Source organism: Condylostylus longicornis, unplaced genomic scaffold (genome assembly GCF_029603195.1).
Source record: "Condylostylus longicornis isolate FDR11 unplaced genomic scaffold, ASM2960319v2 ptg000039l, whole genome shotgun sequence".
Taxonomy (NCBI): Eukaryota; Metazoa; Arthropoda; class Insecta; order Diptera; family Dolichopodidae; genus Condylostylus; species Condylostylus longicornis.
The window spans coordinates 143,762-260,359 of NW_026578008.1; the positions used below are offsets into that span (position 1 = coordinate 143,762).

The 116,598-nt window shown below is 22.9% G+C and overlaps 1 protein-coding gene across 1 annotated transcript; it reads left to right on the forward strand.

Moving 5' to 3' along the window:
* The first annotated feature begins 26,357 nt into the window (after positions 1–26,357).
* On the forward strand, positions 26,358–107,525 carry LOC129609415 (chaoptin). Its single transcript, XM_055521317.1, has 7 exons — positions 26,358–27,256; positions 101,508–101,971; positions 102,669–102,813; positions 102,881–102,991; positions 103,144–103,235; positions 103,353–106,570; positions 107,279–107,525. Exons 1-7 carry the CDS (start codon positions 27,222–27,224, stop codon positions 107,495–107,497), a joined length of 4,284 nt encoding a protein of 1,427 aa, XP_055377292.1. The 5' UTR covers positions 26,358–27,221; the 3' UTR covers positions 107,498–107,525.
* Positions 107,526–116,598: the final 9,073 nt, after the last annotated feature.

The following is a 116,598-nucleotide window of genomic DNA, read 5'->3' on the forward strand; positions in this document are numbered from 1 at the left end:
ATAACAAAAATGCTGAAAAGTCATAAAATAAGAGGAGCCCTTCATATATTCTAACAAGATCTTTGATATGAATTATAAAGACAATTTTATTAATTATGCAAAATTTTAAAAAGTCTGATCTGATCAATGGAATTGTAAAATTTTTAACAATCAATTGGGAATTTATTAAATAGCAGAAAATATGAAAGATATTAAACAAAAATGCTGCCAAACTAATAAAACTAAAACATACTAATATATAGAACAATCGGAACAACTCTAAATAATTAATAAAATCAAACAATATACATATTATATGATAATATTCAGATATTAAATGGGTTAACGATCTTTTTGAATACTATTAAATCAACACATGCCTTTTTCATAAATTAAGTAGCCTTATGTGATAATCATCTTTGAGAGCTTAGAACTTCCGCAATTTTTGTGCTTTGGGTAAATCCTTTATTTGTTATCCATCAAATCATTTTTGATCGCTTCACTTTGTAATTTTCTTGTGAATTCCATTATAATGCTTAAAATATAATGTCAATTTTCGCTATTTTTAATGTATAAGGCCAATAAGCCTGTGTTAGAAAAATTACAGTCTTTTTAATGTATAAGTCTATGTTGGGAAATTCTTCTAAGTCATAAGATCCTGCATATGCTTCTGAGATATTCATAATTTTTCACAATAACACCCACCATTTGTAATATTAATTTACAACCACTTGTAACAGCAGCATAAAATCACCATATTTTTTGTACGTGGTTCTATCATTTTTTTCTTGTTATTAGTTCGTTTTCCGATTATCAAATCACAGGTATAATAAGTTTCCGTTGTATTTATTCGGACTTTAGTTTTTTTTTTTATCACATAAAAAAATCGAGTTTCACATATATCAAATAGCAAACAACGAACTGTTATCGGCGTAATTCAGATTTTAAAAAATTTTTTTGTTAGAGACAATATTAATTCCGTGAGCGATCTAATAATTTTTATTCAGTATTTCGTTAGCAATCATTTGGTAAAGTGGACAACCTTGTTTAGCTCCTCGTGCTTCTTCAAAACTTTTTTTCTTTATTAATACTTCCTATATGATTCATTTTGTATTGAATCAAACACTGTCTTGGAATATGCAAATGTAATATATGTATAAAAATAAAAATTCACCTAATTAACTGCTCTACAGCCGGATATCTTTAATACAGTTGAATATCTTTTATACAGTTGTATATTCTCCTGAAAATATGAGAATAATCCCGTATTTTTTTTACAATTCTTGTACTTTATGTGACTACAAATTAAAATTTTCGATTTATTTTAGCTTTATTGAAATTAAAATTTTAAAATTGTTCAATGATTTGAATATGATAATCATTTCCACTAAAAATTTCAAAAATTTCGCACAATAATACCAAAAAAAAAAAAACATCTGTACTTTAAACAGTCTTATATGCAAAGTAAACAACTTCCAATAATGTCAAATTCGCATAAAATGATTACTTATTGTATGCACACGCTTGGATACCGATAAAAATAAGTGACTACTGCATTTCAATTTTAAAATAACCAAAAATTTATTTAAAAATTTCGAAAGGAAAAAAAATTTCTTCATTTTTTTTATCAAAAAAAAAAAAAAAAGAAGAATAAAAAATTAAATTCAAAATTTTAATCAACTTGCATGCATCAAGACTATTTTGATGATCACGTACTGCAAACTTTACATTTGAAATGCAAAATAAGAAGGAAAAGAAATGTGTTTCTTTTTTTTTTTTTATATACCTCTTCTTCAAAGTTCTTTAGATATCTGAAAAATATACACAAGGCACTAGAATAAAAAATATTTCTTTTTTTTACACATACCTACTTTCAAAGAGTTGGAAAGCACTTTTAAAACTTTAAACAGCCTTAAATGTCACAAATAAAAATTTTTATACACACACTGAGAATAAAAAAGAAAACTATAAAAAGAAAGTTTTTTGTCTATCTCCAAATTAAATAAAAAAAAAATTATATCAGCCTAGCATACTGATTATGGGGAAAATAATAAAATAATCGTTTCAAATATTGAACTGAACATCAAAAACTAAAAAAAAAATAAAAAATATTATTGAAAAGTTTTTGCAAAATTCAATAAAATGGAAGAATAAATGAAAAAAATTTTCATCATTATTTTAAAATTTATTCTAATCACAAAATTCGTAAAAAAAATTTTTTTAAATAAATTCAATAAAAAAAATTTTTTTTTTTTAAATAATAAATAAAATTTTCGACACAAACATCGATTAAATGTTTTTTATAATTGCATTCTCTAGTATAAGCAACTTTTTCCAACGTAAACTTACGTAACTGCACTTTGTGCAATTTAATTAAAAATTAATGGAATAATAAATGTAGTTATAAAAATCAAAACAAAAAATATTTTTTTAGCACATTTAAATTTGGAGAATGTGTCTTCGGAACTTCGGTACTATAATTGAACAGGTAATAAGCTTAAATTATTTGGGAGTTGAAATGACCAGTGGTCGGGATTGAAATTAAAAATTCAAGAGAAGTGAGGGCACAAGCCAGTAAAGGCGCCGCAATATCGGGATACTTAAATTATGTAATATGGAGTAATACATACATGTTACTGAAAAATTAAATTCGTATCTACAAAACTAGCCTACATAGTATATTAACATATGCCGTCGAATCAAGATCTGACACGATCAAAAACCAAACAATTATTGTGAACAACCGGAGTGAAAAGATTAAGGTAGATATGTGAGTATAACACTAAGAGATGAAGAACGCACAACCGATACAATAGAGAAATGTAACATTCAAGACATGATTCGCTGGACTCGTAACAGACGGCGCAGAGATCATATCAATAGAATGGACGACAACCGACTTGCAAAAATTGTCATGATCAGTAAACCGAATTGAAAGAAACCAGTAGGAAAATCATCTGAAAGGTGGCACGAATGTTGGACTTCAACCTCACAAGACCAATAAAAGACAAAATTGTAAATAATGTTTAAAAAGGGCACTCCCCCTAATACAAGGGGAAGAAGAAGAAGCAGTTCTAAACTTCTTATATTATATAAAAGACCGATTTGCGCTCACAAAATTGAAAGTAAAAATTTAATTCTATTTATTGTGGATACAATAATAAAATTGAAATGGGCAGGGGTTTGTTTTTTTTTTTTTGTTTTTTTTTGCTTGTTCGGGGCAGGGGAAATGATACTGATAATACAATGCTGCAAAAACTTTCATCACAAACAACTTCTGAGATCGTTTTCTTCTCTTAGACAAAATATCAACAAATCATATTTCTGAAAATACCCAGCTTTACCATTTACTACAGAAATACACCAAGGCATCTTGGTTGAAAGTAATAGTTGAGGTGTTTAAGGTAACATAAAGGAAAATTTTTCCACTCTCTGGTTACAAAACTTTCCTTTTTCATAAAGCTTTAAAATTAATGAAATATTTAATAATTCTTTTTCTCATTTTAGTCCTGTCAAATAATTTTGTAAAAGAAAATTTAATTTTGTTCACAATCATTACAAACAAAATTCAATTCTATAAATTTTATTTCCTTTTTAGAATTTTCTGTATCCGAGCCACTTACTTTTTTTTTTTTAATATTTTCATTCATAATTTCATAAAAAATAATAATTTTAACCAATTACATTTTGTCATTTTTTTGTGTTATTTACCATAAATAGAATTTTCCAAATTGTTTGTATTTCCTAGTTTTCAGCACAATTCTAGCAAAATTGAAAAAAAAATTTTGTTTATTAATTTTGCTCTGTCCAACTTTATGTGTTTTTGTTAAAACTTGTATATTCTTTATGGCAGAAAGCTACATTCTTACATATAAGTCGTGTTTTTATCTACCAAAGAGGAATTACCACGATTTCTTAAATTAAGATGATATCTCGACGTCATAGTATGTATGTGCCTTAATGCTATTAAATAAATTGAAAAAAAAAATGGGAGAATTTTTTTACTCAAGTTTTTAAAATGTATTTTTCTCGAAAATGATATTTCGCAGTTACTCCCTTTTATCGGGTAAGGTACGAAATGTATTATTGTGACACACGGATTGCTATAGAAGACCAATTTTTCATAGCCGTCCTTTAAAGTCCAATTAATGCAATTTCTTGGTAACCTTAAAAAAAATCTTGTGTTAAGATCAAAATAATTTTTTTAATTCTGAGACCTACATACTTCCGCCTTCGTAAACTAGCTTAGGTAAAGCTTAATTAGACAAAATGGTTTTTGAAATTGGCTCAATTTTTTCAACCAAACTTTCGAATCAGACTAATATTATATTAATGCTTCTGTCAGCTTTTTTTTTTTGTTTCATCCCAAAAGTATGCAAATTTTTTCGATACAAAAAGTGTTCTCATTTCTTCAAGGAAAATGTGCTATTTTGTAAACCATTTTGGCTTGTTCCGAATTTTTTTTTTATTGCTTTTTTTTTTTGTTGTTGTGTGTCTCTTTTTAACAAATTTTCCATTGTATTTACTTTTGATTTGATTTTTATGTCCTTTAATTTTTTTTCGCTATACAGGCTTTTGTTCAAATCTTGTAACTTATACATTTATTTTGTTCTATTTCGTTGTTTATTTTAGAACGACATTTACACCAAAAAAACGCTTGTACTTTTGTTATATTAAAAAAAAAAAAAAATATTCGCGCCACAGGAGTAATTGTCTTCCGGTTACAAAATGTCATTGAAAAACCTATAAACAGAAAAAAAGAGAAGAGAAAGTAAATTTCCTTTCTCTGTTACACTGATAACATGCCTACCACAAAAAAAAATATGCTTAAATAACCTTGAAAATGTAATAATACACAGAAAATAAAAAATACAATATGAAAATTTATAGAAAAAAATATTTTTAGATAAAAATATTTATTACAAAACAAAAAATTGAGTTAAACAACCATAATTGTTTATAGGGGAGCAAAAAATATCGCAGCTATGCGTGAATAAAACGTTTAAAAATAAAAATAAACTTTTACTTTTCTTTTACAAAACAACAAACAAATAAAAAATTTTTTAGTTCGCTTATTATTGTTACACAAAATACAAATATAATTCCGGATAAAAAAAAACTATTTATAAAAAATAAGAATATAAAGTTGGATTTGCTCATAACAAAAAATTTTGTTAAAGAAATGAAATTTATTAAAAAAAAAGTTGTGCTTTTATAGTTTCTTTTTTCATAAATTGAATAGAATTGAAGCTGGGATAAGAGCAAAATTCGCCATTAATGAAATTGCTTCTAAAGTCTCATCAAATTTTTAACAGTATTATCATTTATATCCAACTACAGAGATTTCTGATTTCCATTCCCAATAACTTTGGAGCATTCACATTGACATTAACAGGAATATTTTTGTTGAGAGGCAACGAAAATATTGGTAACGGAAATACGATGAAGATTTAAAAGTATGCTCGAAAGCATTGACAAGTGTTTTATTCTGTGGCAGTTTTCTTTTGACAGAACAAAAAAATATGAACAACATTCAGTTTATAAACATTTTTTTTTTTTTGGCAAAATTACAATAATGACAAAAGGTACTTAACCAAGAATTATTTACACATATGCGACACGACACCTAACTCATTTATAGTTCGAAAGTAGCTTATATAATGATTGGCTTCTGAAATTTTCTTAATATAAACGGAAGATTTCTAAAATTAGCTCTTTATTTGAATCGATTTCCTGTGGTCTATTAGATATTAAACTATTTTCTTGATCTTCTATTTGTACTATAGCATTTTTTTGGTATAAAACAGCTTATTTTTGTTTGAAAAGAAAAAAACTGTATGAAAAATAGGAACTAAAATTAAAATTCAAGTTATCGACGAAACTTGATGTAAATGAGAAATTTTTATTAGTCGAATAAAGAAAATCTTTGTCTCTTGTAATTTTTCTAATCGGAATTCAACTGTATTAAATTGAAATTTTTAAGTGTTTTAGTTTCGATATTAAACTCAATGTGCGGTTTTATGATTGTAACATTTTAGAGAGCAATAGCCTTTATAAAAATAATTTATGTTTAATATTAAAATTTAATTAAAATACAAAAGTTTTAAGGCAGCATAAGGCCAACTATAAAAACATGCCGCATACATAAAATATTCTTTTGAGAAAACAAGACTATGTCGAACAAGAAATTTTGTTTTTTTTTTTTATATTTTACTAAAATGCGTTCCATACTTCCGATTGAATCAAAAAACTAAATTAAAATATAATTTTATCGATTCAATAAGAATAACCGCAATTAAGTATCTTAATTCAGTCATGTTAAGCTTTGTTTCTTCATTTTTAAAATAGTCGAAACACGAAACTTTTTCTATAAAAGGCAAAAATATAACTTGAGTTAGCAAAACTACAAAAAAAATTGGCACCATGTTAGAAAAATACATCACCAAACTTCACGATTTTTATTTTGAAAGTTAATTTAAAATAGCAGTCTCCTGTTCAACTTTTTAATACTATCAACACTATCGTTTTATTTAAAAATTGTGTTACAAATTAAAAATTGTGATAAGTTAATATAAAAATTGTGTATAAACTCTTAATTTAGATTTTTTCAATGTGCAGAATCATTGAAGATCCCAAAATCTTCTTGATTATATTGCTATACTCACTAATTTTACAATAATTTTTTGGGAATTAAAGTGCTTATTTTGAACTCAGTTTAGTTTCTGTTCATTTTTAATATTCTAATATTTTAAAATAAAGAGAAAAGAGCTATTTTGTTTTCTTTTAAATTTGATCATTTTTCATCCGGTAAAATTTCATTAATACTAAAAATTTTTATATACTATTTAATAAAATAAAGGTATGATTTAAATTTAGTATGTATGCGAACATTGTGCTCACATACAAACATACATACATTCACAAGATATACACAATTTTAATATTTAAAATTAATTTTATTATTTTGAAACTTTCAACAAAAAAAAAAAACAAAAAAAGTTCTAAACCAATCATCCTTGTTTTCAATTCATTTCACAATAGAAAAACAAAAAAATTTGAAGAAATAAAAAAATGGTATAAAATTAAATAATAAAAAAAAAAAAAAATTTAATTATAAAAAACTTGTAAAGGGAGTCAGGCAATTTTCCTTCAAAACTTTTTCTTATAGTTTTTTTTTTTTCCTATGTTAAAACTTAAAAATATGGAAAGATAAACTTTTGAACCTAACATGAACCTATTGTGACCTAAACATAAAGAGAAACCAAATTTTATGACACATTTTAATTATTTGAATTTCTATTTTCTTCTTTTTTTATTTTTTATATTTTTCTTCCTTCATTTTATTTTTTATCATGAATTTTAACTTTCAAAAATTAACAAGAAAGAAAAATGAACGCCTTAAAAAAAAAACTTAAAAAAATTCTTCGAATCTAAATAAGTTTTATTCTTTTTTTTTAATATAGTAAGAACGATAAGCTTTATGCTAATATGTATATATATGTTTGTGTATATAACAATATGAATATGGTGTTTTGTATATATGTGCGTATAGAATTAATATGATATTGTATCGAAGAGACATGACCAGAATGCGGGCATTTTATACAATTTTATTTTGCTTTATTTTAAAAAAATGAACTTGGCTTTATAAAAAATATCATACCAATTTGTATATTAATTATACAATATAAGTTTACAAGAATGTATACATAATAGTAATAAGTACATATAGAACATGTAAAGAATGCCAAGGTTCTTCATTAATTAGATTTTTCATTTGATATGTCTGTGCTAGCTACAAAGCAAATTATTTTAAATTAAGTATTTATTGAAACACAATTATTAATTAAAACTCGCTATATAAGTGAAATGGAGAAGGCATTTTGTTGATAATTTTTGAACATTTGAATGTATAGAATCCAAATTACTTAAATTTTGTGTAGTATCAATTTTATTAAGCTGTGCTTTCAATATAAGTAAAATTGTTCTTTTAGAATTATATGTTTTTATAACAATGTGAAAATTGGCTAACAAAGTGTCAATATTTTAATCATTTAATGGATTACTCGTAAATACTTTAATCGTATGACAGACATTTGAAACTCTTAATTACACTTAGCTCAAGCATAAGAGTAAATACAGACCCATCTTCTCATAAATGTTTTACGAACTAATAAATTGGATCGAGAGGAGTAAATACACACCCATCTTCTCACAAATTTTTTTACGAACTTAATAAATTAGATTAAATATTGCTGTATAACAATTGAATGTTTCATCCAAAGTTTTATTACTTTAATTTTAAATATGATATGATAAAATTTTTATAAGCCAGAAGTTGTATTAGGTACAAAGAATAAATCAGCCAATGTAATAATAAAATTTGATTTACAAAATTTTGTAGTTTTTCAGCGAATTTTAAATAGAAATTGAGGAGTTTTATTAAGTGAAATTTGAAAAATTTTTACATTTTTGACAATATTTTAGTCAAATGGACAAACATCATCATTACATATATTATATTTGTGACTTAATTCAATTTAAAATAAATGCTGTGTTCAACATTATTTTAATGACGTCTAAAGTATTTTACTAAATGCAAAATAAGGAAGCTATTGTATCAACTCTATACGACTCTTAGTTATATTGTCAGAATAACCAAATCGTCACTATTATAAGATTTTAATTTACGATATTATTTTGCTTTAATCATTTTTTCCTTAAAACTCAAATACAGCTCATTTAAATTAGAATAGGTTTAACAAATTTGTATAACAATTTTCATATATTTTGTCACAAATACTTATTATAAAGATTTTCTTATAAAACCTCATCCGATTATTTTAGAAAATCATTGGTTTTTTTTTTAAATTAACAAAACCAAATTAAAAAAGTTGTTATATACCTGAAAACTTTAATATTAATAAAGTTAATGTACTATAAAGAATAAGATTTGATACTAAATTTTTAAAAATTTTCTTGTTAAAACAACAATAAAAAACAAATAAGAAAAAATCGAAATCAATATTTTTTTAAAATTCTGGGGTAAAAATTATAAAAAAGTTTTAATATACTTTTGTATTTTACAGACAATTTTTTTAAGCAGGTAGAGGTAGGTAGGTTTTCCTACCAACATATTTTTTTGTAATACAAAATTATTACACAAGGATTTTTTTTCTTGTTTATTTGTTTTTTTTTTTTTTGAAATCATAATATCGATTAAAACTTTAATGTTAAGTTTTTACCGACCTAAAAATATACAGAAGAAAAATAATATTCATTGATCTTGATTCTTTCCGATTTACAAAATTAGAATGTTAGGGAAGTTTTAATATTTTAAGTTTAGGAAATATAATTGAAACTGGAGAATTTTTCTCAAGGTTAGTTAGTTTGCGGAGCTAGCCAACTGTGGATTTTTCAAGAAAATCTTCTTTATATTCTAGCGGTTAAATATAAGCTCAAACACAGAGCCATATAAGTGTACTGTACACTCATATGGATCTCATTGCCACTATTGTAAATAATAATATATGCATGCTCATATATAGATGAACAATATTTATCACTATAGTTAAAAACTCAATTTTAAACCTGGAACAGGTTCCTTTTTGGTATAGGTACTATTAAAACGATTTACTTATAGCAATCTTCAAAAATTTAAACAAAAAACCTGAAAATACTATTAGAATATTGCCATTTTTAAATGTTATATTATTCAGAGGCAACCTCCGTTATCATATCAAGTTCACTCGTATTTTCACAAATATTCTCAATGATAATAATTACTGTTATACATTTTTATAAAAAAGGAAAATGAATAAATGTGTATATATAAATGATTAACCATAATATTCTTTTTGCATATTTTAAAACCTAACCTACCTTTATTATTATACAAATATACAAATTATTGAATTATATAATTTTTTTACTTATATACATGTAATATTTGACTAATATCGAAATATACATATTATGCATGTATCTACAATGTAGATATATTTAATTTCGAAAATTAATTTTGAATTAACATTTTTTACTATTCATAATTTATTTACAGTATAAAAGTTTTAAAATTTATTACGAATATGCGCTTTCATTTTTTACTTAACCGAAATTTTCTCTTTATTTACAAACGTCTCATATACATTGTGTAAAAACTTTAATAAAAATTTTTCACTCAAAATAAAATTCACTCAAGAGAATTTTTTTAAGTTGAATACTTTTGCTCGTACAATATAACGGTATAAAACTAAATGATAAGAAATAAGAATATTTTTCAATTGAAAATTTCGGGAGAATTCAAAATATAAATACGAACAAAATTTTCTATACTCTATTTTGCTATTCGAATATTGTGTATAACAAAATAATAACAGTGCTATACAATGTTATCAAAACTCTAAGTGTATTGAACTCAATTTTAAAAGTTCATATAATAATTTTTGTTGCTGTTTTTTTTTTTGTCATATTTTCGAACTTTTATACTATATAACACTTATTATATAAAATCTCTAAAAATTCTAAAAGAATATACGTAATTTTTCTTACTATACCAAAATATAAATATCATTGATTCTCTTGAATTTATTTTAGTTTGAAAACGGATACCGGACGGTAAATGTTACATTTTATATTTTGAATTCTTTGGAAAAATTTTCCTATATACTATTATACACGGGTGAAAAATTAAAAAATATATATATGTATATGTATATATATATTTGGAAAAATTATTACTATTTCTTGTGTTTTCTATGTTAACTTGAATGAAGAAAAAAATATATGTATAAAAAAGAAAATATTATTAAAAAAGAGAAAGAATAAAAAGTGAAAAAAAATAAACCGGAGGATATTCTCATATATATGTGTAATATGTATAATATCTATACATATATATTTACATACTTATAATATAATTTATACCATATATGTATATGAGTGTGCGAATGTGTATAAATAAGAATATCGTATTTTTTTTTTTATGGTTCAAATAATAAAAGGAAGAGAAACACTGTATTAAAGTACAAAAGAATATAAAAAAAGAAAGCAAGAAAAAAAAAGAAAATTAAAAATTGGAATTTCTTTCTTATTATATATAGTAAAAGAATTTTTAGTGAAAAGGAAAATAAAATCAAAGAAAAACAAAAAAAAAAAGGATACAAAAAAAAAAAAGTTGTAAGAAGAAAAGAAAAAAACGCGCGCGTATAACAATTTTTGTTTCTTATTATTTTTGGGTAATATATAAGTAAAAAAAACATAATATTTGTATATGTATGTATGTATGTGGGTATATGAGTCTAATAAATTAATAAATATACCTATTTGCAAGTAAATATACTTACCTACCTTATATTTAGAAATTTTATAAAAAATATTGTGTTAATCTAAAAAAAAATTCCGCATATACAGTATATGTAGAAATTAAACTGACATAATAAGTAGATATGTATGTACTTACATATATGTAAACGTTCTGCTCATTTCAAGAATTGATTGAATTTTGAAATGGAATTTGAACACATGTAGAAATTAATGTGATTTTCACAACTTTTTTCTCACTTTGTAAGAAAACATTTCTAATTCTAACACTTTTTTATTAATTTTTCTGTTTTTATATTTCCACTTAATTTTACCATTATTTTTTATTTCTTCTTATTCCTTTATGGTAATACTATTTAAATCTAGACATTTAGGTATTAAATATTAGATATGTATAGATGGTATACCCATGTTTACATTAAACACAACTAAAAAGTATAAATCGTGTTTATGAGCTTGAAAATTCAATTTTAATGACCATTAAAAATTAACCATATACATACTTGTTATATGTATGTATAATATACCAATGTAAGAATTATATTACATTTCATATTTTATGCTATTCATTATATAAATTATATATATATAATTTATATAATAAATATTAATAAAAATTACATTAAATATAATAATATATGATTTTGATTAAGAAAAACAAAAAAATTAAAAGAAACTCGTGCAAATAAAACATTAAAAAAATATTAATAAAAATTATAATAGAAAATTCAAGGTTTTTCAAAAAAAAAAATAAACTAAAAAGGAAAAAGGACATTTGGAATTTATTATGAATATATGATTGTAAGAAATAATAACAAAAATAAATAAAAAAAAATATTCAAAACATTAAAATATACACTTATACATACATAAAAAAAATATGTTATACATTAAATCTATTTTTAACTTATTTTAATCATTTAATTTTAATTTTATTTATTCATTATTCATTTCTTAATTTGTACTATAAAATTTGCATATTTACTACATTGAAAATTGTTCCAATTTTTAGTTCCAATTTATTTAAATATTAATCTTTAATAAATTTTTTTTTTAGTAATTTTTGATTTTTTCATAATAGTCGAGCAGTTAAAAAAACAAAATCAAACTCTTTATATCTTAATATGTAAAATATTCCAATAAAATGTCTACGTAAATTATATTTCATTTCTAATTAAATAAAAATGAGATATTTTTGAATTTAGAATAACAAGTTATATTTTATTTATGAATATAATTTTAACACATTTACAATGCATATTATTTAAACATTAATGAATATTACTTTTGATCTCTTACTAATAGTAAAGAAATTTAAATTATATCGAATCCATGTTATAAACATAATAATATTTTGATTAAATATAGCAAAATTATTGATAATAATATAATACACAAAAATTATTATAGATACATGTAAATGTAAGTAAGTATAGCAAACTTTCTGTAATTGTAGCCGACTATATTCAGTAAAGGTTAATAAAATAAATTTCTTTAATATTTCTTAACAAAAATACTTTGACTTTTAAGAGGCTTTATATCGAAAACTGTGGCTCAAAAAAAATTGATTATAAAACCGAAAATAAAGAGCAATCAATCACCTGTGAAACCAGCCCCCGATGATTACTCTATGTTGTATGGTTCCGAAATTATAAGCATTTATCTATGTAAAGGAAAAATCTGGCAAAATTTTTTTTTCAACAGGCCCGCTTTTCCGTCCCCACCCCCCCAAAATTTTTTTTGCTAGAAATTGATCAAAAAATCATCCCTGAAAATATTTGCCATCTTATGCGAAACACCCTGTATATGTAGGTAATTGAGCAATATAATATTGTTATAGAGTTCTTATACATTAATTCTAAAATAAATAATTCTAAAATTCTTATAAATGCAATTTCTTATTGCTTTCATTATTTTCACAACACTCAACTGAACCGGATATAAGAATATTTAGTAAAAAAAATTTCTCTCGTTTTCTATTGCCAATATGATTTTAACACATACTACAAACGTATACACAAATATTGAGATTTTAATTATTTATACTAACCGTAGAATTAATTGGCTTATCTAAATATAAACAAAATAAATTTATGAATTTTAAGAATTTCAAAGAAATTTATTTATGACTTAATTGTTATTCACTTAGATTTATTTATGACTTATTATGATTTAACTGTTAAGAAAGCTTTTATAACTGTAGGACTTTTAATTCCTAATTCATTTTATATAATCATTTTTACCAATTTTAGAAATATTTAATTCAGTTTTGGTGTAGATTTAATTAATTATAATCTTGTAAACTCTCAATAGTTGAGAAGATTTCAAAATTCTTCGAAAAGCATTTTTGAATCTCATAATTCCCTTAACTCGAATTATATACCAGTTTTATGTTAAAATTAAATCGCTAATTGAGAAACGTGTACACATCCCAATATCACAATAATTTTATTAACTATATAACTTTTTATACTATAAGAATTAAAAATTATTTAAACATAAATTCCAAAATCTCTAAATCAATAACAAAAAAGCAAATATACATATTTAATTTTAAAATATAAAAGTAGATCAAGTTCATTAAATAATACTAATAAAAATAAAGAAAAATATTTACTTATACTATATAGAATTTATGTGAGAATAAAATAAACTTCACACATACATATATATATACATATATATACGAATAAGAACAATAAATAAGAACCACTGTTAAAAATCAGTTAAAAATAACATTCAAGTTTTTTTTTTTTTTTTTCTCTTTTCTTCTTTTTTTTTGTATTCTTTCTTTTATATTACCATCATTCAAATGAATGATGGCGCGTCATTTTATCTTTTTTTACAGTTATTTAATTTATATTATACTGTTATTTACAGTTATTTACCAATTTTTATTACAATTTCTACTTTTTGCTACATTTTGTTTTGATTTTTTATTCTCCTATTTTATTTTTATGATTATTATTATTTATTCTTTTTATATTTTTCTCTTCATTTTTATATTATTATCGTACACATTTAAGTATTACTGTACGTATGTATGTATAGGTATACAAACGTTACAATTTTTGCTTTTTTTTTTTACTTGGCTCCCTATTTACTATGCCACCCACCCCATTTCCTTAATACACGTTACAGTAACAAGAATATTCTTTCAAACATTATCGGTTTTAGAAAGAAAAAATTCTAAAATACTAGGAGTAGCTATAAAAAAAGTTACATATACTCGTAGAAAAATTGAAAACAAAGTAGATTTGTTTTGTAAATATAGAATAATAAGAGTTGGTTTTGTAAACTTAAGGATATCCGGTAGAAGAATGAAAAAAAAAAAAAATATTTTTCTATATTAATTGTATTATAAAATATTATTTGTATTCAAAATAATTTTTCTGAATTTTGTTAATTTTAAATTTTCTCTTGTTTTTTATTATTTTTGAAAGTTTTTGAAAAATTGCTTTGGAAGCTAAATCACTTCCTTCAAACTCACCTTCTTCAAAATCTTCATTCAAGTAATTACATAGTTTCTCATTATTCCCTTGAGTTTTCTATTACTTATTTTCTAAAATACTTAAAACTAATATAACCTTGTGTTTAATTATGATTATAATTTCAAATCCTTAACATTTTAGGCCTAGTCAACTCTATATGATCAATGAAAATTATAAATTTACTTTTTGAAAAAAATTTTATGAATATTGCTTATAATATTTTTTAATTATTGGAATATTTGTGACTTTACTAACTTGCATTATTTGCAACAAATTGTCACTATCCATTATGAAATTCATGTTAACTGTGAACTTAAATAATAAATTCTACCATATTTAATTCAGAAAAGATTTCTTATATGTTTAGAAACCATATATAATACAACATTTTAATTGAAAGCAAAAGTTATTAGAAAAGCATGAAACGACGGGTTAAAATTAGTAAATTTTACTTGAATAAGCCATTCAATCTAAGACAGAATCTTGTCACTTTTATAAACCATTAATTCTATGAAATACAATCAAGATACTACCATTCAAATGGAACGGCAAATGTATTCCACCGTTCGCTACTTATTTTCGTATAGGTGTAAAAAGTATATACAAAATACCAAAAACAAATCATTTATTTGTATACGAAATTTAATGGTTATATCGATTTACTAGACATAGATTATCGTTATAATCATGATAGAAATAGGATATAAATTTATTAAAAATACTAAAAGCAAATAATAAAGTAAAAAACAATAATATAAAATTACATACAAATAAAAAGACTAATTATATTTATACAAGAAACAACAGCAACAAAAACAAGGAAATTTTCGAAAAAAATGCAAAAAAGAAAACTAAAATTAAGTGAAAAATAACTGAGATTAACAAAATATGAAAACATGAAAATTGCAAAACAAAAATAGCATTAAAAAGAGAAAAGAAAATGCGGAAAATGTTAACGCCATACCAAAAAAAAAGAAAAAAATTGGCTTTCCAAAAATTACCATTCACTCGAACTTGAACAAAATTTGCTTTTTCTCACTATTTTTATGCTTCTTTTCCTCTTTTTGCACACTTTTAATGCTGTCATATTTTCTTTTTTTGTTATACTTTTACCATGTTGCCATTATTACAGTTTTCTTGCTTATTTTATTTTTTTTTTCATTAAAATATTTTTTTTTATTTTCTCTTTTTTTTTTACTTTATTTGGTTTTTCTTGATTTTTTTTTTTTTTGACATTGGCATACTTATAAATGTTTTAATATAAAAATATTTTATAAAAATATAAAAAATATATAAAAAAAAACTGTACTTTTATAACAGATATAAAAATATTGATTATAAAATAAAGCAAAGCATTAATTATATAACAGTAAAGCTCACTTTAAAGAAAGATTAGAGCAGAGAATTAATCGAAACAATCAGGATTATTTTGGTATACTTGGGACCTAATAGTAATGAAAACAATATTAAATTCATTATAAGTGAACTCATACTTAGTATCAATTAGTCTAAAGATAATTCGGTATTTATATATTTAGTCAGTCGATATTTTTTTATAGCCCCACAAGCTTAGAATGTTGGTTTGGATTTGCAACGTAATAATATCCCTTTGCAACGATTGTTAGTGTACTTAGTACGATAACGAATTAAATAATTTTGAAAAGAACTAATCATTACACTTAAATGCTGTTACTAGCATAAAATTTAAATTAAGAGCCTGAGCAAGTGTGATGAAAGTGAGTAACTATTATATATTTGTGTAATGTAATTTTCGAAATAGAAGAATTATTCGATTTTTTATAAAATGTATACAAAATTTATTCACTTTATTTTTGAAAGTGAAACGTTCAGTAGATTATTTGAGAAAAAATGCAAAAATCCAATTGAAAAAAGAGGTAATCTTATTGGAAAAATCAAATATCTATTAGAAAAACGAGGAAAAGCGAGATACACGCTTTTAAGAATTGATTAAGAAATGTAATCTTTAATTGGACAAACTGTAATTTTCCAAGCAAAATCAACCTATTATATTTTTTTAAATTATCAAACTAACATCAATTTCCAGATAGTAGATAGGTGCTGCCATATATTTTCTCCGTTGTATAGTTCCAGGAAGTATGAACTTTACCAACAATTAAACTCAAAATAGGTTTTCTAGAATTTGACTAAGTGGTCTCAAAATTTTACGAAAATTATTCACACATAGATAATACAAAACAAGGAAGCCTCACTGTGTTTGCTCATCTTTGCTATATTAAAAATACTATATATATTATAATCAAAATATTTATAAAATGTTATACAATATACATATACATACTATAATAGATTATTATACTGTTATTTTATTATTAATAATAAAATAAAAATATAATATTAATACATAATGTATATAATATTATATTTTATGTACACACACGTTTTATACTTATTCAAGTATCTTTTGAATGTCCGCATTAAATAATATATATATATATATATATTTTTTTTTTAAATTAAAATATTCCATATTCTATACAGAAATTATAGTAAATTCTTAATTTATGTATAAGAGTTCTTTTTACTTAATATAATGTTAAGCTACAAAATATACATATGAATTTTGAATAAATGCAACGCTGGACGTTATACTGCATATAATATACATATTATTTGTGTATTACATATATGTATGTACTTGCTGTTTATGTACATGCATAAATTTATAACCACATTTATTAATTTTATAAACTATATTAAAATTTGTAAATTCAGCAAAATTTATCTTTAAAAATATTTTAATTGAATAAAAATTCTAAAATTTCATATAAACTGTATAGAATATAGAAATTATTTTAATGAGTGTGTGTATATGAATAAGAGGAGTGAAATTATTAAATTTTTATAATAGAACATAATTTTTTTAAGTAAGAAATGGAATATTATAATTAAATAATCTTGAATTTGAAGTTTAAATTCTTGAATTGTAGGCCTTTAATATGACTTATAAGCTAGTCGTTATCCATTAAAAATAATTTTATTAAGAGGAAAAGAAATTTGATAAATTTCAATAAGATTTTATAGTTTCATACAAATTTGCTGGAATATTTTAACCCAATTTTTAGTAAAATTTAGTCAATAATAGAAATTTAGTGTAAATTATTAAATAAGTATTTATTTTGTTAAAATTGGCTGACCATAAGTTTATTAATACAATAAATTTGAAAAAGTAGTATTATAAGTATATTCAAGATGGTATTTCCAAAATTTTTAAATGGTCATACTTACCGAATAATTGCGATTTCGAAAAATCGTCTTTCTGCATGCAAATTTCCACATTATATTATACATATTTTCAATGCTTTTAACATACATACTTCATTTTGTTTATAAAAGAATCTTAAAATTTTAATCATTTCAAAGTCTAATCATTATAAAGTCTATTTTAAATTAAAAAATTTTTCGCAATCAATTTATTTCAATATAATTTAGGCCTTTTGTACAGCATGTACTGTTATGTATATACATTATTTTGCAAAAATTCTCTTCATTCTTAAAACTTGTTAACAATATTAATAATATGATCGAATTCTAATCAGATTTTGAAGGTCATCTTGTCATTAAATTTTCATTTAATAAAGCAAATCATCTAAAATCTTAAAACAAATCCGTTATACAAGTTTATTATTATTAAATTAAATCCAATTTTTATAACCCTGGCTAAAATTTCAAAAAGCAATTAACTCACAATATTTTATAGGACCCCCACTTCGAAATTGAAAATTCCCTTTAAATAATTTTGTAATTTCCGAATTTCTGTTTTTATTTACATACAAAAATATTTTTTATTTTAATTCACTTAATATAATAAATTGCTCTTAAATTTCATATAAGAAAAAAAAACAATATTTTATTCACATAAATTTTTATTATATATTTAATTTTATGTTAATGTTTTTTTTTTTGGAGTGTGTTAAATTTTGATTTCTTAATTCTCATTGAAAAAATTAAGGAAAAACAAAAACTTGCAATAAGAGTAATTTTATAACACAAATTTCAAAATCAAGATAAAATGCCTATACAAACAAATAAACAAACATAACCAAAATTTACAAAAAAAAAAAACAAATATAGGAAAATTTTATATTACAAGGATTTATTGTAGAAAATATCCCTATAAATATCCTTCAGAAGAATAAAAAACAAATTAAAACAGTGAAATTTTATTATACAAGAGAAAAAACAAAATAAATTAATAAAATTTAAGAACAATTTTCAATAAAAATTTCATTTTGTAAAAAAAAAACCAGTATGTGAGGGAAAATATACCCTGTAAGGACGAAATTGATTTATTAAAATTCCAAAACAAAAAATTAATGTTAATTGAATTAAGTACACGTTTATTTAAGTATTATAGGTAGTATTGTACAGATTTCTGAAACTCGATTAAAATTTGTGTAATATTAATAACATTACGGTATTTGATAGTTAGTATACAATATTAGTAGTTATTGCTAGAGACTAAGTCAATATTTTTGTTATTGCCCGACTAGACTTAAAGGACTTTTCTTATTTCTTTTAAATACTACAATTAAGGGCCAATTTTTCTATTAAATACCATCAAATTGTATAACATATATAGCAACATATACACAAGAGTTTTATTTTAATCAACCATAAATACCTTTATAATATAATGTCATTAATTAAACTCAAAATTGGTTATAACAATATAAGGCGGGCCCAATTAATATTCTACTTATTTTAAAAAATTCACATACCTTTTTTCCAAAAATGATTAACAGCTTTTGTTTGAAATTTAATATATCTAGGAAATTGAAATAAAAATTCTATAATATAGTCCGATATCTTTTCTTTTATAGAATGTCAATAAATGTATAATCAGATATTGAAAATTTCCCACGGAATAAATTAAGAAATTCTATCGATTAGAAGTCTCTTGGAAATATTGAAATACTTTCTTTTTATTCTATGCGGGAATGCCATAAATAAGATGACCTTTAAAAATCTCGATTAAAATATTGATATTTTAAATATTTTTATTAGTCTTGATTAATGTTAATATTTTCATAGTATAAAGAATCGGTGGTTGGCACATGAAATAATCTACTGACCATTGTATAAACCCTACACAAAATGTAAATTTAATTTTATGTAATTTATATCGAATAATAAATTTCAATTTTGTTCAAAATATTAAATTCTTAAAATATACAAGAAAAATAAATATTTTGATAATTATATATTTTATTAATGCAATAATAAAATGCTATATTAAATATCTTCTATTAAGAGAATTATTTTAATGAATTCAAATTTTCCCATATAATAAATAATAAATTACATATACAAATTACACATGTAGTTGTATATACACAAACACCTAATATAATTATATATATTCAGAAAAATTTCTATTTTATATTTTACCACAAAATAATTAAAATATAATATACTTGAAATTTATTATCAAAATAATTAGAGAAAAATATTTCATTACTATTATAACAGTATTATAATAGCCATATTGAAAATTTATTGAAAACCTTTGAATATAATTTCTGAATAATATTATAATGTTAAAGTGAACCAAAAATATTTTTCTAATATATATACAAAAATAAAAAATTTTTATTTAATAATAATTATTATTTAAAATTAATTACTATTTTTAGTTATGTGAGATAATAATTATTTTGAATTCATAATTATTGTTATTGAATAAAATTTATTTATTAGAAATTTTATTCCCGTATTTTAGAAAAATTGTTTGTAAAATTAATTTTTCTTTAATACTTATTTCTCATACTCGTATAGAGATACGAGTACCATTCGAACGCACTATACATGTTTGTATAAGTGCATATGTAATAAGTGTGCACTAGTAAATGTGTCAGCATTGTAAGTCTCGTGTATGTCGTAAATGTATATGTAGACATAATATATAATTATATTTATGCACCAATAATATTTTCCTCTTCAAAGTAAATAAAAATTTCTTATGCATTACTAATTTCAAATTAATTTACAAAAATCATGGGAAAAATTGAGAGAACTATATGTTTAGATGTTTTATTGAAGTTAATATTTGATCTAGTTCAATAATAATTATATAATATCCTGTAAAATCTTATACCTTTAGTTATTAATATTTACAAATAAATATAATAAGGTATACAATATTAAAAAAAATTAAAAGTTTCATAATTGATTATTATAAGAAATTTATAATAAAATTAGATTATACTAGCAAATTAGAATTTTCAAGGTTTTGGAAATCGTATTCATTTAAAATCTGTAATAAAATTAATCTGAAATTTTGGTATAGAGTATTTATTGAGAGAAGAAGTTCTTATATTAGAAAATGCGGTACTTAACAAATCGTAAATGAGACCAATAATTTGTAAAGCATCAAATTTGCTGTCAGTAACAAGAAAAACTCTTCTTTAAAAAAAAATTAAGATATTTTATTCTTGTAATTTCATAGACAAAATTTTTTGCTATTGCATACTTTTAGGAGGTCAGCAAATATTAAACAAAATTTTAATATACAATAAAAAATTAAACAATTTTTTAATCTGATTAATTATATTTTGAAATAAGAAGACATTTATCTTTCCAATTATCAGACCTTTTTGCCTTTCCAATTTGACGAGTAATTAATTGGAAGGGAAGGCGTATTTCTTAATATCAACACGCCGATAAGATATTAAATTTTAAATTCCGATATCTTTCTACATTTTCAGAGTTTTAAATCGTGATATATGAACAAGTGAACATATAGTAATAAGACTTACAAAAAAAAAAACTTTGAAAAAAAGCTCTAATCACACTTTGCTGCAATATTTTATTACCACACAAATTAATTCATTTACTATTCAGTATATACTATTTAACTCCTGCGTTATTTAGTAATATTCAATATCACTTTACAATTCTTTAAGATTCTACAATGCTACAAGATCGTTTTTAAATTAAATTCAACAAATGTATAAGCTAAGCAATACAAATTACTGAAATACGATACAATCTACATTCTTAAAGAAAAAATTATTCATGTTAAATTAAAAAAAAAAATTAACTAATTTGAAAATTATTTATTTTCCTGTCAAACCTTACTCAAACCCACGAAATTAAGGTATTACACTAATATCGTACACAAGTTAAATTCGATATTATACAATATCTTTCGATATTTTATAATTAATTATTTTTATAAATAATTATAAAAAATCATGTTTTATTTCCTGGAATTTCCTATATAAAATTTTGTGTATTTAATAAATAATGGTTCTTGTAGTGAAATTTTCAATTTTTTTATCAGTATTCAATACTAATCTTCGTCAATTTTAAAAAAATTATTTCAATTTTTATAAAATAACAAAAAAATAAATTTAACATACTCTGTTAAATCTGTGATTATTCATGATATATGTATGTGCCTACTTAATAAAACCTACATATTATACAGCAATTATATTTTATTAGTAAATGGAAAATTTTTCGATTAAAGAATATTATAATAAACTTTTTACTTAATTTAATTCTGTTTTTAACAAACCAAGAAACCATTTTATACTTTTTTATAAATAAAAATTTTAACCATATAATTTTAAAGAACCAAAACAATTTATACACATATAAGATTATAAAAAATGAATAAATGATATTTTTTCAAAAGAAAAAAGTCAAAATGTGAAACACGCGAACAAATAATCTGAATTGATTGAACAAGGTATGAAATTTTCATTTAACCATAAGTCTGATTAAGTCTGATTTGCACTTAACCCTTCCTTTTCATATAATATTTAATCTTTTTTTATTGCCACATTTATTCAATCTACCATTACATTTTTTTTTTTAATAAATTTTAAATCTTTATCTTTTTGCCTGTCAATTTTTAACATTAATATTTTATTATTTCAAAAAAAAAAAAAAATGTATGTATATATACATAGCTAGTCGTAATATGCTTTTTAACGTGAAAATTTTATGTAAATTATATTCAATTTTTCTTCAATATCTTAATATTTTCTTTAAGCACATTTTTTTTAGCACATTTTGGCTTATTAGATTCATTCTGCCTGTGCATTCTATTTTCTCAATTAGATCTTTGTGAGAAACTTGTCCCCCCAGGAAAAATTTTTTATCTCTATCCCCTTTCAATTTGGGATAGGGATCGACTCTGGGAAAGTAGCAAAATTTTAATTTGCGGCCACCTATATGCGAAATTGAAAATTTTTGCCAAAATTTTCTATAAAAAGAAAAAAAAATTAACAATAATGGTCTGGTTATCAAAAAATATAACAGTTATTTACTCTAACTGTTCTATTCGACTATCCCGCTCTATTAGATTTTTTTTTTCATCCTGAAAGTATGCAATAATTATAATAATATTTTATATAATTGTTTATGAGAACAATTTAAATATAAGTAATATAATTAAAATTATATCGTTATAGTTAAATATAATTAAAATTATGACTGATAATAATTTAAAGAAAAGTAAAGAATTTTTATAAAAGCTTTCGTTTATTCATGGGAAATGTGCTTTTTTAAATATCATTGGTTTGTTCAAAACTTATTAAAAAATAAGATAAAGTTGTGTAAAATTATTTAAAGTACCTTCAGTTTTCAGCAATTTAAGATGGTTTTCAAGTTATATACATTAAATTTATATAATATTATAGCTTCTATATATATATATAGAGGCTATAATATAGAAGATAGAGAAAAATAATATTTTATAAAGTTGAATAAAACATGAAAGCATTTATCATGCTAATTCATGCTAATCCTTTACATTTTTTCTTCATCATTTTTTATTATATAAGAAAATTTTCGAAAAAAAAAAAAATATAAAAGAACATGTTGAATTTTATATACTTATACAAAATACATATATTTGTATGTATGTATTTTTGTTTATAAAAAATTATAACAAATCATCTTTATAATATTTTAAAGATTTTTTATATTTTAACATCAAATTCCAAGAATTATGTAATAATTTTCCTTTTTTTTTCGTGCACTATAAGTAGAACGAAATAAAATATAAAAATGTTGACTTTAAGAAAAGTTAAAAGTGTTTTCAGAAGAAATAAAACAAGAAAACAAAAATAAATAAACTTTAATAATGGTTTTTTTCTTAAAGAATTTTCACATTACTGATATTTTAACTTATGTACGTGTTTAAGGATTACACGTGGGTTAAGTTTATGTATTTAGCATTAATAATTTTATAAAATAAATATTTTAGTAAATATTATTATATAAAAGTAAATTAGAAAAATTACCTTTCTCTAGATTATTTATACATTTTTGATTTTACATTATAAATCATTTGTCATTTCAATTTCATATTCTAAATGCTAACTCATACTATAAATGGTTTTTCATAGTAATATTATAAATGTTTAGGTTTTCTTAAAATTGCCTATACGTGGGCGTATAAAGTAAATATGTATTTAGCATGAAATCAAAATTATAAATCAGATTTCTTTAATTTGGTTTTGTATTTTTATTTAAATAGAATTGAACTTCGATTAGAGAGTGGATTAGATTTTGATGGAGTACATAAAACATGGCCATTTTATTTCAAATTTGTATTAGAACAAAGTGATACAACCTTAAACTAATGAAAGAAATATTTCTGTCTTTTGGAATTTCAAAATATGTTTTTAGTCATTTTTAGCTCTCAATTTTTGTTATACATGTATGTATATTTCTATATTTCAAATATTATAGCCAGGGCTTTGAATATTTTATAAAATTTGCATTTTATCAGCCTTATTTATATGTAGTATAATTTTTGTTGTAATAATAGGGTTTTCTTAAAATTTTTGCAACAATAGTTTCTTAAAATACAATTAACTTAAAATTTTTTGAAATTTTAAACTGTTATATTAAAAATAACAGATAAAATATATTAAAAATTTATTGAAAATAAATAAATAATTAATAAAATAATTAATTAAATTCAATATAAATATTTTGACAAATTTGTAAACGAGAAAAACAAATGTTAAAATAATTTTTATATTATTTAATAATTTTTGTATCAAAAATATGAGAACTACAAAGTGTTTTAATAAGAAGGAAGACGAATTTCTTTTAAGAACTTTCACTTCATTAAGAACTTTCACATCTGCCATTCTATTCTTTCTTACAAAATTTAGTTTTAGTGTCATTTATTCGAGCAAGAAACCAATTGAATTTTTATAAAACTCCGGTTGCCCTGAACAATTCAAAAAGAACTCCTATCCTATTCCAATTATATTTTTTGATTCAATATCTCAAGTCAAACTCTGCACTACTATTCTGTTATTGATTATTAATATTATCTATACACTGCATATCTTTTGTAACAGTGAATAATTACGTTTTTAAATTCAATTATAAGAGCTATACATATTATGTATGTATGTACTATTATGCTTACATTACATTACATAGTAAATTACTATTATAAAAGTTAATTTAATTTAATAATTTATTCATTACTTTCATACATACATATCATGTACATGATTAATAAAAAAAAAAATCAATTAATATTAAATAAAAAATTATTTTTTCTTTTTATTTTTAAAAAACAATATAGGCGGCAGAAACCCTACAAAATCCAAAAAAAAACATATTTATAAAACAAAAAATTGTAAATTTTTTGTAACTTAAATCAAATATTAATGTCAATTGTTTTTTATTTTTATGCTAATTTCAATAATCAAATGAAATAAAAACACAAAATCCAATATTGTTAAATTAAAAAAAAAAAAAAATTTATTCAAATTCAATTAATTGGTGTCAATTAATTACTACTAAAACAATAAAATAATTATTAATTAAAATTAAAATATAGTTTTAATCACAAAAAAAAAAAACTAAAAGTAAAATATAAAAACTATTATAAATAATAATTAAATTGAAATAAACAAAAAAAATATTGAAAAAAAAAAATTCAATTTTAATTCAAATGAAAATTTTAATAATTATTAACAAATATAAAAACTAACAAATTTAAATTAATAACAAAAATAACAATATTTGTGTAAAATTTTCAAATTATTTTCAATTTTCATTAATTTCAAAATAAATAATATTAAATTTTAAATTATAACTATTTTCGATTAAAAATAATTCCAAAATAAAGTTCAAATTAAATGCACATCGTATTTATAAACATAAGGACTACAATATTGCAGACTAAGTTGCATTTAAAAGCTATAATATAGAAATGTAAGTTACTATTTAAGTGTTATACAGTAAAAAATACATCTTAAAAGTGAATAAATTAAATGAATGAATAATAAATGAACAAATAACAAAAAAAAATACATAAAATAAATAAATAAATAAGTTCAATTTTCAATAATAATATCGAAAAAAGTAAAATAACAAAATTAAATAAAAATAAAATTTTATTTATTTTTCTCCATTTTTTTTCTCTCTCCTTATATTACTTATAATTTAAGCAAAAAATTTATGCAAAGTCACAAATTATTTTAAATAAATATTACAATATAATCCAATAATTTAATAAAAAAACGAATATTGTAATTTTAATAAAAAAATAAAAATTAAATATAAAATTTCAATAAAATAAAAGTGAAATATAAAATTTCGCATGAAAAAACGAAATATAACAAAGGATTATAAATAAAAATATATAAAATATAAGTAAGTAACAAAAACATAAATTAATAAAAAAAATTCTATATAAACTATAGATTAAAATTTATAATATTTGAATAAAGACGAAAAATAATTGTATACAAACAATAATATAATACAAATGCAAATAACAATAAAACAACAACAACAACAAAAATCGTAAGTAAATAAAATAAACATATTTCGTCGTCTGCAATATAGCTACACAGAAATACACAAATACTACCATATAATAATTTATTATTATAAATTTACATAATAATAATATTTTAACTAAATAATACAGAACATAAAAAAGAAAATTATTATTATTATTATAAATAAAAAATACTACTGCTACACTGCTGCTATACTGCTGCTATTGAACTCTACTAAAAATAGTGATGCTACTACTGTCATACCACAACTAATATTCATTATAATATAAATTCTTCTGTTAATATCTACATTAACACTGTTGTGTTGGTGTTAATATTATAACTGCATTTGCTTTTACTCTCAGTAAATACTTTGCTAAGTCAATACTAAAACGAAAAAAATAATAATAAAAAAATAACAAAAAATTAATAAGAAAAAAGGAAAGCTAAGAAAATAATATAATAATAAGAGTAACTAGCAACAGCAATAATAATAACAACAATAACAATTGAAACTGAATAATAAAGTGAATATTAAAATAACAAAAAAAAAAAAAAAAGGAAAACAAGCAAATAATAATAAAGTGAGAGAAAAAGGATAAAGAAAAAAAATATTGTGATGAAATTTGCAATGTTTTTACTTTTCAGATATTTGTAAGTACATTTTTTTGTTCTGTAATTTTATTTCTATATATACATAATATTATATAAATATTTATAAAATATTTATAAATAATTCTTTTTTTACATACAATACATTAAGGATGTTTTTGCATAATATTTAATATGAGTAAATAATAATGAAAATATCTTGTTATATAAGAGTGTATGTTGAATGCAAATGTAATATAGAAAGTTTTTAAATTTTCATTCATATAAGTAAAGAGATTTATTATTCTTAAATACTTACTATTTTTTATGGTATTTAATAAATTGTATGTAAGTATAATTAACAGGAATTTTTTGTAAAAAAAAAAAAATTGTAAAGGCATATTCTCTGTATTAGTTACAAGCTATTGTATTTTAAAAATTCTTGTAAATTATATTTTACATTTTTAGAAAACAAATATTGGAATTCGGTTTTTGTTAGAGTTTTTTCGTTTTTAGAAAATTGGTACGCTCGTCCGTCGGTTTTTTTTTTCAAGAAGTATCCTAATATTGTTAAATTAAGAATTAGAACTAAAAAGCTATAATTATAATTGTTTAGAAAAATGAGGTGCACTTTAGATGTCGCCGCAAATCGTGAATGGTAAAAAAATTTCATGTTTTCTTAAATTTTTTATATATACAAAAGTAAAAGGCATCTATTCAAAGCTCATAAATGTAGACAATTTAATAATTGTGTTGGGAAATAAATTTAATCTTAATGTATAATCTTAAAAATATTTTTTTTAAAATTTCGTAGCATGAATTGTTTATTCTTAAATTAGCTTACATATTCACATTTTTCTGTATTTCAGACTGAATTTAATTTCAGGCCCCGCGAAGTATGCAATTTTTTTTAAATAAAATAGCATACAATTTTAGTTCTGGGGCGATAAATAGCAAAATGCTGCTTAATTAAAAATTAGAAAACAATTTCTATTAATTATCAAAATATTTTATCAGTATTTGTTTCTTTTTTAGAATATTTTATCAGAATACTAACAAAATTTTGCTTAAATTCTGATTTTATATTCCATAAATCTATCAACTTAAAACTAAAAATTTCATTATTCACAAAATTCATTTCAAAACTATTAAAAACTGATAATAAATTTTCTAAGCAGCTGTTTGAATAAAAATTATGAGCCAATCTGTAATAACAAACTTGATTTTTTCGAGATTACAGTTGTGTTACATATATAGTTCTTGAATACCTTTGCTCAAACTTTTTCAATATTTCTTGTACTATCTGAAAAAGGTATACAAAATATTTATATTAAACATATACAAAAATTCATTTTACCATACTAAATCTTAATAAGAAAAAAAAATTCATACACTTGAAATTTTCGTTGAAAATGCCATGTTAAAATTCATAAATATAAACTCATGTGGCATATTTATAGGAAAATCTTAATTATTTTAATTATAATTTATTTCAAACTATACAACAAATTAAGTACATAATGGTAATAAATAAACTTATATATATATATATACAATAAGTTGAAAAATGTAAAAATTTAAAATCCGTATATATTTTGTATATAAGAATAAATATGCACAACAAATTTATACATACTCTCTATATGAACACGAACAATATAGCCTACGAACACAAGATAATATTATATCCTACAACAAATAAATTTTGCAGTAGATATTTTTTAAGGCTTAAAATAATAATTAATAATTCACAAATTTTCTTTTATTCTGCACAAAAAATTATTCAAAATAGGTAAATATCAGCTCAAACACATATTTAGGTTTACACAATATATACCCTTGCTATAATAGGAATAGTATAACATAAAAAAAATTAAGGCCAAAAATTAAATTAATTTTTTATATATAACTTGTAATGATTATAAGAATTAATTCATTTGCAGCCCATTGTCACTGTTTTCCCAAAAATTCGGCTGGAAGCTCTTTATTATCCTTTATTTAATAAGTTCTTCTTTACACTTTCCCTTCAAATTTTAGATACTAACTAATATTATCCTATATTGTCTTATTAGCAAGATTAAATAAGATAGTAGCAACTTCGACAAAGTCACTTTAATATTGCATGCATAAAATGTTAATTCTTCATAAGACTTTGCAGCCTTTCCAATATTAGAAGGAAAATCATTTCTTTTCTCACAATTTCTTCAATTCTTCCTTTTTTAAAATAAAAATCCTCATTTCTATTTAGGCATTCTAAATTGTTGGAAAAACTGTTATAATGCATTTTCATTCTATCTTTTCAAAAATATAGTTATTTAATGTGAGCATGTGAAAAATTAGGGTGAAAAACATATTATATTAATCTCTTAATATTTTATGATGTGACATGTATTTTATTATTATATTTTCTCTCTAAAAAAAAAACATGGTAAATTTTATTTATAAATATATGTAGCTACTTTCTGTTTATTTTTTACATAATGTTATACAAATAAAGAGCAAACAAAAGAGCATAATAACATTTTTATTATAATAAAATATTAAAAAAAATTAAACATACAAAATACATATATTAAGGATTTAGTTGAATTTCGATCTGAATTTATTCATTATAATGCTGTGACATTTTATTATATCATTATTATTTATAAATTAATTCATAATATGTACATACATGTTTATTCGTATGACTTGTATGACCTGAGTTCAATTGAACAACATATAAAATTAATATTCTGATGGTCACTACTTATATGATGTTAGATTTTCAATAAATTTTATTAAACTGGAATATTTATAAATAGTATTTTGCAAGTCAAAAGAATTTATGACAGCCTTGAATGTTTTAAAAATATTATTGAATTATTCGATAACTTTTAATACCATAATATTGAATCTGATAGTCAAGCACCGTCATAGCAGGAAAACTTGTTGCTAATATTTCTTTTTAAAAAAAAAATCTATTCATTGCAATAAATTTGCAATTAATTTTAAGAAATTTCTATAAGAAACTTTATGCCTGTACTAATTATTCGTTGGGATATGAAAATCAAAGGATCTGGATGATAAGATCAACGATTAACCTATTGAATAAAGATTTCCAATAAATCCCAATCATATTGAATAAGAAATGTCACATTGTAATTTTAAAAAACTTAGAAGAATATTGGTATACAATTGATTATACTTAATTTAAGGAAAAAGAAATTTTAAATGCGATTATAAATTTTCGGGTTTTCCAAACAGTTTTCTTGCAATTAGATCGAATTAGTCGTACTCCCAGTCTTATTAGTACTATTAATTCTTGGATTAAGTTTTTTTTTTTTTTTCCCCTTATTCACTTCTAGAAGGAGCATAGGGCTAGTGCATGATTTCTCATGCACTAGTTTCATAGCGTCATAGAGTTTAACTAGGTAGGTGACTAACCTGCCGTAGTTTTATTTATATTAATTATTTGAGGTTATTAATATTTACTGTTTATTTTTCTTAGTTTTTTTTTTTTTTTTTTTAATATGGAATATTACGAATATTTGAAAATTACTTGTATAATATTTATTAGTATTGTATATTAAATTATAATTATTATTGAATATGATTTTTATAGTGACCTGACCGGGGTTTGAACCCGAGACCCTTCGGTTAAAGGACCGGTGCCATAACCACTGCACCAATGGTCAGATTCTTGGATTAAGTAGTAGTATTAAATCTTGTAAGTAAGTCAAGTTTACTCGATTTAATAGATTGATAAAAAATTATTGAACACTATTTCATTAAATAATTAAATTTTGATTGAAATAATCGGAAACGTCGGCGTTATTTTAAGATCATCTCAAATTTGATCAAAAATGACAAATTTATTGTAAAATTCTCTAACAAAATAAGATCAATGTAAACTAGATTTCTCTTTACTCAAAAATACTAACAATATTTTACTAATATTATTAATATTCAAAAAATTAGATTAAATTGGAAAATATCAAAAAAAGAAAAAAATAATTCTAACATTTTAACCTACCATTTATCTTATTACACACATATGTTTTCTTTTCTATTTACTCATTTACTGAGTAAACTTTCCTCTATGAATAATCTAAAACAAATGCCTTATTACATATACATATGTACTTATACGTGCACGTACGCTCATACAATATTTATATGAAATAATAAATAGCATTTTTTTCTAGTACAAGTTTTTCTTAAGAATTATTTATATACATACGAGTATAAGAGTAAGTTAAATAATTTCTGGAACTGAAATAATTTTTCCTGTCGGATAAAATAAATACATATGACATTATTATAGAGAAATTCTTAAATATTTTATAAGAAAAAATAAAAAAAAGTATAAGTAATTTTTTTTTTGTCACTCCATCTTTAGTTTTCATGGTAAACTGTTATACAAATTAAATATATCTATTTATATTCGGATACATATAGATGGCATATAATTTTTAGACTCCATTATTTACTTTCTTAGATTTTAAAATATATATTTTTAGCACTTTTCCAAAAATTTTTTGAAAAAAAGTGCTTATTAGTTTCACTCTGTCCGTCCGTCCGTCCGTCCGACCGTCCGTCCGTCCGTCCGTCCGTCCGTCCGTCCGTCCGTCCGTCCGTCCGTCCGTGTGTCTGTTTACAAAACTTCTACATTCTTAAAGATAGAAAGCTGAAATTTAATACGTGCATAGATCTTTACTAGAAACTTATTTTCGTAGAACAAAATTTTTACCTATCTCCCCCCCCTCTAGAAGTTATACCCCCCCAAAGCCACAAAAATGGCCCATTTTAACTATTTGTTGCAATGAAACCATAAGCATTTTTGAAATTTTTCAAACGCAGAAAGGCAGCGGCTGGCTTTCCCTAGCGCGGAATACTATAGTTAAACCTTAGAAAAACAAAATGGCTGTTCAAATTTACCGTTATCTAAAGTCCTTTTTTTCCAAATTTTTGATGTCGTTTTTCTCCTATACCCTAGCATGCAGAAGCTTGAAATTTTAGGAGCTTTTAGACATTAACAAATAGTTTATTTCGTTAGAAGAAAATTTTTTTCCATCTCTACCCCCTCTCAAGTTATCGCCTCTTGAAATTCGTAAAATTTGAATTTTTGACACCTTATATTTCCGAAACCTCAAGCTTTTTCAAATTTCTATAAACGCAAAAAGCTAACGGTAAATTCCATGACATTAAAAAATATAATTACTTTTCTTAACTCACACAATTAACCCTTAAAATCGAGCATTATGTTAACCCCTCTTTATATTAATTTTTATCTATTTCAAAGACTGCATAAATCGTTCATCCTAAATATATGCAATCCTAGAAATAGTTTCGTTTATGAATGAAAATAATTTTAATAGTGTGGTGGATATACACAGATTTTTAAAAGCAGTATTTTCACTTGTTGAAGGGAAAAGTGCTACAATACAAACCATTGGTTTGACCCAACTTTATTTTAAATAAAAATATACAGAGTCTACGTTATACATAAGTAGTGTATTGGACAGGATCTTCAATGAGTAGGACATAATTGTTAGGCTATTGTAAATTATTAATGAATAATTTAGAATTTAATGTGAATTTTAATTAACTTACAATAAACACTTTGAAATAATAATATGAAAATTAATGAATTTCGAGTTGTTACATAATATTTTATCAACAATTAAGGGATGCATCTCGAAGACTATATTCCTCTTTTTTTTACAAGTACAATTAAAATTTTAAAATTCTTCACAATAATTCAACAGACCGCATTTTAACTCCTCTAAATAAATTGTAAGTGTCATGATAGTTCAATTGAGTTTGAAATTTAAAATTCAATTTTATGCTGTACTAAAGTGTTATTTAAATGATTTTTGTTTTTATATGGCTTATATAGAAATTGTAAGGAACATTCGGAACCATAAGACTTAAATACTTCTGATGCCTCTACAGTAATCAAAACTTATTGAGGAACAAAATTCAAATAAAGCTCTACATCTATCATATGAAGTACAACGTTCCATAATTCCGAAAAACTTAGAGTCCATATCCACATAAATATTTGAGTCTATACATTTCTTATACTCGTAACTGCAGATGAAAATATAACTAATATTCCCTGAAAAAATTTCATATAGCTTCGATATTCTGCCTTTATTGGCAAAATTCAAAGGATTTAAATCAAATGTCTTATCCTTAAAAATAAAAGCTAATTTTAAAATTATTTTCAATTTCCCCATTTAATAACCTTCTATATATACAATAATTTTATATACACTTGCACAACACATATATATACATAAATACATAAAATATTTTTAAAATTTGTTAAAATATTTTTTCTTCATTGCATTATTTTCAATTTATATTTAATTCTTTTGTTCTATAGCAAAAAAATTTTCAAATTGAATTCAATTTAAAATATACTTATAGGTCAAAAGTATATATACTTCTTTTCTATATTGTCCTCCTTCTCTAACTTCTTTTCCATTTCATCCTCCTCGACTATTAAAGTTTCATATATCTAGAATTCAATGATGCACTTGCAATAATTTTGTTCGCTCTCACTTGCAATAATTTTGTTCGTTAGAAGAAAATTTTTTTCCATCTCTACCCCCTCTCAAGTTATCGCCTCTTGAAATTCGTAAAATTTGAATTTTTGACACCTTATATTTCCGAAACCTCAAGCTTTTTCAAATTTCTATAAACGCAAAAAGCTAACGGTAAATTCCATGACATTAAAAAATATAATTACTTTTCTTAACTCACACAATTAACCCTTAAAATCGAGCATTATGTTAACCCCTCTTTATATTAATTTTTATCTATTTCAAAGACTGCATAAATCGTTCATCCTAAATATATGCAATCCTAGAAATAGTTTCGTTTATGAATGAAAATAATTTTAATAGTGTGGTGGATATACACAGATTTTTAAAAGCAGTATTTTCACTTGTTGAAGGGAAAAGTGCTACAATACAAACCATTGGTTTGACCCAACTTTATTTTAAATAAAAATATACAGAGTCTACGTTATACATAAGTAGTGTATTGGACAGGATCTTCATTGAGTAGGACATAATTGTTAGGCTATTGTAAATTATTAATGAATAATTTAGAATTTAATGTGAATTTTAATTAACTTACAATAAACACTTTGAAATAATAATATGAAAATTAATGAATTTCGAGTTGTTACATAATATTTTATCAACAATTAAGGGATGCATCTCGAAGACTATATTCCTCTTTTTTTTACAAATACAATTAAGATTTTAAAATTCTTCACAATAATTGAACAGACAGCATTTTAACTCCTCTAAATAAATTGTAAGTGTCATGATAGTTCAATTGAGTTTGAAATTTAAAATTCAATTTTATGCTGTACTTAAGTGTTATTTAAATGATTTTTGTTTTTATATGGCTAATATAGAAATTGTAACGAATAAGATCAACATTCGGAACCATAAGACTTAAATACTTCTGATGCCTCTACAGTAATCAAAACTTATTGAGGAACAAAATTCAAATAAAGCTCTACATCTATCATATGAAGTACAACGTTCCATAATTCCGAAAAACTTAAAGTCCATATCCACATAAATATTTGAGTCTATACATTTCTTATAACTGCAGATGAAAATTATAACTAATATTCCCTCAAAAAATTTCATATAGCTTCGATATTCTGCCTTTATTGGCAAAATTCAAAGGATTTAAATCAAATGTCTTATCCTTAAAAATAAAAGCTAATTTTAAAATTATTTTCAATTTCCCCATTTAATAACCTTCTATATATACAATAATTTTATATACACTTGTACAATACATATATATACATAAATACATAAAATATTTTTTCTTCATTGCATTATTTTCAATTTATATTTAATTCTTTTGTTCTATAGCAAAAAAATTTTCAAATTGAATTCAATTTAAAATATACTTATAGGTCAAAAGTATATATACTTCTTTTCTATATTGTCCTCCTTCTCTAGCTTCTTTTCCATTTCATCCTTCTCGACTATTAAAGTTTCATATATGTAGAATTCAATGATGCACTTGCAATAATAATTTTGTTCGCTCTCTTCTTACAGAAACAAAAAAAAATTTTAGACAAAAACAAATGTAATTTTTCTTCATCTTTTTTTTTTTGAAGAAACTAGGACGAATATAGAAAAATATAAAAATGCGTTTTACAATGATTTTTCTTCAAAATATATAAAAATAAAATCAAAATTAAAAAATATTATAGTTGCATTATTTTTAAAATGGAGTAGATAATAGATAGAGAACATTAATTCTTATTGCTGTGTATATAGCGTTTAAAATTGAAAAGCAAGGACCCGAACAAAAAAAAATATATAAAAAGACGAAAAGAAAAACTGCATTATTTGACAGCTGCTGTGAATTTTAGATAGCAAATTTTCATTTCATTTCACATTTTCGCTATTATTTTTGCATAAAGAAAAATATTTCGTGTTTTTTTTCCCCCTCCCTCTTAAAAATTTCACTTTAAGTTCTTTAAAACTTTTCTTTATAAATTCTAAACGATTTAGAATTCATACATATAAATATTTTTCTTTTTTTTTATAATAAATTGATATTAAATTTTGAGAAAAAAAAATTCCCAGAGTTGAAATCTAAATAGAAATTTTCAATTTCTCAGAATCTTTAAATAAGAAATTAAATTTTATTTTGTAATATTAAAGAGATCCAAAAGAATTTCTATGAAAAAATAAATAGAAAAATTAATTTTGTTGAAAAGATTTTAAATAATTTCTGTATTTAAGTACATTTCTCCAAATATTTAGCGTATCTTTAAATTGAAATTCATATATAAACTTGAAATTTATTGGTATAAGGATATGATGACCTATATGAGTTAATTAGAAATGTTTATTAGTTTTTGAATTTATTTTATAACGAAATAAGGCAAAGAGCTATGTTTTAGGTAATTATTATTCACAACACTCATTAGAATAATTCCGAATAATTAATTTTAATAGAAAACCAAATTTAATTTACTAATTGTACCACAATTTACAAACCATAAAAAGTGTGAGACTAAATTGGAGTGAAACAGAAAAATATGCTTTTAAATTACAAATAGTTACGAAGGCATTCATAATTCCATTGACGTCATAAATTGAATCCCACATATAATTTTCTGAAATATTTGAAATAGCAAAAAAAATTTCTGGAGTAAAGAACCAAGTAATATTTTTGAAGTTTTTTTTTTAATAATATTAGAAATTCGGTTAAAATGAATTTGATTTATTATCATAAGTCATAACATAAATCACAAGCAAATTAGAACAATTTAATTAAGTCACTAGAATAATAACAATATTGTTACTTATTTGCCCTTACAAGTATAGCAATATAGGAAGCGTAATATGAATGAATAGGAACCTCATATGAATGAATATAAGGCTCCTGTATTGCTCCTATATTTATGAAAATCATACTAAATTAGGAATAATTTTAAACTTTATCTTATTCCATTGAAATCTAATCAAACCCATAATGTAAAAATCGAAATTGTATGAAACCCATATCATCACCAATATAAAAGCTTTCAAAATTTTAATTATAAAATTTAAAATAGTGTCAGTGCTCTTTAATGAAATCATAAAATTCATCAGTTTCTCTTCTTCTCGACAATAAAATAATAAAAATTTTAAAATACAGAAAACCGATTTTTTTTAAACTACAAATTAATTAAGAAAAATAATGAAAAATATTTCATGTACTTATTAATTAAGTTATCATTCTATTGAGATTCAAAGTTTTTGTTAAAAAAATAACAAAAATTAAAAAAAAAAAAATTTTCGCAAATAAAAACAACTGATTGCAAAAGGACAAAAGTTCACACAAAAAAAAAAAATTTTTTTTTCTTAGGAAAAATAAAATAAAAATAGAAAATTTTTATGATTATTTTTATTTTCATTTTCTAAAACTTTATTGAAATAGATGAACTTTAAAAAAAAAAAAATTAAAAAGTTTCAGAAATATGAAAAAAATAATAATAATAGCAACAAATCTTGGAATGGGTAATTTTGGGGTTGAATGGGAATAAAATTAGCAAGTTGTGAATTTATGAAATTCCTTGAAATTACCTTTAATTTTTATTTTAATAAATTAGTTTAAATGACATCAGAATCTGTTATAGGACAATAAAGGTCCGTAATCAAAACGTATATATCATTTCCCTAGCCCCTTAATATAATTAACACATATCACTATATATAACATTCACTGAAGGCCAAACATTTTGATTCGAGCGGTTCAATCCATTCAAATCTCAGCTCCGTTGCCAAGAATATATTGTGCCGGAAGATTTCTTTTCACGACTTGTTCGAATGCCAAACCGAAATTCTTCTCCCCCTCACAATACATAAAATGAAATCGTTTAACTAGCCTCTTCCTCTCCATTATACAAAATCTGTAAATGCTATCATTTTCTACACTTTAATTTCTAAGGTGTTCTCAGCAATTGCAAGGTATTCTGTAATATTCTAAGGAGTTGCAATATATAAGGTGTTGTTTTATAGTCATCAAAACGAATTTATTCATGTACATAATATACAACATGTTATCCTGAACATAGTTGACCGAATATGTATATATAATTTTTCATAAAAGTTTATTCATAATCAATTCAATAAAATAGCGAAAAATGTTCATTAATTTTTCCTTTCTGTTATACAAAATGCAATTACGTTAGATTCTAAAACTTTAAAATATGCAGCAATGCCACTAGAGATATCTCTTTAAAAGTAAACCAATTTTTTTAATTTTCTTTATTATTCGAGAATTTCTGTTCTAACTATTTTACGTTTCAACTTTTTATATATAAACAAAACAGTGAAATTAATACAAAATCATAAGGGTCATAGACATTTGAGAATTTTTTTCCAAAAAAAAAAAAATATTGTAAATGAATTCCAATTTAAATTAAATTTAAAAAAAATCATAAAAAATATTTTTTAAAATATTTAATAGGAAAAAAAAATAAATATTTTTCGTTGAAAAGATTTTATTTTTAAATAGAAATTTTAAATGATTTTATTTGATTAAAATGTTATCTTAGTTCTGTTCCTTAAATTTAACAATAAAACATTAGTATGTAGAAATTAAATATGTTTTTGAATGGGAATTGAAAAAATCACGGATTTATTTTAAAAATTCTCCGGATACCACAAGAATTTTGACATCCTGCACAATTTTTTGACTATGATCAGATTGGTCTGTAATTACTTTTATTATTGTTTTTAAGTTCAGCATTTTGAGCCCTTGTTTTACTGATAAATTTTTTGATAAAACAATAAAATTGAAAATTTTTAAAATTTAACCCTCTAATGCACGACTCCTTCTTTCGATTCATTATTTTTCCAATCCACCAGAACTCATCCCGTAATCTCTTTTGAATATGTACATATTCCTATGATTTTGAACGGTAATCAAAAACATATACTTGTAATAAGACTGGAAGCCACTTATAGTTGTAACTATGCTTTATATAGGGTTACTAACAAAAATTTAATTGTCATCAAGAATACAGAAAATCGAAATTTTGGAATTCAACGTCATGGATTTTTTAATTATTATTTTTAAGAAATAAGTGTTAAAAATCATCGAAAGACAAAGATAGGCGTACCCAAACTGTCATCAGACCTATCAACAGCGAGGGATTTCATTCCAAAAACGGGTCATAAACTCCTAAAACTAATCAAACTGACTAACCATTAATTTTGCTCTATCATGTTTTTGTGTCTATATTTCGTTAGGGAAGGCAAGGAAATGTTGTCACAACACTCTAGGCTAATTCGAGAGGTCTAGTTCATTTCAGTCTTTTGGTCAAAATTTTTTCCCCAATAAGTCGAGAGGTCTCGACATATACATGCTGTTCCAAACGCGCTCTATGTTTTATGGCACAGTTCCTCATCTACTCACTTACTTGGACGGCACCCAAATCTCTATGAATATCACTATTGCGTATAACTATTAAATACTGGAAAGTTCGTATTTGTTTGATATGTGTTTACTTGACACAACTCCAGAGCTGCAAGCCATACTTCCATATTGATTCAATTCATACGATTTTTAATTCAATTCAAATATAGTCAGTATATGGTACTCTCGTATTCTTAAACTTAAAATCTAAAAAATTTTAAGAAACTATTCAAAAATTTTATTCCTTTCATAATTTTTTAAATTCAAAGATAAGATTTTTTTTTTTTTTTATTCAAATTCAAATATATTACATAGAATGTAAGTACTTATATAATATGGTAACCCACCTACATTATATTTTCAGTTTAAAGTATCCCATTTATTTACTTTAAAAGTATCTATATATGAACATTATGTTATGTATATACCTATAAATGCTTATTGAATAACTTTTCTCTATCTTTTTTTTTGTGTAAATGTACTTCTACTCGTAAAACTTTAAAAATGTTGAAAGCATAGTAGTTACTTGTGTATAAGGAAATAATGGTATTGCAAATTCAAAAGTTAATTCACTTTCTTTTCCATTTCCGTGTATATAAATGTAGTTTATATTTTGTGTAGGTAGGTCTATATAATATTTTTTTTTTTGACTTACTTTATTCTAAAACATAATTATATATAAAGTATCTTTACTTGACTAAAATTTATGAAATAAAAATTTTCATTTATTTCCTTCATCCGTTTCTGGAAAATAAAAGAAAAATCGTTATGCACATTTCTCTTTCAGATTTTCAAATAAAGAAGAATTTATTTTTTTTTTTTCAAAATTCTTGATTTTAAAAAAATATTATGAGTTTTTTTGTAAAAGATTTCTCTTATACCTTTCTCTTCTTTATCATATAGGAGTGCATAAACACACATTATTTGTATACTTAATATGAAAAATGATAAATTATATTCAATGATGAGAGAATTTTTTGTTTTTTTTTTTTTTTAATTTTTTTTTTCTCTATTTTATCATTATTTATTACTTGTACTCATATATTTTTTTATAATAAAATTTTGAATTACACAGGTAAATTATACATGTATCCTATAGAAAAATACATAAAAAACGTATAATAATGGAGGCGAGGCATACCATAATAATAATGGGAAAATTTTTTCAAGAAAATATTACAAATCCTATAAGAAAGATTAAGACTAAAAAAGTGGTTTATGAGAAATTTTAATTTTATTAAAAAAATACATTAATTTGGAATTGTTTGAAATTTGAGGGAATGGTACGATTTTGAAGATTTTTAGGCTTAAATACTTATGTTTTGAAATATGGGAAACTGCAACTGAGATATAGTTTTATTCAATTTCACTATTCGGGTTCATATTGAATAACAACAGTACAAATAAAAAATAATTTACTCGAATGTAAAATTTTTGAGAATAATTATGGTTTCAAATGCATTGAACAACTCCTAATTACGAATAATCGTAATTTCATTTATACTTTTTTTTATTAGCAAAAATTTGAATAATTTTTATTAACACTATTGGAGTTTGGTTAAAATTTTCTTAATATATAGTCTTACCCTTATTTTATTGCCATAGATATGTGAACACAATATTGAATTACCAATTAAATGTAGTTTAAAAATGTTATACATGAATGGGTCTTAAAAAAGTAAAAATTTTTCTCATACGAACACTGGGTCATCAAAATTTCTTAAAATTTAATGAAAATCATTTTTACAAACCCAGACTATTTTCAAGTTTTCTAATATCCTACTATACTAAACACATTAAAATAATAATTTTCTATTTAAAGATCGCTAGTATATTTGTTTATTGCCCACTAAAAAACTATTTCAATGTTAAATAAATAAAGAAATTTAAAATTTTTTCATAAAACCTTAAACTGCATTCATTATGAATTAAAAATATTTTTTTCTCTTAATTTTACTTATTGAAACTGCAACAAATCGAATATAGAAAATAAAATTCAATAAAATTTAATATTTGATTTTTTGTATAAATTTTCTAATACTTGTAAAATTGAATAAAAAATAAATTATTTTAAGATTCTAAATGCAACATCTTTATATCAAATCACTTAAATTAATGAAAAATTTAACATTCTTCTACAAAACTTGTATATGAAAAATTTTTTTTTTTTTTTTTTTCCTTTATTACTCCAGATTTAGGAGCATAGGGCTTCCACAAAGCCTCTCCATCTATCTCTATTTTGGGCTAGCGCTCTAATTTGGGCCCATGTTTTACCTGCTTCTCCGATTTCTTTCAACACACTTCTCTTCCAAGTATTTTTTGGTCTTCCAATACTTCTAGATCCCTGGGAGTTCCATTCTATTGCCTGTCTTGCTATAGAGTGTTCAGGTCTTCTTAGAATGTGTCCGAGCCATCTATATTTTCTTTTCTTAATTTGTTTCTCTATTGGCTCCTGTTCACATATTGACCATAAGTTGTTATTTGTTATTATATTTGGCCAGAACACTCTACATATGATCCGGAGGCACTTGTATATGAAAAATAAAATTTGACAATATATAGATATATACAGAATTTGATCTAAATCCTTAAATCAATTGGATATTTGGATTTTCTCTTTGAAAATATTTTCTTGAGCTGCTTGAATTTTTTTAAAATCCTTAAAATTTAAGTTAAAAAATTTTGATAAAACACATTTATATTAAATAATAATCATTGTCATTTAAAATAAAATAATTTTAAGTTCAAAAGAAACCGATTTTAATACTTTTACAAAACAGCTTATCAAATCCGTTAAGGCGGCATACAACTTAAGTAAAAGTCCTCCTTTAGATTTATAACAAATTTAGATTTAAGAAGAATATTTTTTAAAAAATTAATATCTCTCATCAGGAAATTTCTACTTCGACAATGAATTTACTTTAATAATCATTACACATTCTCTTTCTAAAATTGAAATTAGTTCAATTATGTAACAAGGTTAAATCAATTCTTACATAATATGCTTACGGTTTACATTAACAAATCAAAAATTGCAATTTCTTCAAAAATAATGAAAACAGTGTCGTAAAAGAACATAATTATATGTTTAATTGACTGCATAAAGTTTCCTTTGGAAATTGCTGTTCAAATTTTTAATCTAGGATTATTTACGCCGCTATTACATCAATAACATCCAATGTATTACACTCACAATAATCAATCTTAAAACCTAATCAAAACAAGGGTGAAATTGTTACTTTAAACTGTGAAAACTGTAAAAAAAAACCCTTGTTAAATTTAATTTGTCAACTTTTAAACAAAAAAAATTTTTTTTTTTTAGTGTTGAAATACAAAACTTTCCTGTATAATCTTTATACCAATCAATCAATTTCAATAATCAATCAATCACCAATTTAATCATTGTGTAAACATCGTAAAAAAAAAACGTAATTTTTTTTTTCCAAAATAACTATTAAAAATTTTTTTTAAGGATATTGAAATTTTTAATTGTAAAAAACAAATTGTTATAAAAAAAAAAACAATTTTAATACGTAGGCACTTTTGAATGTTATTGATGAGATGAAACACACATATATCCGAACAAAAGACACATGTTTGTAAACTTTAGGAACGTACATTTGTTCTGATTCTGATATTGGTACATATACAAGAGTGAGTATATCAGAACAAGTGTAAATTATGACAAAATACAAACTAATAAAATTGGTTCAAATCAAAGATTTGTAATGTAGCATTTTTTCCTTCAAAAAAAATTGCTGCTTTTAAAAACAATTTACAAACAGACGGACTGACTTTCGTGCGAACAGAGCGAAAAATTTTTTTGGAAAAGTGCTAAAACGTATTGCAACAGAAATAAATAATATCAAAATGGCTATAGTTGAGCCAAATATTTTCTTAAGCAATTTTAAAATTAATTGGAAAAATTCTAAAGAAATAGGCTAATTTGTTTTAAAAATTAGTTTAAAAAAAATGTAAAATTGTAAAATTGTCATTTTAGCAACATTGTCATTTGAACTTTTATTTAATTATCGATTTTTTTAACTGTTACACCAAAAGAATGTAAAATTTCTCAAAGTTACAATTTAAAATGTAAAATTACTATCGTAAATGTAATATTTATTGCTATCTAATTCGTTAAATTTCATTAATTATACATAACAAAGTGTAAATTTACACATTTTTATTAAAAAAGCAAAATTTTAGAATTTTTAATATTAAAAAATTATTGTACAATTTTACTCATAAAATATAGCGTAATTTAAAATTTTAATTAAATTATATTGCAATTCAAGTGTTTGACAGCGAATTTGGGCCGCAAAACCGTGAAATACAGACTTAACAGACTTAACGAGAGCCTTATTGATACGCTACACCAATCATTTTTAATATTGGGTATTTCTGATTTAAAAAATGTCTTGTTATCCACTAAATTAGTACAGATGTCCCGATTAGAAAATTAATCAATAGAAAAGTCTGTTTGAATTTTTAAAAGTTTTCACAAAATTTTAGTATTTACGTATAGGATTGTAGTGTGGCTTTATAGGAATTAGAATGCAGAAGAAAATGTTTAAAAAAATAATAAAAATTACCTCGTAATTTCAATCAAAATCCTATGTTAGGATGTTTCGCTTGTACTACTTAATACTTTAACCAATACAGATCATCGTTTACTATAGTTATTAAAGGTGTTATTCGGTAAAAGCTAATTCAAAATTTTTAAAATTAATTATTTAATATTTTTACATTAAAAAACATAATGTATTTAAAATAATAAAAGAAAACCACAAAAAATATATATTTTATATAATTCAAATTAAGTATATAAAAAAAGTGACGGCAGAACTTGGTTAATAAATGAATTTATTTATATATAAAATGTAATATTTAAAATTTTATGAAGTTTCCTTTTTATATGTTTTTGAAAAAAATTAACCAAATCACACCTTCCAATTAAAATAAATTTTAAATCAACAAAGTTTATAATTTTTATTAAATTTACCACATTATTAATTTAAAAAAAAAAAAGAAGAAAATGTAAAAATGTGATTATTTAATCCTATTTTTATATATCCTTTTTTTTCCCTTCAAATGTTGGACGAATGTTAAAATTGGTCAACTATATTGTATGTAGGTATACTATATAAATATAAATTTAATTAAAGCCAACATTGTACAATGAAAACCTTGAGTAAAATTGCGAAAAAAAAAATAATTTTTTTACAAGAACAAAAAAAATTTTATGGGTTTTTTTTTTCCCATTTAATATTAAAGATTATTTTTAATGGATATTAAAAAAAAAAAAAAAAATTATATAAAAGAATTTTAGCTTTAATACTAAAAATATATGAAGAGATTTTCAATTTATGAAAGTTTCTCCTGAAGAACTCGATTAATGTGCCATTTTTAAATAGGAAAAATAAAGCTGGAATTACTTATGAAATAGTTTTGCACACTATTTAATATGTTAATCCCGTAAAAACCAAATATCCTGTAATATCCTGTAAAATTAGAGATTTCAACACGTTGGATAATATACGACGCAGCAAATTCTTTAAAGATTGTTAATAATCGTAAAGTCGAACTCAACATAATCGGAATAAAGTGATCGCGCAGCTCAAAATGCATATTACAGAACATTTGAAAATAAAAGAGTGCAAAAGAGTGAAGTTAGAATAATGTATACAGGGTGATTCAGTAATGAGTGACATAATACACACCATCATTTATGATTTATTTTAATGAGTAAAATTTTTGTTCTGAAGTAGGTGTCTCACCGGTTTCCGAGGTACAAGGATTTTAAAGAATTTTCACGAAATTTCTACTTTCGAATAAAAAACTAAAAAATTTCGTACGAAATTTTTGGAAACCTCAAAGTTTTCTTACAGAATTTTTGTTATTTTCTCAAGCTTTAATTTATGTCATTAAGTGTTAAAAAATCTTGTATCCGACTGATTATAGTCGTAGGAAACTCACGATACCAACAAGGTATCGGCTCCCTAAACCCAAACCCAGCAACCGAATCCAAAAAAAAATTTTGTTTTTCATTTATTAAAAAAAAAAAAAAACGATTTAACACCAGATTTCATGTAGTTCTATTCTCCGGTAGCAGCAAAGGGTTAAAGACAAAAGATTTCCAGAAATTCAAATGAATTCAGAAACCTTACTTTAGGTATTCCTGCATATTTTATTCTAAATTTATTTGTAATATCCGAAATCACTTCAAAATATAACAATTCCAAAATTGAAAAATGCAATTAACAAAACTTGTAAGATATACTCCTAAATCTCGTTTATATATGTATTTAAAAAAAAATATTAAAGTTAATTGAATATTGCAACATTCCTAAATTAACATTTTTTTTTTAAATACTTCCTAACCTTAACAATTTTAATAATAACTTGCCCATTCAATCTTTTCTATAATTATTTAAAAAAAAAAATAAAAAAATTCCATAAACTTTTCTAATTATTTCCTGATCATTAAAATAAAAAAAACTTCCCACAACGATAGCATAAAAATATTTCAAGGACGGCAAAGGCTCTTCAATAATCTACAAGTACCGTTATAATAGTACTTAAAATTTCTTAAAAAAAAAAGCAAAATTTGTTCCTTAATTTAAATGCTTTTATAATTAGTAAAGTTTTTTTTTGTAAGGATAACCATAACCTTAAAAATACTTTTAAGAACCCATAAAGTAATGGTATTTTACGATTTCTCTGTAAAGCATAGAAGGAAAAAAAAAAGAAGCAAAATCTGAAGCAAATACAAGTATGTACAAAGTGTGTATGTGTTTGTGTGTTTTGGTAATTATGACGAGAAATTCAATATCTAGCTCTACATGTTTTCCAATTTAATAAAATAATTTTTTAAAAAAAAAAATTTCAACAATTTTTATTGATATCCTTTTAAAAAAGAAATTTTTTTTCGTTTACTTTTTTTTTTTTTATTATTATACTTAAAACCTATAGACATTTTATTTGATTAAAAGTCTTTTTTTCTCTCTAAAACTTTGAAAACCCTAAAGTTATACTCTGATTTTTTTTTCTCCTTTTTCCGACATAATTGGAAAAAAAAATTACGTATTTGTTTCAGTTTATCTGTCTGTCTGTCCGTCATTAAGCTGACATAGTAGTGGAAATAATTACGATAACAAAATGACGGCTGTCTCTTAACTGTTATCTTAAAAAAGTCTTTAACTTTTATCTTAAACAGGTTTTGTTTTTCTAATTTCTAACTTTGTTTTTCCCTGAAATGGTAGGAAGTAGGGAGTCTAAAATTTTAGTAACTTCTAGCTATTGATAAATAATTTATATCGTTGAAGAAAACCGGTTCCTACATTATTGTCACTCCAAATTAATAATATTTCAATTTTTGGTTCGTTTTATCAAAACAAAAACTAACCATAAATGCCATACTATCGAAAAACACAATTATTTATCATTACTCATAATATGTCGGAACAATCTCATATACTCATATATTTACCATACGCCGTAACGATCTAACATTAATATTTGAACACCAGCATTGTGCTAACGTATCTTTTATAATTTTCGTTTTTTTTTCCCTAAAAGTATGCAATAAAATTTTATTACATAAAATCATTTCGATAGCTAGCTTAATTAGTGAATTAATTTAGGTAAACGATTTTTTTTTCTGTGAAAAGTGGGTATATTAACTTGCTGAAAGGAAAAATGCTACTTAACAAAACAATTGATTTGATCTAACTTTATTTACTGCTACATCTAATAATAATAACAAGTTTACAAGTTTAAGTATAACAGAAGACTAGAATAATAATAATAAAAATAAAAAAAAAAGAGAAAAAGTTTTTTAATATTTCAAATTTTAATAAGTCTTTAAAAATAAAAAATATTAAAAAAAAAAATCAAAATATTCACCACGACGGGGAGTGTTACATAAAAAAAACGAATTTTATTTTTCATTTTTTTTTTGTTTTTCTTCTTCTATATAAAATATTTTTATGTACATTATTATATTTTAATAAATTTCTTAAGTTTAATAAATAATTTTTCTTGCTATTTGAAAGAAAAAAAGGGGGCCAATCCTGTAAACAATAACACTAAAGTTCATATTTTTTTTTTTTGAAATAAAGAGCACACAAAGACCTTAAAAACCAAAAAGAAAAACAGCAAAGAAAAATAAAAGGTTTGTTTGAAGGTCAATCTTTAATATTAATTTGATGAAAACCAACAATTTTATGATTTAAACATGTTTTTTAAGAATTAAATTAAATTTTCTTTTTTTGAAATTACCATAGCTTTTTTTTAAAGTAATTTAAGATTAAAGATTTATAGCATTATTTGGGTTATATTGTCTTTTGTATTCTGCATTTCCCAAAGCATTCATACCATTATTTTAACATGTTTTTATCAACTTTGCATACAACATTGTTGTATATTAAATTTTCAAGTAGTTTTAGCATTTGACAGGTAGTTTGGAATTTTCATTTCAAATTTGAAATTCAAGTATATCAAACAGTTTTCGATCTTCGAAAATTTTTAAAAAGCTTCTTAAATAATTCAAGAATTTTCTGTTTTCCAGGAATTCGAAGCCATTTTTGTTTGAAAAATCGGACAAATTTTGGTATATAAAAAATAATTCTGATAATCCAACATGAAAATTACGTAAGCGGGCTTGGTACGAGAAAAATTTTCCCCAAATTCGATTCGAAAACCTTCACTATTACAATAAAATATGAAATTTTCCACAATATGAATACGATTCCAAAATATGAAATTGCATACGAAACTCTAATCATAATAAATAAATGCAATGTGAACTTTTCGTCTGCACAACTTTAAATTAAAAAAAAAACCAGGTACAGTTTTGTTGACATTATGCTTAGAGAAAGCTCTTATATTTTCAGTAATATTGCTTCTTTATTAAATTTGTTGTTATAATACCAATAATATTTTGAAAAAAAAATATTGTTCAGTTTAACATACAACATAAATATTGTATAAATATAGAACAGAATTTTTGTAAATGGCATGAATAGCGCATTCCAACCAAACAAATTATCATTCAACCAAATCTAATGTGGACCATAAATTAGGGTAAAGAAATCGATATTGTAGACAATTGTATATCCTAAAATTCAACAATTTTCATTCATGTTGTAGTACAAATCTCCTAACAGACACATTCTATTACTGAATTAATTCTTTATATTTGTATCAATAAATATAAAGAAAATTTATCAAATTGTGAAACTATTATAACTATTAAAGCGGCATAAAGATTGTCCTTCGATTTAAACAACAAAGAAAAAAAAATTATTACAAAAAGTAAAAGCAAAATTATTGCAAATCCAAAGTGCTGTAAAAAAAATTTTTTTTTTCCTATTTATATTCCTTGTTATTTCAGTTATCTTAAGGATCTTAAGTATACCATTAAAAAAAAATTTTCCTTTTATTATTTTTTTTGCAACGAACCAATTAATAATTCAAGCTATAAAAAATGAAAATAAAGTATTAGTCATAAAATGGAAGACAATTTTCAACTTCCTGTAATGTATTGTGCATATTTTAAGGGGCGACTTTTTTAATAAAAAAAAAGAAACATAATAAAAATGAAAGCAAAATCTATTGTAATTACTATTCTTGTAAAATTTTCAAAAAATGAAAAAAAAAAATTGAAATCTGTTTAAAATGCAATTCTTTAAATATTTTGCGAGAATCTTAAGAAATACAAGGATAAAAATCTCAATAGATTATTAATTCTCAATTTGTAACTAGAAATTTGGATGAGCCGCCCATTCTGCGAAATTATTCTATTTAAAATATTTTCAAATTTTGTTCTGGAATATTTTGAAATACAGGCAGATTTTGACTTTTCAAAGCTTTCCATGAGATTAATTTTTAAACTCTAGGTCTTACAAACAAATTTTTCTATAAAATCATCAATTTTCATAAATTACACGGACTGTTAATAGAATAATTTCCCATATTAATTCCAAAAATTTATTAGTTCAATCATTAATGTGTTTAATAAATGTGTCGTAATTATGAATGGTTTTTCCATATAATAATTATTTTAATAAATTTGAAATAAAAAAAATTTTATGCTAATTATCAATTTTAAGGATATTCTAAAAAAAAAGAACAAAATATTTTCAGTTTGTCAGTCCGTCATCATGAATTTTGAACATTCAAATAAGAAAATTATCGTGTATTTAAATTTTTCGTATTAATTTTAAATTAATTTTTATAATTACTTACAAGTCTTACTAGAATGGATTCATTATATTTTATAGAATTATGTCGATTAATTAATTACACCTTATTTCTTTTTATATCTCCAATTCATCGGGGTGACTACTCTTTGAAAATTTTTAAAATTGTATTTAAATTGTAGTTTTTGGCTATTTCAGATCGAATCTATTCCTCAAAAAATTATTAATTTCAATATTCTCCTAAACGTATGCAAAAATATAAATTGTAAATTTTAAAGAAAATCGTTTCCTTTAGAAAACGATTATATAACTTTTAGAGCTGTTTTTAAAGCCTTTTAGAATTGTTACAAACTGGGTCCGAAAATTTACGCTAGATTTGAATTTTACGTCATTTGTGCGGTAAAGTGTTGACTACCAAAACAAAAAAAATACAATCATGGAATAAGAGTGCGTATGTGCTAGCAAAGTCATGGAGGCCTTTGACCCGATATGCTATTCCATACATAACCCTATACTGTATACTATATAAATCAATACAAAATTTAAAATTTTTAATTATAAACCTGTGTTTTCTGTCTTGTATAAATATGTTCTTGCGTGAAATTTTGGGACACCCTTTATTTTAGGTTAAAGGAAAATGTGCTGTTTCGGGTTTATCGACTGTACTATTTTTAAGAAAAATTCTTACTATTATAATTAGGTTAATTTTTTTTCAACCCCTTTTAACTCTATGATAAAATATTTTATATAATAATAAAAACTGTATAACAAATTTTTTATTATCGATAAAAGAGAAAATTTATATTTAATTCACAATCCAATTCACAATAACAAAAAATATTTCACTCTTTTTTTTGTTTTTTTTTTTTGTTTTTTTAAATTTATCATCAAACAAAACACCCTCTCAATAAAATTATTTTTCCTCTTCTATAGTAAGAATTTTCACTTATAGTTGTATAATCAAATAAGAAAGAAAAACTATTGAGTGATTGTAAAAATTCATTTGTGATTTAAAGTTCGTCTTCTTCAAAATTATAATAAAAATATTCTAATGATTACCGCACTTCATTTCTGCTTGCAAATTAAAAATAATCTAGGGAATAATACAGGGAATAATACTCCTTAATAAAAAAAAAAAAATTTGATTTCAGAATTGAAAATATTTCTCCTTGCCCGCCAATCCGCCAAACAACCAATTCTTTTTTTTTTTTGAATAAGTTTTCATGCTCATTATTATTTTTCATTTTGTTTTTGTCTGAAATATAATAAATTTTTATTATATAAAAAAAAAAAAAACAAAATGTTTTCTTTTATTTTAAAAATTAATCAAAGAGATGCGAAAAACTTATAAAAAAAAAGAAAATGGGAATAAAATGAGAAAACAAGCATTTTTATCAGAGATTAATATAAAATTGAGAAAAAAAACTCATTATGATTTATGATGAGAAAATAAGTTTTTTTTCGTTTCATTCATCATGTTCGCTCCGACCGCTCGCTCATTGGCTCCTTTTTATTATTATTTTGCTTATTCAATGGAATAAAGAAGAAGCAGATATAATTTTGTATATTTCTCATTATTGTTTTTGTTTTGGTTGTAATTTTTGAGGAAGAAGAACAAAAAAATTTATTTACGAAATATTTTTTCAAAAAAAAACGATAACTATTTTTTATAATTTATGGAAAATTAATAAACTGATAAATGTAGCCTTTATTTTAACTATTAAAGCACTATTGGTAACTCTTTATCCACTCTCTTAATATAAAGAGTAAACAAAATATCTCTTTATAGTAGAGAACAAAAGTTTGTTCGCTATACAGTAAGACAACCAATGGAGAGAAAATATGTATATTGTATGAATTATACATACATGTATGGTGGCATGTTGTATTACAACTTAATCATTGAGCAGTAATAGTAATATTGGTAAATGGCATAGAAGTTAATGTACAAATATGAAGCATAAATTAGCTGAATATTAATTATACTAATTTATGGATTTTAGTATATTAGAAATTATTAATTAAATTGAAAATTATATTTATCAATATTAAAATATGACAACTAAACATATTGGAATTATTTGGTTATACTTGGTTAAATGAGATTTAAAAACTTAAATTTAATTAAAATTTCTGCTTTCATAACATAAATATTAGGGAATAATAAAACAATATCAATTTTAAGTAAATAAGATTAACTAATATTATACGGAGTGTCCGAGACTCTATAGTATTCCCGAAGCAGGGTGATAGAATGAATTCAGACGAGCAAAAAACACTTAGTGACATTTTTTTTTGGGCCCTTATTCTCGAGTTATGGGGCCTCAAAGTTGAAATATACGAAAACCGTCTAATTTTCATATTTTTACCGACCGTATTGTGTAAACAATAGGTAGGTTATGTGATGGCAACAAATTTTGCATATCGAGTTTTCGGTGCGAACGTACTTCTCCATAGTAGGGAAGTGTAAATAAACTATTTTTAGCAACCTGTCGGTCTGTCGGTCTGTCGGTCTGTGTGTGCACGCGTGTATCTCAAATTCGGCTGAACCGATTTTGATGAAATTTTATATGTAAGTTTGTTTCCACCATGGCACGGATCGATCAACTTTCGGTATATATCAGGCCTCGGGAACTGCACTTTTTAGCGGGCCTGTTTTACATTTTTGAACATTTTGAAGAAAATATTCAACCGATTTACTTGAAATTTTATATATAAGCTCAGCTCGACCGTCCGCAAAAATTCGTATGTTTTGGAAGAAATCAGGCATCGGCAACTAGACGTTTACTACGGGCTAAATATACATTTTTGTGTATATAAAGAGAAATAATCAACCGATGTCATTGAAATATATGAACTCCTCGTATTAAAACAATGAACATATAAATTTTTTGGAAAGTTCAGGGCTCGAAAACTGATTTGCGGGCCAATTTTACATTTTTCACCATATCTACGGAACGAATTGATGGAATTTCTTGAAATTTAATATTTGAGTTGTGGTTAACTGGCGAGCATTTCTGGGAATTCGGGTAGAGCAAAACTCTACTAAGAGCCAAATTTACATATTTCTAGGTATGTTAATTATAAGCTTACTAATGTCCTAAAAATTGGAAATAAGTATTTAACAGACATTTTTATAATATTCTGTAACCCTTTCATTTAACTAGACAATATACAATGCGGTCGGTTATGTGCTGATCACATCAGATTTTTTTAATTATAACTCGGGAAATGTGACAGGTAAATCCAACTTTGTATACTTATTTTAAAGCTAATGAAATTCTTCTTCTAACGGTACATCAGTGTTTGCAAATATTTTTTTTTAGTTTCAGAGATATTCAAATAATTTTCGTTTAACCGTCGTTTTAACCCTATTGGTTCTTTTACAGAAAGAAGAGGCTTTATATTTTGGCCTTCGTTTTAATAAAACATGTTATGGAAAAAATTTTAGTCTATCTGGAGAAAAATTGAGGTCAAAAACCGTAGTAGAATATTAACTAAAACAAAGTATTTTTCAAACCAAAACAAATATTTTTAATATTTATTCGCAGTATCTATTCTAGATTATTGTTCTTATACACCTCTTTTACCCTTAAGCTATTTTAAAAGTTTTTGTCAAATGTTTGTATGTAAATTAACTCTTTAATAATAGAATGATAAATTTATGTAAAATGCCAAATGCATATAATTTTAAAAACTATTAAGCATAGTTAATCATTTATTTTATTCTCAATACACACTATTCACCTATTCTCCTCACAAATAATTTTAACCATAAATGTACCATAATAGTTTTTTAAACCATAATATTATTTAACTCTGGAAACATAATACCCATCACAATTTATCTACTCACTTAACGTATATATTCACTGGGGATGTACTTAACAGTCATATACAAAATTATTTAAATCATAATGATTATTCAGAAAAATTTTAAATTTATTTTAAATTTTTATAGTAACAATTTCATAAAATATTTATTTTTTGAGTTACTTTAAAACTTTTTTCAATGAAGAACGCGTGTATAAGTACTCTCTATAAAGCAAATAATGTTTATGAGCATATTGCCATATACAAATAAATTTATCGCTCGTATATTATTATTAAAAATTTAAAACTGAACCAACTTTTGTATAAAACTTTATACGAGATTGAAAGTAGCAAAAGACGAGATTTTCAAACGAAAACAATACCGTAGAAAAGCAATGAACTGAAAGTGAAAATTTTGCAATTGTTAGAAAGAAAGCAAATAATTTTACAATGTGAAAAGTGAAAAGAAAAAAAACAAAGAAAATTATATGAAATAGTTTTCAAAAAAAACAATTTTCTTTCAAAAAAAATATGAAAAGAAGAATGCAATTTGAAAATATCAGGGAAAATCTGTGCCATAACTACTTCGAACTTTTTTTAATGGGTATAAAACTTAACTTTGAATAAATTTACTTTTATAAATTTTTTTGTATACCAAAACAACTAAAGTAGATAAAGTCATAAAAAATTCATACAAAGTTTCTGTATACAAAATTATTAAAAATACAAAATTATAAAATTATTACAATTTAGGATCGCAAATATCCTTATTGCCATAACTAAATGATTTTCATAAATGAAAAGTTTAAAATGTGCAACAAATTTATAAAAAAATATAAAAAAAATTTTCCTTAATTTGAAATTGATTTCAAAATTTTAATAGTAGGTTTGTTTTTAGAAAATTCATTTGATAATATAACAATATAGCAATATAAAAGTAAATCTGCTGAAGTTGATTTGGGATAAGGTCTAAAAATCGCAATATTTGAAATCTCCCTGTATAATTAAACATTAATAAATCAGTAAAATTTCACTTCGACTCTGATTTTTCTAAAAATATAAAATTTTAAATTAATAATTTTGATTTTTGAAAGAATACGTATATACTAAACACTTCGAAAATCTGCTTAAGTTTCAAAAACTTAAAAACAGTAAACATGCATACACATGTACTTTGGCCTTACAAAAAATATGATAATTATTGTAAAGCTTTTTTTTTTAAAGTCTTTTAACTTTTTTAGACCAATTATTTGGAATTTTTAAATTTGATTTATCAACTACTACAAATTTTGGCAACTACAGCCGTTCTATCGGCATCTAAAATTGATTCAGCGCTAATTTACCATTAAAAGCAATAATTTCAATTTACAATTTTAAGTATTTTCATCATATTTGAAGTAGATAAGTCAATACTACCAGTCTTCTACCGCAGTTTTATACCTATACATTAAACTCTATGAAATTTAGCTAAAGTCAGCTGCACTGTTACAATAATAATGAAATTTCGTATTTTCACCCAAAAGTATGCAATTTTTAATTGAAAAAAAATTTTTACAATAAATAATGAAACTACTATCTAAATACTAAATGAGTTTGGATTGTATACTCATACTGAACGGTTGCAAAAACTATTTTCCTCTTACAAAATAAAAAATTGAATTGATAATATATTAATAACTTCAATTTTTTTTTTTTTTTTTTTTTTTTTTCTCTTGGTTTTTTGAAAGCAAAAAAATAATATTCTAAAAATTAAAAATATATTAAATTTAAATTTTCAATAAGATATTAAACTAACATTATACTATAAAGTGTGCATGTGTATGCATATACGCTCTGTGGATGAGTGTGTCTGTATAAAAGCACATGGTTAGTAGTGCACCTATTAACAATGAAAGAAAAAATAAATTATCTGGTAAAATAAAAACGCATATTATTATGGATAAAAATGTGAATTCTGCTAGAAAATTAGCAGATAAAAATAAAAAAATACGAGCACTTTCACTCGATAACGCAAATTTGAAACGTGAATTAAATAATATAAAACTGAAACTTAATAAGTTACTTAATGAAAATGCTAATAAATCGCCAAATCGTTTTGATATACTCGACGAAATGGAAACAGAAAATAATGCTAAATCACTAAATGTTGATCTATCTGAGAGCATTAATGACTGTGAATTGGTACATGACAACAACGATGAATTCATCGAGGAACATGAGAACAACAATGATTTTATAGAGGTACTAAAAAAAAAAAACACCATAAAAAAATCAAAAAATAATGTACAGCAACAATCTAAAGCACATAATAATAAAATTATCAATGAGAATATAAACACAAAAAAACCTACTATTAAAAAACTTCCACCTATAATAATCACTTCTGAAGACATAAATACAATAAAAAAATTAATTAAATTGCAACTAAAAATTGATAATTTCATAATTAAATCTAATAATAAATATAAACACGTTTTATATGCTCAAAATATTGCAGAATATAAAAGTATATTTGATGCACTAAAACAATCAAACGTAGAATGCTATTCGTACACAACTAAAACCGATAAACCGATAAACCTCGTGCTAAAAGGTTTACATGACAATTACGAACCAGAAGTAATACTAAAATTACTAAAAGAAATGAATATCGAAAATGTTAATTTCACCAAAATAGTGAGAATGACAAACAAGAAATCAACAATTGAAAATGTAAAGTTACCAATATATATAGTCCAAGCGGGACCCGAAAGTGTTGTAGAAAAAATTTTGGCAATCAAAGTTTTAGACAATCAGATAATTAAATGGGAAAAATTAAAAAAGAAATCAATTGTACAGTGCACTCGATGCCAGCGATTTAATCACTCTTCATTCAACTGTAACATGCAAGCTAGATGCGTGAAATGTGGACAAAATCACAGTGCAGATTTGTGTGAAATAAAAAAGAACAGTCCGGCTAATTTATTGTTTTGCGTTTTGTGCAATACAGCTGGTCACCCATCTTCTTATCGACAATGTCCGATATACAAAAAGAGACGGGAACAAATAGAGATAAGTAAACAAAAAAAACAAGAAAATGATATTAAGAGAATTAATGTTGTTGATAAATTTATTAACCCTCATATTTCTTTTGCAAATGTAGTATCAAATAGTAAAAATGTAATTAATAACAATTTGAATAATAATGTAGATTCTAATACTAATAAAAATTCATATCCCATTAATATTCCCAATAATAATCCGAATTTTATAGGTAATATGATGACCATATTAGATCAACTTAATAAAAACGTTACTACACTTTGCGAAAATTATAGCAAATTAGAAAACGAAATTAAAAATCAAACTTCTAGAATAGATTTTTTATTTGAAAAACTATATGAATAATCACAATTTATTAAAAAAAAACATAAAATTTGTATCTATAAATATAAATTCATGTCGTTCTTTGGGAAAGCAATTATCACTAGTCGATTTTTTAAGTAATAACGATCCAGATATAGCAACATTATGTGAAACTAAGCTAAGTCCAAATCAAAAACTAACCTTAAAGCATTATAATATTATACGAAGTGATAGAATAGGTGAAAATATAGGGGGTGGGACAGCTATCTTGATTAAAAAAAATATTAAATATGAAATTGTCTCTCTATTTGCTCTTAATAACTTTATTTGTTTGGAAAACTGTGTAATTAAAATTCAAATGCAAAATAGAAAGTTGCTATATATTGTGGCAATGTATGCTTCGTTTAGAAATGACCATTTATTTCAGACAGAATTCTTGAAACTTTTTGATATTTTGAATTTGGGAAGCACTGATGTTTACTATATTTTGGCAGGGGATTTAAACGCCAAGCACTCATTGTGGGGTAATTCAAAACATAATCCTAGGGGTATTTTTTTAAATAGATTTTTACATGAGAACGCTATTCAGTATAGAAGTACCATATATTCTTCTATCATACCATCATACACTAGGGGTAACTCATTTCTAGACATAATTGTGGCTGACTGTAGACTATCCCTTAAGGCAACAAACAACAAGTTAGAAACTTTAATATATGACAGTGATCATTTAGCTATTTGTACAGAAATACTCTCTATAGACAACGAAAACTTTATGTACGACGTACCACATAGTAAAAAAACATTCGTATATAAAAAGGCGAAATGGAACCAATTTAAAAAATACATAAGGCATGAAATCAGATTAGATGAAGGACTTCATAACCTCCCAAATAATAGAAATTTATCAATAGCTGAAATAGAAGGGTCCTTGGAAAAAATTAGCTTTATAATAAAAAGTGCAATGAATATCTCTATACCAACTTATACAAATGAAAATAACAGTGTTGACAAATATTCCAATCCAATTATAGAAAGATTAAGAAAACATAAAGGTCAACTACTTTCAACCAAATTCAGACTATTGAAATCAAATACAAATACTAATCATTCTCAAATTGTAAGAGTTAACTCACTTCTTAGAAATATTTCTTCTTTGATTAAACAAAATATTAAAAAATCTGTTAATTGTTATTGGGAAAACCGACTTAGAAACATAAAAATTTCGAATAATAAAAGTTTATTTCCTGAAATAAAAAAGATTTTTAGAAATTACAACCAAGAAAATATCTTGCGCTTGAAAATTCCCACAAATAATTGTTCCATTTTAACAGAAGCTAACATAGATACGAATTCATTGCAATTAGATGACGGAAAATTTATAATTGAAAAGGAAAATGACTTGGTAAATACCATGGCCTCGCATTTGTCACAAATACATAACCAAACAGATCGAAGACTTTCTTATATACATGATACCGTTAATAATACAATAAATAATTTTAATAACTTGTTGTCAAATTACACAAATAATAATAAATCACTCGTTACTTTTAATAATACCACACGATCAAATGAACTAAAAGAAAATCAAACGCACAATTCCTATTTTACAACATTTAATAACCTAAAAAGCATATTTTCAAACTTAAAAAACAAAACTTCATCAGGCATGGACGAAATTCCAAATATAGTACTAAAACAGTTACCGGACGAGGCTATAAACAGATACTGTATAATTTTCAATAACAGTTTAAATTTAAGTTATTTCCCGAAATCATGGAAAAAAGCGAAAGTTATTACAATAAAGAAGCCTGGAAAAAATGCAAATAACCCCAACAACTTTAGGCCTATAAGTCTACTGCCTAATATAAGCAAAATATATGAAATTATAATTAACAGATACCTAACTGAACAGACCAATGAAAGAAATATTATTCCCGAGAATCAATTTGGCTTTCGCTATAAACATAGCACAACGCATGCCATGACGAAGTTTTCCTCTGATATATGTAGACATATCAATGGTAACAAATGCATTGCAGCTTGTTTTATCGATTTGGAAAAGGCCTTTGATACTGTTTGGTTAGACGGCCTTATTTATAAATTACTAAAATATGAATTTCCACTTCATTTGGTTTTCTTACTTGCTGATTCGATACGCAAGAAATCCTTTAGTGTAATTTCTACTAGAGGGAAGCTTTCTAAAGAATTTAACTTGACCAATGGATTACAACAGGGAACTGTGAATTCCCCAATCCTCTTCAATATATATGTAAGCGCTATGCTGGATTTTCTAAACAACGGTTTAGGATTTAATTACAGCATAGCTTTTGCTGACGATTTACTCATATATTCTGCCGACGAAAACGTAGATTCTGTTCAATTTAATTTACAGAGTAACTTCAATAAGGTCATTAAGTATTGCGAAAAATGGAAATTAAAAATAAATTATAGCAAATGCGAAACAATTTTATTTAGGAATGTCATTAATAAAGTTAACAACAATATAAGAAGGAATTGGAAGGATTTCAGTTTGAAGGACAAGGATAAAAAGGATATACCCAAGTCGAAAAATATTAGATACCTGGGGGTTCATTTTAATCATCTATTTAATTTTAGAAATCATGTCGATAACCAAATTAGGAAAGCGACAAATGCCTTTTTTAAACTAAAAAAGCTATTCTACAACAAAACGCTTAATGAAAAGGTAAAACTACTGTGCTATAAAAGCTATATCAGACCAATATTGACATACGGATGCCCAATATGGTTCAACATTAGTGCTTCTACAATGGAAAAGGTAAGATTATTTGAGCGCAAATGTATACGCGCTTGTACCAATCTTAACAAAAAACCTACCTCAGACTATCTACACTTCTACTCAAACAAAACAATTTACGAAAAAGCAAATATCATTAGAATTGATAACTTTATAATACGTCTTATTCGTAATCATATTCAAAGAAGTTCAGAGACTAGTGATAACTCCTTAATCTGCCACCCCTGGTACGAAGATGAATTTTATATTTTAGAAACTCTTAGTACGGGATTTGTTCCGCCTGAAGGATTTATTTTCCTTGACCGTATCAACTGTGTAGAAAAAAACAATTTTATTCCATTAATATATCATTATAAAAGACACGCGAATGATAAAAGAATACCAATAGATTTAAATTTAATTCATGATAGGTCTACTGAATTATTCAAATATGACACATTTATTCCAAATTCAAATAAATTGAATAATAACATAAAATATTTTTGGAAATAAATGAAAAATATTAGGTTTAGGTTTTAGTTTTTAATTTAGATTAAGCTTAGTTATTAAGTTTTATTTTACCTATAAAAAAACTTATGTTTGTTGGTTTTTTTTAGGGAAATTTTTCCAACACAAATACCAAAACAATAAAATTCTATAGTAGAATAAAAAATAAAATCAATTTGCATAATATAAATTTAAAAAAAAAATGATAATTAAGGATAAGGATAAATTACTATATTGATAAATGAGAGAGCTGTAAATTTAAGCCATGTGCATTTTAAAAGAAAACAAAAAATAAATGTAAATTCTTTTAGTTTTATTTTGAATTATGTACAAATATAATTAAATCCGAAATAAAATAAAACATTGAAAAAAAAAAAAAAAAAAAAATACTAAATAAACACTAATTAACATTATCTTAATGAATTTGTTATATATATCAATTTCATGAGTAAAATTATGGTAGACCATTTTTGGATAAAATTAATTCTCTTACTTCAATCCATTCGCAATCCAATATCCCGTAATTGTTCTACTTTTTGAATTGAAACGACACTCATTGTATTCTTTCATTAACAATTCTTGTAAATAAGCTTGAGTTTTGAATTGCTATAAAATTCCTACACCATAAGCTAATTTCAATTTCCTCTTAAGTTAATAAACGTATGGATACAACACTAATCATATATCAGCACATATTCTGAAGATTAAATATTTGGAATTTTTAATCCAATTGAATTGAAGTGAAGAGAAAACTCCTCTACCTTTATCCTTTTTTTATTCTCTTTCCATTTTTACTTTAAACATTTGTTGCATTTTTCAAAGTTGTTATTGAAAAAAATAAAAATTTTTTTATTTTAATACGACGATCATTAATTTTTTTTTATAGCTTTATTTTTACAATGTTGGCAATTAAAAACCAAATCGATTTTGTTTCTCTCTTTTTTTTTTCAATTTGATCCAATTTTTTTATACAAAATTTTTTTTACTCATTTTTACTCGTTTTTTATGCGTTTTCCTTTTTGTTTTTTAATAATCTCATCATGAATATATGGGACAAATAATCAGCACCTTTTTTTTATGTATTCTCGAATATCAACTTTTTAATTACAATTTACATTATTGTTTTATTTATGGTAGTAAAAAATTTTTTACATTTTTAGAGTAATTAAATTAAAAAATTACAAAAAATATTAGAATTTATTGTGTTTTTTGTCCTATATTTAATCGTAATAAAAAATTTTGTTTTTCAGTGTAAATTAATTTAATAAAGCTTCCCATATATAGAATTAAATTATTATCTATATGTCCGTTCAATAATAAATGGTTCAGTTATTCATTTTTTAAAACTATTTCAATTGTTTTATTGAATTCGAATTGCATTGACATTATTAAACCAGTTTTAATTTACGTATATATATTAATCTAATGTAATTTAAAGTCCATTTTGTCAATATTACTCGTATCATTAAAAGGCACATAATTTATTGAATTGTATTTCAGCACTAACATAATTTCAATGCAATAAATTACAAACACCCACTATAAGCATAAATCAATGTATAAATAGATAATCGATATCCTGTCAAAATTTTTTAATTTTATTTAAACATAGAAAAGTTGAAAACACTATTTTAATGTTATGTTCACAACTCATTACTGTTATAACATTATTAAATAATGAAAATATTTTTAATTTATGTGCGTGCATTAATGTTAACACCATAATAATTTTTAGGAATAAAATTCAATATACACGTACATCCATATGCGGTGAATGATAATATACGCAAATACAAAAAATCAATAATTAATAATAATGTTCTAAAATTTTTTACAAATTCATTAAACTAAATACAGGATTATTTTATTGTCTTCTCGCAATATTATCGTTAAATTTGCAGCCATTTTAACCTAAGTTTGTAAAATACAAAAATTTCTATTTAATGCTGCTTATTCTGAGTATCGAATAATATAATAATTATATCGAACTTTTTGCGATAATTCAGGATAAACCCCAATATTTTCAAATTAGAATTTATTTTTATATATGTAGCTCTCTATATACATAGGTCTAAATAACGAAAGCTTCTATTCTAAAGAAAAGAAATCCCTTCAAACTATATAATTTTGCGTATATTTAAGAGGAATTTTTGAATAATTTTTGAATAACTAATAAACTATTAAATAAGATTTTTAATTATTGTAATTAAGGTATGATAGTATGTTTTTAGTAATAAAATAATATTATTGTTACAATCTTGCTTTCACAGATCAGTGAAAACAAGACAAAAATTGACATGCTATAGTATTAAAGTAGGTTTTGCGAAAGGGAATCAATTGCAGAAGAGAAACTGCTGGAAAGAAATATTAATAGAATTTGGTAATTCTAATAAAATTAAATATCTATGAGCTTTTACAAACGACTAGTTTCTAATTTAAAGTACATTCATCCTTATTCTACTAGACACGTCAAATTTGTGACTGTCACATATTTTTGTCATGTCACATTCGATTTCCCTCAAAAATTTCAATTGATTTTTTTGTTTTTTCTGAAATATTTTTCATATATAATATTTGTTCATATATCTGAATTTTTCGATTAAATATTGAAAACCATATCAAATGTAGGTAATATTAAAATTTTTTAATTAATTTAATTTAAAATTTAATATACTTACATAATATAATCTTATTTATAGTCATAAACATTAATATTTTTGTGTTATATTATTGATTTACCCATGTTATGCTTTATAATTTTGATTTTTTAATGATTAATTCTTAAATAACAAAATATCAGAGCACATAACAATATTATTTCATATATACAAGCAACATATACACGTTATTATAGGTATATAAGCAGCATGAATCCTGTATCAGTATCATGCTCTTACCTTTAATACACAAATTTTTACTGTATATGATATACAGGTACATTACCATAACTGATATTCAAAATATTATTATGTTATGTACTTGTACAATACTATTGTGAACAATAAAAATTTAAATCAAAAATAATTAAAGCATTTATTTTATACAAACCATATGCATATTATAACAAGAAATGAATATCATTGAATTTTCCCCAAAAAAAATTAAAATTATCAACAAAATAAGCACATACATGTATATAAGTTTAATTCAATTTTAATTTAATCATATACATATATGTATGTATATGTATATAATGTTCAAATTTACAATTATTTCAATATCCTTTCATCTAACAAAACTATAACATTTATCTCGGTATTATTTTATAATCTTTTAATCTTAAAGTAGGTTAAATGTGAACATTATTCTAAGATGTTTTGTTGATTTTCTTGAAAATATTATAGAGTGTATTTAAACAAAAGCAATATACATAATATAATAATTGTATTATATAATATTATAATGTAGACAATGTATATATAATACATACTTTGTTGTTATTTATTAAATAAATATAATAAAATGTATACATAAAGGAATAATATTAAACAAATAGTTATATGTATACATATATGTATATAAAACAATGTATAACAATAAAATATAAGTATGTACATTTGAAATGAATATCCAAGATGATAATAATATATTTTTATTGTATATTGTATGTATGTATTTAAAGAATATTGTATTAACCTTTATCCTTTAACAATCTCTTTAGTAGTACCAATTTGAATTTTGAAAGCTAATTTATGAAATCTTATTTATTTAATAATGTAATTTATGTACATTTATATTATGTGTTTTTTTTAATAAAATAAATATAAAAAATAAATTCATAATAACTGTTATATTGTTGTTTTAAGTAAAAAATTGAAAGTGATGCCTATATACTGTGATATTATGTTGTATAACACTCTGTGTACAAAAAATTAAAATTATTTTAAATGCATTTTCTAATTAAAAATTCCAAGAGATGTAGACGGTTTTTAAATTAATTTTTTGTCTTAAAAATTACTTAATAGTGATGGTAGTAATTGTTATAATAATAGTGTTAATCCGGAAAAACATAGAACAATTTTGAAAATTGTTCTATAATTTAAGAATGTAAAAATTTTTAAATGCAATTTTTATTTAAACTATGAACAGAGTCCGGTTTTTTCTGAAAAAAAAAAAAATTATTTATAAAATTTCTATAAAAAAATCCTTGTAATGAATAATCCTTAAATGGACTTGAAAAAAAATTAAATTTATTCAATAAAATATGACAGATTAATGACAATTAATTGAAATAGTTAATTTTAAAACCTATTTGAATAAAAAATTACTTTTGAACAATTCATCATAAGATATAGATTTTTTTAAAATTAGAAAAAGTAGACTAAACACTTACTTAAAACCTCATGTGAGCTATGTACTACGAGTACACTAGTAGCACTTATGCAAATTATTTTAATTTAATTTCAAGAAAATTTTATTCAAAATTAATATGGTAAATCCAAATTTTTAATAGGTTAAATTCAAATTTTTGTAATTATCATCAATATGAATTTTGTATGCGGTACATTTTTCATGTCTTTTGAATGACATGAGCATACCAATTAATTATAGGTGAAATATAAGACATTTTACTTTCAATAAATTATATATAGAACCCATTGTAATGAACTGAACATATTTATGTTCAGTTCGAAATATATTTACAAAGAAAATTCTGAAAAATTAGCATATCAATCTTATCAGCTATCAATTATCTGTCCCCACATCTCTTCCAATTATTGTCATCAAAATCCTAAAAATGGATAATAATTATTAACAGAAATTTTTGTAATTCGTAAACGCAAAGAATTTATAACTCACTCCTATCAAGTTGTATGTCAATAAATCCTACAAATTCCTCCTTGTTTTAAAATCAAATTTTTAACTTATGTAATATTACTATTATGCTATAATTAGCACTTTTCCAAAAAAATTTTGAAAAAAAGTGCTTATTAGTTTCACTCTGTCCGTCCGTCCGTCCGTCCGTCCGTCCGTCCGTCCGTCCGTCCGTCCGTCCGTCCGTCCGTCTGTCCGTGTATCTGTTTACAAAACTTCTACATCCTTGAAGATAGAAAGCTGAAATTTCATACGTACATAGATCTTCACTAGAAACTTATTTCCGTAGAACAAAATTTTTAGCTATCTCCCCCCCTCTAAAAGTTATACCCCCCCCAAAACCCTAAAATTGGCCTTTTTTAACTATTTGTTGCAATGAAACCATAAGCATTTTTGAAATTTTGCAAACGCAGAAAGGCAGCGAATTGCTTCCCCTAGCGCGATACACTATAGTTAAACTTTAGAAAAACAAAATGGCCGTTCAAATTTACCGTTATCTAAAGTCTTTTTTTTCAAATTTTTGATGTCGTTTTTCTTCTAGACCCCAGACTGTAGAAGCTTGAAATTTTAGGAGCTTTTAGATATTAACAAAGATTTCATTTTGTTAGAAGAAAATTTTTTTCCATCTCCACCCCCTCTCAAGTTATCGCCTCTTGAAATTTGTAAAATTTGAATTTTTGACACCTTATATTTCCGAAACCGCTAGCTTTTTCAAATTTCTATAAACACAAAAAGCTAACGGTAAATTCCATAACATTCAAAAATATAATTATTTTTCTTAACACACACAATTAACCCTTAAAATCGAGCATTATGTTAACCCCTCTTTATATTAATTTTTGCTTTATTTCAAAGACTGCATGTATGCATCATCCTAAATATATGCAATCCTAGAAATAGCTTTGTATATGAACGAAAATAATTTTAATAGTGTGATAAATATACATAGACTGTATTTAAAAGCGGAATTTTCACTTGTTGAAGGGAAAAGTGCTACAATACAAACCAGTGGTTTGACCCAACTTTATTTATTATTTTGCTTTAACTTTCGTAGTAAAAGTAACAGTAAATTTGATATTATCAGAAATTAATATTACATTTCCTTAATAATCCGTTATACTAGTAAAATCGTTATACTAATCCCGTTATACTAGTACAACTTTTTATTTCAAATCTATGCCATTTCTTAATCGCAATCCCTAAAAGTATGCAATTTTAGTATTTTTATAAGAAAAATGCAAATTTTATAAAAACTTTTTTTTATTACACTATCACTCTTGTAGCTCTAAAATTTGTCAGTTTTTCACTCAAATTTTCACGAAATAAAAACTTTTATTTTACAAATCATTGATTTGATCTACTGTATCTTATATATACTTAACGTATATACTTAAATATAATTCGATATAAAAAAAATTTTACAAAATTTTCATTCAATATCTTTAATATGAAATAATACTATAGTATATACAGAACATAATATTATCATGCAATATAAAAACTATGTATATGTATGTAAACATTAATAATCATTGATTAATGATTCACTAGAGTATATAATAATATTATATATAAGTTATAAAATTAATAATCAATGTATACAATCTCTTGTATTATAATTATACAAACCATACTACGTATACCTAAAATATGTATCCATGTATATTTGCTATACATTAAAATAAATGCATGTGTGATATTGAAACATGATAGTTAACATATTAACAAAATTGTTATCCTCATTCAATCTTATTATTTCTCAATTGAAAAAATTCAAATATATTAGTGGCTATGAATGTACATAATATATTGTATATATACTCATATTGTATAATATTTAAAATTATCAAAGAGTTTTGCAAAATAAAATTCAAAAATAAATATTTTTTTTATATATTTTTAATTTTATCAAGTATAAATAATTTCATATGTAGGTAACTAAATAAAAGTATGTCTAGGTATATAATAAAATTCTATATAATATACTTTTACAAAATTATAATTTTAACTATTTCTATTCATAATATAATTTAAAACATATTTTATAATATTACATAGCTATATGTACAATACTCGTATAATTTGTGAATCACAGATGTAGAAAATTTGAAAATTTTCTAAATTTATTTTTATATTTTTATTTTCAAAACTATTATATTTAAAATTATAACATTTGAATGTACATATTATATACGCGTATATTATACATATAACATGTACATCATCACAGTGGTATACAAATTATAATATCCTGTACTATTTATATGTGTATGTAATTCAAAAAAAAAAGTAAAAACCATGTTAATTTTGCAAATTAAATTTTATGTATAAAAGCTTATACAAATAATAATAATACACAAATATAGTAATATATAATATGTAATACACGTGTGAATAAAAATATTAAAATTAAATTATTTCATTTTCAACAATTTTGCGTAAAAGCGGAATAAATGCTAGAATTCCTTAAACTTTTAAGAGTTTTCAATAGAATTTCAATAGAATCACTAAAAGTGAACTAATATTTGTAGCTTATTTTAAAACTAAAATATTTTTAAAATTCTACTAGGCTATACTTAATTCCCGATTTGTATATAGCGGGGATTTCCATTTTAAAATTATGTGATCAAATAGTTTTGCTTTGGAACTATTTTTTAAACAGAATATGGTTGTTTTTTTAATAAAGTCTGGATTAGTTCGTATTTGAAGAACTCATATTTTAGATCTAATTTATTCTGAATCGACTTCGGATTCAACGAAACTTGAAAATAACATAACATAAGTTGAAACTTTTTAAGGAATTTTCAGAAAAATTCTAAAACATTAATTTTTCTTAAAAATGGAATAAACCGTTTTTGATTCTTACCTTCATATAATATATTGCTTCATTCATTTGAAAACTGTTTTTCACCTATATACATTTTCCATATTTTGTACAAAAATTCTAAAAAATATATTCTAAATATGAACTTGAACGTACTCATGTGTGATATTTTGATTTAGAGAAAAAATACCAATTTATTCAATTGAACAAAAAAAAGAACATATTTTTACTTTTTCTTTCGGAAATTTTTGGCAAAAAAAAGAACTGTTTTTGATTTTAGATGTTCTTTATATAGATCGCCATATACATACATTTATATACCATCTCTTCTGTTCATGATTTCTTTTCGCAATATAATCAAAAACATTTTAATAAAATAGTTTTTTGTGAAAAAAATATAAAATTTTTTAGCAAAATTTTTTTAAGAATTGTAAAAATAGTATAATATTTTCATTTTCATTGATTAGGGCTAGTTATAAACTGCTGGTGTTTTTCTACCAGGAGAGAAGAGAGTATTCAACATATTCTATATTATTGCAGTACATTGAGCGCTATATAAGTGATCGATTATACTAGTTGAATATGGGCTCTTCGAGCTTAGTTGGAAAGCAGCTCTTTGATTATTCAATAGTTTCAGAAATGCAGGCCTGTATTGGAAGTTTTGTAGCTAGTTTCACTTGGCTATTATACCTAAGAATGAAAAATAAAGGTGAATAAGAAAGCATTTTGATGCTCTGATAATTTTAAATTATTCACAATTTTTATTTGTGAATTTTCCTATGGCGGAAAGAATCAAAATAATTTTTAATATTATATTTTATAAAATTAATTTTTTTAATGAAATATAAGAGAATTTCTTAATAAAATATATGAAATTCTTTATAACCAAATTAAAATGATTTAATATCATAAATAGTAATTCAATGCCATCCTTAGACCACCAAGATTTCTATGAATATTTGCATTTTCCTTTTAATATTTTCATATTTTCTACGAAGATAAAATGCTATATCAAAAGGATTTAATAAAAAATAATGTTTTACTCGTAATAATTTGGAATCAAAAATAAAATCTTTAATTTTTGTGAATTTGAATTAATTTTTTTAAATTTTTACTCGTACATCCTTATGTACAATATTTCTAAAAAAAATTCCCGAATTACTTATTTAAAAGAGAAGGAATTGAGCTTATCTTTAATTTTGAAAAAACTTTTTGTTTCTTAATAATTGCGCGTATACATTATCACTATTATAGCTATAAAATTCTTCAGTTTACAATATCGCCTGTTTAGATCTTAATATTTTTTATGTAAAAGGGCAACAAGGCTTTTATTTTAAAATGAAATAGAAAATTTGTTAAAACTACTTCAAAAAATTTGGATAATTCGTGCAGAAATTGACTTCAAAAATAATTTCAAAATTCCATTAAATTAATTTTATACAAGGACATTCATAAGGACCTATAAAATACACTAACACGTTTGTATTTACTAACACTTATTCCACATATAATTGTAAAGAAAAATTTATATCCAAAATTCTGTAATTTTATTTGAAAAAAAATTTTATTTAATTTTACTTCAAAAGTATATAAAAAATCCATTAAAAGTTTCCCTAAATACCAAAAATATAATATTCTTATTAATTAAATTTTTTTCTCTTAACGCATAAGCTCCTATAACATTATTATTCTTAAAATTTATTTTTCTCGCGAATTTCAACATATTTTTTTATTTATCATGAAAATCTCCCACATTTATACATAATTATATTTTTTTTATACAAACATTTTCATTTAATCAATCCGCCTGAGTTCAACAAAATTGGGAAAACTTTTCTGTATACGTTACGTATGTGTACAATGTGTGTGTGTGGCGCATATGCACTCCCACTCGTACATTATCTTTTCATTAATATTTATTTATTTATTTATATAAAAAATATTTATTTTTAATTATTTAATTTGGTTATTATCATTTTGATATTTCACATTATATATATATATATATATATATAATTATGCATTTTATTAACAGGGTGTTACCTCTGTATAAATACTAATATAGTGAAAGGATTAGTGAAATGAAATTCAAATGAAAAAATTAAAAGTTTGTCTATAAAATGAGGGGAAATATATTATATATTGTTATTTCCCGGTAATAATCGCTAAATATCGCTATTTCCCAAATTTATAGGCTAATTATGCTATTTTCACAAATTAGTAGGCTAATTCTTGAGCTGTCGAATTCGCTAACATTTAAAATTGTTTATGATGAATGAATTTATTCGTAAAATTTTGAACACAGTTGCAGCTTTCTATACTATTGACAAATTCTTAAAGTAAATTATCAGAATTAAAATTTTTTATACTTTAGGTGAATTGGTGTTATTGGCACACTTACCAAATTTTATGAAATTCGCCATTAATATTAAGCCTCTACTAATATCAAAAAAATTATCACATCAACGTGAACACTTGCAATATTGGATCAATTTTTAAGATACTTAATGTATTAAATATAGTAGTATTTACCAAATAATGCCATTTTTTGGCTAAATTTACATATTTTTAAGAATTATGTGAGAAAATCAAATTTATTGTTCCAGCATCCATGTTGCCAAAGAGGCTCACATCAAAAATTTTGAAAATTTTTGTAAGATGAAAAGTAATTTTCCTTAATATGATAACTTCGTTGTGGCAAAACTTGATAATTCTGCTAATACGCTTTGAAAATTTCGTTGATTATATGAAGTAAGGTGGATTTAATTTACCTTCTTATAGCTAAATTCTATTAAGAACTCAATGTGCAAGCCCACAATTTCTTCTGATTATTTTAGGCAATCAAATTACTCCAGAATAGAATTCAAAATTTAGTTTTCTATCAAAGTCATATCTCATATATAAGTATAGTATTAATTTCTACTCTGTTCAATTGAATACCTTTGTCTCTCCCGTACAACATAACCTACCGGAACACCTTGCATTGAGTCAATATAAAATAAATACAATATTAATCAATAATTATCAAAAGGGAAAAAAAACAAATTTCATATATCCTTTTTTTTTCCACATTAAATTTATTTCTCACAAAAGTAATTCATACACTGAAAAAAAAAATAATTTTCTTTTCAGAATAACATATAAAATTATTTTTCATCCTACTACTTTGCAATCTATTATACTTTAATATTAATATGTAAATGTACAGTACTTACATATATGAAATATTATACATAATTGTATGTAATGTTTGTTGGGTTGAAAATTTTACTTATAATGTTGTCAATAAGTTTGAATAAATATATTTAAATAAAATATCAGTAACATATTAATCTATAACAAATAAAATTGCTTACACATCATATGTACATACGTATCTGTATGTAGAATATAGTTATAAGTATATAATGTCAATATCCATATAAATTTATTTACATAATATTATTATAATAAATTTATTCTTAATAAAAAAAAAATACAAATTTATGGGAAATGTAAATAAAACGAAAATAAATATTATATTTTGTCCGTCTAAAAATTCGAGATATTAATCTTGAAATTGTCAAATATATGAACAAAATTTTTAAAACCTTTTTACTCCATTTCTTATTCTTAGAGAAAAAAAGGGTAATTTTTAGGGAAAATTTTTTCATGTTAAAATTATAATTCTATGAGTAATTGTTGATAGGACTTGGAAGATTTCTAAAATGCCCGTCAGTTACGTAATGGGGTGCTTAAGCCTTTGAATTTTAACCCTTTAATTTCAAGTTTGAATATTTGAAGAATCTGGATTTGAAATACTTTTTTACATATTTTGAATATTTAAAAAATAACATTTTTTAAAATTAAAATTAATGCAAAGTGGCCAATATAAATTAGTGATTTTATGTACTCTGGAAGAAAACAATTTTAAACCGTTTGAATCATATGATCTTGGGAGGCAACTAAAAGTCCGAAACCAAAAATTTATTACACACTAAATTATTGTAATAGCCAATTTACTATAGCTAAATACAAATGACCAAACAAAGCCTCCTATTCGGGCGCCAGTCTCCCAATGATAAAAATTCAAAATCTATCATAGGATTACGATATTGTTGTAGATGTTGGTAACCAACAAGACGTTCAAACTGAACACATTATTATAATGAATATATTATTATTGCCAGAAAAAACTCCAGTTCGGGCGCCAGTTTCTTTACGATAAAATTTCAAAACCAATCCCTATAATTTCATTTTATTAAGAGAAACAAATCATGTCTGAAGCTCAAAAAATAAAAATATAAAAAATTAAATAACAAAACAAAGCCATTATGAAAGGAAATTACAATTACCCAGGTTCCAAACCGGTTATCACATTTAATACGAAATTCAACTACACAATAACACTCTCTTTCATATAATATTAAAAACGTGGTTTTTGGGAAATAATTTTATTCCTTTGAAATCACTTGGTATGTAATTTTATACATGAAAATTGAGAAAATTATTGTGATAACATTAGATGCCTACCTTCCAAATACAACCTAATATTACTTAGAACTCCATTTAGAATATTCAAGAAATTGTAACAGAAAAATGTTTTTTTATTTAGAAATTTTTCATTTAAAATACAAATATGGTGTATATTATACGTTCACTTGAAAAATGAAGAGTTTCAGTAATAGAAAATTCAATCTCTCATAAATACTTTAATATTCGAAATAAAATGATAAAGTAAATCTCAAAACAACCTTGGCAATGTAATAAATATTTCATTTCACAATTTCCTTTTAAATTACAATATTACCAAATTCAATTTATAAAATTATTTTTATATTTATGTATAGCTATTTCCAAAGAACAATGGCATAGGAAGTATATTGGATATAAAATTTCATATTAAGTACTTTATTCAAAAAAAAACATTACTTAATATCAAAAATTTTGATTTAATCACATTTTTAAAATTTCTCTTAAATGTTGTAAACTTATATTCGTTTATAAAATTTTAATATTTTATAATATACATGGATACATATATACAATAAGGATTCAGGCAATCAGACATAATAAAATTTTATTCAAAAATATATCAAATTTTAAGATGAATACAATAAGTAATAAAAAGTAACACTTCAGTTGAATTTAACACCACATACAAGGTAGAAGAAATGAAAAATGAAATGAAATCAAATGAAATTTTATATTTCAAATTAAATTGTAATATTTCATAAATTTGTAAAATAAAAATTCATAAATAATTTATAAAAATGAATGGATGATATGCGATTGTTTAAACTCCTTAAAAAGTGAAATGAAAATGTTGTCATATAAAAATGAAAATTGAGAAATAAAAAATAAAATTTTTCAAGTGAAAATAATATAGATACACGGAGGTATTTCGGGGGAAATATAGACGAGTTTGTAAAATTGAAAATTGAATTTTTACTAAACTTAAAGTAGAATTGTTTGTTAACATATAATTTTAAGTAGAAACTTTGAGATATGCTCACAGAATTAAGAAACTTTTGTAATAAAGACCTATTTATTTGGAATTATTTTATTCCAAATAATTCAAGGATAAATCTATATTTCCATTGAAAAGCTAAATTTTTTTCTGTCTAATTCTTAGTTCTGAAATTTTCCTTAGTCAAATAATAATTCTGTAATAATAAAAATCATAGAGCATTGACAGTATCAGAAATAGCCCGGATACCCCAATTGTGTGCTTGATTTCATTGATTTTTAATATAAAATGTATTTTGCTCCTACCGGTTCAGGGTCCTGTTAATTTTTAATTTCTTAGCATATAATTAAATTTTAATAGTTTAGTGACCTTAATTAATAATATTATTGGGGTAAATGTTAAAAGCTAATAACTTTTTTTTACTAAAGTTTCTTGATTATTATTTCATTATCCGCAAGTTTGCTCCGATTTGAATTTTATGATAAGCCCTTATATTTGTACAAGTAGCTCCCGACTTCTTAATATTTAATTAAGATAATCATAATTTCTAATCCTTCATAAATATTGAATAGAATTTGAAAATTAATTTATTGATACAATTAAAATTTAAATTTCATTTTAAAGAAATTATAAAAATTACTTGGCCACTTTTTCCTATTACAAAAATATTTATTTTTCTTACAAAAAAAAATTATATTACTCTCCGTATACAAACAAATATCCACATATGAAGTCATAATTTGATAAACAAACACATATACTCACACAATTTTTCATATACAAGTAAAATTATAAAATATTTTTAAGTGCAAGTATAGAAAAAATTTTAACATTTATCTTAGTTTTTAATTTAATTTTTTTTTTGTATTTCATGAAAAATGAATTTAAAGGATTTCTTTTTCAAGGATATTTTTAGGCCAAAAAATATTAAAAAAAATAAAACTAAAAAAAAAACATTTTACAGTATTTTTCAATGTTATTCGTAATTAATTTTTTTTTTTTAGTTTGTTTGGCACTTTAAGGAAACAAGAGCAACAGAACTGGATAATTTGTGAAATAAAGTAATAAATTAATAAAGTTCAAAAACTTAAGCCCAAAAAAAAATTTAATTATCCTATTTTGGACCTTTTTATCCCGAGGTCCCTAAGACCTTTGAAATACAAGAAGGGAATTATAGTAGTAATGCAATCACAGCAATCCACAAACTAGATTCTCAACAGAAATGAGCTTGTTTTTGCTTAAAACCTCAGTTTAAAATTAAGCAGTTTTAGATTTAGAATAAAGTGTTACGATTTCGGTCTCCCTGTTTATCAGTCTATTTCGAATCTCAATTTCGACTGAAGCGATTTTCATGAAAACGCATGTATGTCTTCTTTTATTTAATTTTTAAAATGTCACTTTTACTCATCTCTTACTAATCTAAATTTTTTTTTATTATTAATGTTATTACAGCTTAATTACAAAAATTTCTCATCTATCTCCTTAAATACTACATAAATCCTCCAAAAAACAAAAAAAAATAAATAAAATAAAAATTTTAACCGCACCTGGAAGCAATCAATCTTTAAAATAATTTTTTATTATCTTAAGAATTTCTTGTGGCAAATATAAAAAATTTTTATTGATAATTTTTTTTTTGAAATTTTTCGGTATTTCGGATCTAATAAAAATTGAAAATATATTTTTGTTGAAAAAATTTTCTGAATTTTCACGAAATACCTAAAATTCCCCAAAAAAGAACAAAACAATAAAAAGATAAATAATATCATTCTAAGCCAAAATATTTAAATACCACCTACATATTTAAAGTCAAATAGATTTTATTTTTACCTTGACACAAAATATTTAAATGAAAAAAATTAATGTGAACACCACATAATCGACAAATATTATATTTGCCCGAAATGATGATTTATACAATTAAAACAATTTTTATTGGACGAATAGTTCTATTAGTGAATAGTTAATGAGAGCAATTGGATATTGTACCATAATTTTAAAATTACAACAAAAATAATATGTTGCCACACTATTGAGTAATTATACACCTTATAAACTGAATGTAAATGTTTAATTGAAGAATTACTTTTTAGGTCCGCTTTCATCCCAAATTTGATAACTATATCTCAGTTGCAAACTTAAATTAAAAACTCGCATAGTACTTATTGTGCTTTCCCGCCGCCAGCTAAATTGTTAGGATCTAGCACCGAGAATGAGGCCTGATTTGACTTCCAGAAGGGTCAGCGAGCTGTTAGTGTCTAGAAGGGGGAGGCCAAGTCGATGTTCGGCCTTCTCACTGAGCATTGTAAGCTTGGCTATCACTTGCATAAATTGAGACAGTCTGGGAACGGTTTGTGCAAATTTTGGGAAGGATGGGACGGCTGAGCAGGTTTTCTGCTTTTGTCAGGCGATTGGTTCACTTCGGAGAATATTTGGTGGCGTCCTCAGCTATGTGGAAGTGGCGCTTGGACAAATAATATAAATACATTGGTGTGATAGGCCTAGCTGGTGCTTTATAAGCGGTGGGATGTTACAAATCTAATCTAATCTAATATATTGTAATTTATTCTTAAGTTCACCTGAATTTAAATACGAGTTTATTACTGCAATTAAAAAACCTTGAGATAATTCTAATCACTCCTTTTCTTTTTTTTCTTTTTGTTTAAATAATGATAATTTTGCTTATCAATCTGATAGCTGAATCTCGTCCATCTATGCTTACGTTCATTTTACTCTGCTTACAATGTTATTTTTTCATAATAGTTAATGACGTTTTTAGTAGATTGACCTATGCAATCTACTAAAAACGTGCCGCTCAAAAATTCCTTTTTAGAAACTTTTTAATTTTAATACACAATTCACTGAAATTTCAACAGAAAATAATACCTTCCTTATTCTAAACAATGAAATTTTTTAGAAAAAAAAAAAAATTAAAATTAAATAAAATTTCCATTCTTGTTTTTTGTTGGAAAAGTATTTCAATTAATTTTATCACCACATTAAAGTGATATAAAATTGTGGAATTTATAGGACTACGTAGAGAGTAGAGAGAATCGATTAAATCCTTTCTTTATACATATTCTGTTTTTGTTTTCTCGTTTTTATTTTTGGCATACCATAATCCAAGTAAATTTCAATGTCGAATTTTTCTTCGGTTTTTTTTTTTTGAAATTGTACGAGGATTAAATAATTTTTTTGTAACTCAAAAAAAAATTTTTTTTTTTCTTATTGGTATTTATTTTTTAGTACTTCTTCATTTTACAATTATTTTTACCATACCAATATACCTATTGAATAATGAATTACATTAAAAGATTCCTTTAAGCATTATTAATAATTCATAAAGGAGAAAATTTTGTTATAAAAAAAATTTAAATTTTAAAATATACACAAAAAAAATTGAATGAGACAGGAGATTTCTGAGGTTTTTTTTTAATTTTATCCTTTTAAAAAAGGATATTTCTGTATATTTCATTTTTATACAAACACATGCAGCTATATAGATACCAATGAACCAAAATTGAATTATTAATGGTATTTTGACTTGTTTTTGTATTTTTTTTTTTTAAATTATTATTATTATTGTTATGAAGGACTTTCAATCCATATTATTATGGTTATAAAGAAAATGAGATTTTTAAGAATTTAATTAATTTTATTTTTTAATCGGAATATTTTGTTAAATTTTTAATTGAGATATAAAATTAAAAAAAATTTTTTTTAAGAAATAATGAAAATGAGAAAATGAAAATAATTTTCCACTTTTATAAATGTTTGATGGTGGGGAAAAGGAAACAAAAAATATAAATTTTTATTTACCTTGAAGTTGATTAGATGACTTTAATAAAAAATTACAAATTAAATTCTAATTGAAGGAAAAAGGATATAGTTTTGAAAATTTTGATATTAGCAAAAGATAATGTCGAAATCAAGTTGAAATTTTAAATTCTTTATATATAAAAGTTCATATGTCATATACATACATACAACTAATATTGAAATTGTCATCTAATTTGTTTTTAAAAGACATTCATAATTTCTTTAAGATTTCTAAAATTTAATTTGGTTTGTTTGGAATAATTAATAAGAAAATACATGAATATGTATTAATTTAATTGGTTTGATTAGGTTAGGTTAAGGCGACTACCGCAAGATACACATAAGCCAGTAAGGCCCGTTATGATACCGTTGGATCCAAAAAATTTCCCGCACTCGCAAGAACCAGCCGTTTTCAGAAACCGGTTAAGATTTGTAGCATTTATATTCATCAGATCCGTAGTTCGTAAAAAGAAAAATGATCCAAGCAATGTCCACATTCTTCCTGCCAAAGCTGGACGTTAGCAAAGGAAATGGGCCACCTTCTTATCCTCCTCCTCGTCACAGCAACTCCTGCAGAGATCGCTCGCTGGTCGGCTCATTCTTTTCTAATAATTAATTTGATAAGATCATTAGAAAATTATATTTAGATAACTAGATAAATGAAAAGTACATGCAATTAAGAAGAACTTATGCAAATAATTTTGGATTTCATTCTAGTACAATATATATGAAATGATCCTCAAATTTAAATAATATTCCAAGGTATATTAATTAATTTGTGGCTTAAAAATATTTCAAATTTTAATTAAATTTAACATTTTGCTACTAATTATGAATATTAAAAATTTAAATAAAATCACTTTTAGCTATGCCTTAATATAAATAACATATTAAATATTAAATAAAATGACGAATTTCTGAGAAATCTTAAATAAATTTGAACGGGTCTAATTTTTAAAATTTATGTATTGAAACAATTATACAAATGTTAATTCAACAATTGAAGAGGAACAAAAGTTATAAAAAAAAAGAAGTCGTATTATTTAATTTTTCAAAAAAAAAATTGCATAAAGTTAGGGGCTTCAATAATTTCATTATAGAATAAAACTTTAATTTTTATTTCCAATAGCTAAATGAAAGCTTAAAATTGAATTATTTTAAATAAATTAATTTTGAAATTTTAAATTCTTTTTATTAAAAAATTTTTTAAAAAATTTCAATATTTAAATACAAACCAATAAAATGAAAAATTCGTCCTGTACCTAGTATTTAATCTCTTTTAAATGAGCCTATGAATAATTATTATTAAAAATATTTTTTTAATAAAAAAGAAAGAAAAAATTATTTTTAATTAAAATATTACTTTCATCATTACATCTACTTTTATATATACACTATTAATTTTAAAGTTAAAAATTAATGAATATTTTAATTATTATATTAAATAACAGCAAATATGTGCGTACGTAGCCAAATTTTTTAATAATAAGATCATTAAATTTTTCGTTTTAAATAACTATCATTATTATATGAAGAGAATGTGTGTTTTAAATAACTGGTATAAATTACTGGTATGCAAATTATTTATGATTTAAAAATAAAATGAAAGTAAGATTTTATATATGTACGTATATATGAAAAAATTTAATTAAAATTATGAAGAATGCAGTTATTTATTTTAAATTATTATGTATATGAACAGTGTCGGATTGACTATCAATCCGACAATATAATATTTTTGAATTTATTTTTAGTCGGAATTATTAATATTTAATAGGAGTGGCAAATTTTAAAAATAAAATATATTAAACAATATTTCAATGTTGCAATTGTTCTGTAAGGGTCGTTCTTGGAAATAGAGAAATCATAGAGAAATATTTTATAGCACACCAAGTGAAAAATTTTTAAAAGGTAATATCGAAAAAATTGTTAATTTTTTATTTAAAAATTATTGGCAATCACTTGAAATTTACCATTAATTTTATATTTGAGCAGAAGTTCTCAATATAATTTTTGTAATATTTTCGAATATGGGCTTATTATTATTATGGCTAACATAATATTTTGATTTGAAATTTATCTACAACAAACTTGCGAAATTTAAAATTCCGAACTCTGCTATGACTGCTAATTCATTTGAAAACGTTATCATTTTAGGGTGAAACTGCCTTCAAATGATTAATAGAGATAGTCTGTTCATCGCATTAGTATATCTATAGTGATAATGACACATAGTTAGTGTATAAATTCGACTCTGTAAACTAGATTATGTATAATTAATATTGAAATCAAAATTAATTCTTTATATAGTCATTTAAATTCGTCAATAGGTACCAGGAATAAGTATAATTTTTTTGATCTTATAAAGAATTACATTATATACAATATAGATGATAAGTGGTTTAAAACACTCATAACATGTTCTGTAATAAACCAGAATTATTGTTTTTTTTAAATTGAATGTATAAAACTTGGATAAACTTTAATGCTTCACGGAAATTATGGATTTTCCATTGTGTTATTTTTGTCCTTGTTCGTGTGCTTATTTTGGTTACCTTCAGATCATCATTCTTCCATAGTATATGTTTAGTTTTGCATTTAATCTTTTTCTACTATCTAATCAGAGAGTTGGCCTACAGTCGATAATGTTTTGTATAAAATTAAAATAATTAATTGAAATTTTAAAATTTACAATTTTCAAGTTGTCGCTTTAATTTAAGTATTAACAAAATTAAAGAAATGAATTAAATACAGACAGCTCTTTAAAGAATAAAATTACCGAAAATATTATATGAAAATTTAATATATATAGATACTGTTCTTCTTTACAGCTGAATATTTTATGGCTACCATTTTAGCAGAGCTTAATTGACTAGAACATTAATAAATTCCCAGTTTGTTTTAAATAAAATTATAATATGCCTAACAAATTCCAATTAACTAATTTCAATGGTAATTAATAACAAAAATCCCATATGTATATATTTATATATATATATACGATATATTTAAATCATTTGCGGTTCATTTATTCACACTTTTCAAAATTAGTTAATTTACTTACCTCATTCATTCAATTCCTAAAAATATTTATACAGAAATAAATACAAACACATAAATATTAACACAATTTCTTTTTTATTTATTTACCATCATTATCATCGAATATAAAAATGTTAATATCTATTTTTTTTTATTATCCTTGAATTTATAAATATTTTATATTTTATTTACGTATTTTAATATTCAAATACATCAATTATCCTATTATTATTAATAATATAATTTTGTTTTGTATATAGAATATTGAGTTTAGCCTTCAAATTTTCAAAATATTATTTTCATTCATATATGTACCTCTCATATATAACATTATAATAAATTGTTAGATATATGTATGTGTATACGCATACAAAGTACACATACGTGCAATCGAAGATCGTATAATATGAATGAAGGACTATATGCAATGAATTTTTGGATTTTCTTAATTAAATTTAGTTGATTGAAAAATTTTGTACATACAAACAAGAAAATCATAAATTTATTCTTTGTTTTTCATTAATTTATTTTTGAAATTTAAATGATTATTATAAATATGATAAAATTCTATGAAATTCAATTACAATTCAATTTATAAATATTTTATTTGCAATTAAATGTGAATTATAATTTTGAATGATCAATATATTTTGCTATTATAATTTGATTAATTTGAAATTCTTTATTAAAATGATTTTATAAGAGTGATTTTTAAGGCATCCTGCTTTTTGCAATCTTAGGCGACCTTGAGGCTGGTTATTTATTATTGATAATAAAAAAACCATGTTTGAAATTATTCAAAATATTTGTGATCTTAATTAAGAATTTTAACATTATATTTTTGCACCTTGAATTACAGAACAACAATTAAGGAAGAAGAAATTAATATTAATGTATTTCAAAATTTATCTGATCCCAATATCGTTCACATTAAGATAAGAGTAATAATAACATTTTCAATATTAATTATCCGCGTAAATTAAAAAATTATTAGTATTAACAAGAACAATAAATATTTTGCATACTGCAGAGGTATTTGGTCACAAAAATATTTTAGTATACTATATGAATCATTATTCTGAATTGTAACGCTGAAACGTGGAATTCTTATTGAAAATGATATGTATATATGCCTTTTTTTCCTTAACCGTGTGTGAGATCATTGCATAATATTACCAAATTATATCAAAACTGAATGAGATTTTCAAAAGATTGCAAAAATTGGGCATCCTTAATACAATATTTTGTTCGTGAAAAATTCGCGTTTTTCATTAACCAAGCCTCACAAATGAATAATGTTATATTACTGGAAAAATCGATTTTATTCCCATTTCTTTCCGCCTTTATTTAGCCTTTATAGCTAAAATTGTTTTACAGGATACAAATATTTAAATTGTAAATAAAATACAAACTGTCAATAGATAAAAAACACGTTCTAATCGTTCTTAATCACTTCCTAAATTATTTTATTTCGTACTCTAAGATTATACTCTGAATTATATAGTAAAAGTAATCGGAACTACCTTCTTTATTACATGAAATATGAAATATTTATTGTAATCAAATTTATAATCGATATTTTATTCAAAATTAAATCACTCCTAATTCAATATCACTCCATATTGTATATAGGACAAATATAGAAATAATTTTTTTTTTTTAATAATTCAAGTCGTACATTAATAATTCAAGGTGATTGAATCATTATTAAAGCCTTAAACCATTAAATCTTTCAATTTTGACAAATGACATACATAATTATTGTAAATAATTATAATAATCACGAATCATCACTATACCAATACATAAAAATTCAATAAAAACTCAATAAAAAATAAAAAATAAAACACATACATCATCACTAATTTTAGATTATTAATATTCATATTTTAACACTCAACCATAATAATAATAATAATATTTATATGACCTTGTTGATTAATAATTTTTACCCACAATTTATTTAAAATAAAACAAACATATATACATTTTTTTTTCGTATTATCTTGTAATATTTTATGCGTCATTTTCATGCAGTAAATTTGCTCTTTTTAACCACCAATATTATCATAAATTTGGCAAATTTAAAAAAAAAAAACAAATATGAAAAAACCTTTGAACGTATTTTAAAATATTTATTCAATTTAATTTTGAATATTGTTCAATTTTTTTTTTTTTTTGAATTATTCAAAATAGAATACATTAAAGTGAATATTAAATTATCTATTGCATATATACAGGGACATTCTGAACCACCTCAATTTTTTTTAATGTATTAGTTATTTAAAGAATTCTGTTTTAGTAAAACTGAGTGTATACATCATTTGAGTGAAAACAGCGAATTCATACGTCCCATGTATCCAATATTGTAGTATTTACTATTTCTGTACAGTACTATAAACTATATATGAAAAAGAACTGCGTTCGAATTAAGCTTTTCGAAATATACTCGAAATTGCAATAAAATCAATTGAAATTAATTTAACAGCCTGCTATCTTGGAACTTTTTAGGTTGTGAACAGTAATTGACATAAAATTATAAGTTATTAAATTCCGGGCGTAAATTAATATGAGGGAATTTTTATGAGCTCTGTGTAGGAAGGTTCAATAACTTTTCTAATAAATAAAAATGAAATAAAAAGTTGGGTCAAACCAATGGTTTGTATTGTAGCACTTTTCCCTTCAACAAGTGAAAATACTGCTTTTAAAAACAGTCTATGTATACCTATCACACTATTAAAATTATTTACATTCATATACAAAACTATTTCTAGAATTGCATATATTTAGGATGACGCATATATGCAGTCTTTGAAATAAAGCAAAAATTAATATAAAAAGGGGTTAACATAATGCTCGATTTTAAGGGTTAATTGTGTGAGTTAAGAAAAATAATTATATTTTTTAATGTCATGGAATTTACCGTTAACTTTTTGCGTTTATAGAAATTCGAAAAAACTTGCGGTTTCAGAAATATACGGTGTCAAAAATGCAAATTTTATAAATTTCAAGAGGTCATAACTTGAGAGGGGGTGGAGATGGAAAAAAATTTTCTTCTAACGAAATGAACTACTTGTTAATGTCTAAAAGCCCCTAAAATTTCAAGCTCCTAGAGGCTGGGGTCTAGAAGAAAAACGACATCAAAAATTTGGAAAAAAAGGACTTTAGATAACGGTAAATTTGAGCGGCCATTTTGTTTTTCTAGAGTTTAACTATAGTATACCACGGTAGGGGAAGCACGCCGCTGCCTTTCTGCGTTTGCAAAATTTCAAAAATGCTTATGGTTTCATTGCAACAAATAGTTAAAATAGGTAATTTTTAGTGCTTTGGGGGGGTATAACTTCTAGAGGGGGGGAGATAGGTAAAAATTTTGTTCTACGAAAATAAGTTTCTAGTAAAGATCTATGTACGTATTAAATTTCAGCTCTCTATCTTTAAGAATGTAGAAGTTTTGTAAACAGACACACGGACGGACGGACGGACGAACGGACAGAGTGAAACTAATAAGTACTTTTTTTCAAAAATTTTTTGGAAAAGTGCTAAAAAGAATGTTAATTAAGGGAGCATTAAATTTAATTTTCGAAAAAAAAATATAGCGTGCTTAAAATATGTTTTACACCTATAAACAAGTAAGGCTCCATAAACAGGTTCCTCCAGTTCATATCTGTTTCCATACAACGGTTATAACAATAACCAACTTAGATTGAAATCACTCTGTATTAATATCAAATAATATTTGCATATTATGCAATATATATACACGTAATGCACATTTTTAAAACTAATTTAAAAATTTGAAAAACTTACAAAAGCCAAAAACAGAAAAACAAAAATAAATTCTATTAAAATTATTTGAAATTGTTTTGGAAAAATAACTAAACTTTTCCATTTAAATAAAATCAATTTTTTTTTCCCTATTTCTTTTGTTCCTTTTTGTTTTTTTTTTGTTTATAAATCACTTAACTAAAATTTCCACCTTTTCAATTTAATGTAAATACACATAATACAAGCATATATATCTGTTATATGTATGTATATACAAATTATGTACATATATACACATGCATATACAAAAGCTAAAAATGGTTGATGACCCTTTAAACACTTTTCTGTAAAACGAACAACAATAATAATAACAAAAATGGAGAGCACTTATTTTTTTTTTTACCCATATAACAATATTTATTGCATTACTTATAAATGAATATACCCTGCACCTTCCTAAAGGATATATTAACTTTATAGTACACAGTTTGTAACTACATGAAGGAGTTGTCTGCAGTATGGACATGTATATAAATATTTTTGCTCAGCGTGAAATTCTACGTTGATTACATGTCCGTTCATACGTCCGATCACACAAAGTTTCACAAACTATTTGTTTTCCGCCAAGGAAATTGTAATTAGACATTGTATTATTGTAATTATTATAATTAGACCAATTCGGCTAACAAGTTCGGGTAGGTGCCATACAAAATAGTTAACAAATGAAGCGCTCAGCACATTAGTGGCCTACTTGCAAAAATGACATTTCAAGTAAATTGCAATTGAAATATTTAATTTTTAAAAAAAATTTTAATTTTAAAAGGCAAAAACGAACTTATGTCAAAATAGAGTGAAAAGAGGAGTAAACTAAATATTTTGAAAATATAGAACAATTCTTTAGGTCATTACAGCTATATTGAACATAATAACTCATTTTTTCGAAAATGTTGGATGAGACACTAATTCGTTGAACGCCTCATATATTCTGAAAATTTTAATGAAATGGCTACACTAGTTCGGGTAACTGCTATACAACTCCAAAAACTAATCTAAAATATTCGGAAAAAAATAACGTAAGATTCATGAAACATGGCAGTCGTTTGTTCAATTATAGGTCAGACATATCCATAAGGTTTTTTTATGGACGGATAGGCAGGTTCGAACGACTTCCATACAATTAATATAAAATCTAATCTAAATGTTTTAGAAACAAATTTTTAAACTTATATTGTCAAAGTGCAGGGTATCGGTCAGTTCAGATCAACTGCAACGTTTTCCCTTGTTCTATATATTGCTTTACCACTTTATATTTACATGGTGAATACCAGTATGTTTACATTATGTAAATATATATATACAAATAATGTAATACTCATCTTATATAAATGTGTTGTAACTAAAATATTTTTTTAACTGGGTAGATTTTATTTTTATTTTTTTTTTTGTGGAACATCGATTGTAAAAGTTACAAAAAATAAATTTATAGAAAATTATTCATATTCGAACATTAACTTTTTTATACCATCATATTTTAACTCATATACATACATATATATATGCATAGTTATTTACATATTACACAAATACTTACTTTAAAATTTTTGTTGTTTTATTTTAACAATTTATAATGGCAAAAAAAAAAAAAATATTTTTATCGATTTTTAATGAATTTACTGCAATGCAATATAAAAATATGAAGAACTGAAATATTATGTACATTTTTACCTATATATACATACATATATGCATGTATGGCATGGCAGTGCATAAAAATGTAAAGTAATAAAATTGTACGCATATATGTATGTGTATATATACGTATAAACATTTTATGGTGTTCCATTTGAAAAATATGCTGTACATAATTAGTACTTATGTTGCCCTTTTGTGTATATACAGTAAAGTACAGATAATTGTTAACTCTTGGGAATTTTATATTTGTGAAGTTACGTGTAATGTGCATTTGAGTGTAAAATATAATTTATAAATTTAAAAAATTAAAAAAAAAAAATCATTAGTAAATTTTTTTAAATCAAAAGAAAATTTATGCCGAATCTCAATTAAAAAATTTATTTCAATTTGAAGACATTAAACAAACAGTAAAGTTTGCGCGCGCCTCTATTAAAACTAAAAGCAAAATTAATTGTCATTCTTGACAGTGCTGTTTGTCACTTTATATAACAATTATATTGGGGAATATAGAGTTCGTTCATACTTACACGTACTTAAGAAATCCGTGATTGTAATTTAAAAATAAAAGACTAAAAAATATACTGTAGACACTTTCATGTATAAAAACAAATTGCATTTATACGTGTAAGAATTAATATAAACATTTTTTTTAGTTCTAAAATTTTTCTGTATACCTTATGAAATTTTGCACTTGCTGGAGCAAATTCATTAGATTTGTGTATAAAAACGATGCATGGCAACATTGAATAATTGGTTACTTATTGACGATTTACTTTTTGGCGAATTGAAAAAATTGTCGAATTTTGTATACAACGCGTGTCCCACTTAAGCGTGTTCTACTGTATTTTAAATATTTAAATCATTATTAAATCTATGTTGAGTACTGGAAGAAAAAAAAATTATTTTATATGAGAAATGTTTGACCCAACTGCTATTAAACTAGATTACACTAGACTTTTTCTTTTAATTAATTGTAATTAAATATTAAATTTTAACTAGATATAGATTCTTCAATGCATTTTAATAAACTTTGTGATGATACAAACATCTCTAATTTTTTTAAATTAAATAATTATTCACTATAAATCAGCAATTATTAATGTAAAATTTAAAATCTTAAGAATATGTCCTATGATCGATATATATTATGGGTTTAATGAGTTAATACAGAAATTTATACAAATGAAGCAGAACCAGAATTAAATAATCAGGAAAGTAACAATGAAACTTTTATCCGACTATATTATATAGGCTTAAAACAGATGAATTTTTAACTAAAACAAAATCCAGTTCACTTTTATCGAGATACGGAGCTATATTCAGGTTTATAAGCGTGCTTTCATAATATGTTACTCTTGTATCTAATTTAAAAGGCCATACAATTATATTTATAATTTTACAAAATTTTGGGAATTTTGCTATAGTTACATAAAACCTACACATATTAAAGCTATATGTATGTTTAATATGTGTGTAATAAGAGTTCTTTAAAGCTATACAATAAGTTATAATGATAAGAAGAATAGCTATTATTTGGACTTTCTTTCGAATGTATATAAAAGGTAATCCTAGATAATCGATTAATATTTTGTCAAATCTCTAGTCTGTATACAATGAAAAAATAAAAAAGAACACAATGGAAACTTTTATTATTTTATTTATACTATTTTTAGTGAAATAGTCTCATCCCATTTCTCATGATTTGGGTAAGATTAGTATATTTATTTTTTCCAGAAATTCAAATCTAATAGATTTTTTTAATAATAGTTCCTATTTTAAAAGCCGCAATCGAAACTTATATCAATTGTAAGTTGTTATATTACAAACCCAAATCGATTTATATAAATGGTTTGTGTCTACAAAGAAAGTTATTAAAATTTTTCGTATACTTCTCAGAAAATCCCGTAATAAATCGTTTGAAATAGAATGTTTACCTAAATACATGATGTTTTTACTTGAAATTTTTAATTCAGGTACTTCCTTAAATACAATTCCTGACCTTATTTGAGTCTTACTTCTGTATATCTCTACATTATGCTCTCATAAATTCTTACAAAAAAAAAAACTAATCTATATGGGCTAGATCATTTAAAATGTAACACTTTGTCTAATTCTCTATTACATATACATTAAAATTTTATTTATACGCAAACAATTTAACTATTTTAACCATGAAAATATTTTCCCAATATAATAGTTTTTCTTCGGTTTTTTTTTTTAATGTTTTCTTTATTTTTTTAATGGTTTGAACCCTCTCACTTTAGTATTTTCATTTCCACAGTGTATATTTATATACATAATATACACATATCCATAAATAAAATGTAAATTTAGATTTTATGACTCTTCAATAAAAAAAAATATGAAATGACTGAATATAGATAACAAAAAGACAAACAAGAAAAAAAATCAAACCAATATTATGCTTTTCATAAAAAAAAGTCATAATTTAATAAAAATAATTATTGAATGCGGTAAAAAAAAAGGTGAATTTAAATGAACGATTGAATAAATTGAAAAATATGATAAAGATTTTCCATTAATAAACCACCTATTCAGAAAAAAAAAAACAATTTTTAATAGGATTATATAATATGAAATAACCTCTTTTTATGGAAATCTTTACAATGATGTAGGAAATATTAATATTATTTAAGGATAATGGAATAGAGTGCTATAATTTATGATTTAAATCTTTTATTGTTCTATTTTTAGTATATAAAATTTATAATAATGATGATGATATTAAAATTTTCAATTCAAGAATATTTTACGAAGTCAAAATAGACGAAATAATTGGGTAGTTCTTCAATTCAATTATTAATTTAATACACTTTGATTCCCATTATAAAGTGAAACATATAGTTTTAAAATTCTAATTAGCTCAGGCATAAATGATTAAATTCTATGTTAGAATTAAACTAACGTTTGTAAAACGAGTACTAAGGCGGAACTCTAGTGAAGTGAATAATACAAAGTCGTACAAATTTCGTATAAGTCAGATAATTTTTTGTTTATTAAGCGCAATAGAAGACTCGATGTAAATTATTTGAGTTCTATTCTAACAACTTGGCAATTCTATTTAATTTTCTTTCAAAGTTTATGAATTGAAGACATAATTATAATATTATAATTTAAATATACATACTATTATTCAAAATTAGTAAAATTATAATAAAAATTAATTACTAGTTTTATAGAATTTAAAAAATATTGAATTATATTCAGCCGATACGATTCTTCCTAAGAATGATCTATGCAAAGAAATTAATATTATGTAAGAATCTATGAAAATCTTATAGATTTTTCACAAACACATAATGATCTCATTTTTCATTAATTTTATTCAATAAGGAAATTGAATATAAACTATCAATTTTCAACAATTTTCAATTTATAAAAAATTGTTAAATTTTTATGGTTTTTGGCAAACAGAATATATCCCATTACTTCAAATAATAGACGCATTACGAGAATATAAGGACATTTATATGAAATTTCTTAAATATCCTTGTGAAATTATGATTTTATTAATATTGAATTTCAAATCAGCTCTATCGATTTCATAAGGCTATATTTCAATAAATATTAAATAATTGCTTGATTTATTCATGGCAAAATATTTGGACTCAATTAACATTATAATTCTCAACTATTTTAATTTTAACAACTTTTATAATTAACTTCTAAAATGTATTTCAATATTATGATCCCATTACGCACTATCTGACCTAAATTTCTTATTAAAATTAATTGATTTTTATTTTATGATGATAAATTTAATATTTAACTTTTTGACTTAAAAGTCTTTAAAAGAATATTATTGAAATTTTATTATTAATAAAGATGTATAAAATATTAAACAATGCAGCTTTTAAAAAACCATTTAAATCTTTTATACATATAAAATTATTAATATTTTAAATAAGTTTAAGTTAAAATATGCCAAATTTATATTATAAATTTTAGTATTTAATGGAATTCCTTTTTTTTTACATTTTAATAATTTTCATCTTTAATGAAATATGTGAACAATATATAAACTAAATATTTTATCTAGTCGAAATCATTTAAATTTAGTACTCTAATACGTCTACATACAGCACAAATTTCTATATAGAAAATATTATTTTATAAGAAAAATGTACAAAAATCCCTACATAAATATTCACATACATATTTATATATATATACCATACATATTATATATAATCCATTTAAGAGGCTTTCACAATAAAGCTAAACAGATAAATGAATACAAAACTTTTGCAAGTAACTCATATATTAGTATAAGTGCAACAATAACTCTGTATACCTATATACTAAATCAGAATATTTCTCAGAAGATATATATATACAAAAATACATAATTATATATTTGTGCTATGCTCCGTTTATGATAAATATATATATATCATCTATAACAACTATAATGGTATATATTATAATGCTATAATACAAGTATTTGAGTCATTGTATGACCGCAATTAGTTATTGAATACAAGAAAATTAAAGTCTATTTTTGAGTAAACAATATATTTGTATATAAAAACAAGTATAAATAAAGTTATGAAGAAATTTATGCACACATATATGCATGTATTCATCAATATAATAAAATTTGCACCTCCAATGAAATATTATCAAAAATTAATGCAAGAATTAAAAAATTTTGTCTAAAACATGCATTACACATTAATTTTTTTTTCTTATAAATTCTGTAATTGTAAAAATATTCAAGTAAAATTTCTAAAGCATTAAGTTATTGAGCATTCCTTTATATTAAGACACGCCTAAAGCTATGCATTTTTTTTTTAAACTAATCATATTTCACATTGTTGCTCACAAAATATCTACTTATTCAATTTTTAAATATATGAAAGACTTCTTTTAAGTTGTATGACATACAATATTGTTCAAATTCGGGAGGAATAGAAATGATGATAGAAAATCAATATAATAATATTATCAGTATGTGTATATTAATGTAAAATATTCAAAAGAATATATACATAATGTAGTTGTGTATAAAACAATACGGGAAAGTGGGAACATATTGTAACAAAATATATCGATAAATATTTAAATTTCCTTTTCTTTTCTCCTACATAATATTTATTTTATTTACTTATCATTATTTTAATGTATTAAGGTGTGTATTTTAATTTTTGACTAAAGTAACAAAAAGACAATGTACAAGAATATACAACACATATATACAATAAGATTTTATTTAAAGACTTTGACATTTATTTTAAAAAAATACAGAAAAAATTAGTGTTATGGTCTTGTTTTTTTTCACAATAAAAAATATTATTGGAAAAGACCTTATATTCGTATAATTTCCATTAGACGAGGTTAATGTGACAAAAAACAAAACCTATATTGTATATCTCATATAACTTTTTCAGGAAATTTTAAAATTTCAATTATGTGTGTGTGTGTGTAAGGGTTTAATTCTACTAGTAAAATAATATTCAACCTATATGTATATGTATATATAAATTTTTATCATTCTTCGCTCCTGGAAGTAGAATTGGACTGGTGCATGATATGGTAGACAATCACGAATCAATTTCAGGCGTTATTGAATTTTATTAAGTAGAAGACGATCCTCCCGTATATATTTGATCTATATATATATTAATATATATTTCAACAAGATTCATATCATACAAACTTATGATCCAATTTAAATTAATATGAATTAATGTGAAACCTTCAGAAAAAATCTTTGAAATTTGCTAAAATTTCCAAAAAATTATAGTTTATATTAAAGTTCATTCTACGATAACGATTTCTGAATATTTTCGATCATAAGAGCCACTCAATTTTTTTTTTTGTCAGTGTATAGTTTTCATATATAATCACTCTAATTAATTATTTGCTATAATGCAAATGAATTTCAATTTAAATTGTGTTAATGTTACGCTATATGTTTCATTATCCTATTAACCACAACAACTTAACCATAAAATTTATAATAGGAAAATAGCTATAATAATTCGAAATTTTTTTCCTCAATTTTCAATTTAATTTTAGCAGTCTTTATGTCCTTAATTTTAGCAGTATTTTTTGAAATTCTGAGAATATTGGAACGTAAACTAATTTGCGTTGAAATGCCTTGAAAAATTTCATTTAACATTCTCGAAATTCTTCTTTCAATTCCACTTTTTTTTAAATGTTATATAAATAATTTATGAAATATTTTATTAAATATAAAATCAATCAAAATAACTTTAATATTTTCTAATTTAATTATGATATTTCCAATGAACATATTAAAATTCCTAAAAAACTAGTAAAAAAATAAATTGTAATTATAAGAGGAAATTTTAAATGACTGTCAGTCTACGTCCACTTCTATTTTATATAAAATATACAACATTTACATTAAAAATGTCCTTGTTGACGTCAACTCTAGTAAAAAAATAATAACAATTTCTTATTATAACAAGCATTTTTCATCATTTCCATTAAAATTTTATTGAAAAAATATTCAAATATAAAAAATGATGACCATTAATCTTTGAAAGTTCTAATTTCATAATAAAATTATTAAAGGTAAAATTAAAATATAAAAAAAAATGTATAAAATGTTAACCATTAAATTCATTTAAAAAAAAAATAATTGCTTACGTAACTAAGGTAAATTTAACCGCTTAAAAAAAATAAAATTACTCGTAACTACCAAAAATTATTGCTAATTTGAAAAGAAAAAACATTTTCCAAGAAACTGGAATTATTATTTTTTTTTTTTGTTGAATAATTTTTAAAAATCATTCCCATTCACATACATGCATACAATATTTATGTAAAATAGCTGTGTCATCTTAAGATCCTTTTCCTTTTTATATATACAAAAAAAAAACTTGAAATTTAAAAAAAACTTGACGTGATGGCCATCATATAATCGACTGAATTTCGATATTTTATTTATTTTTATAAATTTAACGAAGGGGGTTTCCCGACATCTAGAAAATATTAATCTTAATTGAATTATGTGTTCGGTTTCTATATATTATTTTTTTATTTGCCCAGAAGATATTTGCCGTAAACTTTTAATAAAATAATTTTGGTTGTTTATTGGAGTCCACTTTCTGGAAACCAAACTTTATAGAAAAGTACAAGAAGAAAAGTACAGAGTACAAGAACACATTTATACTCTAAATACAAAAAAAATGTAATTTTTGTTTCCTGTGTCTGATAATAATTTCAGCTAAACCTCATATATTATATTTGAAGAAAATCTGTTTGATATTGCAGTAAAAATTACCAAGTAACAATTCAGTTAACCGATAAAAGTGTAAATCCATATAAAAATCTTCTCAAAATCAGATTGTGCTCCAATTCTTACAAAATGAAGAAGTACACTATGTACCTTGGTCATAATAGTTCTAATATTGTATTTCAATATTTTTTAACTTCTCTTCAAATATAAAATCGCAATCATCTGGTAATCAATCGGAAGGTGTACTGAAAAAAAAAAAAAACCAATAAGTATTTCAATATTTCAATTATATTATTAATAATTTTTCCCCGTTAAATTCAATAAGATACTAATTTCTATATTTATAGACTGTATACATATTTCATCAATATCTTATTTTTACCGACCGCATTACGTAAAATAAGGGAGGTTATGTGATAGCAACAAATTTTGCATATGGAACAACGGGTTGATAGAATCTCTTGATATTTGATATCTGAGTTCGGGTTGTTACACATTGCGGTCGGTTATGTGCTGACTACATGAGATTTTTGTAAAATTATACGATCCGATCTTAATTAGTTTTAATTATCGATATTCAGAATTTCCTCCTATATAGAAAATCATTTTTATTCAAGTTAGTTCTATATATTTTTAACTCAAAAGTCAGTATTCACAAAAATAAAACAAAAATAATTTTTGTATTAGTTTTCAATAGTACTGAATTTGTTAGGCTTATTGCATTTAATATAAGAGAATACAAATTTCAAAATTTTCGTCATACACTATAAAAAATAAATTAATATTACCATGAAAATTAATTGAATATTATCAGATAAATTATTAAATATTTGTAATTAGTTGGGTAATTTCCAGAATACTTGAGCACAGAATATTATTTTAAGAGCAAATAACTCAAAATTAAAATAAATTTGAAGATGAATAGAATTTATTTCAGGCTTAATATGCAATTTAAACTCGATATATTATAGTAGAGAATTATATAATTTAAATTGTAAGTACTCAAAAAGGACCTGTGATTTCTCATATCCAATTATTTTTTACAATTTATAGTGTTATAGAATAAATCTACTTCCTATATACCAAAATTGTAATACAAGTTAACAGAAATTTTTCCAATGTTACAGTGTACTTTTTCAAAAATCCATTAATAAACACAATATACAATGCAGTATAATATTGTGTATAATGCCTATATGAAAAATAAAATTAAAAATTTTAAATATATCCATAAATATACGCAAACATACGTATATTATAGACTTTATACATCTGAAAGGCATGAACAGGATGTGATTTATCAATATGTAAAGTATTATTTAATAACATCGACATGTATGTCGTATATTAGCATCTGTAACATCTCTATATACAACTTTAATAATTTATCTACTTTATATCTATAAAATTAGTTTGATTTAAATGCTGTCTAAATGAATAATTAAAATGTTATTTAAAAATGTCACATGCATAATATATAATGCGTATATAAAAATATTTTATATGTATGTCATTCAAAATTTTGGACAGGAAAATGATATTAAAATAAGTTAAATTTAAAATAAGAGTTTTGCAAAATAGCATATATCTTTTCCAATGTTAATTTTTTTATAAATAATCAAAGCATGTATTTAGATAAAATTACTTCTATACATATAGTCATTTCTAGTTAGTAAATTGATTAATCAGACTTTCTAGCATGTCCGACTCCCAAACTGTCAAAAAGTTGATTCGCTATCATATTGTCTTTTGAAAACCAAATTTCTTTATTGATTCAGATTGGATAAAATCTACTAATTGGCTTTAAAAAGCAAAAAACCACGGTCACTTGGCAAGTTACAAGTAGTTTTATAAAGAATCATATATTCGCAGAGATAATAGAAAATTATTTGTTTTCCACAAATAAGTATAACGTGTCTTATTAAATTGTAATCTAATCTATTTTATTAATTCATCGAGAGCTAATATCTTACACAAACAACTATCCATTTTGGCTATGCTCCCTTTAGAATACAATCAGCTTGCAGATCCGTCAATTTTAGAACCATTGTATATTGAAGCCCCTGTCTTATAATCTCTCTAATATACAGTCAAATATATTCATCTATAGTAAGCATTCTTTAATGTTGTTAATCCGTTTTAGGGATGCCATAATTGAGTCAACAATTCTACGCTACCAACGACTGACTAATATCTACATTAATATAGCTAGTGTGTCAGTCGCATGATTAAAAATATGCAAAATTTTACGAATCTACTTAAAAAGTTGTAATTAAAATAATATTATACTCATATTATTTGTATATTTAAATTTATAGGTATATAAATGATCTAAGAGTGATATAAAATCCAAGAACAACAATAATTAATTTATAATTTTTCAAATAAGTAGATTTAAAAATTATAATGCTGACATTTTTATTTAAATAAAATTACTTTAGATTTAAAAATTAAATTAATCTTATTGATTAAATAATGAATGACACAATATTATAGTTATTTAAATTATATAATTTAAAAATGTAAAATATTTAAAGTAGATTTTAGAAAAATCTTTATGACTTAAAAAGAAAATGCATCCTTCCATAAAATACAATGACTTTTGTATCAAGGAAGGGGATTATACCACCTACGAGTATATGGGAATTCACGTTGATATAAAATTTCTTTTAATTACCCAATTATTAATAGGAAATCTCTGTTGAATAATGGAAATAAAATATTAATAATAAAAGAAGTACAAATTTGAGGCTATTCTTGTGTACGGTCTTCCAGTGTGAAATTCAGATGCAAAAACAAATTTAATTTTACTCAAAGAGAGCAAAATAAAATTTTGAGCAAATTAATAATTTTCGAGCAAATTGATAAAATATTGCCTACCTTTCAGGAGTCGCACTACAATTTTATAAATCCATTAATAAATAAGAGATCTAATAGAATATTAATTATGAAAACTGAATAAGCTTTTTAACTGATATAAGGGTTATATATCAAAGAAAAACTTTCATTCTTACACTTTACAATCTTCTATTTTACAAAAAAAATTTTTTGTACGGCAATTTTCATTTTCATTTCCAAAAATTATAAAACGAAAATTTTTGCTTACATCTATAGGTTATGACGACCCAAAGAACAAAGTTCTCTTAGTAAATAGCCACTGACAGGGTATAAAACAATTTATAATTACAATAAATCTAACAAGACTACATATTTATTATAACTATAACTATTGAAAACTTTTATAAATGATTTTGTATTCTTTAAAAAATAAAGCGTAAAATATACTAACAATCTTCCATTAATTTCCCATTATGAAACCAAAATTTAGTCGTCAAATACTGAAATTATAAATATATGGTCGTAGTATATAAAATCACCTGTGTACAATAATTGAAAACCACATATAATTTGAATTAACTCAATATTATACAAAAAAAAAAAAAAAACATTTACTTTTCATATGTGACATGAATAAATTTTGTAAATATTATACTATACTATATAATCCTTTTAAATATACTGCAATCACCAAAATTTAATTATTTTGTAACTTAAAATATCAAAAAAAAAATACTGCAGTCTATTTTAATATAGATAATAATAGGCTCACTATATACTTAATATAAAATAGTGTGATAAATATAGACCAAATAATGATTTCTAAAATTCTAAAATTCATTCTACTATTTATTCTAAATTCTAAATTAAAAAAAATATACATACACACATCATACCAAATATACGAAAATAATTGATGAATTTTAAATAAAATGTGGTTTAGCTTTCAAAATTTTAACTAAACCTAAAATAGTTTCATAAAAATTTCATTTATTTTCAATAAAAATTTTTATGTTAAATATTTCACAACTCTAATGAAAAATAATGAAATTTTGAAAAATAATTAAAGGTTTTAATATATTGGGGAAAAAAGGATTTCATACCATGTTAAGAGGTTTTAAAATTCATTCAATATATTTGTAAATTTTCATGGAAATTTGTAATACTCGTACATAGATGAAAGCACATACACAATATGCGTGACTTCAATAATGCTTTAAAAAAGATTTAAGTACGATATTAATACGGTTGTAGAACTGCTTCAGAGCTTTCAATATCTTTACATTGTAAAAGAAAACTACTAAAGGTTTTCGTACATTTTGGAACACAATTTTTACCATATCAATACAATTTTGACATTTATTTGAAAATTTCAATTTAAAGTTCTGTACAAATGTTTATTTTTATAAAACGTTACCACATCATTAAAAATTTAGCATTTTTATGCTGCATTTTAAGAAAAAAACTTGATAACTAAAACTTTATTGCTGAAAATATATGCTAGTTTATTTTATCGGTTGTTTCTGGCAACAAGGTATAAGAAAAGCGTGCTCGATTTTTTCGATGCCCGATTTACTTTTATTTTACGTTTCCACTATGTATAAAACGCATTTAGAAAAAGTGTACAATGTCAAGAGCTTTTACCAAACTTTTTAGAATTTAATACTTTGTTAAATTTACGTCGTAAGCGCATTATTGAAGTCACGGTATTTATATATGTATGTATTTAAATTTTAATAAAAATTATTTGTTAAATAAAATTAAATGAAACATTATGGTTTTCTTCTATTTGAATGTATTTTAAATTTTGTGCAATTTTACATAATATTTTTTTTTAATTTAATTTAATTAACCTATATTGTATATACTGTTAATTATATGGTCTAAATTTTTATCAATCAATTTTTTCATATAAAAATTTAATTTCATTTGAATAAATTACACAATTATTAATTCGATGATTCAATGTAATATTGAGTGGGAAAAAAAAAGAAATAAAATTTCCAAGTATACCTCCGATAATTTTAAAGTTTAAAACTCAAAAAAAAAAGTGTGTCTGTATATGGCCTATCATTTTAAAAAAATTCTATATAGTATTGCTATATATATGAAGAATATTTTAAAACATTTGAATTGAATTTAACAAAAATATTTCATTGAACATGCTGCTATTTTAATTTTTTCGGAAAATATTTCGGTCATCTTAGAATTAAAGTGTATGTTGCGCGCCTTGTTTCCATAAAAAATCGATAAGTATGATGTTATGATTTCTGAAGAATTTTAGATAATATTTTTATTAGGACTGCATTGTGCCAAAATCTGGTGGGGCCCTCATAGAAAATGCAAAATTGAGAAAGTGTTATTTTAATACTTCAGATAGTCTTTAAAGATATTCCAAATCTCATACACTGAAAAATGGAATTTTTTGAATTTAGGCAAATTTCCACCAAAATTTCAATACATAAAGTAAAAATAACAAACACTTACTCCAGTAGATGGCTTTATATTTTTATTTTATCGTACATATATGTATAGAAAAATAAGTGTTAACAATCATTAAGTTACAAACGTTTTCATTTCAAAGATCCCAAATGATAAATGCCTCTATACTTTAAAATTCTATTAGGAATAAATTCTTGCAATTACTGCAAGTTGTATAGAATTAAAATTTGAAATATAAATTTTAAAGTCACGATGAAATGTCGAAATACACAATTTGTATAATTGCATACCATTTATGTATACACATAATGTAAAATACTTTAACAATTTAAACAATGAATTGAAAACAAAAATTTTTTAACTATTATAATTATAGATTATTATCACTACCCATTATAATTAGTCATAATAAATATTATACAAAATTAAAAAATAAAAAAAAAATATTGTCATGTTAAAAATAAAGTTCAAGGTCTATTTCAATGACAACATATACTTGTTTTGCTTCTCAAAATTAACTATATGAAATAGCATTTATATTGACCTCTTCAATTAAAACTAGATAATTGTATTCCAAATTAAAAAAGAAAAAAAGTTGACCATCTCAACTCTGTGATGAGGAGTTTTCCCAAGAGCTATGTGATATTTGACAAAAGGAGCCAGTATTAATTTTCTTTTGAAGTGGTGGAACTGTTACAGCACCCGTTTATGAGAAATTTCAATACTGCAGATTTAATAGTTTCCAAATTTAATAGTCTTAATGAAAACTTAGACAAAACTCAATTCTTTTAGAATGACCATATTATCAGGCTAATTTATGTGAAAGTTGAGTTTCTAAAATATAAGTAAATTATATTTGGAAATTTAGAGAAACTATTTTGAATATCAAATTTTATTGAAATACTAACCCTTTATATTCAACAAAATTTCAATACTCCGAGATTTAGTAGTCAATTTAAATTGAAGGGCTTAAATTACGTGAAAAACAACTAATATTTTGTACGATTATGGTCAACTCTTATGAGTTATCGCTGGAGCAGACGAACAGACATATGTTAATTGACTCACAATTCTACAAAAACAGCGACATCAAATCGGACTCCCAAATTTATAACACTCTTCTATACGGGTACATAAACTATGTACAAAATTTAAGTTTTAAAAGTAAAAATATATTATATGAAAAAATTTTCCAAGAAATTTCCCAATAAATCTGCCTATATTTACAGTATATATAATGTACTCGTAAATGTGACAAAAACCTTAAAATATTTAATATTAAATGTACAAGTATAGTATTGTTTGATTGTCCTTAAACTTTAACGAATTAAATACATAGTATATAATTTTTATTATCTATATGTAATTGAATATTGTAAGAAATTCTTCTGTATATTTTTAAAAAGTTGTCAACTCATTGCTCATTCTTTGTATACACTAGTTATATGCATAAGTAAAGGATATGTTTTATACATGAAAATACACAAAACTCAATTCGAAAAAAATTTTATTTTATTCATAATCCTTATTGATCATACCAATAATAATGATAATAATAGTAATAATAAATTGTAATTACTTCGTTCATTTAACAATATTCACATATACATATATATATATATATATATATATAGTGTTACCATATATACTTTGTGTTATACTCTTCAAAATAATATTCATTTATGTAATTCAAAATTACCATACTCAATTATTTAATTTTATACAATTACACATTCAATAACTGTTATAAATATTAACATTACATATCCTCAATATAACAAAAAAAAAAAAAGAGAAATAAAAATTAATTTTTTTTTATTTTGCTTCTTTCTACAAGTATTTTGTTGTTATTACTTTTTTTTTTTATTACCATTATTTTCTAGTTTACCATTTTCTTTTCATTATAAATATCGACCATCCTTAAATTAATATTCAATTATATTCTAGAATGATGTACGTATATACATTATTATATATCTCTTATTTAACCCATATGTATATATGTATACATATGCCTGTATTACACAAAATTGTATTGAAAAATATAAAAATTTGATGATATATTCTTGTAATTATAACGAATAAAAATTACATACATATACACATATTGTTATATTCATGCTCACACACCTACAAATTACAGAAACCGTAACAATTATTTCGAACATAAGTTTAAGGTCATATACAGAATAATATACAATATATACAGGACGTACATAAATAAATTTATCAAATAATTTCTAAAAATAACTAAAAAATATACACTGTAAAAAATAATTTTAATATTACAATTTAACCTTCTTTCAATATTCCTTTTAAATATTGAATTCAACTTGTTATTTTGCGATCTTCTTTCCAAAAAACAAACTGACGAAAATAAGGAATATTTACTTTAATACATGTGTCCATTAAAGTATAAAAATGTCACTGCATGATCTAAAAATTATTACGTCATATAATATATGTAATGACATAATGTTATGTCAAAACTAATAAATTTCATCTTGAAAACTGTTTAACATTCATATCCTATTAAATTATTGATTTTACCACCAAATACCTAGCTTAACAATATGAAGGCAATATTATTTTAATATTTTAGGACACGAATTAATAAATAAATTTAACAATAGATACCGTGGCTTCCTTTATTCTCTCAAATTACTCTCTTTGATATCCTTTTAAATTCTCCCAATTATATTTTCTTCTGAATATTAAATGATTTTAATGAGTTTTCTAATAAGAAATCAAATTTTTAAAGTATAATGTTCACATATCGGCCATTTGCTGTAATAGTGCCAAAAAATATAATTTCTAAGTTATTTATACAGAAATAAGCAGGAATATTTATACAAAAATAAGAATTTAAAACGTTTCGTTTTTATGCAAAAACTCCATTTCTTTAGCTTGAAAATTATCCTTTACTAGAAATTGTAAAATAATGCTATGCATATAAGAAGAAAAATCTCCATTAAGTCTAAAATTCGATTTCCCCAAATTCGCCAAATTTGATTACATAAGTATTACAGCAAATAAGTAATATTCAAGTACAATAGTTTTATAAAAAACATAATGTAAAATTACTCAAATTACAAAGAATAAATTTATTTTCTACTCTATACCTAATTTTATCAAAATTCAATAAAAATTTTTTACAGTGTACAAAAATATTACAAAAATTTAAATATTTCGGAGTTTTATTATTATAATTACTTATACGTTCGTATACATATGTTAAACTAACATGCTCTTTAAATGTAATAAAGACCCAGAAATCTAAAAAAAAATTAGATTTAGATATTTTGGAAATAAATTTTTCAATACACACATGTTAACCGCCTCCAAGCAAACTGTGTAATCCGTATACTAATATTCTTCAAGATTTAAGTTAAACATGCTTTATTACATTATATAAAAGACATGAATGAATCTTATATTCAGTAATAAAACTTTCTACTTTACGATTTTTGTAGTATTCTTTATTAAATAGCTTTTGATATTCCTTATTATACACGTGCCGTAAATATAGGGAAAACAGCAATATAACTAAAAAATATATATGTATAGCATTTTGTTAAAGTGAGATTTCATTATTTTTATATTTAATTAAACATCTTTTGTATTGTATGTATTTAATTATATTATTTATATATATATATCATATATATGAGATAAATATAGAGTGTAATTGTTGAAAAATTAATCAATTAATTATTTTATTAATTTATATACTATATATTATACATATACACATATTATATCTAATTTTTCCATTTATTTCTTTCTTTTCCCTTTTTATTATAATCTAAAACGAAAAAAATTATAGAATAGAAAATAATCGACCAAATTTAATTATAATATCAATATCAATGATGTACTGTATTAAAACAACAGTAGAATGTTGGAAATTTGATGCACGTTTTGCAAGTGATTCAGGACGAAATGGGAATACAGGTGGTGGTGGTGGTGGTGGAGGTGGTCCTGGTGGTGGTGGTGGTAATAGTAATGTAAATGGTAATAGTAATACAAATACTGGTAGTAATAATGATAGTCCTACTAATAATGGTGGCGGAGGTGGTGGTGGCAATGGTAGTAATAATAATAATCATAATACTAGTTATCCAAATAGTAGTAGTGCAACAAATAAAATTGTTCCATTTCATCCAAATGTTCAAGATATATTATTTCCATGTGAATTAAATTCAATGTGCCAATGTGCCAGTTTACCAAATGACACAACAACATTAGTTGAAATTAATTGTAATTCAGTTACATTATATAAATTTCCTGGTATGTATTATTTATATATATTATGTATTATAATGTATTAAATAAATAGTTTATGTAGGGTGAATAAAATTCATAAAGAGTGTCCGAAACTTGAATGGACTTTCGAAACAAAATTACAAATAAAAAATTTCAGTGACACGCACTGGGAAGAGATTTTTTTGTTATCCAAAATGAATGAGGATCGGAATCCGAATTAGTAGCGGAAAAGGAGGGATCCGGTGGTATCAAAGCGCGCCTAGTTGGCCTATGTGTACCCTTGGGGGTGCCGCGGCAATCTAACCTAACCTAACCTAATTGCGAAAATAAGACATTTGCCTGTATTGTCTTTGTCTATTATACATTTGGATCCATTCTTTAACTTTGCTTCGAAAATACCATCGAAACTCGGACACCTTCTGTATTTTGTGTATATAAAATAAAAACTATGTTATTATATAAATTAATTGATCGTATAAATTTAAAACATAATTAACTTTCCTTCAGAAGACTTTCTAATAATAAATGATAATTATACTAAGAAGTACTGATGAGCTGTACTAGGAAATTTTTAAATAAATTTCCTTATATTAATTTTATAAGAAAATTAATTTATTTATTTAGCTTTTATTTTAATATTCAACATAAATATTAATTTTGTATGTTAAATTTAGAATATTACATATAATTATAAATTTTCTATTTTTATACTTAAATACAGAATTTTTACAAAGTTCAATTAGATTTATTGAAATAACAAGATCACATTTACAAAGTGTTGATGAAGAAACATTTCAAGGTTTAAGACTTGAAACATTAAAATTAATTGAAAATAAATTACAAGATATAGCAGAAAGAAGTTTTAGGTAAATTTATTTATAATTCTAATTAAAATTTCAAAATTAATTAAAAACACATTTTCATATTTTGCAGTACTATGACACATACACTACTAACCTTGGATCTTACAGGGAATCAATTACAACATATACAATTACAAGCTTTAAATAATTTACATGTCCTAACGAGGCTTGTAGCTCAAAGGTGAGTAGCTTTAAAATTTTTCTGTTCTCTTATATGCTATTAATTATGGTTGTTTAATTAAGAGTCTTTCCTTTAAAAAATTTTATACAAATTAAATTTATAAAATGCAACTTGGCATATTTAATCTAAATTTTTATTCTTTATTCTTTCAGAAATTATATTACAACACTAGATGGTAATTGGGGTAGTCTATGTGACAGTTTACGTAGCATACATTTATCTGGGAATCAAATATATGAGCTCAGTACAACATCATATAATAATCATGATGATTTATTAAAACGTAATAATATAACATTTTCATCTTTAAGTACATTAAGACAATTATCATCTATATCTTCTTTATTATCATCATCAACAGCATTATTAAATGGTGAATCTTTACTATCAGGATCATCATCATCATCATTAGCATCATCGTCAGCGTTATTATCAGCGAACAATAATAATAATAATAATAATAATTTAATATCAGGTGTTGGACCATCACCAATATTAACATCATCATCATTAATTAATACAAATCAAATAATAAGACCATTTTCAAAATTACGTAAATTAATATGGTTAGATTTAAGTAATAATCGTATATATCATATATCAGAAACATATTTACCACGTTCTTTATTAACAATTGATTTAACAAAAAATTTATTAACAATATTTCCACATCATTTATTTGGTCATTTACATGATCTTCGAATAATATCATTACGTGATAATCTTATTCGAATGTTATTTAATAATAATTTAAATAGTTTTATTAATATTAATAAAAATTCACAATTAATACGAATACATTTAGAAAAATTAGATTTAGGTATGAATTTAATTGATGAATTACGAACAGATTGGTTTCAAAATTCTCAAACTGATGTTCGAATAAAAGCATTAAATTTAGAAAAAAATTATATAAAATCATTACCAAGTTCAACATTTACTGGTATTGGTATAATACATTTAGTATTAGCATTTAATGAAATTGAACGTATACATATTGATGCATTCGATGGTATATTAAATACATTAGAATATTTAGATTTAGAAAGAAATCGTTTACAGAGTGTACCGGGTGCTATAAAAAAATTAAATAAATTAAAATATTTATATTTAACAGCAAATCAAATAGCACATTTATCAAATTTACCGGAAATACCATATAATTTACGTGTATTAAGTATAAGTGGTAATAATTTTACAACAATACCAATTGATATATTAAAAAATTATACAGAATTATCATATTTAAATATTGGTTATAATATGATTGCTGATATACCAGAATTAGCATTTTTAAATTGGGGTAGCCATTTACAAACAATATTATTACGTAATAATAAAATAACATCATTACAATATAATTCATTTGCTGGTTTAGATTCAATTAAAGAAATTAGTTTAAGTTTTAATGATATTGTATATACAAATCCATATGTTTTTGAGAATGTATCAAAAACATTAAAAATTCTTGAATTATCATTTGCAATGTATCGTGATGAATTTCCTATGGAAGCATTATCACCATTAACTGAATTAATGTGGTTAGGTTTAGATAATAATAATTTAAAATTAATAAAAAATGAATCATTATCAACAATGCATGAATTAACATATATTAATTTAAGTTTTAATCAAATATGTCAAATATTAAATGGTTTATTTAATGGTGATATACATAAACATTTAATTGAAATTGATATGTCATATAATTTAATTGAAAATTTAACATCGAAAACATTTGATAATCTTGAAAAATTACAAATATTAAATTTACAATCAAATAAAATTAATATTATTGAACGTCATAGTTTTTTTAATTTACCATATTTAAAATATATTGATTTATCACATAATAAATTATATAATATATCAGAATCAGCATTTGCATTTTTACCATCATTAACTGAATTAGATTTAACATATAATTTATTAACAAAATTCTCATTAAATTATTTTTATTATGTTACAAATTCAACAAATTTATTAAAATTAAATTTAAGTCATAATGAAATAATTGATTTTAATGATATATTAATATCATATTTATATATTAATGAATTAGATATTAGTTATAATTTAATAACAAATACAAATTGTTTTTCAAATTTAGGTAATTATATTAAAATAATTAATTTAAAATCAAATAATATTAAATTATTGGGTAATCATGCATTCGGTGATTTAAAATATTTAGAAATATTAAATTTATCAAATAATAATATAACATCAATAAGAAGACGTAGTTTTCAAGGTTTAAATAGTTTACAAATATTAGATTTAAGTTTAAATAATATTGAACAATTACAAGCTGAACAATTTTCAAATTTAAAAAAATTACGTATATTAAATTTAAATAATAATAGATTACGTGCATTACCACGTGAAGTATTTATGAATACACGTTTAGAATATTTAGATATTAGTTATAATCAATTATCTGTATGGCCAGTACCAGCATTCTCTGATATTGGTTTTACATTACGTAGTATACAATTTATGGAAAATAATTTAGAATATTTAGATTCAAATATGTTTATTAATTCACAGTTCCTTTTTGATTTAAATTTATCGCGCAATAAAATTACAGTACTTCCAGATAATACATTTATGTTCCTTAATAATTTAACAAATTTAGATTTAAGTTATAATCCATTAGTAACAAGTAATTTAAAACAAGTTTTTTTACATACACCACGTATTAAATATTTAAATTTACAAGGTGTTAATTTATTTGAATTACCCGAATTAGAATTACCATATTTAACAAATTTAGATATTAGTAATAATCATTTACAAGAATTATTAAAATTAAATGAATTATATAATTTAAGAAAAATAAATGTATCATATAATAATGTTATAAATATGAGTAATATTGTTGAACAATTACCAATTAATTCAATAAAAATTTTAGATATATCAAATAATCCTTTACGTCGTATTACAATATTTGATATGCAATTATTACGTAATATTGATGAATTATATATGATGGATATTAAAATAACAAATCCACAAATATTTTCAAAATTAAAAATTATTAAAAAATTATCAATAACATCATCACAATATTTTGGTGATATTATATCAAAATTATTAAGTTTACAAGAATTATATGTTAATATTAATGATAATGATATTGATAAAGAATTATTTTCAAAATTAATAAATAATACAAAATTAAATTTAATTGAAATAAATGGTAAAAATGTTAATACAATACATAGTCAAGCATTTGAAGGATTATCACGTATACATAATTTAAAATTACGTTTACGTAATACAGAAATATCTGATTTACCACCGAGTATATTTTATCCATTAAAATCAATATCACATTTAACAATTGATATATCGGATAATAAAATAACAGCATTAGCAGCAGATAGTTTTTATCCAAATATTAGTTATTGGGATAGTGTTGGTACACGTAATATTATTGGTGGAATTGATACAGCTAATAATCCATTAGAATGTGAATGTGGTTTAGTATGGTTTGGACATTGGTTAAGAAGATGGTTACGTGAATCAGCTCAAATAAAAGTAATTGGTAGTATTGAATTAAAACAAATGGTTCAAGTAAGTTTAATATTAAATCTTATGATATCTTTTTTTTTTATTTTTATCAAATTTAAGAAAGAATATTGTGCTCTCGTTCTGATTATTTGTAGCATGAATTAATATTAATAATATCCAACAACAATACGTTCTAGTAATTCAGTTGTACATTTGAACTTATATAATTAAATTCACTCAAAATTCAACATATCTTGAGTAAAAAAATATGAAATGCAATAATTATGTATATAGCTTCTGTGCACCTAAAAGTATGCAATTTATTTGGAATATCTTTTCTGAGGATTAATTCATTGGCGCATAACATGCCCAATTATAGCAACATTACAATTTTAAAATAATTTCCATTTTATAATTATAATATTATATTTATAAGTTTTTTTAGTATTTAATCTTCATTAAAGCCGGAAGATTATTTTCTGATTCAATTTTTACGGATCTTACAAATTAATTTCTTTTTTAAAAATTTGGGCCATTTTACTTTAGAGTTTGGCTCCTAACATTTTTTATGTACTGCTTCTATATACAATCTATTTAAAAATGTACTCTATATTTACCACAAAAAGCTTCCTAGCTAAAATTTTCCTTATTGACAAACTTTGAATTAGGTATATTTTAATTGGTTCTTTTCTAATTTTAATTTTAATATATAATATTTCAATAATTATAAAATTTTTCAAATAATTAATTTTTTTTTTTTGTATTTTTCAGAGAGCACGTGCAAATTTTTGCGTTGATCCAATAACTGGTAAACGTCAACCTATATTAGAAATATTCCCAGAAGATTTAATGTGTCATGCTAGTGCATTAAGTAGTTCAAGTCGTAAAGCTGAAACAAATATTATATTAATTTTATTTATACTACTGACTGATATTATAATAATATTTAATTATTATTTTCATTATAACTATTCTCTTATTTTATTGTAAATAACTTTGATATGAAAATAATTTTCAATTAATTTTAAGTAGTAATGTTAGAGACTACATATATATATATAAAATATTTAAACTAATATAATAAATATAAATAAATATGAATATAGAAATTAAAAATTGTAAATTTAAAATAATATATAAGTATAATAATAAATATTATTTAGTATAAGCTTAGTAAGTTAATTAAATTAAAATAATTAAATTGCACTTATATAAATTATTTAAGATGAGAGAAAAAAAAAAATAAATAGCATCGTCATTATTACTACATATATAAAAATGTTATGTATTGTAATATTATAATAAATTTAAAAATGAGGCAATAATTAAATATTCTTTAAAGAATTAAAATAATTTTGCATTAAAAACTAAGTAGATATAATATAAAAATCAATTATATAAGATGATTTATTAAAATGTGGTTACGTATGGTAAAATGACCTAAGTTCAATTTTTGTAATTTTATAGTTTATTTATTACAAATTCAAATTTTTCATAATTTAAACTAGATACCGAAAAATTTTATTAATGAATTTTACTTGTTTTCGAAGTCATGAATTCTTTTAAAATTAAAAATATTCACCCTTATTGTATAAGCATGACTCAAAATTATAGGCTAGTATTCAAAAACGTAGCGATTTTCAGTATAGAATCTCAAATTTCGAAATTAATTATTTCAGAAAATTTAGAAATTATTTAATAATGTCACATCAATTCAAGTTATATGTATAATTAAGATAATATAAATGATTTTTTAAGGTTTTAAAAACACATGTTGAGTTTATAAGCCCAAAAAATTATATTACAATAAAAATAAGGAATTACAAACCAAATATGTTAAGCCAATTTTAGTAATTTTTTTTGATATCTTAGTAAAATTTAATTATTGTAGATCAATTATTTCTAAATCTTTCATATAAATGTATGAAATTCATACCTACAAATTCTTTTCTTTAAAATTAGTTCAAAACCTTAATTTTAATTTCCTCAGAATTTATATTATTTCAACTTAGGCATTAATTCTTTATACAACCACAAAAATTAAAACTATAATAACAATATTGATATATGAATTTTTGAAATTATCTATTTATTTAATAAATTGTATACATATTAAGTATACTACTGTTATATAAGTAAAACAAATTCACAAGAACATTATAAGTATATAATTACAAAAAAAAAACTCATATAATATATAAATATAGTAAATTAAGAAAATGCACTTAAAGAAACGAACACTGTCACAATTATATACAAAATAGATTATAGATTTATATGTATAAGATAAAAAAAAAAAACCAAAAAAAAAAAATGAAAAAAATTACATAAAAAACAAACAACAGTAAATTCTATAACCAAAATATTTCAAAGGTTATTAAAAACATATTATTTTATAATATAATAAATAATAACTAATTAATTAAATTCATTTTATTTTTAAATCAATAAAAACAAACAAACTATTATCAATTAAAATGCAAGTAGTATTTAATTAGTATAACAAAATAAAACAAAAAAAAAATAAACTTGAAAATTTTTTTGCACGTCAGGATTTTGTTTTTTTTGTTTTTCTAATTTTTATACTTTTTTAGAAATTCAAAAATAATATTTATTAAAGTAAAATAAATTAAAATAATAATTTTATACCAATAAAATGTACATAAATTAATTATTAGAATTATATATTAAGAGAAACAATTTAATGATTAAAAATAACTATTATATACAAGTATGTATAACAAAAATATAAATATAATAATTATTCTAATCAAATATCTTCTGTACAAATTATGCAATTTATCCTTTCAAAATTTCTTCCTCATCATCAATTAAATTAAATCTTATAAATTTAAAAATTTTTTTTATATCCTCATAAATATTAAAGTTTTAAAGTATAGCTATAATTTAAGAGAAAAAAAATATATTGGAAATATTCTTATTATTAAATTATTGAGAATTTATTACATTTAATAAATTTCAATAATTATTTTATGAATTTCTTATTATTTTGTTTTTTAATATATTTACAATGTTATACAATTTCATAAAAGAACAAAGAAAATTTTAATATTTTCATAAGAAAAAGGCACATCAGAATTAAATTTTAAATCAATATTTAAATTCTTAACTTATTTATATCTAATTACAAATAATTTTAAATATTTATACTATATTTAATTTAATTAATTATTTCTTACTAAAAATTTTTAAAATAAATTAAATTTTTTAATGAAAATGCACTGAAAAAAAAATTAAGAGTTCTAACAATTTAATTTTAAATACTCAAAGTAACAATGAGATATTAATTTAAATTATAATTTAAAATTGTTTTCAAAAGAAATATAAAAATATTAGTAGTTGCATTATCATAATATGATAAGGGAGCTAGGAACAACAAATATTCTTCGGAAATATTATGAAATATCGTCAGAAATTCACGCTAGATTGTACTATAACCAAAATCATGTCTAAAATTTTTTCCAATTGGTATTGTCTATTAAAAAATTTTAGCATGATCTATTTAAAAGTCTATGATTTTTTAAATAAGCATAGCAAAATACACTTTCTATTTCTATTTTATAAAATAAGAAAATTTTAAAATTTTTTATATAGGTATAATTATCTCATTGTTTCTTAACAGTATCTACATTATGTAATCCTCCGAATTACATAAAAAAATTTTTGAATTATTTTACTGTCGTAGCTGTAATTTGTTTTTTATAAAACTAAAATATTTTATAATAAAACGAGATTTCCTATTTTATAATACCTCATCTCTTTATATTATGCTATAAAATTTTTGTTATAGTTTTTGAGGAATTATTATAAAAATCTGTAGAAGATTGATTTGAAAAAAAATGTAAGATCCTTTAAAAAAATGCGTATATAAGACAAAAAAAATTTTTTTAGGAATATATTGTTTTCGGAATACAAAAGCTGATCCAGATTAAATTTTATCTTGGCATATTTTGTAAAAATAAATTTAAAACTCATAATGAGTTTTAATTACATAACTTTCAAACTCAAATAATTGAAAAATATTGCAATATTTTAAAATTTTGTTTAGTCAGTCCTAATTTTTTCACGATTCTCCTTATGTATAACATGAACTATAATCTAATATTTTTATACACACGTTCATTAATCTTATTAGTTCACAACACGTTGATAGATTTTTTTTAAATACAAAGCCAAACTTATGTTTGCTATAATTTTTAAAATACTGAATACAATATTGTGTTGCAAACTTATGATTCCCAAAAAGTTCATTCTCCCAATTCTTGAATTTTTAAAATAGTAACCAAAATGCTTATGAACCAATCTTATTAAATAAACAAGAATCAAATGGTTCATAAATGAAATCGATTCCAATAAATGCAATTTTAGATTTTAGTATCTGAAAATTTATTGAGCTTTGAACTTGAACTTCATACCTAAAAATTTAATCTACCCAAAAGGGTCTATAAGTTAATCAAGCTACAGATTGCCTAAAACGCTTGTTCTTACAGTACATATGAGTAATAAGATTAATATTAGAATTGAGACACCATGTATATATTATTATATTAATATTTACACAAAATTGAGCATTTCAATAAATATTTAAACATATTTATAAATACACAAATTTATATTAGTATTTTATTAAAGTAAGAATTTTTTCTTTAGAAGCAAAATTATATAATAAGTTGTGAATACACAATAAAATTCCATTAAAAAAAAAAAGTCACTATTACAAAAATAAAAACTTAAAAACAAGAAAATTAAAACAAAAAATTGTAAAATAAACTATTATAAACTAAAAAATACTTATGTAAATATTATTAAATATTAAAATTGAAAAATTAATATAGATATATTTAATTATTTTAAATATATCTCTAAATGAACAAATAAATAAAAATAAATATTGTAAAAAAGAAAAATAGAAATTAAAAGAAGAAAAAAAAAAATTATAGACAATCGTGATATTCAGTGTAGTATGTGATTTAAAATTAAGTTTAAAATAAATATAGTTATTAAAAACAACTATAAAAATTAATTATTACAAAACAAAAAGAAATAAAATAATAAAAAACGAAAAAAAAAATTATAAAAATAAAATATAAAAATATTAAAAAATATAAAAGTTAAAATTACATACTATAATTATTAAATTAATTTTAAGATAAATATAAGCAATTGACTCCTATAATACTATGTAAAAAAATATAATTACTATTTAATTAAATGAATAAACTATTTCTTATTCTGAAATGTAAGAGTATATTAAAAATAATTTAAAATTGTTTAAAAATTTTGAAATTTAAAATGAAAAATTTTCTTGAAAATGATAACAAAATTCTATAAATTCATTATTTTTTTTTATGTTAAAGTTTTCCGAATTCATCATACTAGTATTGGTTCTCCAGCGCGTTCAATTCTAAGATTTAATTTAGAAGAAAATTCGTATAGAACTACGAAGTGCAATACGGCAATTCCGCTCTGCTTGTTAACGACAGCAGAACCAGGACTCCTGCATAAATTCTTATAAATCTAATAACAAAAATGTTCATGAATCTTCTTGGAATTTAAGAATTAATGTAAGTTACAATGCAAATACAATATTTTCACAAAACCATTTTAAGAACAGAAAATTTTGGGAGAGTGAAAACATTAATATTTGCGTATAATCTGAAATTAAAGTTAATGAAATTTTACTTTTTAAGATATTATTTCTTTTAAGATATAAAATTGTACTTTTAAAATTTTCAACTTTATTACCTTATATATTTCGCCAATTAACTATTCGCCAATTTCTCAAAAAACATTAGGTTACCATAATTCACCCGCTGTTCAAAAAAAAATAAAAACTCCTTATTAATTCTCATACATTTTACGTTTAATGATTATTAAAATTAAAAACGTTCGCCTAAATTTATGCAATTTTCATATATTAAAAATAATTTCTTCCAAAATTCATTTTCTATTAGCTAAAACAGATCAAAATGGTTTTATATTAAAAAAATATCTACAACATTATAAATAAAATTTATATTTTTATTTCAAAAAAATACAAATACATTTCAGAATAAAATAAAAAATTAAAGAAAATAAATAAATACTTACTAATAATAATTGTATTTAAAAAATAAAAAATACTTGTGTAGTTTATTAATTAAAAAAAAAAAATATTATTTAAAAGAAGCAAGAACTATATTTTATTGAAATAAAGAAAAAATACCAACAGAATATTGAACCTAAGAATCCTCTGAAACAATAACATATAATTAGTAGGACCCTACAATTTAATTTACGTATTATATGAATTTAGTGAAAAACTCATTTCTTTTCTGACTCATTAAAATTTTGGAAGCTATTAAAAATAAAAAGATGTTTTTTTTTTTGTGAAGAATTTCCTACTCAAATAACAAACTCATGTATTTTAAACTATTTACCAACAATTAAGAAATTTGGAAACAAATTTCGTCACTACAAATTTACAACAGTTGTAATTTTATTTAGGCATTTAATTTTATAAGCTTCTTTGTTCAGACTTCAGAATAGAAAATGAATTATCATTTTACTTTCACGGTTATCATTATTCCTATTTTAATTATTACCTATTCACATCACACTTATAACACATTGTGTTGATAAGCCTTCTAAAAATAATAAAAAAAAAAAATTATTACCTATATAAAATAATTATAAATGCCCATCATTTTTAAATTTCAAGAAATAAAGTAAACATAAAATATTCGAATTAATGTTTTCCAAGTCCTAATTCATATAGTGAAACATTCAATTTGAAATACTAGATAGATTCAATTAATCAAGAATCTCAGATAAAATTTTTATTATTATCAGAAATTTTCTAACTTCTATAACTTCCAAATTTTGTCCCAATTCCAAGCCTTTTCAATATTAAAAAAAAAAATTCAAATATTAATTTGTTTTAATTTAGTTTCATTTACAAACCAAAATCAAATGAAATGAAAGCCATTAATATTCAAAATTCATACGAAAAATTTAAGAAAAAAAAAAATGAAATTAAATTTCATTTCATAATTGATTTATATACGGAATATTGTCAGAAATAAAACTAAGAAAAATTATATTGAAATTAATTGAAAATTCATAAAACCAAGGAACAAAAAAAATGATGAAAAATAACACTACACCTAAAAAAAAAATTTCATATGTAATAAAAATAGAATTATTAAAATAATGATAAATTAAATATATAGAAAATTTTAATAAAAAATTAATAAAATAAATTGTAAGTAGTTTTTATTTAATCATATAATTTTAATGCTTATCTCCACTAATTATAAAATTTAAAATTTTTGCAGCTATGATTCACATTTGGAATAGTCACATTATTTGGAAAAATCCCATTATATTTTTTTTATTCTTAAATCTCATCATATATAATTTTATGAAAAAAAAATAAAGTGAGCCTGAATATTGAAACCAGTGATTTATTTTATTACTGTACACGAATTTATCGAGAATTTCAAAGCAAGTAAATGATGTAGTTGCAGCTATGTAAGCATACATACTTTTAATTTCTAAAAAATTGAATATTTTCACTTGGTCGCAAATGATTTTGTGCTCAATTTTTTTTAATGATTCTTCTACTTTTTTCTTTATTACTCTACATAGTCCAAAAACTAATTTAATATTAAGGAATGGAATTTAAACATCTTAAATTTTATGTAAGACATACACAATAAATATTACTTTAAGCCAAATATATTAAATTTGTATTCTATATATATATATTTATATAAAAAGAAATTGAAAATTTAATAAAATATTTTTCTAGCTACCGATATTAAAGAAAATCAATATTGTTATTAAAAACTTTTATTAGTTTACATATTATAAATTTAGTTTCCAACAATATTTTATTAGGAATATTAAAATTTTTAAAATATTTAAATATTTTATGTTTCGGATATTTTAGATAGATAAATTTTGTATTATATTTTATATGTATATATCCTTACATATTATGTAAATATGATATACAAAACAAATCCAAATTTATACATTAAAAAATTTAAAGTACTAATACAGCAAAAATTTATTTAAAAACTCTTAAGAAAATTCTGAATAAATTTCTTGATTCCTATATAATGCAATTAAATTTTTTTGATAGGGGATTTTCTATAATTTATACATTCACTGAAATTTTTTAAATTAAATCTTAAAAATCTAATCACACTTACCAATAAATTTACAGAAACTGAATTTGTAATTCAGTTATTTAAAATTTTCGATTTGTAATACACTCGAGTAATACTTGAATATTCAACATTTTTGCCCCTCTTCTAATTTTCTAACATTTTTGCAGTAAAATTATAAAAAAAAAACTTAAAAATTCCTTTATAACTTTAAGAACAACTTTAATTTTCGAACATGCTATTTTTGTGGATTTTGCAGTTTATATTTTTCGAACTTGCTTTATATTAAGACCAAAGTTAGAATTGAATTATCGAAAATCCACACACATAGAATTAGATAGATTTAGACAGGCAAAAACTACTGATATGTGAAATTTGGGTTCTAAAATTGGAATAACTTTACTAACTTTTCCCCGTGAATATATTTAATAAAAACCTAATATACGCTACCCAAATAACTTTAAAAATTATTCAAAATTTTATTTAAAAAATAATTAAATTTATTTTAAATTTTTCTATACATCAGTTAACATTACTACTTATTTACTATTTATTTATATATGTGTATAAAAGTTTATTATAATTAAAAGCAATATATAAGGAAAAAACAAATTAAAATTTAATTTTTTTTTTTTACATTTTTTTCAAAATTTTTTCTTATAAATAAATTTAATTTTTTGTTTTTTTGCATTTTTCATTCCAGTACTATTTAAAAAAATTTTTTTTTACTTGTATATTTTTATATTTATAATAAAATCAAATATAAATTTTAAAAAATTCCGGAATAAGAAAGCAAAAAAAAATTTCATAAAAATTTTAATTTTAATCCTTTGTAAATTTTTTTAACGTATTGGAAAGATTTTCAGATAATTAATTGATTAATAATTTTATTATTAAATTATAATGCAGAAAAATTTTATATTTATTAAATTTATTTGTTTAATTTTGGTTTCTACTGATTCATATTTAACTGAGATTTATAATATCATAAACAAAACTGTGAAAACTTAAACAATTGTGCTAATTGTGGTGCGGTAGACCTGATGCATCAGCTACGTCAACCAATCAAGTAACCAATCAAGTTACCAACCAAATAAATTGTTAAATAGGACAATATGGTCAAGAAGTTTCATTTTCTACTTTAGATAAAAATTTTATTTTTCTAACAAAAAATCAGCTGCACTAGAGCAATTAATTAGTTTTGCACTATTTGCAATTGGTTGTGAAAATTTACTAATGAATTTTGAGTAGTTATAGTTTTATAGCGATTGGGCAATATGTTTAAGCCTTAATTTAATTTAAACGAGGTATGAAAATAATGGAATTCTTCATATTTCTGAGCTTATAATACACAAACAGATATAATACAATTTTAAATGCACAATTGAAAAAAAAAAATATTGTAAAGAAATCTATAAAATACAATTTCTTAATTTAACATAAGCATAGTCGACATATACTGTAGGCATAAGCATATAAAATCAACGAAATATATGAATTAAACTAACAAGAATACAACGAAATATTGAAATTTGAATAATATTAAATTAACATTTTTGTTGTCTTTTATTAGATTTCTGTATAACAGACTAACTTAATTTAAAAAGTACAAGTTTGCAACTAAAAAATTTTGAAATTTACATGTTATTTAATTAAATGTTATAAATTAAATACAACCTTCAAGTCCTAATTTATATAAAATCTTTACAAAGGATTAAATTATTAAAAAATTTTCGATTTTAATTATTAATTAGTAAAATTTCTTTCTTAACTTAAAATTAAATTATATTCTTTAGTATTAAAAATTCTAGTACATATAATTATAATGGATTGAAAAATAAATAAATCTCGTGAATGGTTTTTTTTTAAATTAAAATTAAAATTATAAATTATTACTATGTTAATTTTATTGTAATA

Excerpts from the sequence above, each read along its gene's own strand:
- LOC129609415 (XM_055521317.1), top strand. The coding sequence starts at position 27,222 with ATGAAATTTGCAATGTTTTTACTTTTCAGATATTT. Across the intron at positions 103,236-103,352 it reads GAATCAAATATATGAGCTCA|CATTATTAAATGGTGAATCT; the intron begins GTACAACATCAT and ends CATCATCAACAG. Across the intron at positions 106,571-107,278 it reads AATTAAAACAAATGGTTCAA|AGAGCACGTGCAAATTTTTG; the intron begins GTAAGTTTAATA and ends TGTATTTTTCAG.